We start from the raw sequence: 140985 nt of genomic DNA on the forward strand, positions 1-140985 counted from the left end.
ATTGCACTAATTCAGCGGGCTACCTTCTTTATTATAATCCACCTCAATTTGATATAAGAAAATGCTGAAGTTTAACAGTGACCTTCCTAGTGCAAGGGAATTGTGTGGACACAACTGTCTTCCATTCAAAGCTTGTTTGTGAGCCGTTACTAGTGTTCTAAAATGTGCTTCACAGAGCATTTTATGTGATTTTCCATTGGCTTTCTTTTTGATTCTATACAAGGAAAGCTTGGATGTTTATACCTTCAATTATTATAAACATTTACCTTGCTGGGTTCCCGTGTAAGTCCCTTGGTATTGGAGGTTCTTTTCCTCACAATAAAGCACATGACCTTCCATCTGTAGTAGAGGTTTTTGTACAATTACCAAACCATTCTTTTGCTCAAAATATCTCTCAAGTCTAACCATCAGGAACAATGGTACAGATATATTATTCATGATTTATTAAAGCTTGCCTGAGGATTCAGAAAGCAATGCCAGCCTCAAGCTATGGAGATGAGGCAGTGGTGATACACACATTAAATCCCAGAGCTAGGAGGTGATGTTATCCACCTTTAATCCTAGGACTCAGGATTAAGAGGTAGAAGGATCTGAGTGAGTCCAAGGTTTCCAAGATCTACACAAGATTGGTCCAGTCCTAAAGAGAAACAGCTCTCACCAAGATGGCGTCAGTACCTGGGATCACACACCTTTATCCCCAGCACTCGAGGGTATAAAAGATAGGAGCAGGGTCTTCAGTAGTCAGGATGAGGATTCCTTCTCCAGTCACACTGAGGGTAGAAGGGCACTGAAGACTCAGGATTCTCCAGCCAGGCTGAGGAGAGGCAGCAGTCAGAGGTTTACTGGAGCCAGGATCACCTTTCAGCCTGAGGTAGAGTGAGAGCTGGTGCCCTGCTGCTCTGCTTTTCTCGAGTTCACCTTGAAGCTTGAACACCAATGTAAGTCTCTGGGTCTGTTATTGTTCGTGCTACAAATCATGTGGTCCTTAGTTGCCTGTCTGTATCCTCTGACCGTTTTCCTCTTTGACTGGATTCATCTCACTGGGAGAATGAGGCACCCCTCTGGGGTGATTATGAGGATATAAGGTTTTTGGGTGGAACACCAATGTAGGGATGCCATTGTGTGTGCTGTGACAAGAAGTCTGAGTAAAAGAGTGGGGAAAAGAGAAGGTGTGCATTCCTTCTCCACTGCAGGCCCACCAGGCTGTGAACTGAAGTGATCTCACATGCCCCACACAAGACAAAACAAGTTCTCACTCTTTTTTAAGCCAAATCCACCAGGGATTTTGGTCACAGAGAGAACTAATGCAGACATGCAATTCTCTTGTCCCACCGCTTCCTTTAGTAGGTCATATTTATTTTAGCAGATGCCATTCTCTTTAACGTGTACCTAGATTTGTTCCTTTATGAAAGACAATATCAACCATATTTTGTCCAGTCAGGCTTGAATGTACAACTCCCCCACTAGTCTCTGTGTTCCAGTGTGTTTCAAAGAAATATTTAGTAGTACCACACACCAAGACTGGGTAACACTATCACTTGAACAGGACATCGAGGCAGTAGGAGCCTGCAGCAAGGGAAATGTATTGTCTCAGGGAGGACCAGAAAGTGAAGATGTTGGGTGCTGAGCATCTGCTGGCTTTTTCCTTCCCCTAGTTTTACTCCACCCACACCTGCAGCTAATGGAGAGGGTGCCGCCCACAATCAGTGAGGGTCTTCTCTTCAGTTTTCTTTGAAAACACTTCAAGACACACCTTGGCATGCCTCAACAGCAATTTAAGGGATTCTGAACCTAGTCAAGTTGACACTTTGGCTACCCAGGAGAGGAGAGTTTCCTGGGGACCAGGGTCCCAGATCAACTCAGCATCTCACAGGACAGGGCAGTATCGGGCTTCAGGGGTTGGGCACTTCTGCATGGTACCCTTAGGACTCTGAGCACCTTCCCTGATGGGGGAAGTACTGTGATTATGTCAATAAAGCACTGTTGGCCAATAGGGAACCAAGATAGGTGGAACTAGGAGTCCAGGAGGACTATGGGTAGGAGAAACACAGGGAGTCAAGATGTAACGCCATGGGGGTAGGAAGCCCGGAACTATTCTCCAGTAAGAGAAATACTTAGATTAACAATTATGGGGTAATTACTTAAGTCAGAGCTAGCCAGTAAGAAGCAAGGCCAACAGCTTCATAATTAATATAGCTTTTTATGTGGCTGCTAGGATCCTAACTCGGGCTCACAGGTTTTTGTTTGATTTTAAGCTTCATTTATTTGCTTTGTGTTTGAAACTTATTTGAGACAGGATCTCTTTATAGACCTCAGTATCCTGGAGCTGGCTATGTGGGTCAATGTGGCCTTGAACCTAGGAGATCCGACTGCTTCTGCCCTGTATGTGTGTGGGGGGTGGCGTTTAAATGTAACATTGCAGACTATTTCTTGGTATACTAAGGAAGAGAGAGACACAGAGATAGAAAAACATAGAATGAGGGATAAAGAAAGAAGGAAATGAGGAGAAAAGAGAGAGAAGAATACTCCTGGGCCTGTCATTACAACCTGGAATCCCAAAGGACTCAAGAGGCTGTGGCAGGAGGAGCACAAGCCTCACTCCCTCCTGGACTACAAGCGAGTTCAAGTGCAACTCCATGGAACACTCTAGAGGATGTGTCCCTTAGCAACAGATTTGCCTCAGGATCTCAGGTTGACTCTTTTACAGGAGCCATCAGATTCTCCCCATCCCCTTTTTAATTCAATTGTCCAGATGCCTCATCTGCCCCTCTAGGCACACGTGGATCCAACAGCTACTTTAACCCAAGGCTGCCCAGAAGCAGGATGCTGGGAGACATGTGACTCTAATGAATTTATTGACTGAGAAAACTTTCTCATGGAAGCTGTTTTGTTTACCTCCTCACTAACATAATTCTTTTCTGAGTTTTTTTAACTGAAAATATTTGTTGTTAAAACTTTCTATATTTGATTTGGTGGAGTTTTGAAGAAAAACATATATACTTGAAGGTTTTATTTTTATGGTGCTATCAAAGGATTATCGCCTTGCTAGTTTTCCAAACTGGGACAAACTGAGGTTCAATAACATATCAAAGTTGGTCCCAGATGAAGGGGAGGGAATGAAAAAGGAAGGACGTGACTGCTCCTAGGTATGGAGGAGGAGAAGGTTTATTGTAGATAAAAGGGAGAGCACAGGCAGAGATGGAGACATCTGGGTGAGTTTGAAGTGAACATGACTGTGAGCCTGGCCATGTCAGGAGGGGGGATGGGATGAGGACCAAGAGGGGTGGCCTGGGTCAACAAACTGTCATAGACAATATGGCTGAATTACATAGGAAAGGACCAGAGTAGGTGGTCTGTGATAGGAAAGTTGGTTGTTGGGGCTCAGGTCTTGGGCTGCACAGTTCAGAGTAGAGGGCAAGCAAGTCTGCCATTCCCTGAAACAGGATGATAATGAGGGATGCTGGGAGAACTTGATGTCCAGAGGCCACTTTCATATGTTAACTGGCACCTCAGTCATTTGTCCCAGGTGTAAGACCAAACACCCCTCAGGGACACAGCAGGCAGAGAACACATATTATCTGCCATACCTACACTAGGGCTTTCTCTCAAGTGACTTCCCAGCAGCCTGGGGCAAGAAGTTTTGATACCTAAAAATGCTTTAGCTGCAGCATCACAGAGTATTATAGACTCATGTGTTCGATTGTGATCTAAAGCCACAGTCCATGGCAGTTTTCAGGATATCTATCAGAACACCACATCCTATCACACCAAGGCTACCCACAAGATCAGAATACAGCCTGCCTGGAGCCCCAAAACTCACCATATTATGAGTTGGATGGTCAGGAGTAAATCGCAGGCTTACAACCATCCAGAGTCTCTGCATCTCATCCCTATAGTAACCAGGAGTTACCAGACTAAGGATGACTGGGGGTAGACCCAGGATAGTAGGTGCCATAGTGAGGAGTCCAAAGATCTGTTAGTTTCCTAAAAACACAGTCCTGCAGGGAAAGGGGGAGAACTAACCATGGGTTGCAGCAGGGGCTGGGATAATAATGTATGAGAAACCCAGTTCTTCTACAGATGGGCCAGGAGCACAAATCCCTAGAAACAGCTGACGGCTTCACCAGGTGCCCTGCGTCCTCAGGCTAGCCCTCTACAGCGTTCTCTGTGGACCATGTCCTGAACACAGGATTTATTTCCCCAACGTTTCCATCAGGAAACTATCTGAACCCCCTGGATCTACAACAATGGCCCTTAGCCTACCTAATGCTGGGAAATTCTAATACAGTTCCTCATGTTATGGTGCATCCCCAACCATAAAATTGTTTTTGTAGCTAATTCCTAACTGTAATTTTGCTACTGCTGTGAGTTGTCATGCAAATGCTTTGAGAAATAGTTGTTAGAAAGAGGGTTGAAACCCACAGACTTAGAAAAGATGCTTTGGGGTTATCTGAGGAAGACACACCTGGGCTAAATTTCTTCTGGGTATCAAGCCCAGGCCCCTCAGATGTTTGTGAACAAGATCATGTAAAATGTGACTGACTCTGGAAAGAGCAGTTGGGGTTTCTGATTAACCTTGTCTTGACCTGGAGTGGGACTGCCCAAGGGGCCATCTCCTCAGCCCATCTCCTCACTTTTCTGAGGCCACAGAAGGGCAGTCACAAAGCAGCCCTGTGAGGGCAGCACCTGTGCCCTGAAGACTGGCTCTGTGTGTCCTTTTCCTTTTTCAGAGCCTCAGACCAGATTCTTTTCATTCCACCCAAATCATGGGGAACACCTGTGCCTGTCAGCGTTTCTCTCCCTTTCCCTCCCTCTCATCCTTCCTTTCTTTTTCTCTCAGAAGGGTCTCATGTAGCCCAGGTTGTCCTCAGACCAAATTGTAGTTGAGGATGACCCTGGTCCTCCTGCCTCAGCTACTCTAGTGCTGGGATTACATTTCCATGCCCTGTTCTCTGTGGGGCTGGAGGTCCAACACAGTGCTTACCATGGGCTAGCCCAGCATTCCTCCAGCTGAGACCAATAGATGCCTGGAGACCCTTAGCTCCATGGCAAGCATTTCCTGCTTGTTCTTTGCCAACTTGACAGAGCCTAAAGTCATTAAGAAAGTGACTCCCTTAATTTAGCTTAGGCAAGATTGTAGTGTATTTTCGTAATTGCTGATTGATGGAGAGGGGAGAGTTCAGCTGGTGTAGATGTGATCAGCTCGTGCTGGCTTCTGTAGCATGAAGATTTAACCACTAAGCAACGCCCTTCAACGATGTCTACTCCATGTCCTGCCTTCAGGTTCTGGTCTTGCTTGAGTTCCATTTATAGTTTTCTTCAGAGATCAACTACAGTGTGGAAGTGTAAGACAAGGAAACCTTCCCCAACATCCATGTGGTCAAGGTGTTTCATTTCAGCAATAGAGACCCTAAGACACTAGGTACTGCATCTTTAGACTAGAGAATGCAGACCCCATTCCACAGAGGAAGAAACTGAGGCATGGATGGTGTGGCCTAAGGTGGTTGGCAGTGGGATCCTGTGACTCACCTATTCTTGGCTCTGACGCTTTGCTGCCAATCTTAGCTGAGCCCCTAGAATTACTGGGTCACAGGGAGAGGCTGAGAATGTATCTCTGGAAGGAATGATGTTCATGGAAGGTGGTCCTTTTGTCCTCTATCTAGTCATTGTCCCCACCATGGCTGACAGGAGGTTATGTATCCTGGCCAACCGGCCCCTCTCTGCTACCTGGCATGGAGAGACGTTGAGATGCAGCATAGTCTGCATTTAATTTCTCTTCCCCATCCATGAGCTCTGCCCAGCAATGCTGACCTCTCCCTGCAGAGGGAGCCCTTCCCAAGCTCCAGGAACTGAGTACAGGTGAATCAGCTGGGGTGCAGGTGATTCCAGACCACATGCAGAAGGTGCTGTGCTGGCTTTGAGGGACTAAGGGAAGAGCACTATGTTGTTGGCACACCTCTCTCTCTGACATTCCAGGGTACTGGGCTAGACATGAGGTAGAGAACCTACCACATCAGGGCATGGTTGGACTTGGAAATGAAGAACCATTATTTGAGATACAGATAGGGAACTCAACACTTTAAGAGACCACACAATAATGGGTGTCCTGAACTTCTGGGACAAAGGTTCAGACAGTGACCTGGTGCTCTTTCTCAAAGTAAGGAAATGCTAATTCAAACAGAGGTAGGAGCATACCCATGTCTGTCTCTGGGCTCTATTTCTGTTACAGGCAATTATTGTGCCTACGTTTGAGCTGAACCTTCTGTCTGAAAAAAAAATAGAAATAAAATGGGTCTTCACAACTCACAGTGTCACCTGTCATCCCAAAGCTTTGCTTTTCTGATAATCTGTTGTGGTGGCCAGATTTACCTCTCAATTAGAGCTCATGTTTACTTCAGTGAACTTGGGGTAAAGTAGATTGGCTTCCTTATTGTGTGTGAGCCTCATCCCATCAGTTGAAGGATCTTACCAGAACAAAAAGACCATCCTTAGGCTGGGGAGACGACTCAGCCAGCAAAGGTGTTTGTCACTCTTCATGAAGACTCAAGTTAGATTCCTGGGCATCACATGATAGTGAAGACAAACTCCCACAAGTTGTCATCTGGCCCCCATATATATGTATGTGTATATATATATATATATATATATATATATATATATATATATCATGATGCATACACACACTGGAACACACACACACACACACACACACACACACACACACACGCAGGCATGCAAACAAAATTTAAAGAACAATTTCCCAGAGCTGAGTAGCTTTTGTCAACTTGACACAAGCCAGGATTGGTGTGACAGGATCCAGCTGACTGTGGGTTATGACACCCATGATCTGGTGGTCCTGAGTGCAGGCTGAGCAAGACAAGAGGAGTAGATAGAAAGCAGCTACCTCCTAGCCTCTGCTTCATTTCCTGCTTCCAGGCTCCTACCTAGAGCTCCAGCCTGGCTTCTCTCAGCAATGGAGTGTGTCCTGTAAGCCAATAGACCCTTTCCTTCCCCAAGAGTGTTTTGGTCAGTCTTTTTGTGACATCCATGTAAAGCAATTGGGGACAGTCCCTGAGCCAGAGAGAACCTTCAGTGGCACAGCCTTCACAGTGGACACTCACCATCCGCCATCTTGAGTCTGGCTGGCCCACTGCAGGTTCGGACTTGCTCTATCATCGTGTGTGCCAACTCCAAACTCAAATCCTCCTGCAGGCACACATGTCCCAATGGTTCTGTTTCTCTGGAGTATGCTGACTATTCAAGTTAGCCTCTACCCTGAGCATATCCAAGTAAAATTAGAGTTGTCACATTAACCACCTTATCCCAGGCACAAATCCTGATGGAATTCTGATATGTGTAATCAGAATCTCTGAATCTATTTGAAAAGAATTAAGGTCTCCCCCATGTTGGAACCGACAATCCACATGACTCTCTGTATTTTAGACTGTCTTTACTTTCATTCTGAGGTGTAATACTGCCTATTTTTAGGTTTTTAGAATGAGGCCCTTTAAATGTTACATTTTAATATCTGTGTTTGTGTGTGCTTGCTAACAAAATGGATGTATATGACATCAAAATATCATCTACCATGATCAAGTAGGTTCCATCCCAGGGATGCAGGATGGTTCAACATACAAAAATCCATCAATGTAATCCACCACATAAACAAGCTGAGGAACAAAAATCACATGATCATCTCACTAGATGCTGAAACAGCCTTTGACAAAATCCAACACTCCTTCATGATAAAGGTCTTGGAGAGATCTGGGATAACAGGAGCATACCTAAACCTAATAAAAGCTATATACAGCAAACTAACAGCCAGCATAAAACTGAATGGAGAGAAACTCAATTTCCTCTAAAATCAGGAACAAGACAAGACTGCCCCTCTCCCCATACCTCTTCAATATTGTCCTTGAAGTTCTGGCCAGAGCAATAAGACAACAAAAGGAGATCAAGGGGATACAAATTGGAAAGGAAGAGGACAATCTTTCGCTATTTGCAGATGATATGACAGTTTACATAAGTGACCCAAAAAACTCTACCACGGAAATCCTACAGCTGATAAACACCTTCAGCAAAGTGGCAGGATACAAGATGAACTCAAGAAAATCAGTAGCCCTACTATAGACAGATGATGAAAAGGCTGACAAAGGAATCAGAGAAATATCACCCTTTACAATCGCCACAATAAACATAAAATACCTTGGGATAACACTAACCAAACAAGTAAAAGACCTATATGACAACAACTTTGAGTCATTAACGAAAGAAACTAAAGAAGACACCAGAAAATGGAAAGATCTCCCATGGTCTTGGATAGGTAGGATAAATGTGTTAAAAATGGCAATCCTGCCAAAAGCAATCTTCAGACTCAATGCAATCCCCATCAAAATTCCAGCACAATTCTTCACAGACCTTGAAAGAACCATTCTCAACTTCATATGGAAAAACAAAAGACCAAGAATAGCCAAGACACCTCTGCTCAACAAAGCAATGTCCAGAGGCATCACCATCCCTGAATTCAAGCTCTATTATAGAGCTATAGTCCTGAAAACAGCTTGGTATTGGCACAAAAATAGACAGATACACCAATGGGATCGAATCGAACACCCTGATATTAACCCACACACCTATGAACACATGATTTTTTGACAAAGAAGCTAAAATTATACAATGGAAAAAAGATAGCCTCTTCAACAAATGGTGCTGACATAACTGGATATTGGCATGTAGAAGACTACAGATAGATCCATGTCTATTGCCATGCACAAAACTTAAGTCCAAATGGATCAAAAAAACTCAACATAAATCCAACCACACTGAACCTCTTAGAAGACAAAGTGGGAGGTACCCTTCAACAAATTGGTACAGGAGACCCCTTCCTGCACATAACTCCAGTAGCACAAACACTAAGATCGACAATTCGTGAACGGGACCTCCTGAAATTGAGAAGCTTCTGTAAGGCAAAGGAAACAGTTAACAAGACAAAAAGGCAGCCCATAGGATGGGAAAAGATATTGACTAACCCCACATCTGAAGGAGGGCTATTCTCCAAAATTTAAAAAGAACTCAATAAGCAAGTCTCCAAAACATCAAAGGATCCAATTAAAAAGTGGGCTATAGAAATAAATGTCAAATTCTTAATAGGTCTAAAATGGCTGAGAGACACCTGAGAAAGTGCTCAACATCCCTAAGCATCTGGGAAATGCAAACCAAAACAACTCTGAGTACCATCTTACTCCAGTCAGAATGGTTAAAATCAAAAACTCCAATGACAGTTTATGCTGGAGAGAATGTGGAGAAATGGGAACACTCCTCCACTGCTGATGGGAGTTCAAACTTGTACAGCCACTTTGGAAATCAGTATGGAGATTCCTCCAGAATATGGAAATCAGTCTACCATAAGACCCAGCAATTCCACTCTCAGTCATATGCCCAAAAGATGCACATTCACACAACAAGGATGTCTGTTCCACTATGTTCATAGCAGCACTATTTGTAATAGCCAAATCCTGGAAGCAAACTAGATGCCCCACAACTGAAGACTGGATAGAGAAAATGGAGTCCTACTCAGCAGAAAAAAAAGCCAATGGAATCTTGAAATTTGCAGGCAAATGGATGGCAGTAGAAGAAACCACCTTGAGTGAGGTAACCAGTCACAAAAAGACAAACATGGTAATACTCATAAATGGATTTTAGACAGGGATCAGGGATCAGGGGAGTGCCACCCTACATTCCTATTGCCAGTGAGTCTGGGAAACAGGGAGGTTGTCAAGAGAGATGTGCATGATACACCAGAGAAGGGGAAGGAAGCAGATTGGGAGCATGGGGCAGGGGAGAGGGAACCTGGTAAAAAAAAATAAAAGACAGGAGGAGGAGGGGAGAGGAAGATATGGGGGAGCAGTTAGTTTGAGTCAGGGGAAGAATGGGGGAGACCAGGATGAGAGATACCTTAATAGAGGGAGTCATTATAGGCTTGATGAGAGAGATGGCACTTGTGGAATTTCCAGAGTTCTACAAGGATGACATCATCTGGCAAACTAAGCAATAGTGGAGAGAGTACCTCAATGGTACCTCACTGATAATGAGAGTGATGACTACCTTATATGCCATTGTAGAACCTTCATCCAGTAACTGATGGAAGAAGAGGCAGATACCCACAGCTAAACACGGAAACAAACTCCTGGAACCCAGTGACAGAGAGGGAGGAGGATGAACCAGGGGTCAAGGCTGTGTGGTTGAAACCCACAGAGACAGCAGACCTGACAAGGGGGAACTCTTGGAATCCAAATTGATGGCTGAGAGGCCAGCATGGGACTGATCCAGATGCCCCTGAAAGTGATGTCAGTGAGGAGGCCTTGGCAATCTCTGGGGCCTTGGGTAGAAGAACAGTGTTTACTATGGCATACGAATGAACTCTGGGAGCCCATTCCATATGGAGGGATCCGCTCTCAGCTTGGACACATGAGCGAGGTCCTAGGCCCAGTTGAGTGACAGACTCTGAAGATCCTCAATGGAGGGGCCTAAGCTTCCCTGGGGAATGGTTTGGGGATTGGGTGGGTAGTTAGGGGGACTGTTGGAGGATCAAGGGGGAAAGGATGGAAGAGGGAGCTGGGATCGATATGTGAAACAAGAATGTTTCTAATTTAAATAAAAATATATTGAAAAAATAAATAAAATCACCTAGGGGGAAAAAGATGGATGTATCTGAATGGGGATGGCCTCGATAGGCTTGTACATTTGAGTATTTGTTCCAGTTGGTGAAACTGTTTGGGTTTTGTTAAGAGGTGCAGACTTGGTGGAGGTGGTATGTCACTCAGGGCAGGATTGAGGTTTCAAATGTCCAACCATACTCAGTTGGAACAATCTGCCTCATGCCTGGGGATTATTAGAGGTAACCTCTCTGCTACTGGTCCAGCTCTCTGCCTGCCCTTCTGCCATGCTCCCACCATGCTGGTCACGGACTAACCCTCAGGAACCATCAGTCCCAAATTAAATGCTTTCTGTTAAAAGTTGCTTTGATCATGGTGATTTATCACAGCCAGAGGAAACTAAGATAAGATACATACAAATGTTTGTTCCTGGTCCTCTTTCCAGAGAACTCAGGTGACAAATGACCATTATGCCCTGCTCTTTGTGGACAGACGCCTCTGCGTCCTCGGTTCTTCCAGGCTCATCCTCGCTCTCGTCTTACACCTTTGCATCAGCTACATCAAGCGCAGGGTGGGCAAGGATACAACAGCGGCTTCATTGGAATTGGGTCCATTTCAGAAGGGAAGTTTCTTCAAGCACAGGGGTGGTTAGCATTAGTAATTTCTTCTTGAACTGCGCAAGATAAAACACCCCAGTGGCAAGCATTGCCAAAAGAGTCTCCCTGTGGCCAAGTCCTGCAGCCCTTGCCTGCCTGCTCGGAGGGCACCTATGGCACCCAGGCCATAAGCAAGTCTAATGTATAGGGCAAAAGCCTGGAGATTTGTGCTAAGAGAAAGTGTATGTGAGTATTGCAAGAAGGGAGCAGCCTTATACACAGACATACAGCACAGTGGGGAAATCCCAGGCATCAGAGTCCATGCCTTCCTCTTTCTAGATGTTGATGACACTGGGGCAAGGCCTGGGCTTTAAGCCAGGACTAGAGAACAGGATGCACCTGTGAGCATCAGCTGACAAGAATGCACAGAGATCTGTGCGGTCTGGGGCCCAACAGGCACCAATTCTGAGATGTCACGGCACACAGTGAGCCCTCCTTTTCCTGCCCTCTGCCCCCAACATACTGAGTCCTCATCTGGCCCCTGGTTTGGATTTCAACCAAGTTCGGGCTGCCTAGCCTCAGCAGAACAGTTTGGAATAGTGAGTACAGTCTCTTGGCCCAGCATCAGCCTGGCTTACCCATTCACATTTCCTCATGGTGAGAACCAGGATCCAGACAAGATCTACCCACAGACACTGCTCTCAGGGTAAGACCTTCTGCTCCAGGATAAGATGGTCTACAAGCAAATCCAGAATCCGCACTTTCTCCATCATCACTGGGCACACCCTGCCCTTGAGAATGATGACCTCTGCATCACCAGACAGGAGCTTTCACTTCCTGCTTACTCTGGTGAGAGGAGATGAAGGGCGACAGAGCTGGATGCATTCTGTGTGGCTGGAGGAACATCCTGGGTTAAGTGTACTTACCCCAGCCATTCCTGCTTCCCTAGGCCTTAACAGACAGGGAGTGTGCCTCTAGAACACTCTTGGTATTTTCCAATTTTAAGTGAGTTAGAAAATCTAGGGCTTCAAGGTCCAGCCTAAGAGAGGGGCTCATGTCTCCCACCATTATTAAATCTCCTGTATCCTTTCATTCAGCCTTCAGTTAAAGCACTGGTTTCCTCTATAGCAGTATTCCCCGGAACATACCCAAGCTCTACTCCTTTCCAATTCTTAGCATGGCTGGGCCTACTTCATACATGGATGGGGTGCATCCCAGTGGTGAATGGGTTCCTATTGCCAGGACAGCACCCAGGCTGTTTACATTTGCACTGAATTGACTTTCAGAAGACAGAGGCCCTATTAACCAAGTATTTAAGAGCATATAATTTTGCTGTCCATACAATCGCCTGAGTCCCATGCTTAGTCCAGGCGTTTGCTGCATGACCTTGATCTTATACTTGACTTTCTGAGCTTCCTGCTTCCCCCTTGTAACAAAAGCTTGTTCCCTGTGTTGGTTGTCTGTGGTCTGCTGATGTGCAGTCCTGCACCATCGCTGGAGAGCTCATGTCTGTGGAGGACAGCTACTCCATTACCCTTGACAGAGCATGCTCCTTCTGTATCAGGGGTCCTCAACCTTCCTAATACTGCACTCCTCATGGGGTGGTGACTCCCCAACCATAAAATCATTTCCATTGCTATTTCATACCTGTATATTTAGTACCATTATGAATCAATTATAAAACTCTGCTGTGCAGAATATCTACCATGTGAGGTAGTGAAAGGGTTGATCAACTCCTCCTGAATGGGAGGCGTTGTTCATTGTATACTGAGGAAGAAGCTTCTAGAATGATCCGGATGGAGTCGTAAGAGATGAAGGGATATCCTGCTAACCAATCACAATAGACAAACCTACCCAAGGGGTCAGGACAGTGCAAGATGTAACAGAAACATCACATCTGGGCCCAGGAATAGTGATATCTGTAAAATCAGCCCTGTTGCATAAGTGACAATTTGGAGGTTGGGGTGTTCAAGACAGATTATCACTATGTAGTCGCAGTTGTCCTGGAACTCCCTGGGTAGACCAGGCTGGCCACAAACTCACAGTGATCCTCCTGCTGGTGCCTCCCAAGTGCTGGCATGAAAGGCTTGCCACCAATACCTGCCGTTGCCCTCAGACTTCTCAGATCTTAGCTACTGCCAGACAGTGCTAAACATTCCAGGCACAGTCTTCCCCAGTTAGCTAAACCTTCAGGTAAATACCCCATCACCCCCGCCCTCCAGAGACATGTCTCTTATTTGACGACATATGCAGTTGAGTGGACAAGTGTGATCAGCCATCACAGGAGAGACACTTAATAGGAGCCAGTGTGTCTGTTGCTCCTAGGCTAACATTTTCACCAAATGAGGAGGAAGGAGAGCCATGAGATATTTATGAGAGTAAAGACTCAAAGTAGTCTCAGGGAGAGTGGCCTGAATTGTGTGTCTCCATTCATACATGGGGGTCCTGGCTCTAAGTCCCTTAGAAAATAAGTGCATTAGGACAGAGGGTCTTTGAGGAATTCATTAGGACAAATAGGGTCATAGGACTGGACCTATGGTTGGTGTCTTTGTAGAAGAGGGAATTTGGACATAGCCTCAGTGGGATGTTCATGTGGAAGATACAAAGAGTTTTGTATGACTAGGCATGTATGAATAAGGAGACAGTCATCAGAAGACACTGGTAGTGCACACACCTTGCTATCTGCTTTCTGGCTGCTATAGAATCATAGGAAAATTAAAATTAACCCAGTCATTTTTGTCACTCAGTCTGTTGTGGCACTGAGTCTCTGTGGCGCCTGCAGATTATCAAGGTTCCTGTTTCATGACAGAGAATTGGACCAGGGGCACACAATTAAAAATAAAGAAAGCTAATTAAGAAATGGAAGGCACTCTTGGGGGTGGGGGTGGGACTAGAGAGCTCCCAAAAGCCCTGGTTCTCTGGAGGCATGGCCCTTTTAGGACATTTCCATAGCACCCGATTCTCCCAGGTTTGTGTACCCAGGGTGATTCTAGGGGGAAGTTTGTGTCCCAAGAGGAAGCCCGTGGGAGGGGCTTCCGCACTTCTTTGCCAAGGGGCTGCTTTCCTGTGGAGTTGATGCTTCCATCTCCAGCCCCTGCTCTGCTGTCACATGTCTGTGGTCCATAGTAGGACAGTCCTAGGAAACTACTTCAGAGTATGGATCATGACTTCCAGAGAACCAGCAGACTGTGAGGCAGCTGAGGCATGGACCAGTGCTCTGGATGAAGGGATGTGAGATGCTGTGGATACAACATCCCTTGTTGCTATGTGCTACTGAGGTGGGTGCTTCTCAGACATTGTGGGAGCAAGGAGATGGATAAATCCCAGCAGACTCAGGCCTCCAGGGGTGGGCGCAGGAGACTGCTGCATTTTTAACAAAAGCCTTGAGGCATCTTAGAAAGGAACCTAAGGAGCCATCTGAGACGTTATAAAAATTAAACATAAAACAAAACCATGGAGAAGTACAGGGACTGTGGCTTCTGGGCTAACAGTGAACAATTCAAAATGAAAGCATTATTGTCGTTTTTTCTTCTTATCTTTCTGTCCTGAATAGAAAATAAGGTAAATTTGGTTCTTCCATTGCTCTTGTTATCTGGAAAGTAATTCAGAAGGGGCATGAAAACTGTGTTTGCAGAGAGGACTTTGGGGATAAAGGCTTGAAGGGATGGTGAGGATACAACATGTCAAAAAATCTGCACACTATATTTGGGAGGGAAATCCATGGAAGGATTTATTCTGGCTACCTTGTTTCCAGTACTTTTAAATTTTACTTTTGTTGTTTTTTTTCTTCTTGCCACGCAGGACATTTTCATTTTTCAGTAAACTCAGTCACAACTTCCACATGTGGTGTGTGGTCTGTGTTTAATGCTCTTGGAAAGGTTTCGCTGTAATTTGGGGTTCCAGTTCTCACAATGCATTGTCATTTCATTTATTTAACTCATTAAGCCATCTGGATTAAATTAATATAAAATATACTAATATAACCACATAGACAAGTCTTGTAAATTTATGCTTAGCCAATTGTTTACTTTTGGTTTTCTCAAAGCAGGATCTCAATATGAAGATAGCGTTGGCTGGCCTGGAACTCATTGTGTAGAAAAGGCACTGGCATCAAACTTCAGAGACAAACACCTCTTTCTGTCTCTGGAATGCTAGGAATAAATCCTAGCCAGATGCTACAAAGTATATATTGCCTAATGTATCCTTTACTGACACTTTGAAGTCACCTCAATTTTATGAGGGGAACAAAATATCACGTCTATCCTCTTAAGTCTTTGGCCCTCCAGGAGAATTCAGTTGACACAGAATACACTAATAAGACAAAAGTATACACAGGCATTTAATATAAGTCTCCAGTGAGGCAGAACCCACCATGAGGAAATGGAGAACAAAATAAACACAGGTCAGTACATACAGTGGGACTGACCATGGGAAATGGTAGAAATGTGACCACCTAGGTGTCTGTGACAGTTGACGACAGAGGAGACTCATGAGATGGAGACTTGCATAGTTTTCCCTCAGCCTTTTGTCTGTCTTCGGGGTGAAATGTCTTTCACTGGCTCACGTGAGCAGACTCATACTGTAGTGAAGTTTTACAAGGCTGTGCAACCATTAGGAGGCAAAGCCCAGGACACAAGGTGTTTGCTAGATGTCAGAATGCCTTGAGGTGTCAGCGCCCTGCCACTTCAGCTATGATCTCTCTCTGTTTGTTTCCTGATCCAACAAGAATTGAAAAGATGCCTCACATTCCTGTCACGATACGCCATGCATAACCATGCCTTACACCATGATGTATTTTACTCCCTCAAACCATGAGTCCAAATAACCTTGTCTTTCCTGCTTCTTGTCATATATTTGATTCAGTGGTAATAGTGAGTCTGGATCTCGCATCCCTGGTGATAGCAGTGTTACCTTACTTCCATTGTAGGGCCAGCATCTTCCCTGTAGGGTTCAGTAAGAAAGAATATATGGAAGTTGCCTGTACTCATTGTCTGTCAGGGTCATTAGCATAGACTAATCTTTATGTCCATCAGTGCATGTTGGACTCGGTGTTCTATTACCCTTCATTTGTGAGTCCCATCCCTGTGTGTTCCAGCCTCTCCTGGCATTGCTGCCAGACCACAGCAGCCTATGGAAGAAGCATTTCCTGCAATGAATAATTCCATCACGTCCCAGAACTCTCAAGATCTACCCACCCAGAATTCTATCACACTTCCTCACACATAATTCTGGGTCAGGTCATGTAGGTAGAACTAATTTTGTTTTGTTGTATTTATACATTATACAATGGATTATATAATTCCATATATTACCTTAAAGTTTTGAACAAGTGTCTGAAGCTATTACACTACATCCGTGGGTTAGCTTCTTTGCTATAATCCATTTCAATTGGATATACGAAGATGCTGAGGTATCATAGTGCCCTGCAGAGTTCACAGGACTAGTTGCAGCACAGCCTGTCCTTACCTGTAAGGCTTGTTTGTGAGCCCTTACAGGTGTATTAAAATCTGATTCACAGAGCATTTTAACTGATTTTTGCATTGGCTTTATTTTTGATTCCATACAAAGAAAACTTGTCTGTTAACATCTTCAGTTATAAACATTTACCTTGCTAGGTTCCCCTGTAAGTCCCATGGTATTTGAGGTTCTTTTCCTCACAATAAAGCACATGGCCTTCACTCTCTAGTAGGGTTTTTTTATATAATAACCGAAACTAATTTTGCTCAAAATATCTCTCAAGACTAACCATCAGCAACGATGTGCTGATATATTACACATGATTTATTAAAGCTTGCCTGAGGATTCAGAAAGCAGGCAGCCTCAAGCTATGGAGATCAGGCAGTGGGGATACACACCTTGAATCCCAGCAGCCATAGAGCTAGGAGGTGGTACTATCCACATTTAATCCTAGGACTCAGGGTTAAGAGGTAGAAGGATCTGTGTGAGTCCAAGGCCAACCAGATCTGCACAACATTGATTCAGTCCAAAGAGAACAGCTCACACCAAGATGATCTCAGACCTGGGATCACACACCTTTATCCCCAGCGCTAGAGGGGTATAAAAAGATAGTAGCAGGGTCTTCAGTAGGCAGTGTCAGGCATTCATTATCCAGCCACATTGAGGATAGAATGATACTGAAGTCTCAGGATTCTCCAGTCAGGGTGAGAAGAGGCAGCTGTCTGAGGTTTGCTGGAGCCAGGATCATCTTTCATTCTGAGATAGAGTGAGAGTTGGTGCCCAGCTGTTTTGCTTGTCTGACCTTCACCTTGAAGCATGAACACCAATGTAAGTCTAAGACTTATTAGTCTTCACATTACAAATGGAGTGGCCTTGGTTGCCTCTCTCTAATCCTCAGAAGATTTCCTCTTAGGCAGGATTCACCCCACTTGGGAGAAAGAGTACACTTCCGGTGGTTATGAGGATATGAGGTTACTAGGGGCACACAACATATATGTAGGGATGCCATCACATGGGCTTGAGATCCATTCTGAATAAAAGGTGGGAAGAGAGAAAACAGGCATGCATTCTTTCTCCACTCCCGGGCCCACCAGGCTGTGAACTGAAGTGCTTCTCACATGCTCCACACAAGACAAAACAACTTCTTACTCATTTCTAAGCCATTTCAACCAGGCTCTTTGGTCACAGGCAGAACTAATGCAGACATGCAATTCTTCTGTCTCAGCTCTGCCTTTGCTAGGTCTTAATTATTGCAGAGGACGCCATTCTCCTGTCATATATTCCTAGATTTCTCCCTTTACAATAAACAGTGTCAACCCTATTTTCTCCAAGTCCAGGCGGGAATGCACCACTCCCCACCAGTCTCTGTGTTCTGGTTTGTTTCTGAGGGGGTATCACTGGAACAGCCCCCAATGCTGGGTAACACTTTCTCTTGAACAGGACATCCAGGCATGGGGAGCCTGCAGGAAGGGAAAATCATTCATTCATGGAGGACCAGAAAACAAAAATGGGGGTGCTGGATCTCACCTGACTTTCATCTTCCCCTATTTCACTCCTTCCACACCTGCAGCTTATGGAGAGGGGCCACCCACAATCAGTGAGGGTCTTCTCTTCAGGTCTCTTTGAAAACACTTCAAGACACATGTTATCAGGCCTCAATAGCAATCCAAGTGATTCTGAACCTAGTGAAGCTGACACTTTGGCAACCTAGGAGAGGAGAGTTTCCTGGGGACCAGGGTCCCAGATCAACTCAGCATCTCACAGGGCAGGGATGTATTCCACTACAGAGCTGGGTCACCCCTGAACCGGACCCTTAGGACTCTGAGCACCTTCCCTATACTGACCTCTTGGGTGAAAGCAATCTGAACTTCCAAACCCAAGACATGGGGCAGTGTCTGGAGACAATTTAGGTCCAAGGGACAGATGCTGCTCTTCACCCAGTGTGCTCACTCAGGACATCCCAAGACTGAAGATGGCAATAACACTATCTGAAAAAGAGGTCTCATCTTTTTATTCAATGTACTTACAAGATGAACAAAGACAGAAGCCCTGGGAACGTGCCTGGCTTCCAAGAGAGCCCAGGTTTCCTTTGGTTACATATCTCTCCTGTTCTACATACCCTTTTCCACGCCCCATTTGGGCGTGGACAGTATTTTGGGCTCAACCCTACACGAGGCAATGCAGAGTCTGACCCAAATGTCCTTGGTGCCAACTTGAGCAAGCCTGCTCCAGGAAGAGGCAGAGAGACCATCGGCTTGCATAAATCTCCACATATTGTCTAAATGCCCCAAGAGCCCTGCCCAGAACCAGGGTGAACTTGTCCAGGTCTCACACCCTCCTTCGTCCTCACTGTGCTCCACTCTCCACTGGTGTGAGCTGCTGCTCTGTTTTCTGTCCTCAGAGAATCCCCAGAGTCATTGTGAACTTGAGTCCCAATGCTGGTCTCACAGCCTGCTGCTTTTGTCTCGTGTGGGGCTTTTCCTTCTAATGATCATGAACACACTTGTCGATATTTTCAACAAATATTTTCTTTAAAAGAAAAAAAGTTCTCTGTTGGGCTTGGGGATCCTATCTTGTATCTCAGCACTCAGGAAGCAGGGACAGGCAGATCTTTGTGAGTTAAAGGACAAACTGCTCTATAGAACAGAACAGCCAAGCCTACACAGACAAAGCCTGTCTTGAAACACACACACACACACACACACACACACACACATCCCAAACTCAAGGTCTCATATATCACAGGCTGGCTTTGACCTCATGACATACACAAAGATTACCTTGAACTTGTGACTCTCTGACCTCTACATCTCAAGTGCTAGCATTCAAGCATGTGATCACACAGCTGGTTTGAACTCTGATCATGCAAAACTGAGGGATGAACTTAGAGCATTGTACCTGTAAATCAGCTTGTGACCAATTGAGCTAAAGCCACTGCCCTATAAGGGTGTCTCTAGACTCACTCTGTAAAGTTACAGCTTCCATCTGCTGACAGTTTCTTCCTGTGAATTGTGTGAGAGACAGTGCCTTTGTTTCCTGTGGATCAGCTGAAGGAAGGACATGTTCACAGTACCCGGCCTCTGTCCCCTCTGTGCTGCTCCCTTGACATCTGGTGTCTTCATGTGCAAGGACACTTTCTCCCTCTGGCCTGTAGTGAATTAGTGTGGCTCCTGTGTTGACTCTGTCAGTCACTGACCACTCTCCCTCCCTCCAGGTTAAGCCACAGCTTCTTATCCTATGCCCAGCACAGCTTCACCCAGCTCCCACACAGCCTCCCTGTTAGACCTTCCCCAGGTACCCTGCTGCTGAAATGCACCAGGAACCTTCCCTCAGTGAGGAAATGTCCTGAAGATGTCACACAGTGCTCCTTTAATTTTGGGGGTCAACTTCAACTTTATGTTTTAGAATTTAGATATAGACAGGCCAGAATTTAAGTAAAAGCAGTAAGTTTAATTAGTTAAAAACAAGTTTGGGGTGGGATTAGGGTCAGCATCACTTCTGGGAGCCAAGTCCTGAGCACGTGGGAGAAGTGACCAGATGCTCCCTGTGCACATCCCATTGTGTCTTCAAGCACGGAGCACAGTCTTCTGCCCAGCACCAGGTCAACTTCCAGCCAGCATTTGTAGCTGAGAGATCCACAGGGCATGGAGTCCCCATCCATACCTGCTCCACAGGCGCCTCCAGATCAGAGTCACCCGAGGGGCATGCTGCACTGGGAGCCCAGGAAAGGAGTTCACATGGATGAGGTCTCTTTAGAAGGGTCATTTCTGAGGTCAGTATCAGAGGCACAAAGCAGGCAAGAAAGCCAACCTGTACCCAGGAACGGAGAAGGCTCAGGACACAGACATTACAAGTTCATAGAAGCCAATCATGTGAAGTCCAGAGCTGAGTCAAGAAGGAGGGACTGGAAACTGGAAATGTGTAGAGCAAGCAGAGAAATAGATGCATAAAATCTTCACTGAGGCTGCAAGAGTCAGGGCCCAAAAGAGCTACCATCACCTAGAGAGGACCAAGGAGAGACCGCTTAGAGAACTCCTGCAGAATTGGATGCTGAACCCAAAGGCTATGCTCCAGCCAGTCCAGCTCCAACCCATCCACTGGACCACTCTCTCCTCAGACAGGTAGAGCTAATACCAAGCTGGGGGAGATGCCCAGTGTAGTTCCTCTTAGGCCAATACCACCCAGCACTCCAGTGTGATTAAACTGGAGAGACATGGTCACTAGGTTCTAGTGCCATCACTGCTATTCCAGGGCTCTGTGGTCCCAGGACCCAATTTGCTTAGCTGTTTCCTGGAGCCCTGGAAAAACGAGATGATTCCACAACTGTGGGTGACCATGTGCATGCTGTCAGGTCAGCTCACAACACTTGTATCCAGGGAAGAAGGGTGACAGGTGGCCACACAAGGAAACCAAGGGAAAGACACCAGCACCCTCTTCCTACATGGAGAGAAAGCCTTCTGATATCTGCTTACCCATTGTGGTCCCCAGTTTTATGTCCAGTTGCTCTATGCCACAAATCTGCAGGAGCAAGAAGAGCCATCAGAATTCTGGGTGACACACATCTAGTCAGTTCCTAGACAATGACATTCAGACTTGAGACAGCACAGAGGATAAAGGGCAGAAGGGGATCTGGGGTGAGGAATCCAGAACCACAGGGGGGCATTATTTCCACACCTGCCCCACTGTGCAGACGTCCCCACATGTGTGCACAGATACATTCTCTCTCTCATCCTGTCCCCCCCCTCTGTTGTATTATTAGCCTCCTCATGTAGAGAGGTCAACAACAAAAATATCTTCAAGAACTCCCTGAAACTGACCAGATTCACTAGGCCCCTCCCTGCCAGAGGAAGCAGAGCCAAGCAGCAAAGACTCTCACACAAGAGAAGTCACCCAGCCATGCAGAAACCAGCAACTCTGCCTGGAAAGGACACTCTCCCACCTGCTGAGCTGCCAGCAGGCTGTGCAGTGTGCTCCAGGGTCCCAGCTTTGTGAGCCTTCTGTCATCAGTGCTGGGTGTCCTTTGGTGATGCAGCTGTCTTTGAGTCATTTCTGCTCCTGTAAGTGATCCCTCACCCTCACCATATTCCTGTAAGTGACTCAAATGAAACTCATTGCTTCACACAGATGAGCTGGCTGTTATCTGCACTTTGGTCTGTTGTGGGTTCTCTGCCTGGGGTGAGGAGATGATTTTGTTTTGCCTCCCAAGGAAAGGATTTGTCACACAACAACATTCCCAGAATTCTCCAATAAAAGTGATCCTGTTAGAGCCCTTGAAGGAAGATGAATGAAGGAGAGGTGAGAATCTCCCTGGGGAGAGCTGTTCCTGCCCCTCATCAGCTGCACCTCTCAGGGGAGTGTCCCCTCTGCCACCTCTGGACAATACAGTAGCGCTGGCCCCAGGTGCAGCCTTGAGAGGTCTGACCCTGAGGAAATGAAACTAGGACAACTGTCCCTGCCCCTTGCTCATCTCTGCAAGGGGTGAGTTTTCCAGGGCAATGCTGGAGAGCTCACCCTATGGGTGAGGACAAGACAGAGCTGGCAGGCTGAGCAACCCTGCCCAGACCCAGGCCCAGATCCAGGGTTTCTTGTTGGTCCTCCCCACCATCACCACCATCTGTGATTGCCAGAGGACATGAAGGGAGTGAACCTTCAGACACAATGCCGCAAGATTTCCACTACACAGGACAGCAGCAGAATAATCAACATGAATCCAGTTTGTCCAGCGCATGGATAGTGTAACAGAAACCAAATGCCTTGACCCAGACCAATGAGTCTCTTCAATGAACACTTGCAAGCAAACATATATGGATAAGAGTGTTTACTGCATGACTCCCTGTGTCACTCTACAGCTTCCATGATGAGGCTTATGTTTTTCCAATTTTTTTGTACTTTTTTCTCTTAAATTTAATTTTACTTTTGAGGAAGTGGTTGCGATGTCAGGGGATGGATGGGAAGGGACAGGTAAATGAAGGAAATAGAGATGAATGATGTGACACACACAAAGTGTGAATGAAGGGGAGGAAAATACTTTCCTGGGGTGGGAAGCATTTGCACCTGACACCTGCCTGCTGCAGCTTTCACTGGGAGGCAGCACACACTTACCTGGCCATGTGCCACCATTATCCAGTACATTTGGTCTGTCCCACAGTACATTTCCAGAGGATGTTTATACCATCTCATGGGAAGACATGTTAAAGTTGATGAGAAAGGGGACGAGGACTTCAGACAGCATTCACCTACCTGCCACAACCTGACACTTATACAGGCTCGAGGCTGAAGGCAGGAGAAGGGAGAGGTACATTAGAGACACATACCATTAGACATGCCTGGGTGCTGGCCCAGATGTTTTGGCCGCAAAAGTCAAGACGAGAGGTTCCAAACCTTACCACTGCCTGTTCTCCAATACCTCTGTCTTCCCCAGGGCCTGGGATGTCTGCTGCTCTTCTGCCTGGTCTGACCCTGACCTCCCTCTGCCCATCCCTGCTCATCCCCAGCTTCTCCCACACAGTAGCCACAGTCTCCAGACACACAGCACCTTTCACAGATGGTCAGTTGGGCCCTGGGGCTCTATCTGGACAATTTCCAGACTTTTAAAAATTCTCCTGTGAAAACGGAGACAGATTCTGGGGAGACAGCCTCACAGGTTAAGTGTACTAGCTGCACACACATGAGAACCTTAGAGTGGATCTAAAACTCCCATGTAAAAGACACAGTCACACATGTGCCAGGGCTGTGGGAAGCTGAGACGGGAGGACCACTGGGGTTTCCCGACTGCAGTCTAGCTCCAGATTTGGTGAAAGATGCAGTCTCGGGCTTAAGTTAGAGAGTGACAGAGCCAGTCATATGAACATTCAAAGACACAGTGGGTGCAGGATTACAGTCACACCAGGTCCCAGGACAATGGCTTTACCAGATGAAGGGCAATGTAGTGTTGATGATGAGCTTCCTAGGTTTTTAATAAATGCAAAACAGAAACCTTAGCCTGCATAGAAAGCTACAAAGTGGAAAAGTTGCTATAGCCAGGCATGGTGGTGCATGCCTTTAATCCCATCAGTCAGGAAATAGAGGCAGGCTGATCTGAGTTCGAGATCAGACTACTCTACATAGTGAATTCCAAGACAGCCAGGAGTGTTACACAGAGAAACCCTCTCTGGAATAAGACACAAACAAAAAAGAAAAGAAAAGGAATCAGCCACTATAAACTATAACCAATTGCCAGTTCTTACCACAGAGCAGAGAGCATGGCACATACTCCCTACTGTGTCTTCCTGTCTTCCTGTGAATGCCTGCATTTTTTCACCTGTCACACTGTGGCAGGTCAATTTCCTGTTTGTGGTCCTTAAAAGGTTTGAGAGTAAGTCCTTTGTGGGTATTCAGACTTTAGGTTGGCAATGAAGGGGGATAGAAAAAAGGGCAGGGACCCACACTGACACTTGGCAAGCCACCTGCTCTTGCAATAAATGAAGTTTTATTTGAAACTCCCATTGTCACCGGAACCTTGTATCGAGGTGGCCCAGGAAGTGTTCCCCAGTCCTCAGAGCCTTCAAAATGAACAGCTTCCCTTTGAGGCCTCTGATTGAAAAAAAACCTCCTGATCCTTGCTGAGTTCACACTAAGAATGTAATATCCCTGATGCAACTGTATGTATGAACTCATGTGCACACAAAAACAGAATCACAGTGACACTCTCACATGCTATCTCTCACACACTCACAAACACAGTGACACTTATTCTCACCCAAACTCACTCTCATCCCACATACTCTCACATATTAACACACACATATACTCTCTCTCACACACACACACACATACAGTGTAAAGGAGTGAGTTATAAAATGTGTGTGAGAGTTAGCTGTGAGTAAGAGCATTCTGAGAGTATGTGAGTGTGTGAGAGAATGTGTGTGTGTGTGACAGTGTTAGTGTGTGTGAGAGTGGAGTATGTGTGATTTCAGAGAGAGAGACAGAGATAGAGAGAGACAGACAGAGAGAGAGACAGAGAGAGGATGTGTGTGTTACATATATGTGACAGTCTCAAAAGGACAAAGGAGACTCAGGTGTCTGCTCCATCACTTTCTCCCTTATATCTTTGAAGTAGGGACTCTGACTCCGCCACCACAGCACTGAAGTTATGGGCAGCAGAGACACTTGGGGCTTTTCATGTGGCTGCTGGCATCCTAACTCAGGCTCACAGGTTTTGGTTTGATATTAAGATTCATTTATTTGCTTTGTATTTTTAACATATTTGACACAGGATCTCTTTGTAAACATGGCTATCCTGGAACTGGCTATATGGGCCAGGGTGGCCTTGAACTTAAGAGATCCCCCTGCTTCTGCCCTGTATGTGTGTGTGGTGGGGTGTTTAAATGTAACATTGCAGACACTTTCTTGGTGTACTAACCAAGAGAGACACAGAGATAGAGAAGCATAGAATGGGGGGCATAAAGTAAGAAGGAAATGAGGAATAAAGATAGAGAAGAACAATACTGGGCCAGTTGATGCCACCTGGAATTCCAAACAACCCAAGAGGCTGGGCAGGAGGAGCACAAGCCTCACTCCCTCCTGGACTACAAGCGAGTTCAAGTGCTACTCCATGGGGCGCTCTAGAGGATGTGTCCCTTAGCAACAGCTTTGCCTGGGACCTCAGGTTGATTCTTTTACAGGAGCCACCAGATTCTCCTCATCCCCTTTAACTCAGTTGCCCAAGAAGCTGTTCCGAAAGCTGCATCTGCCCCTCTAGGCACACGTGGATCCAACAGCTACTTTAACCCAAGGCTGTCCAGAAGCAGGATGCTGGGAGACGTGTGACTCTAATGAATTCAGTGACTGCACAAAGTTTCTCAAGGAAGCTGTCTCATTTACATCTTGAAACAGAATTCTTTTCTCAGTTTCATTTTTTAATTGAAAATGTTTGGTCTAAAACCTTTCCATATTTTATCTGTTGTAGGTTTATGGAAAAATACATATACATGTGAAGACTGTTTCTGGTGGTACTACAGATGAATTCTCCCCTTCGGGACAAACTGAGGTTCAATAACATATCACAGTTGGCCCCAGACGAAGGGGGAAAAGGATGAAAAAGGAAGGACATGACTGCTCCTAGGTATGGAGGAGGAGAAGGTTTATTGTAGATAAAACAGAGAGCACAGGCAGAGATGGAGACATCTGAGAGAGTTCTGAGAGAACAGGACTGTGAGCCTGGCCATGTGAGGAGAGGAGGGGGGAGAGGAGATGATGACCAAGTAGGGTGGCCTGGGCCAAGAAACTGGCACAGCCAACATGGCTGAGTTATATAGGAAAGGACCAGAGTAGGTTGGCTATGATGGGAAAGTTGGTTGTTGGGGCTCAAGCCTTGGGCTGCATAGTTCAGGGTAGAGGGCAAGCAAGTCTGCCATTCCCTGAAACAGGATGGGAATGAGGGATGCTGGGAGAACCTGATGTCCAGAGGCCACTTTGATATGTTAACTGGCACCTCAGTCATTTGTCCCAGGTATAAGGCCAAATAGCCCTCAGGCAGACAGCAGGCAGAGAACTCATTATCTGCCACACCTACACTAGGGCTTTGTCTCACGTGACATCCCAGCGGCCTTGGGGAGCAGTTTTGATACCTAGAAATGCTTTACCTGAAGGATCACAGAGTATTTTAGACTCCTACATTCAATTGTGGTCTAAAGCCACAACCCATAGCAGTTTTCAGGATGATATCTCCCAGAACACCACATCCTAGTACACCAACACTACCCACAAGATCAGGATACAGTCCCCCAGAAACCGCAAAACTCACCCATTCGTGACTTGGATGGTCAGGAATAAATCGCAGGCTTACAACCTTCCAGAGTCTCTGCATCTCATCCCTATAGTAACCAGGAGTTACCAGACTAAGGATGACTGGGGGTAGCCCCAGGGGAGTAGCTGCCATAGTGAGGAGACCAATGAGCTGTTGGTTTCCTTAAAATGAGTCCCGCAGGGTGAGGGGGAGAACTAACCACGGTTGCAGCAGGGGCAGGACAATAAGGCATGAGAAACCCAGTTCTTCTTCAGCTGGGCCAGGAGCAAAAATCGCTAGAAACAGCTGCCACCTTCCCCAGGTGCCCTCAGGCTAGCCCTCCTCAGGGTTCTCTGTGGACCCTGCCCAGACTCCCAGGAATTGTTTAATCACCACCTCTACAACTCGTTTCCATCAGAAAACTAGCTGAACCCCCTGAATCTAGGACACTGGCTCTCAGTCTACCTAATGCTGGGAACTTTTAATACAGTTCCTCACGTTGTAGTGCATCCCTAACTGTAAATTTATTTTTGTAGCTACTTCATAACTGTAATTTTGCTACTTTTGTGAATTTTCATGTAAATGCTTTGGGAGATACATGTTAACAAGGTGATGGAGAATCACAGATTTAGAGCTGAGGCTTTGGGTTATCTGAGGAAGACACACCTGGGCTAAGTTTCTTCTGGATTTCAAGCCTTTACCTCTCACATGTTTGTGGTCAAGGTCATGTAAAATGAGACTGACTCTGCCAAGGGCAGCTTCCTTTCAGGTTAACCCTGCCCTTGACCTGGAGTGTGACTGCCCAAGGGGCCATCTCCTCAGCCCATCTCCTCACTTTTCTGAGGCCACAGCAGGGCAGTCACAAAGCAGCCCTGTGAGGACAGCACCTGTGTCCTGAAGACCGGCTCTGTGTGTCCTTTTCCTTTTTAGAGCCTCAGACCAGATTCTTTTCATCCCACCCAGGTCATGGGAAACACCCGTGTCCTGTCAACAACTCCCTCCCTCCTCCCTTCCCTCTCATCCTTCCTTCCTTCCTTTTTCTCTCAGAAGGGTCTCATGTAGCCCAGGTTGTCCTCAGACCCAGTTGTAGTTGAGGATGGCCCTGAATTCCTGGTCCCCCTGCCTCAGCTCCTCTTGGGCTGGGATTTCATCTCCATGCCCAGAGCTTAGCACAGGCTAGCTCAGCATTCTACCACCTGAGACCCCTAGTTGCATGGGGACCCCTAATCCCATGCAGGCATTTCTGGCTTGTTTTATGACAACTTGACAGAGCCTAGAGTCATATGAAGGAGGGAGGCTCAATAAGAAACTGACTCTAGGAGACTGGGCTGAGAGAAATCTGTAGTGCATTTTCTTAACTAGGGATTCATGGCAATGGGAGACTCAGTCCACTGTACACGGGGCAAGCCATGGGCTGGTTATCTAGCTTCAATACAATAGTGAACAAGTCATGAAGATGTAGCCAGTAGGCATCACCCCTCCACGGCCTCTGCTTCATTTCCAGCCTCCAGGTTCCTGCCTAGAGCTCCACCCTGGTTTGTCTCAGCAATGGAGTGTGTCCTGTGAGTCAATAGCCCCTTGCCTTCCTCAAGAGTGTTTGGGTCAGTCTTTTTGTGACAACCGTGTAATGCAATTGGGGACAGTCCCTGAGCCAGAGAGAACCTTCAGTGGCACAGCCTTCACAGTGGACACTCACCATCCGCCATCTTGAGTCTGGCTGGCCCACTGCAGGTTCGGACTTGCTCTATTATCGTGTGTGCCAACTCCAATCTCAAATCCTCCTGCAGGCACACAAGTCCCATTGGCTCTGTTTCTCTGGAGTATGCTGACTATTCAAGTTAGCCTCTACCCTGAGCATTTCCAAGTAAATTTAGAATTGTCACGTTAAGCACCTTACCCCAGACGCAAAGCCTGATGGGTTTCTGATTTGCATAATCAGAATCCTTGGGTCTATATGAAAAGAATAAAGAACCCCCTCCCCATTTTGGAACCCCCACTCTGCATGTCTGTCTACGTTTCAGGCTGTCTCTGATAATATTCTGTGATTTAGTGCTGTCTATTTCTGGTGTTTCTCATTGAGCCCTTTAAATGGTGCATTTTAAAATGCTGTGCTGCTATGAGTGCTTCTAGCACGATGGATGTGGTCTGAATGAGAATGGCACTCAGAGGCTGTGCCTCTGTGATGACCACCCAGGTTGTCCTTCTAAAGACCCCTCATCCCTTGGTCCCCCTCTCCTGAGCTGCCTGAGTGGTGCATGTTGGACTCCATGTCCTTCTACCTCTCATTTGTGAGTCTCTTCCCTGTATGGGTTCCAGGCTCTCCTGTGCCTTGGTGCACAGACACATAGCAGCCTCTGGGTGTAGCACTGCCTGCTGTGAATCACACCTTCATGACACATAAATTTCCACTGCTCTCCATCTCTTCCCAACAAGAATTCTCTCACCCTTTTACACACACACAATTCTTTTTTTTTTTTTCGAGACAGGGTTTCTCTGTATTGTTTTCGAGGCTGTCAGTCCAGCCTGGCCTCGAACTCACAGAGATCCGCCTGCCTCTGCCTCCCGAGTGCTGGGATTAAAGGCGTGTGCCACCACCGCCCGGCCACACACTAAATTCTTACATTAATTTCTGGGTCAAATCATGTAGGTAGAACTAGTTTTTTGATTTGTTTACTTTTGTTGTACTTCTACATCATTTTTGAAAATAAATCCATATATTACCATAAACGTACACCAGTATCTGAAGCTACTACACTAAATCTGTGGGCTAGCTTCTTTGTTATAATCCAGTCTGCTTGATGAAAGAAGGAACTGAGGTATGAAAAAGAACTGCAGAGTTCATGGGAGTAGTGTGCATCACAGCCTGTCCTTCCATTTAAGGCTTGTTTGTGAGCCCTTACTAGTGTCTTAAAATCTGCTTCACTGAGCTTTTTAAGTGATTTTCCATTGGCTTTCTTTTTGAATCTATACAATGAAAGCTTGGGTGTTAACACCTTCAATTATTATGAACATTTACCTTGCTGGGTTCCCATGTAAGTCCAATGGTATTGGAGGTTCTTTTCCTCACAATAAAGCACATGGCCTTCACTCTGTAGTAGAGGTTTTTGTACAATTACCAAACCATACTTTTGCTCAAAATATCTCTCAAGCCTAGTCATCAGGAACAATGGTACAGATATATTATTCATAATTTATTAAAGCTTGCCTGAGGATTCAGAAAGCAAATCCAGCCTCAAGTTATGGAGATCAGGCAGTGGTGATACACACCTTTAATCCTGGCAGCCATAGAGCTATGAGGTGATGCTATCCATCTTTAACCCTACAATCCAGGGTTAAGAGGTAGAAGGATCTGTGTGAGCCCAAGGTCATCCAAATTTACACAAGACTGGTCCAGTCCTAAAGCGAAACAGCTCTCACCAAGATGATCTCAGTACCTGGGATCACACATCTTTAACCCCAGCACTCGAGGGTATGAAAGATAGGAGCAGGGTCTTCAGTAGTCAGGATGAGGATTCCTTCTCCAGTCACACTGAGGGTAGAAGGACACTGAAGTCTCAGGATTCTCCAGTCAGGTGAGGAGAGGCAGCTGTCTGAGATTTACTGGAGCCAGGATCATCTTTCAGCCTGAGGTAGAGTGAGAGCTGGTGCCCAGCTGCTCTGCTTTTCTCAAGATCACCTTGAAGCTTGAACACCAATGTAAGTGTCTGGGTCTGTTATTGTTCGTGCTACAAATCATGTGGTCCTTAGTTGCCTGTCTGTTTCCTCTGAACGTTTTCCTCTTTGACTGGATTCATCTCACTTGGGTTAATAGGCACACTTCTGGGGTGTTTAGGAGGATACAAGGATTTGGGGTGAGCACCATTAGGTCTGCCATCCCATGTGCTGAGACATACAGTCTGAATAAAGGTGTGGGAAAAAGAAAAGACCTATACATTCTTTCTCCACTCCCTTGCCCACCAGGCTATGGACTCTAGTGCTTCTCACAGGACTCCACCCCAGCCAAAAAAGTTCTTGCTCTTTGGTAAATAGTTTCCCCCGGGTATTTGGTCACAGAGTGAACTAACGTAGACATCCAATTCTTCTGTCCCACCACAGTCTTTGCTGGGTCTTATTTATTGTAGCAGATGCCATTCTCTTTAACATATGCCTAGAATTGTTTCCCTGCACAATATCATACACATATTTCTCTATATTTTCTACAAATATTGTCTTAAAAAAACAAGCTCTCAGCTGGAGATGGGGCTCCTAATTTGAATCTCAGCACTCAGGAAGCAGGGGCAGGCAGGTCTATGAAAATTCAAAGTCAGAGTGCTCTCCAGAACAGAACAGTCAGGCCTATACAGAGAAACAATGTCTTGAAGGACACACACACACAAACACACACACCAAACTCAAGGTCTCATGTATCCCAGGCTGACTTTGAACTTACAACATACACAAGGATCACCTGAAACTTGTGATTCTCTGACTTCCACATCTTAAGTGCTAGGATTCCAGCATGTGCTCACACAGCTGGTTTGAACTCTGATCATGCAATACTGAGGGACCGACTTAGAGCATTGTGTATGCTAAGTCAGCTTGTGACCAATTAAGTTAAGGACACAACTCTATAAGGGACTTTCTACATTCACTCTGCAATGTTACAGCTTCCATCTGCTGACAGTTTCTTCCTGTGAATTGTGTCAGAGGGAGTGCCTTTCTTTCCTGTGGATCAGCTGAAGGAAGGATATGTTCACAGTACCCGGCCTCTGTCCCCTCTGGGTGGCTCCCTTGACATCGGGTGTCTTCTTGTGCAAGAACACTTTCTCCCTCTGACCTGTAGTGAATTAGTGTGGCTCCTGTGTTGACTCTGTCAGTCACTGACCACTCTCCCTCCCTCCAGGTTAAGCCACAGCTTCTTATCCTATGCCCAGCACAGCTTCACCCAGCTCCCACACAGCCTCCCTGTTAGACCTTCCCCAGGTACCCTGCTACTGAAATGCACCAGGAACTATCCCCCAGTGAGGAAATGTCCTGAAGAGGTCACACAGTGCTCCTGTAATGTTTGGGGGGTCAACTTCCAGTTTATGATTTAGAACCCAGATAAGGACAGACCAGGCCAGCACAGAGCTTAAGTAAAAGCAGTAACTTTAATTAGTTAAAAACAAGTGTTGGCCAGTCATTAGGGTCAGCATCACTTCTGGGAACCAAGTCCTGAGCACGTGGGAGAAGTGACCAGATGCTCCCTGTGCACATCCCATTGTTCCTTCAAGCTCGGAGCACAGCGCCCTCTGCCCAGCACCAGGTCAACTTCCAGCCAGCATTGGTAACTCAGAGATCCACAGGGCATGGAGTCCCCATCCATACCTGCTCCACAGGTGCCCGAGGGGCATGCTGCACTGCGAGCCCAGGGGAGTGGTTCAAAGGAATGAGAGGACTTGAGAAGGACAATCTGTATGGTCAGCATCAGAGGCAAAAGAAAGTCACAGCTTGTACCCAGGAAGTGAGAAGGCACAGGACACAGACAGCCAGGCTCACAGGAGCAGATCATGTGAAGTTCAGGGCTGGGCCATGCAGGAGAGACTGGAAACTGGATACATGTGGAATCGCAGAGAAGTAGATGCATAAAATCTTCACTGAGGGTGCATGGGCCAGAGAACTGAATCCAAGCCTAGAGCTAGAGAGGATCAAGCAAGGAGACACTGCTTAGTGAATCCCTGCAGAACTGGGTGCTGGACCCAAAGGCTGTGCTCCAGCCAGTCCAGCTCCAGCCCTGCCCCTGGACCACTCTCTCCTCAGACAGGTAGAGCTGCTTCCAAGGTTGGGAAGATGCCCAGTGTAGATTCTCTAGGGCAAACACCACACAGCACTCCAGTGTGATTAAACTGGAGAGACAGGGTCACTAGGTTCTAGTCCCATCGTTGCTATCCTAGGGCTCTGGGGTCTCTGGACACACATTCCGAAAACGAGAGTCTGTTTGCTTATCCTCTGACACGAAACACAGGACACATGGAATGGTTTCCAGGACTGAGAGTGACTCTGATTACTGTGAGGTCAGCTCACAGCACTTATGTCCAAAGGAGAAGGGTGACAGGTGGCCTCACAAGGAAATCCCAAGGAGAGACCCCAGTACTCTCTTCCTATACAGAGAGAAAGCTTTCAGGTGCCAGTCTTACCAATTGGGTTCCCCATCTCTAGTTCCAGTTGCTCTATGTCTCCAAACTGCAGAAGAGGGAACAGCCATCAGGATCCTGGGTGACACACATCTAGCCAACTCTAAGACAATGACCATTCAGACTTGAGGCAGCACAGAGGGGAAGGGGGCAGAAGGAGATATGGGGTGTGAATTCTATAGCCAGGGGTGAGCATTACTTCCAAAGCTGCCCCACTGGGCAACTATACCCACAGGTGTGCTCGGGTACCCCTTCCCTCATCATCCTATTCCAATCTGTTGTATTAGTGCCTCCTAAAGTAGGGAGGTCAACAATAAAAATATCTTCAAGAACTCCCTAAAACTGACCAGATTCACTAGGTCCCTCCCTGTCAGAGGAAGCAGAGCCAAGCAGCAAATCTCTCACACAAAAGGAGCGATTCAGCCAATCAGAAACCAGACAAGCTTCCTGGAAGGGCTTAGCCCATCTGAGGCACCTGGAAAGGACACTCTCCCACCTGCTGAGCTGCCAGCAGGCTGTGCAGTGTGCTCCAGGGTCCCAGCTTTGTGAGCCTTCTGTCATCAGTGCTGGGTGTCCTTTGGTGATGCAGCTGTCTTTGAGTCATTTCTGCTCCTGTAAGTGATCCCTCACCCCCACCCATATTCCTATAATTGACTCAAATGAAACTCATTGCTTCACCAAGATGAATTTAGTAATATCTGTATTTTGGTCTATTTTTGGTTCCCTACCTGGGGTTAGGATATGTTTATGTTTCGTCTCCCAAGGAAAGGTTTTGTCACACAACCCTCCCCAAATCGTCCACTAAATATGACCCTGTTAGATCCCTTAAAGGAAGATTTGTAGATGGAGAGGTAGGGATCTCCCTGGGAGAGCTGTTCCTGCCCCTCATCAGCTGCAGCTCTCAGGAGAGTGTCCCCTCTGCCACACCTGGGCAGCACAGAAGAGCGGCCCTGAGTGCAGGCTTGGGAGGTCTGACCCTGAGGAAAGAAAACCAGTGCAATATGCTCCGTCTCTTGCTCATCTCTGCAAGGGGTGACCTAGCCAGGGCATTGCTGGAGAGCTCAGCCTATGGGAGAGGACAAGGGAGACCTGGCATGCTGAGCAACCCTGCCCCTACTCAGGCCAGAACAAGGGTTTCCTGTTGGTCCTCCCCAACATCTACCACATCTGTGATCTGCGAGAGCACTTGAAGGTAGAGAAACTGCAGACACAAAGCTGCAGGATTTCCACTACACAGGGCACCAGCTGGATAACCAAGAGGAATTCCAATGAGAGCCCAGCATGGAGAGTGTAGCAGAAAGCAAATGCCTCAAACCAGACAATGAGTCTCTGCAATGAACACTTGCAAGTAAACATATATGGATAAAAGTGTTACTGTATGACTCCCTGTGTCACTCTACAGTTTCCCGATGAGGCTAATACTTCCTTATCCTGCCTCTTCTTTTTTATCCTAAATTTTATTTTATTTAGAGGAAGGGGTTTGAATGACAGGAGATACATTGCAAGGGACAGGAAAATGAGGGGGAAGGAGATGCGTGATGTGAAAGACACAAAGTATGGATGAAGGGGAGGAAAAAACCTCCCTAGAGGTCAGAGAGGATGAGAAGCATTTGCATCTGACACCCACCTGCTGCAGCTTTCACTGGGAGGCAGCACACACTTACCCAGTCATGTTCCACTAGTTTCCACAACCTTACATCTGACCCGCTGTATAATCCCAGAGAAAGATGCATCCATGACATGGGGAGACAGGCCAAACATGAGAACATAGGGGAACGGATTTCCTGGCAGCATTCGTCTACTTGCGACAACCTGACAGTTACTCTGGCTCCAGGCTGAAGGGAGTAGAGGGGAGAGGTACATTAGGGACACATACCAGTAGTCATGCCTGGCTGCTGGACTAGCTTTTTTGCTTTAAAGGTCTAGATGAGAGGTTCCAATAGCCATAAACACAGCCTTGTCTCCAATACCTCTGTCTTCCCAGGGCCTGGGATGTCTGGTGCTCTTCTGCCTGGTCCGACCCTGACCTCCCTCTGCCCATCCCTGCTCATCCCCAGCTTCTCCCACACAGTAGCCACAGTCTCCAGACACACAGCACCTTTCATGGATGCTGGATTTGGCCATGAGGCTCTGTCTCAACAATTTCCAAAGGTGTAAAAATTCTCCTTTGAAAACTGAGACATTCTGCAGAGATGGCCCCATGGATTATGTGTACTAGGTGCACAGACCTAAGTGTGAATCTCCAACTCCCATGTAAAAGTCACGGTCATACATGTACCAGGGCTGCAGAAAGCTGAGATGGGAGGACCACTGGGGTTTCCTGGCTGGCAGACTGGCTCGACATTTGGTAGAAGATGCTGTCTCAGGACATAATGTAGAGAGTGACAGAGCCAGCCACATGAATATTCATCAACACAACACATGCTGGCACACATACACCAGGGCCCTGGGTGTGCAATGCAGTATTGACGATGAGCTTCAAGTGCGTTCAATAACTGCAAACAGAAACCTTAGCCAGCACAGAAAGTCACAAAGTGAAAAAGGTGCCATAGCCAGTCATGATGTTGCCTGCCTTTAATCCTGTCACTCAGGAGACAGAGGCAGGCTGATCTGAGTTTGAGATCACCCTTGTATACATAGTGAGTTCCAGGACAGCCAGGACTGTAACACAGAGAAGCCCTGTCTTGAAAAACCAAGGGAACAAAAAGAAAAAAAACAAAGGAATCAGCCACTATAAAGTAAAACCAAATGCCAGTTAGACCACAGAGCAGAGAGCATGTCACAGACTACCTCCTATGTCCTCCTGTCTTCCTTTGAATTCCTGATTTCTCTTCACCTATCACACTGTGGAAGGTCACTGTCCTGGTTATTGTCCTTACAATTTTTGAGAGTCTATCCCCCTGTGGGTATTCTGACTTTAGGCTGGGAGGGAAGGGGGAAGCAAAGAAGGGACAGGGACCCACATTGTCGTGTCACCTGCTTTTGTAGTGAATGAAGTTTTATTTGAAACTCCATTGTTTCTGGTGCTTTGCACCAAGGTGGACCAGGGAGTATTCCCAAGTTCTCAGAGCCTGCAAAATGAACAGCTTCCCTCTGAGGCCTCTGATTGCAAAAACCTCCTGATCCTTGCTGAGATCTCACTGGGAAGGTTCTGTCTCCAACAGCACTGAAGTTATGGGCCATATGTGACTTTTCATGTGGCTGCCAAGATCATAACTCTGGCTCACAGGTTGTTATTGTTTTTAAGATTCATTTATTTGCTTTTGTATTTGTAACTTGTTTGATAAGGAATCTCTGTGTAGACCTGGTGAGCTTAGAATTGGCTATTTGGGCCAATGTGGTCTTGAAATTAGAGTTCTGCCTGCTCCTGTCCTGTAAGTGTGTGTGTGTGTGTGTGTGTGTGTGTGTGTGTGTGTGTGTGTGTGTAAATGTAACAATGCAGACTATTTCTTGGTATACTAAGGAAGAGAGAGAGGGAATTAGAAAAAGAGGATAAAGAAAGAAGGAAATGAGGAGAAAAGAGAGAGAAGAACACTGCTGGGCCTGTCACTACAACCTGGAATCCCAAAGGACTCAAGAGGCTGTGGCAGGAGGAGCACAAGCCTCACTCCCTCCTGGATTACAAGCCAGTTAAGTGCTACTCCATGGGGCACTCTAGAGAATGTGTCCCTTAGCAACAGATTTGCCTCAGGATCTCAGGTTGACTCTTTTACAGGAGCCATCAGATTCTCCCCATCCCCTTTTTAACTCAATTGTCCAGATGCCTCATCTGCCCCTCTAGGCACACGTGGATCTAACAGCTACTTTAACTCAAGGCTGCCCAGAAGCAGGATGATGGGAGACATGTGACTCTAATGAATTTATTGACTGCACAAACTTTCTCATTTACATCTTCACTAACAGAATACGTTTCTGGGTTTTATTGTTTTAACTGAAAATGTTTGGTTTAAAAAATTTCCATAATGTATTTGGTGTAGGTTTATGGAAAAATAGATATATATGTGAAGACTTTTTTTGGAGGTACTACAGATGAATTATCCCCTTGTTAGTTTCCAAACTGGGACAAACTGAGGTTCAATAACATAACACAGTTGGCCCCAGATGAAGGGGGAAAAGGATGAAAAAGGAAGGACATGACTGCTCCTAGGTATGGAGGAGGAGAAGGTTTATTGTAGATAAAACAGAGAGCACAGGCAGAGATGGAGACATCTGGGTGACTTTGGAGTGAAGATGACTGTGAGCCTGGCCAAGTGAGGACAGGAGAGGGGGAGATGGGATGAGGATCAAGTGGGGTGGCCTGGGCCAAGAAACTGTCATAGACAAAATGGCTGAGCTATATAGGAAAGGACCAGAGTAGGTGGGCTGCGATGGGAAAGTTGGTTGTTGGGGCTCAGGCCTTGGGCTGCACAGTTCAGGATAGAGGGCAAGCAAGTCTGCCATTCCCTGAAACAGGTAGGCAATTAGGCATGCTGGGAGAACATGGTGACCAGAGGCCATGTTGATATGTTAACTGTCACCTCAGTCATTTGTCCCAGGTGTAAGACCAAACACCCCTCTGGCAGAGGACACAAAGTATCTGCCACACCTACATCAGGACTTTGCCCTCAACTGACATCCCTGGTACTGGGGAGCCGTTTTGATACCTAGAAATGTTCTTCCTGCAGCATCACAGAGGAGTGTAGCCTCCCCGGTTCCATTTTAGTCGAAACCCACAGCCCAGAGCAGTATTCAGAGTGATTATCTACCCCAACACACACCCTAGCACACCAAGACTACCCACAAGGTCAGGATACAGCCTCCCTGGTGCCCCAAAACTCACGTTGCTATGAGTTGGATGGTCAGGAGTAAATCGCAGGCTTAAAACCTTCCAGAGTCTCAGGTTATCATCCCTATAGTAACCAAGCCTTTCCAAAGAAAGCCTGACTGGGGGTTGCCCCAGGGGAGCAGCAGCCATAGTGAGGAGCAAAGGAGCTGCTGGAATCCTTGAAATGCAGTCCTGCAGGGGCAGACAGAGAACTAACCACAGGTTGCAGCAGGGGTCTGGAAAATGAGGAATGAGAAACCTACTTTTCTGGGGCTAGGCTAGGAGCCCAAATCCCTAGAAACAGCTGCTGGACTTCCCCAGGTGGCCTGTATGCTCAGCCTAGCCCGTGCAGAGTTCTCCTGGAAGCAGCACAAACGCCCAGGAATCATTTTCATCACCACTTCTCCAACACGTCTCCATCATGAACCTAGTTGAATCCCCTGGATCTAGGACAGTGGCCCCCAGCCTACCTGATGCTGCGACCTTTTAATACAAGTTCCTCATATTGTGATGTATCCCCAACCAAATAATTATTTTCGTAGTTACTTCATAACTGTAATTTTGCTATGTTGTGAATTGTCATGTAAATACTTTGGGAGATAGATGTTGACAAGAGTATGGAGCCCTATAGTTTAGAACCAAACTTTAGGGGTTAGCTGAGGAACACACACCTGGCTAAGCTTCTCCTAGAAATCCAGCACAGCCAGCTCATGTGTTTGAGATCAAGATCATGTAAAACGTGACTGACTCTGTCAAGGGCAGCTTGGTTTCATGCTAACCTTGCCCTTGACCTGGAGTGTGACTGCCCAAGGGGCCATCTCCTCAGCCCATCTCCTCACTTTTCTGAGGCCACAGCAGGGCAGTCACAAAGCAGCCCTGTGAGGGCAGCACCTGTGTCCTGAAGACCGGCTCTGTGTGTCCTTTTCCTTTTTGAGAGCCTCAGACCAGATTCTTTTCATCCCACCCAGATCATGGGGAACACCTGTGTCTGTCAGCATTTCCCTCTCTCCTCCCCTCCCTCTCATCCTTCCTTCGTTTCTTTTTCTCTCAGAAGGGTCTCATGTAGCCCAGGTTGTCCTCAGACCCAATGTGTAGTTGAGGATGACCTTGAATTCCTGGTCCCCCTGCCTCAGCTCCTCTTGTGCTGGGATTAAATCTCCATGCCCAGTTCTCTGTGGGGCTGGAGATCAAACCCAGAGCTTAGCACAGGCTAGCCCAGCATTTCACCACCTGGGACCCCTAGCTGCATGGAGACCCCTAAACCCATGCAGACACTTCATACTTGTTTTATGACAACTTGACAGAGACCGGAGTCCTCAAAGGTGAGAGCCTCAATTAAGAAAATGACTCTATAAGATGGGGCTGAGGGAAGACTGTGGTACATTTTCTTAATAAGGGATTGGTGAGGAGGGGAGAGCTCAGTTCACTGCAGGTGGGGCAAGCAGAGGGCACTTTACATGAGTTCCATACAAAAGTATAGCGACCAGGTCATGAATATGTAGCCAGTATGCATCACCCCTTCACGGTCTCTGCTTCAGTTCCAGCCTCCAGGTTCCTGCCCAGAGCTCCAAGCTGGCTTCTCTCAGCAATGGAGTGTGTCCTGTGAGTCAATAGACCCTTTCCTTCCCCAAGAGTGTTTTGGTCAGTCTTTTTGTGACATCCGTGTAAAGCAACTGGGGACAGTCCCTGAGCCAGAGAGAACCTTCAGTGTCACAGCCTTCACAGTGGACACTCACCATCCACCATCTTGAGTCTGGCTGGCCCACTCAGGTTCAGACTTACTCTATCATTGTGTGTGCCAACTCCAATATCAAATCCTCCTGTAGACACACAAGTCCCATTGGCTCTGTTTCTCTGGAGTATGCTGACTATTCAAGTTAGCCTCTACCCTGAGCATATCCAAGTAAATTTAGAATTGTCACATTAGCCACCTTACCTCAGCCCCAAAGCCTGATGGGATTCTTATTTGCATAATCAGAATCTCTGGGTCTATGTGAAAAGAATAAAGAACCCCCCCATGTTGGAACTGAAACTCCGCATGTCTGTCTACGTTTCAGGCTGTCTTGATAATATTCTGTGATTTAGTGCTGTCTGTTTCTGGTGTTTCTCATTGAGCCCTTTCAATGGTGCATTTTAAAATGCTGTGCTGCTATGAGTGCTTCTAGCACGATGGATGTGGTCTGAATGAGAATGGCACTCAGAGGTTGTGCCTCTGTGCTGACCAGCCAGGTTGTCCTTCTAAAGACCCCTCATCCCTTGGTCCCCCTCTCCTGAGCTGCCTGAGTGGTGCATGTTGGACTTCATGTCCTCCTACCTCTCATTTGTGAGTCCCATCCCTGTATGGGTTCCAGGCTCTCCTGTGCCTTGGTGCACAGACACATAGCAGCCTCTGGCTGAGGCACTGACTGCTGTGAATAACTCCATCATGTCCCAGAATTCTCCTCTGTCCTCCAGCTCTTCCCACCCTTTCTCACCACACACTTCTCACATTCATTTCTAGGTCAGATAATGTAGGTAGAACTAGTTTTTGATTTGTTTTATTTATACATTACTTTGTAAAATAAATCCACACATTACCTTCAAGTTTTGACTTGGTAGCTCAGCTATTGCACTAAATCGGCAGGCTACTTTCTTTATTATACTCCACCTCAAGTTGATATAAGAAAATGCTGAGGTTTAACAGTGACCTTCCTAGTGCAAGGAAATAGTGTGGACATAACTGTCTTCCATTCAAAGCTTGTTTGTGAGCCCTTACTAGTGTTCTAAAATGTGCTTCACAGAGCATTTTATGTGACTTTCCATTGGCTTTCTTTTTGATTCTATACAAGGAAAGTTTGGATGTTAACACCTTCGATCATTATGAACATTTACCTTGCTGGGTCCTGTGTAAGTCCAATGGTATTGGAGGTTCTTTTACTCACAATAAAGCACATGGCCTTCACTCTGTAGTAGAGGTTTTTGTACAATTACCAAACCATACTTTTGCTCAAAATATCTCTCAAGCCTAACCATCAGGAACAATGTGCTGGTATATTATTTATGATTTATTAAAGCTTACCTGAGGATTCAGAAAGCAAATCCAGCCTCAGGCAGTGGTGATACACACCTTGAATCCCAGCAGCCATAGAGCTAGGAGGTGATGTTATCCACCTTTAATCCTAGGACTCAGGTTTAAGAGGTAGAAGGATCTGAGTGAGTCCAAGGCCTCCAAGATCTACACAAGACTGGTCCAGTCCTATAGAGAATCAGCTCACACAAAGATGACATCAGTACCTGGGATCACACACTTTTATCCCCAGCACTGGAGGGTATAAAAGATAGGAGCAGGGTCTTCAGTGTCAGGATGAGGATTCCTTCTCCAGTCACATTGAGGTGAAAGGACACTGAAGTGTGGGAACAAAAGACCTTGGCAGGAAACCCACTCCTCCATCAGCCCGGGAGCAGTCAGCTGTGAGACAATGTTTTTTACTGAAAACAACCCAGTGCCCTAAAAAATGTTTACTGGAGCCATAAGTTCCTGATAAGGGCTCGATAAGGGCTGGCTCACTGAAACACCCTGACTTTGATCTTTCCAATGGCCAGCTCCTTCTTCCTGCCCCCTGCTGTCACCGATTCTGGCTTCAGGGATTTAACCACCAGCCAGGAGGAGAAAGAGAGATGTGTGGGAGATGTGTGCGTGTATGTATGGCAGAAGTTTTTCTGAAGGGAAGCGTTTTCTTGGGAAGTTCTCTTAAGCCGACACTTGGGAGCATAAATATTTCTTAATGCAACTGACCAGTCTCTGTGTCATCAATCTCGCCACATTCTCGGATACAGGCTGCTCAGCGGGCGTGGCACTGAAGTCTCAGGATTCTCCAGCCAGGCTGAGGAGAGGCAGCTGTCTGAGGTTTACTGGAGCCAGGGTCATCTTTCAGCCTGAGGTAGAGTGAGAGCTCGTGCCCAGCTGCTTTGCTTTTCTCAAGTTCACCTTGAAGCTTGAACACCAATGTAAGTCTCTGGGTCTGTTATTTTTCATGAAAAAATAAAGTGGTCCTTAGATGCCTGTCTCTATCCTCTGACAGTTGCCTCTTTGACGGGATTCATCTTGCTTGGAAGAATGAGGCACACCTCTGGGGTACTTAAGGGGATATAAGGTTTTTGGATGGAACACCAATGTAGGGATGCCATCGCGTGTGCTGTGACAAGAAGTCTGAATGAAAGAGTGGGGACAAGAGAGCAGCTGTGCATTCTTTCTCCACTCCCTGGCCCACCAGGCTGTGAACTGAAGTGATCTCACATGCCCCACACAAGCCAAAACAAGTTCTTAGTCTTTTTTAAGCCAATTCCACCAAGGATTTTGGTCACAGAGAGAACTAATGCAGACATGCAATTCTTCTGTCCAAACACTGCCTTTAGTAGGTCGTATTTATTGTAGCAGAAGCCATTCTCTTTAACGTGTACCTAGATTTGTTCCTTTATGAAAGACAGTATCAACTGTATTTTCTCCAAGTCAGGCTTGAATGCACTTCTCCCCCACCCGTATCTGTGTTCCAGTTTGTTTCAAAGAAATATTTAGTAATACCAAACCCCAGGACTGGGTAACACTATCACTTGAACAGGACATCCAGGCAGTAGGAGTATGCAGCAAGGGAAATGTATTGTCTCATGGAGGACCAGAAAGTGAAGATGTGGGATGCTAGGCATCTGCTGGCTTTTTCCTTCCCCTAATTTGACTCCACCCACACCTGCAGCTAATGGAGAGGGTGCCACCCACAATCATGTGGGTCTTCTCTTCAGTTTCCTTTGAAAACACTTCAAGACACACCTTGGCATGCCTCAACAGCAATTTAAGGGATTCTGAACCTAGTCAAGTTGACACTTTGGCTACCCAGGAGAGGAGAGTTTCCTGGGGACCAGGGTCTCAGATCAACTCAGGATCTCACAGGACAGGACAGTATCAGCATTCAGAGCTTGGTTACCCCTGCATGGTACAATTAGGACTCTGAGCACCTTCCCTGTACTGACCTCTGGGCTGGAAGCAATCTCAATTCCCAAAGCCCAGATATGGGGCAGTGTCTGGAGACATCTTAGGTCCAGGGGACAGATGTCAGGGATGGATGCTGCTATTCACCCTGTGTGCTCACTCAGGACATCCCAAGACAATGCAGGGTTTGACCCAAATGCCCTTGATGCCCACGAGAGAAAGCCTGCTCCAGGAAGAGGCAAAGAGGCCCTCACCTTGCAGGTGAAGCCACCATACCTCTCCACATATTGTCTAAATGCCCCAAGAGCCCTGCCCAGAACCAGGGTGAACTTGTCCAGGTCTCACACCCACCTTCGTCCTCACTGTGCTCCACTCTCCACTGGTGTGAGCTGCTGCTCTGTTTTCTGTCCTCAGAGAATCCCCAGAGTCATTGTGAACTTGAGATCCACTGCTGGTCTCACAGCCTGCTGCTTTTGTCTCGTGTGGGGCTTTTCCTTCTAATGATCATGAACACACTTGTCTATATTTTCTACAAATACTTTCTTATAAAAAAACAAACTCTCAGGCTGGAGAGATGGCTCAGACTTTAAGAACACTCCCTGATCTTCCAGAGGTCCTCAGTTCAATTCCCAGCAACCACATGATGGATCACAACCATCTGTAATGAGGTCTGGTGTCCTCTTCTCACCTGCAGAAATATATGCAGGCAGAACACTAAATCCACAATAAATAAATAAATCTAAAAAACCAACAAAAAAAAAAGCTCTCAGCCTTGCACTGGCACTCTGATCTTGAATTTCAGCATTCAGGAAGCAGGAGTAGGTAGATCTATGTGAAAGACTACCGAATTTATAGAAATAAAATATAAGTTTATTCAGGGAGGGCACTGCACTAGAGAACTTGGGAAGTGAGCAAAGGACCCCATCCCAGGAACTGGCCAAACCACAGAATGGAATGTATGGTTTAGTAACCTTAATTGCAGAAGGGCTGTAAACCCACAAAAGGCCAATTCAGGGCTGCTGACCACCTGTGAAGAACTGACCAGAGCGTCAGAGATGGGCAAACAGGATTTGTGGGAAACAAGGAGATGATAACCACCATTTGCTTAGGGAGAGATGATTAACTCATACCAAGCTTTGAGGAATTTACAACATGTAGGTCAGGAAGACATCTACTTCCCTTGGTCAGTAGTCACGTACCCCCTTCCCCCCGTCACAAGATAGGGACCCCTCCCAAAAGCTTGTGGTTTTTGTCTTTAAAAGCTGATTGTAACTGGACCTCGGACCGAGAGGCCCATCTGCAGATGCCTAATTAAAGCCTCTTGCGTGTTGCATCAATTGGCGAGTGGACTCTTGATTCTTGGGGTGATGAATCCAGCTTGGGGACCCCTCCTCAATTCGGGGTACCCCAACATATGTGAGTTCAAGGTCAAAATGCCCTACAGAACAGAACAGTCAGGACTATACAGAGAAAGCCTGTCTTGAAACCCCACACACACACCCCAAACTCAAGGTCTCATGTATCCCAGGCTAACTTTGAACTCACCACATACACAATGATCACCTTAAACTTGTGATTCTCTGACCTCCACATCTCAAGTGCTAGGATTCAAGCATGTGCTCACACAGCTGGTTTGAACTCTGATCATGCAAAACTGAGGGATCCACTTAGAGCACTGTGTATGGTAAGCCAGCTTGTGACCAACTGAGCTAAGGCCACAGTCCCATAATGGTCTTTCTAGATTCACTCTGTAAAGTTACAGCTTCCATCTGCTGACAGTTTCTATTGTGAATTGTGTCATTGGGAGTGCCTTTCTTTCCTGTGGATCAGCTGAAGGAAGGACATGTTCACAGTACCCGGCCTCTGTCCCCTCTGTGCTGCTCCCTTGACATCTGGTGTCTTCATGTGCAAGGACACTTTCTCCCTCTGGCCTGTAGTGAATTAGTGTGGCTCCTGTGTTGACTCTGTCAGTCACTGACCACTCTCCCTCCCTCCAGGTTAAGCCACAGCTTCTTATCCTATGCCCAGCACAGCTTCACCCAGCTCCCACACAGCCTCCCTGTTAGACCTTCCCCAGGTACCCTGCTGCTGAAATGGACCAGGAACCATCCCTCAGTGAGGAAATGTCCTGAAGTGGTCACATGGTGTTCCTGTGCTGGAATCTTCCCTGTGTCAGTCCTAGAGTGCAAGGGCCATCTATTCTGGACTGATGTCTTTGGGGCTATGATCAGAACCAATTCAACAGCCCAGGGTCTGACCCTGAGTGGGGGAGTGTGGATGACTGAAAGCCTACCTACCCAAAGACTGCTAAGAAAGAGACATCTGGTCATCTCAGTAGAGCTCTGTCAATACTAGAGACCATGGTTTAATTTAGCATCCTATTAATAGCTTTCCATAAGTGGGGGTACTGGCAGAAGACATCTCTCATCATGAAGGCTGATATCAAACATTTCCTTTAATCCTATAGACAATCCTAGGCCTCAGGTACTCAATAGCCTTCAGGGTGGGCATAGGCTTGCCCAGGGCCTAGGTCTTTTGTTATACAAACTAGGAGACAGTCACGACTGAGGCCAGGCACCCAGAGGTAATCAGCCAGCCTCTGAAAGATAATAGGAATTCTAAACTCCTAGAATAGTTGCCTGGGCCAAGCATAATTCTAAGAAATAGCATTTGCCCCCCCCCATTCCTGTAATCTTGGGATCAGTTTCTACTTTCTGCATGAGAACACAGATAAGGACAAAAAAGGCCAACACAGAACTTGATTAAAAGCAGTAAGTTTAATTAGTTAAAAACAAGTTTGGGGCAGGCATGAGGGACAGCATCACTTCTGGGAGCCAAGTCCTGAGCACGTGGGAGAAGTGACCAGATGCTCCCTGTGCACATCCCATTGTGCCTTCAAGCACGGAGCACAGGGTCCTCTGCCCAGCACCAGGTCAACTTCCAGCCAGCATTGGTAGCTCAGAGATCCACAGGGCATGGAGTCCCCATCCATACCAGCTCCGCAGTTGCCTCCAGATCAGAGTCACCCGAGGGGCATGCTGCACTGGGAGGCCAGGGGAGGGGTTCAAAGGGATGAGAGGTCTTTAGAAGGACAATCTGTAAGGTCAGCATCAAAGGCTAAAAAAGACAGCTGTATCCAGGAAGTGAGAAGGCTCAGGACACAGACAGCCAGGCTCTCAGGAGCAGATCATGTGAAGTTCAGGGCTGGGCCATGCAGGAGAGACTGGAAACTGGATACATGTGGAATCGCAGAGAAGTAGATGCATAAAATCTTCACTGAGGGTGCATGGGCTTGGCAACTGAATGCGTGCTTCGACCTAGAGAGGACCAAGGAGACACTGCTTAGTGAATCCCCACAGAACTGGGTGCTGGACCCAAAGGCTGTGCTCCAGCCAGTCCAGCTCCAGCCCTGACCCTGGACCACTCGCTTCTCAGACAGGTAGAGCTGCTTCCAAGGTGGGGGAGATGCCCAGTGTAGGTTCTCTAGGGCAAATACCACGCAGCACTCCAGTGTGATTAAACTGGAGAGACAAGGTCACTAGGTTCTAGTCCCATCACTGCTATTCCAGGGCTCTGTTGTCTCAGGACACACATTCCAATACCCAGAGTCTGTTTGCTCAGCTGTGACATGGAGCACTGGACACATGGAATTGTTTCCAGGACTGAGAGTGACTCTGATTACTGTGAGGTGAGCTCACAGCACTTATATCCAAAGGAGAAGGGTAACAGGTGGTCACACAAGGAAACCTAGGGAAATACATCAGCACTCTCTTCTTATACAGAGAGAAAACCTCCTAGTGCCCGTCTTACCGATTTGATCCTCCATCTGTAGGACTAGTTGCTCTACCTCGTCAATCTGCAGGAGAGAGAACAGCCATCAGGATTCTGGGTGACACACATCTAGCCAGCTCTAAAAGACAATGACCATTCAGACTTGAGGCAGCACAGAGGGGAAGGGGGCAGAAGGGGATCTGGGATGTGAATTCTATAGCCAGGGGTGAGCATTCCTTCCACAGCTGCCCCACTGGGCACAGATACCCACAGGTGTGCACAGATACATTCTCCCTCTCCATTCTTTCCCGGCTCTGTTGTATTGACAGGCTCCTGAAGTAGAGAGGTCAACAACAAATATATCTTCAAGAACTCCCTGAAACTCAACAGATTCACTAGGCCGCTCCCTGCCACAGGAAGCAGAGCCAAGCAGCAAAGACTCTCACACAAGCCAAGCAGATACCAGCCAAGCTGCCTGGAAGGGGTTTAGCCTAACTGCAGCACCTGGAAAGGACATTCTCCAACCTGCTGAGCTGCCAGCAGGCTATGTAGTGTGGGGAGCTCACCCTATAGGTGAGGACAAGGGAGTGCTGGCAGTCTGTCCAATCCTGCCACTACCGAGGCCTAGAACAAGGGTTGCTTGTTGGTCCTCTGCCCCATCCACCCCATCTGTAATCCGCCATTACATGTGAAGGGAGCGAACCTGCAGGCTCAACGGTGCAGGAGTTCCACAATGCAGGTCACCAGCTGGATAAGTAGGGACAGGGAAGTGAAGGGGATGGAGATGCATGATGTGAGGGACAAAGAATAAATGAAGGACAGGAAAATACTTCCTGGGGGTGGGAGAGGATGAGAAGCATTTGCATCTGACACCCACCTGCTGCAGCTTTCACTGGGAGACACTACACACTTACCCGGACATGTTCCTCTATTCTCCAGAACCTTGAGTCTGTCCCAGCGTATAAAAAGAGAGTATGTTTCTGCCACCTCCTGGGGAGACACATCAATCTTGACAAGCAGTGAGACAGATATCCCTCTCTGCATTCGTCCACCAGACACAAGGTGACAGTGATAGAGACTTGGTGCTGAAGGGAGTAGAGGGGAGAGGTAAATTAGGGACAGATACCGTTAGTCACCCCTGGGTGCTGCGCTAGCTGTTTTATGCAAAGGTCAAGATGAGAGGTTCCAACAGCCTTGTTCCAATACCTCTGTCTTCCCCAGGACCTGGGGTGTCTGCTGCTCTTCTGCCTGGTCTGACCCTGACCTCCCTCTGCCCATCCCTGCTCATCCCCAGCTTCTCCCACACAGTAGCCACAGTCTCCAGACACACAGCACCTTTCACGGATGCTGGATTCAGCCATGAGGCTCTATCTCAACAATTTCCAAAGGTATAAAAATTCTCCTTTGAAAACTAAGACAGATTATGGGAGATGGTTCCATGGCTTAAGTCACACATATGCCAGGATGTGGAAAGCGGAGACAGGAGGACCACTGGGGTTTCCGGACTGCAGTCTAGCTCCAGATTTGGTGGAAGATGCTGATTCAGGACATAAGGTAGAGAGTGATAGCATCAGTCCTTTGAACATTCAACAAGCACACTGCATGCTCTCTCTCTCTCTCTCTCTCTCTCACACACACACACACACACACACACACCAGGGCCAGGGGCGATGGCTTTACCCAAAGATATACAGTGTAGTGTTGATGGTGAGCTTCATGTGTCTTTAATAAATGCAAACAGAAACCTTAGCCAGCACAGAAAGTCACAAAGTGAAAAAGGTGCCATAGCCAGTCATGATGTTGCCTGCCTGTAATCCCATCACTCAGGAGACAGAGGCAGGCTGATCTGAGTTTGAGATCACCCTTGTCTACATAGTGAGTTCCAGGACAGCCAGGACTGTAAAACAGAGAAACCCTGTCTTGAAAAACCAAGGGGAGAGGAGGCTGAGAGTCCAGGGAAGCAGCTGTTCCTCCGGCAGCATCAGGTGAACAGGCCGGCTTCCCGGCCTGTGTTCCAGTGCCTGCAGATCGCCTGGGAACTGCACAGAGCTCCCAATCCCGGCGGGAGCCAAGCACCCCAGACTCCAGGTCTTCTCTCCCACCAACGAGACCAGGAAACCAGAGGAGCCAGGGAGACCAGGGGAGTAGCTGTTCCGGATCAGGTACAACAGGACCCAGCATAGGGTCCAGGGGACCAGGTAGGAGGCTAAGCACCCCAGATTCCTGTTCTTCTTCTTCTCCCATGGGACCAGCATTTGGACAAAGAATAGAAGAACCACCAGATTATTGGACTTGCTAGCACCCACCAAAAGGGAACTCTGGTCCCCAGACCAGTAAGGGGCTCTTTCTGCACCCACTAGAAGAAGAGATGGGAAAGAGACAGTACAAAAACACACTCAGCAACAGAAAAACAAATATGACACCGCCAGATTCTAGAGACTCCACACCAGCAAGACCCCAACATTCCAATGCGAATGAAGCAGAAGAAATCGACCTTAAAAGCACTTTCATGAAAATGATAGAGGCCCTAAAAGAGGATATAGGAAAATCCCTCAAAGAAATGGAAGAAAAAACAAACCAAAAAATGCAAGAAATGGAAGAAAAAACAAACCAAAAAATGCAAGAATTGGAAGACAAAACAAACCAAAAAACGCAGGAAATGGAAGAAGAAATGAAGCAAAAAATGCAAGAAATGGAAGAAAAAAACAAAGCAAAAATGCAAGAATTGGAAGAAGAAACATACCAAAAAAGGCAGGAAATGGAAGAAGAAACAAAGCAAGAAATGGTAGAAAAAACAAAGCAAAAAATGAAAAACATGGAAGAAGAAACAAACCAGAAAAGGCAGGAAATGGAAGAAGAAACAAAGCACAAAATGCGAGAAATGGAACAAAAAGCAAACCAAAAAATGCAAGAAATGGAAGAAAGAACAAACCAAAAAATTCATAAAAGGCAACAAACGGACGAAAAGCTAAACAGAAAATTGCAAGAAGCAATGCAAACACTGCAAGGGTTGAAAACTGAAATAGAGACATTAAAAAAAACACAATCTGAAGAAAGGCAGAAAATAGAAAAGCTGGACAAACAGTCAGGCACTACCAATACAAGCATTACCAACAGAAAAGAAGAGATGGAAGAGAGAATCTCAAGTGTTGAAGATACACTAGGAGAAATGGATTTATCAACCAAAGAAAACCTTAAATCCAACAAATCTTTAACACAAAACATCCAGGAAATATGGGACACAATGAAAAGACCAAACCTAAGAATAATAGGTATAGAAGAAGGAGAAGAAATCCACCTCAAAGGGGCAGAAGGCATATTCAACACAATCATAGAAGAAAACTTTCCCAACCTTAAGACATGCCAGTGAAGGTACAAGAAGCCTACAGAACACCAAATAGACTGGACCACAAAAAAAATCCCCTCGCCACATAATAATCAAGACCCCAAACATACAGAATAAAGAAAGAATATTAAGAGCAGCTAAGGAAAAAGGTCAAGTAACATATAAAGGCAGACCTATCAGAATTACACCTGATTTCTCCATGGAAACTCTGAAAGCCAGAAGGTCCTGGATAGATATTCTACCAACACTAAGAGACCATGGATGCCAGCCCAGACTACTATATCCAGCAAAGCTCTCAATCACTATAGAGGGAGAAAACAAGATATTCCATGACAAAACTAGATTCAAGCAATATGTGTCCACTAACCCAGCCCTACAGAAAATTTTGGAAGGAAAATTCCAACCCAAGGAAGCTAACTACAACCAGAAAAACATAGGCATTAGGGAATCCCTCTCTACCAACAGCCAAAAGAACAAAGGGGCGAAATTTCACACATAATTCCATCAACAACAACCATTGCAAATCGAAGAAGGATGAGCAATCAATGGTCATTAATATCCCTCAATATTAATGGCCTTAACTCACCCATAAAAAGACACAGACTAGCAGAATGGATTCGAAGACAGAACCCTTCCTTCTGCTGCATACAAGAAACACACCTCACCCTCAAAGACAGACATTACCTGAGAGTTAAAGGTTGGGAAAATTTTTTTCAATCAAATGGACCCAAGAAACAAGCAGGGGTAGCAATCCTAATATCTAACAAACTGGACTTTAAAATAAAATCAATCAAAAGAGATGAAGGAGGTCATTACATACTCATCACAGGTGAAACCCACCAAGATGAAGTGTCTATCCTGAACATCTATGCCCCAAATACAAAGGCATCCACATTCGTTAAAGAAACATTATTAGAACTTAAATCTCATCTAAAGCCCCACACAGTTATAGTGGGAGATTTCAACACACCATTCTCACCACTAGACAGGAATACCAGACAGAAACTCAACAAAGAAGCAAAGGGTCTAATAGAAGTAATGACCCAACTGGGATTAACAGATATCTATAGAACATTTCATCCACATAAAAAAGAATATACCTTCTTCTCACCACCACATGGAACCTTCTCAAAAATCGACCACATACTTGGCAACATATCAAACCTCAGCAGCTTCAAAAAAATTGGAATAACTCCATGCATCTTATCAGACCACCATGCTTTAAAATTAGAATTCAACAACAACACAAATTGCAGAAAACCTACAAACTCATGGAAATTGAATAATGCTCAACTGCACCATCCCTGGGTCAAAGAGGAAATAAAAAAAGAAATTAAAGACTTCCTCGAATTCAATGAGAATGAAGACACAACATACCCAAACCTATGGGACACTTTGAAAGCAGTGCTACGGGGGAAGTTCATAGCACTAAGTGCTCACATGAAGAAACAGGAGAACAGTTATACCAGAGAATTAGCATCACAGCTGAAAGCTCTAGAACACAAAGAAGCAAACTCCCCCAGGAAGAGTAGACACCAGGAAATAATCAAATTGAGGGCTGAAATCAATAAAGTAGAAACCAGGAAAACAATACAAAGAATCAATGCAACGAAGAGTTGGTTCTTTGAGAAAATCAACAAGATAGACAAACCTTTGTCCAAACTTACCAAACAGCAGAGAGTGAACACGCAAATCAACAAAATCAGAAATGAAAAGGGGAGCATAGCAACAGACTCTGAGGAAATCCAGAGAATCATTAGGTCATACTTTGATAACCTGTACTCCACAAAATTCGAAAATTTAAAGGAAATGGATGACTTCCTGGATAGCTATCACTTGCCAAAACTAAATCAAGAACAGATAAGCAATTTAAATAGACCTATAACACCTATGGAAATAGAAGCTGTCATCAAAAGTCTCCCAACCAGAAAAAGTCCAGGTCCAAATGGCCTCAGTGCAGAATTCTACCAGAAATTCAAAGAACAGCTTATACCAATTCTTCTCAAAGTGTTCCACACAATAGAAGCAGAGGGTCTTTGCCAAACTCTTTCTATGAGGCTTCAATAACCTTGATCCCCAAGCCACACAAAGATACAACTAAGAAAGAGAACTTCAGACCAATATCCCTCATGAACATTGATGCAAAAATACTCAATAAAATACTGGCAAATCGGATCCAAGAACACATCAAAACAATCATTCACCACGATCAAGTAGGTTTCATCCCAGGGATGCAGGGATGGTTCAACATACGAAAATCCATCAACGTAATCCACCATATAAACAAGCTGAAAAACAAAAATCACATGATCATCTCACTAGATGCTGAAAAAGCCTTTGACAAAATCCAACACCCCTTCATGATAAAGGTCTTGGAGAGATCTGGGATAACAGGGACATACTTAAACATAATAAAAGCTATATATAGTAAACCAACAGCCAACATCAAACTAAATGGACAGAAACTCAACGCAATTCCTCTAAAATCAGGAAGAAAACAAGGCTGTCCACTCTCTCCATACCTTTTCAACATGGTACTTGAAGTTCTAGCTATTGCCATACGACAACAAAGGGGGATCAAGGGGATACAAAATGGGAAGGAAGAGGTCAAACTCTCACTGTTTGCAGATGATATGATAGTTTACATCAATGACCCAAAGAACTCTACCAGGGAACTCTTACAGCTGATTAACACCTTCAGCAAAGTGGCAGGCTACAAGATCAACTCAAGAAAATCAGTAGCCCTACTATATACACATGATAAAAGGGCTGAAAAAGAAATCAGAGAAACATCACCCTTTACAATTGCCACAAACAACATAAAATACCTTGGGGTAACGCTAACCAAACAAGTGAAAGACCTGTATCGTAAGAACTTTGAATCTTTAAAGAAAGAAATTAAAGAAGCCCTCAGAAAATGGAAAGATCTCCCATGCTCTTGGATAGGTAGGATCAATGTAGTAAAAATGGCAATCCTGCCAAAAGCAATCTACAGATTCAATGCAATCCCCATTAAAATCCCAGCACAATTCTTCACAGACCTTGAAAGAACAATAATCAATTTTGTATGGAAAAACAAAAGACCCAGGATAGCCAAAACAACCCTGTTCAACAAGGCAACGTCCGGAGGCATCACCATCCCTGACCTCAAGCTCTATTATAGAGCTATAGTCCTGAAAACAGCTTGGTATTGGCACAAAAATAGACAGGTAGACCAATGGAATCGAATTGAAAACCCGGGTATTAACCCACACATTTACGAACATCTGATCTTTGACAAAGAAGCTAAAAATATACAATGGAATAAAGAAAGCATCTTCAACAAATGGTGCTGGCATAACTGGAGACTGGCATGTAGAAGAATGCGGATCGATCCATGTTTATCGCCATGCACAAAACTTAAGTCCAAATGGATCAAAGACCTCAACATAAATCCAGCCACACTGAACCTCTTATAAGAGAAAGTGGGTGGTATCCTTGAACGAATTGGTACAGGAGACAGCTTCCTGAACATAACATCAGTAGCACAGACAGTGAGATCAACAATTAGTAAATGGGACCTACTGAAACTGAGAAGCTTCTGTAAGGCAAAGGACACAGTCAGCAAGACAAAAAGGCAGCCCACAGAATGGGAAAAAATATTCACTAATCCCACATCTGACAGAGGGTTGATCTCCAAAATTTACAAAGAACTCAAGAAGCAAGACTCCAAAACACCAAAAGACCCAATTAAAAAGTGGGCTGCAGAACTAAATAGAGAGTTTTCAATAGAGGAGTCTAAAATGGCTGAGAGGCACTTGAGAAAGTGCTCAACATCCTTAGCCATCCGGGAAATGCAAATCAAAACAACTCTGAGATACCATCTCACTCCTGTCAGAATGGCTAAAATCAAAAACACCAATGACAATTTATGCTGGAGAGGATGTGGTGAAAGGAGGACACTCCTCCATTGCTGGTGGGAGTGCCAACTGGTTCAGCCACTTTGGAAATCAGTATGGAGATTCCTCAGAAAAATGGGAGTAAACCTACCACAAGACCCAGCAACTCCACTCTTAGGCATATATCCAAAAGATGCCCATTCATACAACAAAGATGTCTGTTCCACTATGTTCATAGCAGCTTTATTTGTAATTGCCAGAACTTGGAAGCAACCTAGATGTCCCTCACCTGAAGAGTGGATAGAGAAAATGTGGTACATCTACACAATGGAGTACTATTCAGCAGAAAAAATAATGGAATCATGAGATTTGCAGGCAAATGGATGACACTAGAAGAAACCATCCTGAGTGAGGTAACCCAGTCACAAAAAGAGAAACATGGCATGTACTCTCTCGTATATGGATTTTAGACATAGATCTGGGGAGTGCCAGCCTTCAATCCTATGGCCAGAGAGTCTGGGAAACAGAAACTTTATTTAGTGGCTGATCGAAGAAGAGGCAGACTCCCTTGGTTAAGTACTGAGCTGAACTCAAGAAAGCCAGTAACAGAGAGGGAGGACTGATGATCAAAGGGATTAAGACTGGGCTGGTTTAACCCCCAGAAACAGCTGACCAGACAAAGGTTAACTCTTGAATCCCAGGCATCAGCCTGGGAATCCAGCATGGGACTGATCAAGACCCCCTGAATCTGGGTGTCAGTGAGGAGGCCAAGGGAATCTATTGAGCCTTGGGCAGCAGATCAGTACCCATCCCAAGTATGCACACGGACTTTGGACTCCCATAGAACAATGTGAGGTCCACTCTCACCCTGAACTCTTGGGGAAGGGTCTAGGCCCTGCCCTATATGAAATGACAGACTATGCACACCCCCATGGAGGGCCTCACCCTCCCTGGGGAAATGAGGGGATAACGGGGGGGGGGGGCTCGGGAGGAGGGAGGGAATGGGAGAGGGACCTGGAACTGACTTGTGAAGCAACCTTGTTTCTTATCCAAATTTAAACTGGAAAATAAAATTTAAAAAAAATCAAAAAAAAAATTAGAGCTACAGAAAAATAAAAAATAAAAAATGGATACAGAACTAAATAGAGAATTCTCAATAGAGGAGTCCAAAATGGCCAAGAGACACTTGAGAAAGTGCTCAATATCTTTAGCCATTAGGGAAATGCAAATCAAAACAACTCTGAGATACCATCTCACTCCCATCAGAATGGCTAAAATGAAAAACACTAATGACAGTTTATGCTGGAGAGGATGTGGAGAAAGGGGAACACTCCTCCACTGCTGGTGGGAATGCCAACTGCTACAGCCACTTTGGAGATCAGTATGGAGATTCCTCAGAAAAAAAATGGGACTCAGTCTACCACAAGATCCAGCAATTCCACTCTTAGGCATATACCCAAAAGATGTACCCTCATACAATAAGGAAGTCTGCTCCACTATGTTCATAGCAGCATTATTTGTAATTGCCAGAACCTGAAAAGAACCTAGATGCCCCTCAACTGAAGAGTGGATATAGAAAATGTGGTACATTTGCACAATGGAGTACTACTCAGCAGGAAAAAAAATGCAATCTTGAAATTTACAGGCAAATGGATGGCACTGGAAGAAACCATCCTGAGTGAGGTAACCCAGTCACAAAAAGATAAGAATGGTATTTACTCACTCATATATGGATTTTAGTCATGGAGCAGGGCATTGCCAGCCCACAACCCCACCGCCAGAGAGTCTGGGGTGGAGGGAGGACCCTAAGAGAGATATGCATGGTAACCCAGAGAAGGATTAGGAGATGTGATCTCCTAATTGGATTGTGGGGGGAGAAGGGGAAGGTAGAAGGAGATGGGAGAAAGAGAGAGAGAAAAGAGGAGGAGAGAGGAGGACATGGGAGAGCAGGAAAGTTGAGCCAGGGTAAGAATAGAGGAGAAAAGGATGGAAGATACCAGAAAAGAAGGAACCATTATATGTTAGTGGAAAGATGTGGCACTAGTGAGATCTTCACAGATCTACAAGAATGACACCAACTGGCATTAAGGCTACCTTAAATGCCCTCCCATGATAATGAGAATGATGACTACCTTATATGCCATCCTAGAACTCTCATCCAATGGCTGGAGGCAGAGGCAGGCACCCACAGCTGGGAACCGAATTGAACTCCTGGAACCCAGTTGCAAAGAAGAGTGATGACCAAAGGAATCAATATCTGGCTGGCAAACCCACAGAGGCAGCTGTCCTAAACAAGGGGGAACACATGGACCCCAGACTGATGACTGAGGGGCCAGCATGAGACTGATCCAGACCCTCCCACCAAACCTGGGTGACAGAGAGGAGGCCTTGGCAATCTATGGGACCTGGGAGAGTGGAGCAGTATTTATTCCTGGCATACAGAAGGACTCTGGGAATCCATACCACATGGAGGGATGCTCTCTCAGTCTGGACACATGAGGAAGAACCTGGACCCTTCCCAGGATGATGTGACAGACCCGGAAAATCCCTCATGGAGGCCCTTGCCCTCCCTGGGGAGCAGGGGGGTTGGAATGGGGGTGATGGGTTGGGAGGATTGGGGGAGGAGGGGAGGGAGAGAGAACTGAAAGTGACACTCATAAAAAGTTAAATAAAATATATGGAAAAAAGATTCATTTATTTGCTCTTGTATTTGTAACTTCTTTAAGACAGGATTTCTATGTAGACCTAGCTATCCTGGAAACAGCTATTTGTGCCAGTGTGGCCTTGAACTTAAGAGACTTGTAAGAGAGACAGAGAGAGACAGAGAGAGACAGAGAGACAGAGACAGAGAGAGAGAGACAGAGACAGAGAGACAGAGACAGAGACAGAGAGACAGAGAGAGAGAGAGAGAGAGTAAATGTAACAATGCAGACTATTTCTTGGTATACTAAACAAGAGAGAGAGGGAATTAGAAAAAAGAGAATAAAGAAGGAAATGAGGAGAAAAGAGAGAAGAACACTACTGGGCCTGTCGCTACAACCTGGAATCCCAAAGGACTCAAGAGGCTGTGGCAGGAGGAGCACAAGCCTCACTCCCTCCTGGACTACAAGCCAGTTCAAGTGCTACTCCATGGGGCACTCTAGAGGATGTGTCCCTTAGCAACAGCTTTGCCTGGGACCTCAGGTTGATTCTTTTACAGGAGCCATCAGATTCTCCTCACCCCCTTTAACTCAGTTGCCCAAGAAGCTGTTCTGGAAGCTGCATCTGCCCCTCTAGGCACACGTGGATCCAACAGCTACTTTTACCCAAGGCTGCCCAGAAGCAGGATGCTGGGAGACATGTGACTCTAATGAATTTATCGACTGCACAAACTTTCTCATGGAAGCTGTCTCATTTACATCTGCACTAACAGAATTCCTTTCTGAGTTTTATATTTTAACTGAAAATATTTGGTCTAAACCTTTCCACATTGTATCTGGTGTAGGTTTACGGAAAAATACATATCTACATGAAGATATTTTTGTGTGGTACTACAGATGACTTCTCCCCTTGTTCGGTTTCCAAACTGGGAGAAAATAAGATCCAATAACATGTAAAACTTGTCCCCAGATGAAGGGGGAAAAGGATGAAAAAGGAAGGACATGACTGCTCCTAGGTATGGAGGAGGAGAAGGTTTATTGTAGATAAAAGGGAGAGCACAGGCAGAGATGGAGACATCTGGCTGGGTTTGGAGTGAACATGACTGTGAGCCTGGCCATGTGAGGAGAGGAGAGGGGAGAGGAGATGACAACCAAGTGGGGTGGCCTGGGCCAAGAAACTGGCATGGCCAACATGGCTGAGTTATATAGGAAAGGGCCAGTGTGGTCCTGCACCACAAGCAAGTCTAAAGTATCCAGCGAAGGCCTGGAGATTTAAGTGAAAGACATTTGTGCAAAGAGAAAGCACACACATGTGTGTGTGTGTGTGAGTGTGTGTGTGTGTGCCTGCTTATTGCAAGGAGGGAGCAGCCTTATATGCAGACTTACAGCACAGTGAAAAACCCCAGGAGTAAGAGTTCGTATTTTCATAATGAGGTTGATGCCAGTGGGGCAAGGCCAGGGCTGTAAGCCAGGACTAGAAAACAGGATGCACCTGTGGTTATTGGCTGACAAACTCACAGAGACACCATAGGGGTTCAGGCCCAACAGGCCAGAGTAGTTGGTATAGGGTGGGCAAGTTGGTTATTTGGGCTCAGGACTTCAACTGCACAGTTCAGGGTAGAGGGCAAGGTAAGCCTGCCGTACCCTGAAACAGGTAGGTAATGAGGGATGCTGGGAGAATCTGGTGGCTAGTGGACACTTTAATATGTCCATTTGTCCCAGATGTAAGACCAAACACCCCTGAGGCAGACAGCAGGCAGAGGACACATAGTCTCTGCCCTCAAGTGACATGCCTGGTACGTGGGGAGCCGTTTTCATATCTAGAAATGCTCTTCCTGCAGCATCAAAGATTAGTATAGTCTCCCGGGTTCCATTTCAGTCTAAAGCCGCTGCCTAGAGCAGATTTGAACGTGATTATTTACCACAACACACACACCCTGGCACACCAAGACAACCCACGTGGTCAGGATACAGCCTCTCCATAGTCCCAAAACTCACCCTGCAATGAGCTGTATGGCTGGGAGTAAATTGCAGCCTTGAAACCTTCCAGAGTCTCTGGTTCTCATCGCTGTAGCAACCAGGCATTTCCCAAGAAAGCCTGACTGGGGGTTGCCCCAGGGGAGCAGTAGCCATAGTGAGGAGCACAAGGACCTGCTGGAATCCTTAAAATGCAGTCCTGCAGGGGCAGAGGGAGAACTAACCACAGGTTGCAGCAGGGGCCTGGACAATGAGGAATGAGAAACCTACTTTTCTGCCGCCAGGCCAGGAACTTAAGTCCCTAGGAACAGCTGCCTGGCTTCACCAGGTGCCCTGGATCCTCAGGCTGGCCCTCTGCAGAGGTCTCTGTGGACCCAGTCCAAACGCCCAGGAATCATTTTCATCACCACTTCTCCAACACGTCTCCATCATGAACCTAGTTGAATCCCCTGGATCTAGGACAGTGGCCCTCAGCCTACCTGATGCTGCGACCTTTTAATACAAGTTCCTCATATTGTGATGTATCCCCAACCAAATAATTGTTTTTGTAGTTACTTCATAACTGTAATTTTTGCTATGTTGTGAATTGTCATGTAAATACTTTGAGAGATAGATATTGGCAAGAAGATGAAGACCCCCAGAGTTAAAACCAAGGCTTTAGGGGTTAGCTGAGGAACACACACCTGGACTAGGTTGCTTCTTGAAATCAGGTCCAGGCAGCTCATGTGTTTCTGATCAAGATCATGTAAAATGTGACTGACTCTGCTTCTTGAGTGTGACTGCCCAAGGGGCCATCTCCTCACTTTTCTGAGGCCACTGCAGGGCAGTCACAAAGCAGCCCTGTGAGGGCAGCACCTGTGCCCTGAAGACCGGCTCTGTGTGTCCTTTTCATTTCTGAGAGCCGCAGGCTAGATTCTTTTAACCCCACCCGGATCATGGGGAACACCTGTCACCATTTCCCCCCCCTCCCCTCTTCCCCTTCCCCTTTCCTTTCTTTTTCTCTCAGAAGGGTCTCATGGAGCCCAAGTCGTCCTCAGACCCAGTTGCAGTTGAGGATGACCCTGAATTCCTGGTCCTCCTGCCTCAGCTCCTTTCGTGCTGGGATTAGATCACCATGCCTTGTTCTCTGTGGGGATGGAGATCCAACCCAGAGCTTAGCACAGGCTAGCTCAGCATCCTACCACTTGAGACTCCTAGCCCCATGAAGGCATTTCTGGCTTGTTTTATGTCACCTTGACAGAGCCTAGAGTCATCTGAAAGGAGGGAGGCTCAATTTAAAAAATTATAAGATTGGGCTGTAGGTTCTGCTTCTCTGAAGAATGCTGACTCATCAAGTTTGTTTCTACCCTGAGCATTTCCAAGTAAATTGCCCCAGCCCCAAAGTCTGATGGAATTTTGATTTGCACAATCAGAATCTGAGTCTATGTGAAAAGAATAAATAAGTCCCTCATATTGGAACCGACACTCCACATGTCTCTCTGAGTTTTATGCTGTCTTTAATTTTATTCTGTGGTTTAGTGCTGTCTGTTTTTAGGTGTTTCTCATCAAGCCCTTTAAATGGTACATTTTAAAATGCTGTGTTATATGTGCTTCTAACAGGATGGATGTGATCTGAATGAGAATGAAACTCAGAGGTTTTGCCTTTGCTGACTACCCAGAAGATCCTTTTAAAGGTCCCTCATCCCTTGGACCCTGAGTGGGGCAGAGTGGATGACTGAAAGCCTACTTACCCAATGACTGCTAAGAAAGAGACATCTGGTCATCTCAGTAGAGTTCTCAGTCAATACTGGAGACCATGATTTAATTTAGCATCCTATTAATAGCTTTCCAAAGTGGGGGTACTGGCAGAAGACATCTCTCATCATGAAGGCTGATAGCAAACATTCCCTTTAATCCTAGAGACAATCCTAGGTCCCAGTTACTCACTAGTCTTCAGGATGGGCTTAGGCTTGCCCAGTGCCTAGGTCTTTTGTTATACAAACTAGAAGCCAGTCCCTACCAAGGCCAGACACTCAGAGGTAATCAGGCAGCCTCTGAAAGATAATAAGAGTTCTGAACTGTAGAGAGCCATAGGTGTGTTTGCAGCTATGGTGCTACCAAACTTCACAACGATCTGAGTCTAAAGGGCTAAGGATGTAAAATGAACACAAAGACAGTGGCTCATTCTTACAAGGAGAATGGCATTTATTCTTGCAGGGGTGGAGCCTTAAATACCAAAGGCAGGCATGGTGGAAATCCCCAAGGTGGAAGCCTCAGTTCCCAGGGTCCTCCAGCAAAAGGTGGCCCAAAACAGGAATTAGCATTCAAACAAAGGATGGGTAACAGGAGCTTGCTGCAGGCAATGCTGAGAGGAGGGGATGAGAAGTGTTTAGCTAAAAGCCCCTAGTACAAGCAGTCAGCAGACAGACCCCCATGGGGGAAGGGCGCAACAAACCCCCCCTTTTATAAATAATTAAAATGAGCATCTGCCTTAGGTTGCCTGGGATGTTAACATCTATCTTACCCGTCAATGAGAAGTCTGTCCAGGCCTCACAGACTCTCTGCCTTAGGTTGAAAGATGTCCCCAGGAACATACTCGTCACTGATAACTCATTTGTCTTACTGGCTCAACCAGGCCTGCACTGTTGACAAGGAAAGCATGATCTGCTTTGTAAGAAAATGGCTCTGGGCTTGTGGCCTTTCCAAAAGGCAAACTAGGGCTGAAGACTGAGTTATCCAGGGTCATAATCCCAAGGGCTAGCAACCCACCCGTTTCTTAATAGACCTGTCTGTTGGAGTCCTATTAAGAGGGGGGTCTCCCAAAAGGGAGGCACCCTGATCTCATTTAGAATAGCCAATTAAGTCCAGTTGTTAATAATTAAGATTTAAAGTGCCCAATTTTAATTAATAAATTTGGGAACTAGGGTAGACGCATTCCCCCCTAGGGTTTACCCAGTTTGCCTGCCGTGGCAACTGGCTAAGAGATAGATAGGGAAGCCAAAAACTGCAGCCACTGTGATGTCAAAGTCACTCCCGTGTCATGTGAGGATGAGTTGGTTCTCTCCTGAGAGTTCCACTGGAATAAGCATGTCACCTGGGACACGGACCACCAAGGCTGATCAACAGCTTCTCAAGCGGCATTCCTGGAAGAAATAATTAAACATTTCTCCCGAGGGAGTGTTATTCAGTATAGCAAATGTCCAAGCAGGCAAATTCATCCGTTGAGGCTGATTGTAGCTGGATACACCTGACACTGGAGACCCGCCAGCATCAGGACAGGCGGGTTCCTCATTAAAGCCTAATGAGTCTATAGGTGGCTGATGCGTATCAGCAGGAACAGAGCACACACAATGCTCTGGAACCCAAATTGGGGACTCAGCATCCCATGGGAATACACACCACTCTCTGGTCCTCTCCAAAGACCCGAGGCTAGGTCTTTCCATTTAACTAGAGTTTTTTGCTGTACAGCAGATCGTCACTGGCGGTGACGATCTGCTGCAGAGTTGCCAGAAGTAACCACAATTAAAAAATTTAAGATATAGAGGATAAATAATAGAGTGAGGGGAGCCAAGGTGGCCCCCAAGATCCCCCTTCTTTACTTTTTACCCAGAGTGGGCAGAGGCGACTATCAGGTGGGAAAAGGTATCTACAGAAACATGGACATATTGTAATTTGCCAAAGGATGGCACATGTGTTACATCTATTTGCCAAAAGTCATCGAGGATTGACGCCCAAGTGAGGCACAGGAAGAAATTCTACACAAAGAGGGCAATCCTTAACTATTAGAACAGCCTGTTCTTTGGTAATCCCAGTATGAAAACTCAAAGACCCTGCACTAAGACCAAAGCGCTTGTGTAGGGATTGTGCTTTAGTGAGTCCTTGTAAAACTGTACCAATTTGAGCATACCTGTTAGCTGTACGATTTCCTTCGCTGAGGTGCCCTGGCAAAGGGATGTGGGCCCTAAGATGTCCCATCAATATAGGTTTGCTCCATTGCCAAAGCAGACCTTGTACCTGGAATAAACTTACTTGTATCTTAGAAATGGGCACGACATAGGCAGCAGTCTCTAAGGGATGGATAATATGAGCAACATATTGACTATCAGTATAAATGTTTAATGCTTCTGTGGGGAAGAGTTGTAGAGCCAAGGCCAGGGCTGAAAGTTCAGCCATTTGGGTAGAAGTTGCAGGAATTCTGGCTGTCTTAATGATCGGATAAGACACGACTACAGCTGTACCTTTAGAGGAACCATCTGTGAAAACCACTCGCCCCTTAGAAATAGGCTGAGAGACTACAATTTTTGGGAAAATTAAAGGAAGCCTTTTAAAAAAGGAAACCAAATTGTTGGATGGGTAATAATTATCAAAACAACTCTGAGTAGTAGTGAGAAAAATGGCCCAGTCACAATTATTATTTTGTAGCCATTCTATTTGTTGACAGGACAAAGGTGTAACAACCTGATCTGGCTCTTTACCAAAGGTTTGTAAGGCAATTTTTTGCACTTTAAATAGCAGTGCAACTATAACTTGGGGATAGGACACCACAGATTTAGAAGGGGAAGCTCGAGAGTGAACCCAAAGAATGGGACTCTCTTGCCAAAAAAAACTCCCGTAGGAGCATGAGCAGAACAAAACATTAACAATTTTAGAGGCTGTGCATAGTCTACATAATCCAAATGAGCCCCTTCTAAGGTGTTTCCAATCAAATGAATACACTCGCGTCCTGCCGTAGTGAGGACTCCGGGAGAATTGGGATCCAAATACCCTTGTAATATATCAAAAGGAGGTTTAAGTTGCCTGGTGGTAATTTTTAAGCTAGGTCTGATCCAATTGATATCTCCTGTCGTACCTGCTGAGCAGCCTGTATCCGAGAATGTGGAGAGAATTGATGACACAGGGACCGGTGGGTTGTGGTAAGAAAACTTTATGCTCCCCAAGTCGGCTTAGGAGAACTCCCCAAGAAAAAACGCTTCCCTTTTTTAAAGACTTCTGCCATCCATAAGCACACAATTCTCCAACCGAGCTCTCACACACCTCTCACAGCTCTCACAGACTTCTCACCCTCCTGGCTGGTGGTTAAATCTCTGGCACCAGAATCCGGGAGAAACAGCAGGGAGCAGGAAGAAGCATCTAGCTGTAGGGGGGATCAAAGCCATGGTGTTTCAGTGAGCAAGCCCTTATCGGAGCCCTATCAAGAGCTTTATGGCACTGAATTGTTTTCAGTAAACATGTTTTCAGTAAACATTATCTCGCAGCTGCCTACTCCCAGGCTGATGGAGGGGTGGGTTTCTGGCCAGGGTCTGTGATCCCCACAATTTTGAAAATCATTTAACGTCTTAAGGGTATCCAGGAGAAGACTTACCTTTTGAGGGCACACCCCGTTATGAAGCTAGCAGTGTCATAGATAATGATATGGAAACTCCTTCTGTACCTTCTCTGGTGCTAAGCTTAAGGTGGTCTGAAGATCCCCAAAGGCAGACAGTAAATCATCCATATAATGAATTATATATAATTGAGGATATTTTTGTCTGACTGGTTCTATAGCCTGAGAAACATAAATTTGACACATAGTAGGGCTGTTAGCCATGCCTTGGGGCAAAACTACCCACTGATATCTCTTATAAGGCTCTCTTAAGTTCAAAGATGGAACACTGGAAGCAAAACACTGACAATCAGCAGGGTGTAAAGGAATATTAAAAAAACAATCCTTTAAATCTATCACAAGCAGGTGCCAGTCTTTAGGGATGGCCACAGGGGTTGGCAGCCCTGGCTGGGTAACACCCATGAGCATCAAGGTCTTATTAACCCATCTCAGATATTGTAACAGCCTCCACTTACCTGATTTTTTCTTTCTTTTTTTTCAGTTTTTGTTTGTTTGTTTGTTTTTCGAGACAGGGTTTCTCTGTATTGTTTTGGAGGCTGTCCTGGAATTCTCTCTGTAGACCAGGCTGGCCTCGAACTCACAGAGATACACAGGCCTCTGCCTCCCAAGTGCTGGGATTAAAGGCGTGTACCACCAACGTCTGGCTTACCTGATTTTTTTTTAATTGGAGGTATTTGAGGCTGTGGAACAATGGCCCCCACTAATAATGGTCTCCAGGAGATCTCTGCACTGGGGGTTTCAGACACAAGCAGGGGATTGCCCTGTAGACTCTTTCCAACATTTTTGCCTGGGCAATAGCTTTGCTCCCTAAGTATATGTTGTACAGAGGATGTGGTCAGTATGGCCCCCATGGCCTTTAAGATAACTCTGCCCCAGAGATTTATCGGGATGTGAAGCAAGATAAAGGGCTGAAATATACCAGAGTGTCCCTCATCATCTTTCCAAGTTAATAGATGGGAACTTTTACTAGGTGACTTTGCTATGACTATGCCCTGTAAGCTGCTATCTGATTCTTGCAGGGGCCAATGGTTAAGAGAAATGATGGATGTGTCTGTAGCAGAATTTACAAGTCCCTGAAAGGATTGTCCCTCAATAGTTAGGGTCATCATTGGTCTGTACTCCATAGTGGACACCCAACAAGCCATTGGTCCTGTAGATCCAAACCCTCCTCCTCTTACAGGCTTAAGGAAGGGATTATTAGTTGTAAACTTAGGGGACAAAATTATTTGAGCAATTCTAACTCCTTGTAGTATAACAGTGACTCCCTTGCCAGCTTCTACCATTATTTTGATCTCTCCTTCTGTATCTTCACCAATAACTCCCAGAATGACTCTAACTCCTTTAAGTAGAGTGCTACTACTTCCTAAAATCAACCCAATTGAGCCCGGTGGTAAAGGGCCCTTGGCTCCCGTGTGCAAAGGTTGGGGTCCCATCTGAGCAGTCAAAACTGCTCTGGTGGAGGAACAGAGTTCCAGTCCTGTGTTACCTGGGGTAGGTACCTCTGACAAGGTCCTGGATAGGGCGGGGAACAGGTGTATCCAGGACTCCGTACACTTGAGAGTAAGGGGTCCGGAGTGGACCCCGACTCCTGCTTCCTGAAGGTGGCAGTGGGTAGCCCTGTACAACAGTCTTAGATCCACAACTTCTGGCCCAATGATACCCTCTTCTACAGAGGGGCCAAAGACCTGGCTCTGAACGAGGGGGTACAACGGAGTCCTTAGCAGACAATTTTTCTGAAAATGGCCTGTTTGCTTGTATCTGAAGCATGTCTTAGGTCTAGGCCCCTCACTGACCTTTCTATTTCCTTGCATAGCAGCAGCGATAACTTGTCCCATAATGTGATATTTATCTATATCTTTACAAATGTGAATATAATCATTGAGACTCCTGGTTTTGTGAGGCCGTAAAGCCTCCTTACAGTATTTCTTAGCATTTTCGAAAGCTAATTGTCTTACAAAAGGCATAGCATTATCAGTATCCCCAAATATACGACCTGTAAGTTGTAGGAGCCAGTGTGAAAGGGGCATGAGGCCCATACGCCATAACTGCCTCCTTCAACTGTTTTATATCCTTAAAGAGGGGAGTGTTTTCTCTGATTCTGGCCTTGAAGATTAACTGTCTCTATAACTGGAAACATCATCACTCCACCCTGCTGCATTTCAGGAAGGGCTGAAAGACAGAGAGAACTGGAATGTTCAGGATTACAGGCAGGGGGACGCGGCTCAAGGAAACATTTTTTAAACTTGTTTTTTAATTTGAGGACGCCTTTCCCAGGGCGAGGCTCTTCACCTTCCTCAGTCTCCTCCCCTAAGTTTACAACTAATAATCCCTTCCTTAAGCCTGTAAGAGGGGAGACCGGAGAAGACTCAGAGGAAGTGAAAGACCCCCAACGGGAATCTTCCTGGCAGGAGACCCTCGCCCAAAAATCAAGACAGAGCCACTGGATGCAACAGCAAGAGGGTTCTTTATTGCTTACACAGGCGCCTGCGGATGCTGCAGCACTCCTGGAGGCTGAGCATACCGAGCTGGATTCAGTACAGCTTATATAGAAGCAGCTTTATTTGCATATCAAGTCCTGCAGACCTTGCAAGAACAGCTCTCAATCAGGTCCAGCAGGCTTGATATGCAAACTGAGGTAGAAGGCGAGAGCACCGCCGATAGGGTACTCGTCTTGGTTATGTCACAGCTTTTGAATTTTGAGCTGTTAGGAAGGGCGCGGTTTACATTCGAATTTACAGGAGTGCGGCAGGGGTCTTTCATTCCCCCATTTCTTTTATCCTTAAGTAAAATCCTTTACTTAACTGTTGTGAGGGTTCTCTGTCTCCTGTTGCTTTAGAACCTGATATTGATGAGTTAGGACTAAGGTCTGGATGACTGACAGCCTTTCCTTGATAAACTGAACCAGCCGGTTAAGGATACAGGGACCAAATGTCAGAATAATCACCAGTATAACTAGAGGTCCCATAAGAGTTGAAAGTAAGGTAACATACCAGGGTGATCTGTTATACCATCCTTCAAACCAGCCTTGTTGTGAACTAAATTCTCTTTCTCGCAGGGCCAGCCTCTCTCTTAGCTTAGCCATTGTCTCTCTCACTACCCCTGGCTGGTCTGCATAAAAGCAACATTCTTCTTTAAGGGCCGCACATAATCCGCCCTCCTTTAAAAAGAGTAAGTCTAATCCCTGTCTATTTTGTAGAACAACTTCAGATAGAGAGGTCAGGGATCTTTCGAGGGCAGTGACTGACTTTTCAACCGCTTTTAGGTCTGAATGCATGGCGTCATGCAAGGCTTGGAATCTCCCTGTCTGTATCATGGCATGAGTTCCAGTGCCTATCCCTGCCGCAATCCCCCCGACTCCCAGGAGGATCGCGAGGGTCATAGTTACTGGCTCCCTCCTCTGCCTTCTAGGGGTGTCTTCGAAGAACTCATAAACGGTCTCTGAACTATGATAGGTGATCCTGGGCCACAGCTGGATCAACACACAGAACTCTGAGGTTTGGCTCCACACTTGGGCCGATATACAGGGGGTGAGACCTGTGTTACAGGCCCAGTACGTACCATTTGGGGCGGCCAGATAATAGTTCCCTGCTGACAGAGTTTGGACGGTCCGATTTCAGAGTGGCTGGTGCGACCTAGGAACCTGACCCAAACATGTCCCTTGCCCAGAAACGTCGGGTTAAGTTAGCTTGTGGTGAGGCAGTACCAAACACGATTCTGGGGCTCTGGTATAATTAGAGAAATTTCCTGAAACAGCAATTCCCTCATAATAGGGGGGACCTACGCTGAGGCAGAGCCAACAGTCTCTAGCTCGATAGGGGTCTGAGGAGTTAAGGGCCTGGTGGGCTCCTTTTACTAAGTTAATAAGTCTATCCCTGTCCCCAGGAAGTCTTCCTGGGACTGGGCATCCTGGGACTGGTTAGGGGGCGAGGTTGGTGTGGTTATTTCAACTCTAACTGAGTTACCCACTGGCAGGGGGGTTGGTATGAAACCGGAGGAGGATGCCGGCCTCTGCTCCGCCAGGACTTGGTTGGGACCGATTGGTTGGGAGGCCTGTTGTACTCTAAGTTGTATTTTAAAGTTAACCCCCCGATCTTCTCCTTCTGTGTACCAGCAGAGCCCCCAAGTATATCCCCTGATCCATTCTGGAGCCTTTTTACCACTCGGTGTAAAGGGGATGTTAAGGGGAAGGCAGAGTCCTCCAGAACAGCTGGAACAATGTCCCTTTCCCCAGCCCTTTAATATGGTGACCTTGTCCCAGGAAGATGAGGGGTTCCAGTATGCACCGCCAGTGGTCTCACAGCCCCAGGAGGCTCAAAAGTAAGAGTCATAGCTTCCACATTTATGAGATGTGTGGAAGTCCCTCCCATCCTTTGGGCACACGTAAAAGTCTTGGTGACCCAGTTTACACCGTTTCTCGATGGTGGCACACCCTATTGGGGTCCGGACTCCCTGGACACCATAGCCATGCACACTTCTATTGCCAGGGTTTGATCTTAGTTTTTCTGGCAATGTGTCTGCCTCATAGTCGGGTATATCCCAATAGTCTGACCCTGCCACCAGTTGGCAGAAGTCTGGGGTGAGTGAGGGCCACCAGGTTCCCACGGCATGGTTCCCTGACTGAGACCACAAGACATTTCCTGTTGGGGCGATTATCTGCCAGGTTAATTGTTTTAGGGTATGGGGGCTGGTCGACAGGGTGGGGGTAGTCAAAAGGGCAAACAAGACAACTAATTTCGAATAAGTCTTACCTTTAGGGGGTTTTGAGAGCGTTGGAGTCTCCATGCCTGGGCAGGAGATGTGGAAGCGTCCGGGTAGGCAGCCTTCACGTGAGATGCGTGGATCCAGGCGGCGATACCGTCAACTTTCAGTGCTGTAGGCATTGTCAGGAGTACCATATATGGTCCCTTCCAGCGAGGCTCGAGGTTTTTGGTTTGGTGTCTCCGGACCCAGACTGAGTCTCCGATTTGGAACTGGTGAGGCACTGTTCGCGTATCAGTGGCGTCCCGGTAGGCGGCTGCTAAGGGCTTCCAAACTTCCTTCTGCACGATCTGCAGGGCCTGCAGGTGTGCTTGGAGAGAGGGGGAATTAGCATAGTCTGAAATATCAGAATCAAAGAAATTGATGGCGGGGGGGGTGGAGCTCCATATAGAATTTCAAAAGGGGTAAGGCCGTGAGGGCCTGGGGTGTTCCTGGCTCGATACAGAGCCAGGCGTAGGAGTTTTACCCAATCCTTTGAGCCAGTTGCTAGCGTTAATTTAGATAAGACCTCCTTAATTGTTCTATTCATACATTCTACCTGACCTGAGCTCTGGGGTCTATATGCAAAGTGTAATTTCCAATCAATTCCCAGTATCTTGGCCACCTGCTGACTCACCTGGGAGACAAAGGCCGGTCCATTGTCTGATCCTATTACCTGAGGCATCCCATATCGGGGAAGGATTTCTTCTAATAGTTTCTTCATGACCACCTTTGCAGTCTCATGTTTGGTGGGGTAGGCCTCTACCCATCCAGAAAAGTTGTCTATAAAAACTAGGAGATATTTGTAGCCATACATGCCAGGTTTAATTTCAGTAAAGTCTATATCCCACTGGACTCCAGGTCGGTGTCCCCGGAGACGGACCCCGGGGGCAGTCTTGGCTCGTCCTGCGTTGACTTGAGCGCAAGCCGTACAAGTCTCTGTGACCTTTTGTAGGGCCTTATCTTTATTGAGGAAAAGTTTTCCCGTCTCCGCTCGGTCCACCAGGACTTGCATTTTTCGGGCACTTAGATGAGTTAGTTTGTGGAGGTTATTAATTAGGTCCTTTGTCGGTTTAGTTGGCACAATGGATTTTCCTTGGTGCACCCATCTGTCCCGCTCTGGATCATAGTCCACTCCTAGTTTCTGTATCAAATCTAAGTCCTCAGTACTATATTCCCAGTTCATTAGCTGGGTCCGTCCTGGTTCAGTTAAGATCGTGACGGTGAGGAGCTGGGGGCCCACAGCGGCCTGTTTAGCAGTCTCATCTGCAAGACGATTGCCTTTTGCCTCTGCACTGTCTCCTCTTTGGTGCGCTGGGCAGTGCACGATGCTCAATTTCTTGGGGAGGAATAGGTCCTTGAGCAGGGCCAAGATCTCAGTTTTATTTTTAATTTCCTTGCCCTCTGAGGTTAGGAGTCCCCTCCTCCGGTAGATTTCCCCATGTACGTGGGCGGTGGCGAAGGCATACCAGCTATTGGTATATACATTGAGTCTCTTACCTTCTGCCAGCTGGAGCGCCTGAGTTAGAGCGATGAGTTCCGCCCGCTGTGCGGAGGTGCCTCCCGGAAGGGCGCTGGCCCAGACTACCTGGTTTTCGGTGGTCACTGCTGCTCCTACTCGTCGTTCTCCATTGAGCAAGTAGCTACTGCCGTCCGTGTACCACGTGTGGTCCGTGTCTTTTAATGGCTGATCGGACAGGTCAACTCTGGTCCCATGTGCTTCCGAGAGGATCTGCAGGCAGTCGTGGGACGTAGGGCCCTCTGGCAGTGGCAGCAGAGTTGCAGGACTAAGGGCGACTGCTGGGCCGAAGCGAATCCTATCAGCGTCCAGGAGCAGGGACTGGTAATGGGTCATGCGGGTGTTGGACAGCCAACGATCAGGAGGCTGGCAGACGATAGACTCAGCCGCATGTGGTGCCAGTACAGTTGATGGCTGTCCCAGAGTCAGCTTTGTTGCGTCCTTGACGAGGATCGCAATGGCCGCCACCATTCTCAAGCAAGGGGGCCATCCGGAGGCTACTGGGTCCAATTTCTTGGACAAGTAGGCTATGGGTTGCTTCCATGGCCCGAACCTCTGGGTCAAGACCCCCTTTGCAAAGCCTTGCTTCTCGTCCATGAATAGGTTGAAAGGTTTGGTTATGTCGGGCAAGCCCAAAGCCGGAGAGGAGAGTAGGGCCCATTTAATGTTACTAAAGGGCTGCTGTTGTGCCTCTGTCCATTCAAAGGGAGCCCCTTGTTTGGTTAGGGGATACAGAGGAGCCGCCATTTCGGTGAATCCGGGGATCCACAACCTGCAGAACCCGGCAGTGCCCAAGAATTCTCTCAGTTGCCGGTGAACCCGGGGAACTGGGATCTGGGATATAGTTTCCTTGTGCGAGGCCGTTAGCCAACACTGTCCTTCTTTTAATTTGTACCCCAGATAAGTCACTTCCGTCTGGCAAATTTGGGCCTTCTTGGCGGAGGCTCTGTACCCAAGATGTCTGAGGGTTTGTAGTAGGGCCCCGGTACCTTTAAGACAGTCCCGTTCGGTTGGAGCTGCCAGTAGGAGATCATCCACGTACTGGTGTAGAATCAGGGATGGGTGCTGAACCCGGAAGTCCACAAGGTCCCAATGTAAGGCTTCATCGAAGAGAGTGGGGCTGTTCTTGAATCACTGGGGGAGTCGCGTCCAGGTCAATTGTCCTGAAATTCCTAGTTCGGGTCCCTCCATTCAAAAGCAAACATTGGCTGGCTCTTAGGGCTTAGCCAGAGACAAAAGAAGGCATCTTTTAGGTCTAGTACCGTATACCACGGATGAGTGGGTGGTAGGGTACTCAAAAGGTTATATGGGTTGGGCACTGTGGGGTGTATATCCTCCACCCTCTTATTAACTTCCCTAAGATCCTGTACCGGTCCGTAGTCGCCTGTGCCAGGCTTTTTGACGGGTAGAAGTGGGGTGTTCCATGGTGACCGACAGGGAGTTAAGATCCCCTGGTCCAAGAGTCTTTTGATGTGAGGCTTAATTCCTTGATAGGCCTCATTAGGCATGGGATACTGTTTAATTGAGATGGGTGTAGCTGTTGCCTTTAACTCAATGACAATGGGAGGTTGTTGTTTGGCTAATCCCATGCCCCCGGTTTCGGCCCAGGCCAAGGGAAAATCTTCCAGCCAAGAGTCTATCTCAGGTTTCACTGTAGGTTCCCCCTCAAACAATCTGTATTCATCTTCCATTTTGAGAGTTAATACTTGGAGAGGGGCTCCATTTGGGTCTGACACTGTGGCCTCATTCCCCTCGAAATGGATCTGTGCTCTGAGTTTGGTCAGTAGGTCTCGTCCCAGTAGTGGGTATGGACAGTCGGGGACGTGGAGGAAAGAATGAGAAACCTTACTAGTAGCCAAATGTACCTTCCTTTCAGTAGTCCAATGGTATCACCTTCCACCGGTGGCCCCTTGCACCCAGGCTGTCCGTCCGCTGAGTTGGCCCGAGGAGGTGGTGAGGACGGAGTGCTGAGCTCCGGTGTCGACTAGGAAGGTGACTGGTTGCCCCCCGACTCTGAGAGTTAGCCTAGGCGCGGGTGGGGCCTCCCAGCCTTGGCTCCCTAGTCTTCATCTAAAGCCAGAAGGGAGGTTTCCGGCCGCGGACCCTTTGGTTTTCGGGGTCGCTTTGGGCATTCTCTCACCCAGTGGCCTTGCTCCTTGCAATAGGTACACTGGTCCTGCTCCACCCTGGGCCTCCTTTGGTCTCCCTGCCTATGTGACCTATTGCTGTTCTGCACTAAAGTGACCAAGAGGCGGCTTAGCTCCTTACTTTGTTTACGGTCCCTAGCTGTCTCCTTCTCTTCAGTTTCTCTGCGTATACGGTCCTCTCTCTCTTCTACAGTCTCCCTCTTATTATAGATATGTTCTGCTTCCTTTAGTAGATCCTGGATGGTGTAGCCCTGTAGTCCATCCAGCCTCTGTAACTTAATCCTAATGTCAGGCGCCGACTGCCATATAAATGCCATGGCCACGCCGGTAGCCTGTCCCGGTTTGTCCGGGTCATAGGGAGTGTACATGCGATAGGCTTCCTTGAGTCTTTCTAGAAAGGCGGCAGGAGACTCTTCGGAACCCTGAATTACTTGCTTTACCTGTGCCAAATTGACTGGGAGTCTACCGGCCCCTCGGAGGCCCGCTATGAGCAACTGGCGATAAAGGCATAGGTGTCCCCTACCTGCATCTGTGGTAAAATCCCAGTTGGGTCTGGTCAAGGGGAAGGCGGCATCAATCTCATTCGGTAGCTGAGTCAGCTGTCTGTTCTCCCCTGGCACATTCTTCCTTGCTTCTAGAAAAACCCTGTTTCTCCTCTGAGGTCAGGAGGGTTTGCAAGAGCTGCTGGCAGTCATCCCAAGTAGGTTGATGAGTAATTAATATAGATTCTATTAAATTAGTCAAGGTGACAGGATCCTTGGAGAAAGGAGGGTTGTGCTGTTTCCAGTTGTATAGGTCAGAGGCAGAGAATGGCCAGTATTGCAGTTGGCCGTTCCCTCCTTGTCGTAAGGGGAATGCCTGGGAGGTAATCTCTGAGGGCAGTTGGTCTCTCCGCCCCCGGAGACGGCCTGCAACTGGGGAGTTAGGAGGTGAGTAGGTGACGCTCCTCTGGTCTCCCACTGGGGGCGTCTGTTGAGCTCCTATCGGGACTGGCTGCAACGGAGGCGGGTGATAGGGAGGGGGGGTCATCAGAGAGCAAATCCATTAGGGGGGAGTTAGGATCCGGGGGAAGGACGGGTTTGGGAGATCGTTCCCCGGGTGAGGGTAGGGTACAGGGATGAGAAATAAGAGGGAGCTGGGGGAGCAGAAGGAGGAGGAGGAGGAAGTGCCATAGGAGGGGGGAGAGAAGGAGAGTGTGCCGTAGGAGCGGGGGCAGAAGGAGCATGTTCCGGAGGGGCAGGGGGAGAAGGAGCGGGTTTAGGAGAGACAAAGGGAGTGACCCATGGAGGTGGGTCGTAAGCCAAGTTCTCCCAGGTTACGATGCAGGCGACCTGGTCTGGGTGCCTATGGGATCCTTTGGCAAAAAACTTCTCTTTGACCTGCAGAATAGTATCAAGGTTAAAGGTGCCGTCCCTCAGCCAACCCACGTTAAAAGTGGGCCATTCCAAGGAGCAAAAGGTCTGCCACTTCTTTTTCTTTACATCGACTGCCTGGTTGCGGGTGCGTTCTCAAACCTCAGACCAGTGTCCTAGAGTTAGGCTTAAGGGGGTGGTTAGGGACTGTCCCATGATGACTTCAAATGCAAACAAGAACAAACAGACAGACACAATACAACAAGACAGCCGGCGACCAGACGCGCTGCACAGTTTCAGCGTAGTACCGGAAAAAAAAATTCAGATGGAGACTCAAGAACCAGAGGCCCTTGATTCTCCAATAGAGGGGCATATCCCTGAGATATACCATGGGCTCCGAAAAGTCGAGCCCCTACCTCTACGTCCCCTGGAACGTCTTCCAGGGTGGCGGGCGGAGAAGTCCGAGCTTGTCAGCTCCTTCTCAAGCCGCCCAGATACCGAGTGACCCGGATCTGAGTCATACAGACAACAAAACAGACACAGTTACCAACAGGGAACACTGATGCTGGCCAGCTTACCTCCCAGTGGGCTTCTGGTCGAGTTGGGCAGGGGTCTTCTGATCTCGGTGGGACCTCCAATGAAAGACCCCCCCAAAGGGAATCTTCCCTGCAGGAGACCCTCGCTCAAAAATCGAGACAGAGCCACTGGATGCAAAAGCAAGAGGGTTCTTTATTGCTCACACAGGCGCCTGCGGATGCTGCAGCACTTCTGGAGGCTGAGCATACCGGGCTGGATCCAGTACAACTTATATAGAAGTGGCTTTATTTGCATATCAAGTCCTGCGGACCTTGCAAGAACAGCTCTCAATCAGGTCCGGCAGGCTTGATATGCAAAATGAGGTAGAAGGTGAGAGCACCGCCGATAGGGTACTCGTCTTGGTGATGTCACAGCTTTTGAATTTCGCGCTCTTAGGAAGGGCACGGTTTACATTTGAATTTCGAGCTCTTAGAAAGGGCGCGGTTTACATGAGCGTGGCGGGGGTCTTTCAGGGGAAAGTTTCTACTTTCTGCATGAGAACCCAGATAAGGACAGACCAGGCCAACACAGAATTTAAGCAAAAGTAGTAAGTTTAATTAGTTAAAAACAAGTTTGGGGCAGGCGTTAGGGTCAGCATCACTTCTGGGAGCCAAGTCCTGAGCATGTGGGAGAAGTGACCAGATGCTCCCTGTGCACATCCCCCTTGTGCCTTCAAGCACAGAGCACAGAGTCCTCTGCCCAGCACCGGGTCAACTTCAAGCCAGCATTGGTAGCTCAGAGATCCACAGGGCGTTGGGTCCCCATCCATGCCTGCTCCACAGGCACCTCCAGATCAGAGTCACCTGAGGGGCATGCTGCACTGGGAGCCCAGGGGAGGGACTCAAAGGAACAAAAGGTCTTCAGAAGGACGATCTGTAAGGTCAGCATAAGAGGCAAAGGAAGATAAGAAAGCCAAGCTGTACCCAGGAAGGGAGAAGGCTCAGGACATAGACAGCCAGGATCACAGAAGCAGATCATCTGAAGATTACAGCTGAGCCGAGCAGGAGGCACTGCCAGACTAGAGACCTGGGGAACAAGCAGAGAATTAGATGCATAAAATTTTCACTGACGGTACAAGGGGCAGGGCCCTGAAGGGCTGTCATGACCTAGAGAGGACCAAGGAGAGACTGCTCAGTGAATCCCCACAGAACTGGGTGCTGGACCAAAAGGCTATGCTCCAGCCAGTCCAGCTCCAGCCCTGCCCCCGGGCCACTCTTTCCTCAGACAGGTAGAGCTGCTTCCAACCCAGTGTAGGTCCTCTTGGGCCAATAGCACCCAGCACTCCAGTGTGATTAAACTGGAGAGACAAGGTCACTAGGTTCTACTCCCATCACTGCTATTCCAGGGCTCTGTGGTCTCAGGACCTGCAATCCAATACCCAGTGTCTGTTTGCTTAGCTCTGACATGAAACACTGGACACATGGAATTTTTTCCAGAAATGAGGGTGACTCTGTGCTTATTGTTGGGTAAGCTCACAGCACTTATATCCAAGGGTGACAGGTGGCCACACAAGGAAATCCCAGGGAGAGACATCAGCACTCTCTTCCTATACAGAGAGAAAACCTTCTGGTGCCTGTCTTACCGACTTGGCCCTCCATCTGTAGGACTAGTTGCTCTACCTCGCCAATCTGCAGGAGAGAGAACAGCCATGAGGATCCTGGGTGACACACATCTAGCCAGCTCTAAAAGGCAATGACCATTCAGACTTGAGGCAGCACAGAGGGGAAGGGGGCAGAAGGAGATCTGGGGTGTGAATTCTATAGCCAGGGTTGAGCATTACTTCCACAGCTGCCCCACTATGCACAAATACCCACAGGTGTGCACGGATACCCCCCTCCCTCACCAGGCTGTCTCCACTCTATTGTATTATTAGCCTCCTCATGTAGAGAGGTCAACAACAAAAATATCTTCAAGAACTCCCTGAAACTGACCAGATTCACTAGGCCCCTCTCTGCCAGAGGAAGCAGAACCAAGCAGCAAAGACTCTCACACAAAAGGAGCGATCCAGCCAATCTGAAACCAGCCACTCTGCCTGGGAGGGGTTTAGCCCATCTGAGGCACCTGGAAAGGACACTCTCCAACCTGCTGAGCTGCCAGCAGGCTGTGCAGTGTGCTCCAGGGTCCCAGCTTTGTGAGCCTTCTGTCATCAGTGCTGGGTGTCCTTTGGTGATGCAGCTGTCTTTGAGTCATTTCTGCTCCTGTAAGTGATCCCTCACCCTCACCATATTCCTATAAGTGACTCAAATGAAACTTATTGCTTCACACAGATGAGCTGGCTGGTATCTGCACTTTTGTCTGCTTTGGGTTCTCTGCCTGGGGTGAGGAGATGAGTATGTTTTGCCTCCCAAGGAAAGGATTTGTCACACAACAACCCTCCCCAAAACCTCCACTAAAAATGGCCCTGTTAGAGTTTTTAAAGGAAGATTTGAATGAAGGAGAGGTGAGAATCTCCCTGGGGACAGCTGTTCCTGCCCCTCATCAGCTACAGCTCTCAGGGGAGTGTCCCCTCTGCCACACCTGGACAACACAGTAGCGCTGGCCCTAGGTGCAGCCTTGGGAGATCTGACCCTGAGGACATGAAACCAGGAAAACTGGCCCTGCCCCTTGCTCATCTGTGCAAGGGGTGACCTAGCCAGGGCAATGCTGGAGAGCTCACCCTATGGATGAGGACAAGGGAGAGCCGGCAGGCTGACAAACCCTGCCACTTCCCAGGCCCAGAACCAGGGTTTCTTGTTGGTCCTCCCGGACATCCACCCCATCTGTGATCTGCCTGAGCCCTTGAAGGGAGAGAAACTGAAGACTCAAAGGTGCAGGATTTCCACTACACAGAGCACCAGCAGGATAACCAGGAGGAGTCCAGTAAGAGCCCAGCATAGCTAGTGTAGCAGAAACCAAAGGCCTTGAACCAGACCAGTGACTCTGCAAAGAACAACTGCAAGTAAACACATACAGATAAAGGGGTTTCCTGCATGATCCCCACGCCACTCTACAGTTTCCATGATGAGATTAATTTTTCCTTATCCCTCCTTGTCTTCTTTTTTCTCTTAAATTATTTTCATTTTATTTTGGGAGAGGGGTAGCTTGCAGAGGATGGATAAGTAGGGGCAGGGAAGTGAAGGGTATGGAGATGCATGATGTGAGGGACAAAGAATAAATGAAGGACAGGAAAATACTTCCTGGGGTGAGAGAGGATGAGAAGCATTTGCATCTGACACCCACCTGCTGCAGCTTCCACTGGGAGACACAACACACTTACCCGGACATGTTCCTCTATTATCCAGAAGCTTGAGTCTGTCCCACTGTATGAAAAATATGAATATTTCTGCCACATCCTGGGGAGACATGTCACACTTGGGAAGTAGTACGAGAGGGGTATTTTGCAGCATTCTTCCACCCGCCACAACGTGACAGTTATACCGGCTCCAGGCTGAACGGAATGGTGGGGAGAGGTACATTAGGGACAGACACCATCAATCATACCTGGGTGCTGGACTAGCTTTTTTGCTTCAAAGGTCAAGATGGGAGGTTCAAATAGCCATAAACACAGCCTTGTCTCCACCATCTCTGTCTTCCCAGAGCCTGGGATGTCTGCTGCTCTTCTGCCTGGTCTGACCCTAACCTCCCTCTGCCCATCCCTGCTCATCCCCAGCTTCTCCCACACAGTAGCCACAGTCTCCAGACACACAGCACCTTTCACGGATGCTGGATTGCATGCTGGGGCTCTGTCTCAGCCATTTCCAGAGTTTTAAAAATTCTCCTTTGAAAACTGAGACAGATTCTGGACAGATGGCTCCATAGGTTAAGTGTACTATCTGCACAGGCATGAGGACCTAAGTGTGAATCTCCAACTCCCATGTAAAAACCAGGGTCATACATGTGCCAGGGCTGTGGAAAACTAAGACGGGAGGACCACCAGGGTTTCCTGACAGCAAGTCTAGCTCCAGATTTGATGGAAGATGCTGTCTCAGGACATAAGGTAGAGAGTGACAGAGCCAGTTACCTGAACATTCATTAAGCATAACACACATATGCACACACACACAGGGCACCAGGCAATGTTTTTACCAAATAAATGCAATGTGGTGTTGATGGTGAGCTTCAAGTGCCTTTAATAAATGCAAAACAGAAACCTTAGCCAGCATAGAAAGCAACAAAGTGAAAAAGTTGCTATAGCCAGGCATGGTGGTGGATGACAGAGAAACCTTGTCTTGAAAAACAAAACAAAGAGAAAGAAAAACAAAGGAAGGAATCAGCCACTATAAATTATAACCAAACACCAGTTAGACCACAGTGCAGAGAGCATGTCACAGACTCCTTACCACTGTCCTCCTGTCTTCCGGAATCAGCCGCTATAAACTATAACCAAATGCCAGTTAGACCACAGAGCAGAGAGCATGTCACAGACTCCCTACTGTGTCCTCCTGTCTTCCTGTGAATGCCTGCATTTTTTTCACCTGTCACACTGTGGCAGGTCACTGTCCTGGTTGTGGTCCTTAAAAGGTTTGAGAGTCTGTCCCCCTTTGGGTATTCTGACTTTATGTTTGCCGTGAAGGGGCATAACAGTGAAGAAACAGGGGCCACATTGATGGGCCACCTACTTATGTAGTAAACTACATTTTATTTGAAACTTCCATTGTCACTGGATGCTTTGAATCAAGGTGGCCCAGGGAGTGTTCCCAAGTCCTCACAGCCTGCAAAATTAAAAGCTTTCCTCTGAGGCCTCAGATTGAAAAAAAAACCCTCCTGATTCTTGCTGAGATCTCACTGAGAAGGTTCTGTCCCAGCCTGCAACTGTATGGGGGAAATCACACAAACACACACACAGTCACACAGTCACACTCACACTCTGACAGTCACACACACTCACACACACACTCAAATATATCACATAAGCACATCACACACACACACATAGTCACATTAAATTCACACATACTCACATACACTAGCACACGTATTCTCTCTCTGTCTCACACACACACACTCACACACTCATATAGTATGAGAGAGTGAGTCAGAATGTATGAGAGAGTGAGTTGTTAGAATGCATAAGAAAGTTAGTTGTGAGTAAGGGAGTTCTGAGATTATATGAGTGTGTGAGACAACCAGTGTGTGTGTGTGTGCCGGGGTTAGAATGGGAGTAACAGTGGAGTATGTGTGATGTGAGAGTGAGTGTGATGTGTGTGTGTGTGTGTGTGTGATGTATATATGTGACAGCCTGCAGAGGACAAAGGACAAAGGAGACTCAGGCATCTGCTCCATCACTTTCTCCCTCATGTTTTTGAAGTAGGGACTCTGACTCCGCCCCCACAGCACTGAAGTTATGGGCAGCAGAGACACATGGGGCTTTTTATGTGGCTGCTGGGATCCTAACTCAGGCTCATAGGTTTTGTTTGTTTTGAAAATTCATTTACTTGCTTTTGTATTTGTAACTTATTTGAGGCAGGATCTCTGTGTAGACCTGGACATCCTGGAAATGACTAAAAGGGCCAATGTGACTTTGAACTTAGACATCTCCTGCTTCTGCAGTGTGTGTGTGTGTGTGTGTGTGTGTGTGTGTGTGTGTGTGTGTGTATGTGTGTGTGGTAAATGCTACCATGCAAATTATTTCTTGGTATACTAACCAAGAGAGAACACACAGAGAGAGAAATGAAAGGAGAGAGTTAAGTAAGAAGGGAAGAGAAAAAAGAAAGACAAGCATAATGTTGGGCCTGGTGTTGCAACCTGGAATCCCAAATGACTCAAGAGACTGTGGCAGAGGAACAGAAGTGTCAGTCCAGCCTGAACTACAAAGCGAGTTCAAGGGTGACTCAATAGGACATTCCAGTGGATGTGTCCCTTAGCAACAGCTTTGTCTGGGAGCCTCAGATTCTCCTCACCCCCTTTAACTCAATTGTCCAAGAAGCTATTCTGGAAGCTGCATCTGCCCCTCTAGGCACACGTGGATCCAACAGCTACTTTAACCCAAGGCTGCCCAGAAGCAGGATGCTGGGAGACATGTGACTCTAATGAATTTATTTACTGAACAAAGTTTCTCATGGAAGCTGTCTTTTTTATATTCTCACTAACAGAATTCTTCTCTCACTTTTCTTTTAACTGAAAATATTTGGTGCTAAAACTTTCCCTACACTATTTGGTGTGGGTCTAAAGAAAATCACAATCCCAGCACTCAGGAGGCAGAGGCAGGAGGATCTCTGTGAGTTCGAGGCCAGCCTGGTCTATAGAGAGAGTTCCAGGACAGCCTCCAAAACAATACAGAGAAACCCTGCCTCAAAAAAAAAAAAAGAAAGAAAGAAAGAAAGAAAGAAAGAAAGAAAAAGAAAATCACATATCTACTTGAAGATTTTATTTTTATACTGCTACAGATGAATTATCCCCTTGTTAGGTTTCCAAACTATGACAAACTGAGGTTCAATAACATATCAAAGTTGGCCCCAGATGAAAGGGAAAAAGGATGAAAAAGGAAGGACGTGACTGCTCCTAGGTATGGAGGAGGAGAAGGTTTATTGTAGATAAAAGGGAGAGCACAGGCAGAGATGGAGACATCTGGGTGAGTTTGGAGTGAACATGACTGTGAGCCTGGCCACGTGAGGAGAGAGGGGAGAGGAGATGATGACCAAGTGGGGTGGCCTGGGCCAAGAGACTGGCACAGACAAAATGGCTGAGTTACATAGGAAAGGACCAGAGGAGTTGAGATAGGTTGCCAAAGTTGGGGGTTGGGGCTCAGGCCATGGACTGGACAATTATGGGAAGACTGCAAGGCAAGCCTGCCATACCCTGAAAAAGATAGGCAAAGGGGGATGCTGGGAGAAGAGGCCATGTTAACTGGCACCTCAGCCACTTGTCCCAGGTGTAAGACCAACTCCCTCAGGCAGACAGCAGGCAGAAGATACAAAGTATCTGCCACACCTATCCCAGGACTTTGCCCTCAAGTGACATCCCTGGTACTTGGGGAGCCGTTTTCATACCTAGAAATGCTCTTCCTGCATCATCACAGAGGAGTTTAGCCTCCCGGATTCCATGTTAGTCTAAACCCACAGCCCAGAGCAGTATTCAGAGTGATTATCTACCCCAAAACACACACCCTAGCACACCAAAACTACCCACAAGGTCAGGATACAGCCTCCCTGGTGCCCCAAAGCTCACCGTATTATGAATTGGATGGTCAGAGGTAAATCCCAGGCATAAAACCATCCAGAGTCTGTGGTACTCATCCCTGTAGTAACCAGGCGTGTCCCTGATAAGAGTGACTGGGTGTATCAGTGGAGCAGCAGCCATACTGAGGAGACCAAGGAGCTGGTAGATTCCTTAAAATGCAGTCCTGCAGGGGCAGAGGGAGAACTAACCACAGGTAGCAGCAGGAGCCAGGACAATAATGAATGAGAAACCCAGTTCTACCGGTGAGCCAGGAGCCCAAGTCCCTAGAAACAGCTGCCTGGCTTCACCAGGTGGCCTATATCCTCAGGCTAGCCCCTACAGGGCTCTCTGTTGACCCTGCCCAGACCCCCAGGGATTATTTCCTCAACACCTCTGCAACACATTTCCATCAGGAACCTGGCTGACGCCCCTGGATCTAGGACAGTGGCCCTCAGCCTACCTAATGCTGCTATCCTTTAATACAGGCCTCAGAGTGTGGAGACCCCCAACCACAAAATGATTTTTGTAGCTACTTCATAACTTCAAGTTTGCTACTGTTGTGAAACGTAATGTGAATACTTTGGGATATAGATGTTAGCAAGATGGTAAAGAGCTACAAATTTACAACTGAGGCTCTGGGTTATCTGAGGAAGACACACCTGGGTTTCTTCTGGAAAACAAGCCCGACCTCCTCAGATGTTTGTGATCAGGATCATGTAAAAGGTGACTGACTCTGGCAAGGGCAACTAGGGCTTCTAGCTAACCTTCTCCTGGATCCTGGAGTGTGACTACCCTAAGGGCCATCTCCTCAGCCCATCTCCTCACTTTTCTGAGGCCACAGCAGGGCAGTCACAAAGCAGCCCTGTGAGGACAGCACCTGTGCCCTGAAGACCGGCTCTGTGTGTCCTTTTTGAGAGCCTCAGACCAGATTCTTTTCACCCCACCCAGAATATATGGAACAGCTATGCCTGTCAGCATCCTCCCCCCATCCTTCCTTCCTTCCTTTTTCTCTCCGAAGGGTCTCATGTAGCCCAGGTTGTCCTCAGACCCAGTTGTAGTTGAGGATGACCCTGAATTCCTGGTCCTCCTGCCTCAGCAACTCTAGTGCTGGGATTTCATCTCCATGCCCAGTTCTCTGTGGGGCTGGAGATCAAACCCAGAGCTTAGCACAGGCTAGCCCAGCAAGACCCCTACTGCATGGAAACCCCTAGCCCCATGCAGGCATTTCCTGCTTGTTTTATGTCAACTTGACAGGGTCTTAGAGTCATCTGAAAGGAGGGAGCCAACTAAGAAAACGACTTCCTAAGATTGGGCTGTAGGCAACACTGTAGTGCATTTTCTTAATTAGTGATTCATGGGGAGGGGACAGCTCAGCCCACTGTAGGTGTGGAAAGCCCTGTGCTGGTGACCTGGGTCCTCTATAAAAGTATAGTGACCAAGTCATGAAGATGTACCTAGTAAGCAGCACCCCTCCATGGTCTCTTCCCTAGGTCCTGACTTATGTTCTGACCCTGCTTGTGTTCCTTTCCTAATTTTCTTCAGAGATGGACTACAGTGTGGAAGTGTAAGACAAGGAAATCTCCCCATGTTGCTTCTGGTCAAGGTGTTTCATTTCAGCAATAGAGACCCTAAGACACTAGGTACTGCATCTTTAGACTAGAGACTGCAGACCCCATTCCACAGAGGAAGAAACTGAGGCATGAATGGTATGGCCTAAGGTGGTTGGCAGTGGGATCCTGTGACTCACCTATTCTTGGTTCTGACGCTTTGCTGCCAATCTTAGCTGAGCCCCTAGAATTACTGGGTCACAGGTAGAGGCTGAGAATGTGTCTCTGGAAGGAATGATGTTCATGGAAGGTGGTCCTTTTGTCCTCTATCTAGTCATTGTCCCCACCATGGCTGACAGGAGGTTATGTATCCTGGCCAACCGGCCCCTCTCTGCTACCTGGCATGGAGAGATGTTGAGATGCAGCCCTCTGTCCATGGTGCTGCTCTTCCCCAGACATGAGCTCTGCCCAGCAATGCTGACCTCTCCCTGCAGAGGGGGCCCTTCCCAAGCCCCAGGAACTGAGCACAGGTGAATCAGCTGGGGTACAGGTGATTCCAGACCACAGACAGGGGGCGCTGTGCTGGCCTTGGGGGACTAAGACACGTGTGAGCAAGTCTAATGTATCAGGTGAAAGCCTGGAGATTTAAATTGAACACAAGAGGTTCAGCCATTTGTGCTAAGAGAATGTGTGCCTGTCTTATATTGTAAGGAGGAAGCAGCCTTATAGACAGACTTGCAGCACAGTGGAAAAACCTCAGGTGTAAGAGTTAGTGTTTTCATAATTAGAGGCTGATGCCCGTGGAGCAAGGTTGGGGCTGTAAGCCAGGACTAGAAAACAGGATACACACCTGTGGTTATTGGCTGACAAGCAACTCACAGAGACCCCATGGGGGCTGGGGCCCAATAGAAGAGCACTGTGCTATTGGCACACAACTCTCTGACACTCCAGGGTACTGGGCCAGACATGAGGTAGACAGCCTGCAGCAATAGGGCCTGGTTGGACTTAGACCTGAGGAAACAGCCACAATTTCAGATGCAGAGAGGGATCTGAAGTTATTAAGACATCACACAATGATGGGTGTCCTCAGGCTCCTGGGACAAAGGCTTAGAAAGTGACCTGGTGCTCGTTCTCTGGGTAAGGTTGTGCTAATTCAGGTAGAAAGAGGGGTAATTTCCATGTCTGTCACAGGGCTCTATTTCTGTTGCAGGCAATTATTGTGCCTAATTTTGAGCTGAAACTTCTGTCTGTAACAACTACAGATTTAAAATGTGTCCTCACAACTTACAGTGTCACCACTCCCCACCCCAAGGTTCGCTGTTCTTCTACATCACCTGTTGTGGTGGCCAGATTTACCTGTCAACTCAGGGTTCATGTTCAATTCAATGAGCTTGGGGTAAAGCAGACTGGCTTCCTTTAATGTGTGTGAGCCTCACTCAATCAGTTGAAGGATCTCACTAAGTGCCCACATGAAGAAACTGGAGAATAGCTACACTAGAGAATTAACAGCAAAACTGAAAGCTCTAGAACACAAAGAAGCAAACTCACCCAGGAGTAGTAGATGCCAGGAAATAATCAAATTGAGGGCTGAAATCAATAAAGTAGAAACTAGGAAAACAATACAAAAAAAATCAATGTAACGAAGAGTTGGTTCTTTGAGAAAATCAACAAGATAGACAAACCTTTATCTAAACGTACCAAAGGACAGACTGGGAACATGCAAATTAACGAAATCAGAAATGAAAAGGGGATCATAAGAATGGACACTGAGGAAATCCATAGAATCATCAGATCATACTTTGAAAACCTGTACTGCACAAAATTTGAAAATTTAAGGGAAATGTACAAATTTCTGGATAGATATCACTTGCCAAAATGAAATCAAGAACAGATAAGCAATTTAAATAGACCTATAACTCCTAAGGAAATAGAAGGAGTCAGCAAAAGTCTCCCAACCAAAAGAAGCCCAGGGCCAGATGGCCTCAGTGTAGAATTCTAATAGAAATTCAAAGATCACCTTGTACCAATTCTCCTCAAAGTATTCCATGCAATAGAAGCAGAAGGGTCTTTGCAAAACTCTTTCTACAAGGCTTCAATAACCTTAATACCCAAGTCACACAAAGACACAACTAAGAAAGACAATTTCAGACTAATATCCCTCATGAACATTGAAATACTCTATAAAATACTGGCAAATCCGATCCAAGAACACATCACAAAACTCATCCACCATGACCAAGTAGGCTTTATCCCAGGGATGCAGGGATGGTGCAACATACAAAAATCCATCAATGTAATCCACCATATAAACAAGCTGAGAAACAAAAATCACATGATCATCTTATTAGATACTGAAAAAGCCTTTGACAAAATCCAATACCCCTTTCATCATAAAGGTCTTAGAGAGATCCAGGACAAGAGGAACTTACCTTAACATAATAAAAGCTATATACAGCAAACCAACAGCCAGCATCAAACTAAATGGACAGAAACTCAACACAATTCCTCTAAAATCAGGAACAAGACAAGGTTGTCCACTCTCTCCATACCTTTTCAATATTGTACTTGAAGTTCTATCCAGAGCCATACGAAAACAAAAGGAGATCAATGGGATACAAATTGGGAAGAAAGAGGTCAAACTTTCACTATTTGCAGATAATATGATAGTTTACATAAGTGACCAAAAAAACTCTACCAGGGAACTCCTACAGCTGATAAATAAATACCTTCCGCAATGTGTCAGTATACAAGATCAATTCGAGAAAATCAGTTACCCTACAAATGGACTGAGAAAGAAATCAGAGAAACATCGCCTTTTACAATAGCCACAAACAACATAAAATACCTTGGGCGAACGCTAAACAAACAAGTTAAAGGCCTGTATCACAAGAACTTTGAGTCTTTAAAGAGAGAAATTAAAGAAGACACCAGAAAATGGAAAGATCTCCCATGCTCTTGGATAGGTAGGATCAACATAGTAAAAATGGCAATCTTACTGAAAGTAATACACATATTTAATGCAATGCCCATTAAAATTCCAACACAATTCTTCACAGACCTTGAAAAAACAATTCTCAACTTTATATGGAAAAACAAAAGACCCAGGATAGACAAAACAACCCTGTTCAACAAGGCAACATCCAGAGGTATCCCCATCCCTGACTTCAAACTATGTTACAGAGTTATAGTCCTGAAAACAGCTTGGTATTGGCACAAAAACAGACAGACCAATGGAATCCAATTGAACACCCAACATTAACCTATACATGAATGAATACCTGATTTTTGACAAAGAAGCTGATTATACAATGGAAAAAAGAAAGCATCTTCAACAAATGGTGCTGGCATAACTGGAGGCTGACATGTAGAAGACTGCAGGTAGATCCATGTCTATTACCATGCACAAAATTTAAGTCCAAATGGATCAAAGACCTCAACATAAATCCAGCCACACTGAACCTGTTAAAAGAGAAAGAGGGAGTCACCTTTGAACGAATTAGTACAGGAGACAGCTTCCTGAACATAACTCCAGTAGCACAAACACTAAGATTGACAATAAATGGGACCTCCTGAAACCAAGAAGCTTCTGTAAGGCAAAGGACACAGTCAGCAAGACAAAAGGCAACCTACAGATTGGGAAAAGATATTCACTAACCCCACATCTGACAGAGGGCTGATATCCAAAATTTACAAAGAACTCAAGAAGCAAGTCTCCAAAACACCAAAGGATCCAATCAAAAAGTGTGGTATAGAACTAAATAGAGAATTCTCAGTAGAGGAGTCTAAAATGGCTGAGAGACACTTAAGAAAGTACTCAACATCCCTAGCCATCTGGGAAATGAAAATGAAAACAACTCTGAGATACCATCTTACTCCAGTCAGAATGGCTAAAATAAAAAACTCCAATGACAGTTTATGCTGGAGAGGATGTGGAGAAAGGGGAACACTTCTTCACTGCTGGTGGGAGTACCAACTCATACAGCCACTTTGGAAATCAGTATGGAGATTCCTCAGGAAAATGGGACTCAGTCTACCACAAAACCCAGCAATTCCACTCTTAGGCATATACCCAAAAGATGCACATTCATACAACAAGGATGTCTGTTCCACTATGTTCATAGCAGCATTATTTGTAATAGCCAGAACCCAGAAGCAACCTAGATGTCCCTCAACTGAAGAGTGGATAGAGAAAATGTGGTACATTTACACAATGGAGTCCTACTCAGCAGAAGAAAAAACAATGGAATCTTGAAATTTGCAGGTAAATGGATGGCAGTAGAAGAAACCATCCTGAGTGAGGTAACCCAGTCACAGAAAGAGAAACATGGTATGTACTCACTCATTTATGGATTTTAAACATGAATCAGAGGAGTGTCAGCATATAATCCCATTGCCAGAGAGACTGGGAAACAGATCCTTCATCCAGTGATTGATGAAAGCAGAAACAGACACCCACAGCTAAACACTGAACTGAACTCCTGGAATCCAATGTCAGAAAGAGAGAACTGATGGGCAAAGGAGTTAAGACTGGGCTGGTTTAACCCACAGAAACAGTTGACCTGAACAAGGGGGATCTCTTAGACCCCAGACTGATGGCTGTGTGGAAAGCATGGGACTGAACCAGGCCCCCTGAATGTGGTTATCAGTGAGGAGGCCTAGGTAATCCATGGGGCCTTGGATAGTATTTATCCCTGGTGTACAAATAGACTTTGAGGGCCCATGCCACAATGAGTTATGCTCTCTCAGCCGGGACTCTTGAAGGAGGGCCTAGACCCTACCCTGGATGACAGGACAGACTCTGGAGATCCACCATGGAGGGCCTCACCCTCCCTGGGGATCAGAGTGAGATGGGGTGGGGGCCTGGGGAGCCTGGTGGGGAGGGATGAGGAGGAGGGGAGGGAGAGGGAGCTGGGATTGACATTTGAAGCAAGCTTGATTCTAACTTAAATTTAAAAAAAAAAAGGAAGAGAAAAAAAAGAGGTGTGGACTTGATGGAGGTGGTGTGTCACTCGGAGCAGGATTGAAGTTTCAAATGTCCATCCATAATCAGTTGGCTCAATCTGCCTCATGCCTGGGGATTATTAGAGTTACGCTCGCAGCTACTGGTCCAGCTCTACGCCTACCCATCTGCCATGCTCCCACCATGCTGGTCACGGACTAACCCTCAGGAACCATCAGTCCCAAATTAAATGCTTTTTTAACAAGGTGCTTTGGTTGTGGTGTTTTATCACAGTGTGAGAAAAGCAACTAAGACAAGAGACATAGAAATACTTGTTCCTGGTCCTGTTTCCAGAGAACTGGGGTAACAACATGACCATTATGCCCTGCTCTTTGTGGACAGACGCCTCTGCATCTTCAATTACTCCAGGCTCATCCTCTCTCTCATCTTATGCCTTTGCATCAGCTGCTTCAAGCACAGGGGTGGGACAGAGCCAGCAAGCAGCTTCATTGAAAGCTGGGTCTATTTCAGAAGGAAACTTTTTCATGCAGAAGGATTATTAGAATTAGAGTTCTCCCCTTAAATTGTTCAAGATAAAACACCCATTGCTTAAACATTGACGAAAGAGTCTCCCTGTGGCCTGACTCTGCAGCCCTTGCCTGCCCGCAAGGTACCACTTCCCCAAGCCTCCCAATCACAAAGATCCCACTGCCCATGGTGAACCCTCCTTTTCCTACCCTCTGCCCCCAACATACTGAGTCCTCTTGGCCCCTGGTTTGGATTTCAGCCAAGTAGGTCCTGCCTATTCTAAGAAGCACAGTTTGGAGCAGTTATTACAGTCTCTTTCCCAGCATCAGCCTGGCTTCCCCATTCACATTTCCCCATGGTCAGAAACGGGATCCAGACAAGATCTACCCACAGACACTGCTCCCAGGGTAAGACCTCCTGCTCCAGGATAAGATGGTCTACAAGCAAATCCAGAAACCACACTTTCTCCATCATCACTGGGCACACCCTGCCCTTGATGATGATGACCTCTGCGTCACCAGACAGGAGCTTTCGCTTCCTGCTTGCTCTGGTGAGAGGAGATGAAGGCGACAGAGCTGGATGCATTCTGTGTGGCTGGAGGAACATCCTGGGTTAAGTGTACTTACCCCGGCCATTCCTGCTTCCCTAGGCTGTAACAGACAGAGAGTGTGCCTCTAGAACACTCTTGGTATTTTCCAATTTCCAATGAGTCAGAAAACTCAGGGTTTCAGGGTCCAGCCTAAGACAGGGGTTCCTGACTCCCCCCATCATTAACTCTCCAATATTCTTTCATTCAGCTTTCTGTTAAAGCCCTGGTTTCCTCTATAACTGTACAACCCTGAACATAACCAAGCTCTACTCATCTCCAGTGCTAAGAAGGGCTGGGCTTGCTTAATACTTGGATGGGGTCATCCAAATCGCGAGTGGGTTTCTATTGTCTGGAAAGCATTCAGGCTGTGTATATTTGCACTGAACTGGCTATCAGAAGGCAGTGGCCCTATCAACCAAGTACTTAAGAGCATATAGGTTTGCTGTCCATCCCAAAACTGGAGTCCAGTGCTTGATTCAGGCATTTGCTCCATGATCTTGTTCTTACAACTTGACTTTCTGAGATTCTTGCTATCACTCGTAACACAAATTATTGCCTGTTTTAGTAGGCTGAGGTATGCTCCTGCACCAACATTTGAATTTGTGTCTTGAAAGGACAACTACTTCTAAACCCTTGATAGAAGTATGTTCCTTCTGTATCAGTAGTCCTTCACCATCCTAATGTTGCACCCTCATTTTTTGGTGATGCCCAACCATAAAATTATTTTGTTGCTATTTCACAACCAGAATTTTCACTGTTATGAATCATAAATATTTTAGATATAGAATATTTGATATGTGACCCCTGTGAAAGGTTCAATTGACACCACTTCCTAAGGTATCTCAACTCATAGGTTGAGAAACACTGTTCTATATATACAGAGGAAGAAGCTTCTAGAAGGATGCACATAGACTCTTAAGAGATGAAGAATATATGCTGCTAGTCTGTCACATTATTCAAACCAACCCTGGTGGTAGGTAGGATGATAGAAATCACAGCCAGATCACACTGGTGCCCAGGAATGGTAATATCTGCAAAGCCAGCCCCATTGTATCAGTGACTATTAGGGAAGGGGTGTTTGAGAGTATCACTATATAGCCCCAACTGTCCTAGAACTCCCTCTGTAGACCAGGCTGGCCTTGAACTCACAGACATCCTCCTGCCTCTGCCTCCCCTCCCAAGTGCTGGCATTAAAGGCGTGTGCCACCATGCCTGCCGTTCCCCTCAGACTTCTTCAGATCTGAGCCACTGCCAGACAGTGCCAGCCATTGCGGGACAGTCTTCCCCAGTTAGCTAATCCTTCTGGGAAACAACCCAACACTTCCTTCCTCCCAGATATGTGTCTCTTAGTTCATTACAGATCCAGTCAAGTTGGCAGCTGAGATCAGCCATCATAGAAGACACTCTTCCTGGGAGCCAGTATGTCTGTTGCTCCCAGGCTAACATTTCCACCAAATGGAGGAGGAAGGAGAACCATGAGATGTTTACTAGAGTAAAGACTCAAAGTAGTCTCAGGGAGAGTGGCCTGAATTGTGTGTCTCCATCCATACATGGGGGTCCTGGCTCTAAGACCCTTAGAAAACAAATTTGGACACAGGATTTTTGAGGGAGTCATTAGGACAAAGTATGTCATTGGACTGGCCCTGTGGTTGGTGTTTTTTGTGAAAAGAGGGAATTGGGACATAGCCTCTGTGGGATGGCCATGGGGTAGACACAGAGAAAACAACATATATGACAAAGGAGACAGTCCTCACAGGATACCGGCCTTGCCCACACCTAATTATCAGTTTTTGGCTGCTATAGAACTGTCGGAAAATAAAAATTAAGTTAGTCATTTTTGTCACTCAGTGTGTTGTGGCCCTGGGGCACCTGCCATGCTGTCCAGGTTCCTGTTTCAGGGTAGAAAATTAGACTAGGGACACATAATTAGAAATAAAGATAGTTTATTAAGAAATGGAAAGCACTCTTGGAGGTAGAGGTGGGATTAGAGAGCTCCGGGGACATGGCCCTTTTTAGGACATTTCCATAGCACCGAATCGTCCAGGTTTGTATATCACAGATATTTCTCACCTTTGCTGTGTCTTATTTATTCTAGCAGGCGACATTCTCCTTTAATATACTCTGATGTTTGTTCCTTTACGATAGACAGTGTCAATCCTATTTTTTCAAGTCCAGGCTTGAAGGGACTGAGACCTCCCCAACATTGTCTGTGTTTCAGTTTTTTTCTGAGGGTGTATTTAGCGGTACAATGCCCCCCAATAGATGGGTAGCACCATCACTTGAGCAGAACTTCCAGGCAGTAGGAGCAAGTGAAATTTATTCATTCTTGGAGGGCCAAAAGCAAAAAATGGGTAACATTGGATCTCAGCTGGCTTTCTCCTTCCCCTATTTTTATTTGACCCACACCTGCAGCTTATGGAGAGGGTGGCACCCACAGTCAGTGTGGATCTGCCCTTCAGGTCACTTTGAAAACACACTCAAGACACACCATGGCATGCCTCAATAGCATTCTAAGTGATTCTGAACCTAGTCCAGTTGACTACTAGGATACCCAGGAGAGTAGAGTTTCCGAGGGACCAGTGTCCCAGATCAACTCAGCATCACACAGGACAGGTCAGTATCCAGCTTCAGGGCTTGGTCACCCCTGCATGGTACCCTAAGGACTCTGAGCACCTTCCCTTTGCTTCCCTCTGGGCTGGAAGCAATCTCAATTCCCAAACCCCAGATATGGGGCAGTGTCTGGAGACATCATAGGTCCAGGGGACAGATGTCAGGGGTGGTTGCTGCTGTTCACCTGTGTGCTCATGTAGGATACCCCAAGATGATGCAGGATCTGTGACCCAAATGTCGTTAGTGCTCTCTTCAGGTAGCCTGCTCCAGGTAGTGACCCAGAGAGGGCCCTGGAATGTTCTTGAAGCCACCATACATCTCCCTATATGAAAAATTGTCCCAACACCCCCAGTGTTTCAGTCAGAATGAGGGTAAACATATCCAGACTCACACCCGCCTTCCTTCTCCCTGTGTTCCTGTCTCCACTGGTGTGAGCTGCTGCTCTGTTTTCTGTCCTCAGAGAATCCCCAGAGTCATTGTGAACTTGACACAGCTGGTTTGAAAACCTGGTCATGCAATACTGAGTGATGGACTTAGAGCATTATGTATGGTAAGTCAGCTTGTGTCCAACTGAGCTAAGGACACAGTCCCATAATGGTCTTTCTAGATTCACTCTGTAAAGTTACAGCTTCCATCTGCTGACAGTTTCTATTGTGAATTGTGTCATTGGGAGTGCCTTTCTTTCCTGTGGATCAGCTGAAGGAAGGACATGTTCACAGTACCCGGCCTCTGTCCCCTCTGTGCTGCTCGCTTGACACCTGGTGTCTTCATGTGCAAGGACACTTTCTCCCTCTGGCCTGTAGTGAATTAGTGTGGCTCCTGTGTTGACTCTGTCAGTCACTGACCACTCTCCCTCCCTCCATGTAAGCCACAGCTTCTTATCCTATGCCCAGCACAGCTTCACCCAGCTCCCACACAGCCTCCCTGTTAGACCTTCCCCAGGTACCCTGCTGCTGAAATGCACCAGGAACCATCCCCCAGTGAGGAAATGTCCTGAAGAGGTCACACAGTGCTCCTGTAATGTTTAGGGGGTCAACTTCCAGTTTATGCTTTAGAACCCAGATAAGGACAGACCAAGCCAGCACAGAACTTGAGTAAAAGCAGTAAGTTTAATTAGTTAAAAACAAGTTTGGGGTGGGATTAGGGTCAGCATCACTTCTGGGAGCCAAGTCCTGAGCACGTGGGAGAAGTGACCAGATGCTCCCTGTGCACATCCCATTGTGCCTTCAAGCTCGGAGCACAGCGCCCTCTGCCCAGCACCAGGTCAACTTCCAGCCAGCATTGGTAACTCAGAGATCCACATGGCATGGAGTCCCCATCCATACCTGCTCCACAGGCGCCTCCAGATCAGAATCACCTGAGGGGCATGCTGCACTGGGAGGCCAGGGGAGGGGTTCAAATGGACAAGAGGTCTTTAGAAGGACAATCTGTAAGATCAGCATCAGAGGCAGAAGGAGACAAGAAAGTCACAGCTGTACCCAGGAAGTGAGAAGGCTCAGGACACAGGCAGCCAGGCTCACAGGAGCAGATCATGTGAAGTTCAGGGCTGGGCCATGTAGGAGAGACTGGAAACTGGATACATGTGGAATACGGAGAGAAGTAGATGCATAAAATCTTCAGTGAGGGTGCAAGGGATATGGTCCTGAAGGGTTGCCACGACCTAGAGAGACCAAGGAAAGACTGCTTATTGAATTCCTGCGGAAATGGATGTTGGATCCAAAGGCTGTGCTCCAGCAAGTCCAGCTCCAGCCCTGCCCCTGGGCCAATCTCTCCTCAGAAAGGTGGGGTTGCTACCAAGCTGGGGGAGATGCCCAGGGTAGGTCCTCTTGGGCCAATACCACCCAGCACTCCAGTGTGATTAAACTGGAGAGACAAGGTCACTAGGTTCTAGTCCCATCACTGCTATTCCAGGCCTCTGTGGTCTCAGGATCTGCATTCTGATACCCAGAGTCTGTAACATGGAGCACTGGACACAGAAATTTTTCCAGGACTGAGGGTGATTCTGGGGGGTCAGCTCACAGCACTTATATCAAAGGAGAAGGGTGACAGGTGGCCACACAAGGAAAGCCCAGGGAGAGCCACCAGCACTGCCTCCCAATAAAGAGGGAAAGCCTTCTGGTGCCTGTCTTACCAGGTTGATTCTCCATCTCTAGGACCAGGTATCTTGTGGTGTCAACCTGCAGGAGAGGGAAAAGCCATCAGGATCCTGGGTGACACACATCTAGTCAGCTCTAAGACAATGACCATTCACACTTGAGGCAGCACAGAGGGGAAGGGGGCAGAAGGGGATCTGGGGTGAGGATTCTATATCCAGGGGGAAACATTATTTCCACAGCTGCCCCACTGGACACAGACAACCATAGGTGTGCATAGATACATTCACTCTCTCCATCTTGTCCCCCCTCTGTTGTGTTATTAACCTCCTCATGTAGATAGGTCCACAAAAATATTTAAGAACTCCCGAAACTGACCAGATGCACTACACCCCTTCCTGCCTGAGGAAGCAGCGCAAAGACTCACACAAGGAAAGCAACCCAGACAAGTAGAAACCAGCCAAGCTGCCTGGAAGGGGTTAGAACACTGAGGCACCTGGAAAGGACACTCTCCAACCTGCTGAGCTGCCAGCAGGCTGTGCAGTGTGCTCCAGGGTCCCAACTTATGTGAGCCTTCTGTCATCAGTGCTGGGTGGACTTTGGTGATGCAGCTGTCTTTGAGTCATTTCTGTTCCTGTAAGTGATCCCTCACCCTCACCATATTCCTGTAAGTGACCCCAATAAAACTCATTGCTTCACCCAGATGAACTCAGTAGTATCTGTACGTTGGTCTGTTGTGGGTTCCCTATCTTGAATGAAGAGATGAGTATGTTTTGTCTCATCAGGAAAAGTTTTGTCTCTCAAGAACTCTCACCAAAATGTCCACAAGAAAAGGCCTTGTTACAGCCCTTAAAGGAAGAGTGAATGAAGGAGAGGTAAGAATCTCCCTGGGGAGAGCTGTTGCTGTCCCTCATCAACTGCAGTGTCCAGGAGAGTGGCCTCTCTGCCACCCCTGGGCAACACAGAGCTGGCCCTCGTGCATTTGCAGATCTGACCCTGAGGAAATGAAACCAGGGCAACTGGCCCCGCCCCATGCTCGTCTGTGCAAGGGATGGACTAGCCAGGGCAATGCTGTAGGGCTCACTCTGGTGGTGAGGCCAAGGGAGAGCTGGCAAGCTGACCAACCCTGTCATTACCCAGGCCCAGATCCAGGCTTATGAGTTGGCCCTCCCCAGTATCCACTGTGTCTGTGATCTTCTGGAACACTTGAAGGGAGTGAACCTGCAGTTCTAAAGCTGCAGGATTTCCATGACCCAGGGCTACAGCAGGATAACCAAGTGGAGTCCAGTGAGGGCACAGCATGGACAGTGTAGCAGAAATCAGAGACCTGGAACCAGATGGATGACTCTCTGCAATGAACACTTGCAAGTAAAGATATATGGATAAGGAGGTTTACTGTGTGACACACTGTTTCACACTACGGCTTCCATGATGACACTGATTTTTCCTTACCCCCTCCTTTTATTCTTTTTTCTCTTAAATTTTATTTTATTTTGGGGGGAGGAGGTTCAATGGCATGAGATGTATAGGAAGGGACAGGGAAATGACAGGGATGGTGATGGGGATGCCCTTCTGTATATATGCTTCTCTTATTTGTTGATGAATAAAACACTGATTGGACAGGCAGTAATACAGGCAGGTCTAGGAGGCAAGGAGAAGGCTGGGGAGACAGGCCAGAGATGCCATGTAGCCGAGGAATGAGTAAAAGGTATGAACCCTTCTCTGGTAAGATAAGACCTCATGGAAATACTTAGATTAATAGAAAGGGGCTAATAATTAAGAGAGAGCTAGCCAATAAGAAGCCCAAGTCATCGGCCAACAATTTTATAATTAATATACCTACTGTCTGTGTGTTTATTTGGGGCTGAAGAGTGGTAGGACCTGACAGAGCGTAACTCCAACAACAAAATGGGTGCCAACAACACAGGGTACAAATTTACTGGCAAAAGCTTTAAAAGGGATTTTAAAAACAAAAGAACATAGGCAAGCACAACTTCTTGGTAGCAGCATTTTCTTGGGTGGGCTCTGTTTACTAGAAACAGGCAGAGATTCAAGGCTCCTTTAACGGAGGTTTCCTGACTCAGCACTAGCAGCAAAAAACAGCAGGGCTCTTTTAAGAGGCTCTGCTACCAAACAATTAAATGATGTGTATGAGCAGCTGGTGACTTCCATGACCATGTCCCCAAGATGTACTTGCTGAATGGCAGATTTAGCTTTTACTCATACAGACCAAAAAGGTTTAATACTTGAGGTGGTGAGTACAGCTGAAATAGATAAATAAAATAAACAAAATAAAAAAACACAGTCTGAAGAAATGCTGGAAATAGAAAAGCTGGGCAAACGGTCAGGTACTATAGATGCAAGCATAACCAACAGAATATAAGAGATGGAAGAGAGAATCTTGGGTGTTGAAGATACACTAAGGGAAATAGATTCATAGACCAAAGAAAATCTTAAGTCCAACAAATCCCTAACATAATATATCCAGGAAATATATGACACCATGAAAAGACCAAACCTAAGAATAATAGGTATAGAAGAAGGTGAAGAAAACCACCTCAAAGGGGCAGAAAACATATTCAACAAAATGATAGAAGAAAACTGTCCCAACCTAAAGAAAGACATGCCAATGAAGGTACAAGAAGCTTACATAACACCAAATAGAGTGGACCACAAAAAATCCCCTTGCCACATAATAATCAAGACCCCAAAATAGAGAATAAAGAAAGCTAAAGAAAAATGTCAAATAACATGCAAAGGCAAACCTCAGAATTATACCTGACTTCTCCATGGAAACTCTGAAAGCCAAAATGTCCTGGATAGATATTCTACCAACACCAAGAAACCACAGATGCCAGCCCAGACTGCTATACCCAGCAAAGCTTTCAATCACTATAGATGGAGAAAACAAGATATTCCATGACGAAACCAGATTTAAACAATATGTATCCACTAACCCAGCCCTACAGATAGTTCTGGGAGGAAAACTCCTACCCAAGGAAGTTAACTACAACCAGGAAAACATACACAATCGATAACCCCACTTTACCAACAACCAAAAGAAAAAAAGGGTGAAAATCCACACACAATTCCACCAACAACAACAACTCCAAAACAAACAAAAATAAGCAATCAATGGTCATTAATATCCCTCAGTATTAATGGTCTTAATCCCCCCCCCAAAACACAGGCTAACAGAATGGAATTGAAGACAGAATCCATCCTTCAGCGTCATACAAAAAACACATCTCAACTTCAAAGACAGACATAACCTCAGAGTTAAGGGTTGGGAAAAGATTTTCCAATCAAATAGACCCAAGAAATAAGTGGGGGTAGCAATCCTAATATATAACAATTTAGATTTTAAACTAAAATCAATCAAAAGAGATAAAGGAGGTCATCTCATACTCATCACAGGAGAAATCCACCAAGATGAAGTATCAATTCTCAACATCTATGCCCCAAATATAAAGGCATCCACGCTCCTAAAAGAAACATTACTGAACTCAAATCATACATCAAACCTCACACACTTGTAATGGGAGACTTCAACACACCACTCTCACTACTAGACAGGACCACCAGACAGAAACTTAACAAAGATGCAAAGGAACTAATATAAGTTATGACCCAATTGGGTTTAACAGATATCTATAGAACATTCCATCTAAACACAAAAGAACAAACCTTCTTCTCAGAGCCACATGGAACCTTCTCAAAAATCAACCACATACTCGGCAACATATCAAACCTCAACAGATACAAAAAAATTGGTATAGCCCCATGTACCTTATCAGACCACCATGCGTTTAAGTTAGAATTCAACAATGGCACAAATTGCAACACCCTACAAACTCATAGAAATTGAATAATGCACAATTGCACCATTCCTGGGTCAAAGAAGAAATAGAAAAAGAAATTAAAGACTTCCTAGAATTCAATGAGAATGAAGACACAGCATACCCAAACTTATGGGACAATTTGAAAGCAGTGATAAGAGGAAAGTTCATAGCACTAAGTGTCCACACGAAGAAACTGGAGAATAGTCACCCCAGAGAAATAACAGCACAACTGATAGCCCTAGAACACAAAAAAATCAAACTCACACAGGAGGAGTACACAGCAGGAAATAGTCATATTGAGGGCTCATACAGCCACTTTGGAAATCAGTATGGAGATTCCTCAGAAAAATGGGAATAAACCTACCACAACACCCAGTAATTCCACTCTTAGGCATATACCCAAAAGATGCACATTCATACAACAAGGATATCTGTTCCACTATGTTCATAGCAGCATTATTTGTAATAGCCAGAACCCAGAAGCAACGTAGATGCCCCTCAACTGAAGAGTGGATAGAGAAATGTGGTACATTTACACAATGGAGTCCTACTCAGCAGAAAAAAAAAACAATGGAATCTTGAAATTTGTAGGTAAATGGATGGCAGTAGAAGAAACCATCCTGAGTGAGGTAACCCAGTCACAGAAAGAGAAACATGGTATGTACTCATTCATTTATGGATTTTAGACATGAATCAAGGGAGTGCCAGAATACAATCCTATTGCCAGAGAGACTGGGAAACAAAACCTTCATCCAGTGACTGATGAAAGCAGAGGCAGATACCCACAGACAAACACCAAACTGAACTCCTGGAATCCAGTGACAGAAAGGGAAAAATGATGAGCAAAGGGGTTAAGACTGGGCAGGTTTAACCCACAGAAACAGTTGACCTGAACAAGGGAGAGCTCTTGGACCCCAGACTGATGGCTGAGTGGACAGCATGGAACTAACCCAGACCTCCTGAATGTGGGTGTCAGTGAGGAGGTCTAGGTAATCTATGCGGCCTTGGGTAGTATTTTATCCCTGGCATACAAATGGACTTTGGCTGCCCATCCCACAATGAGGGATGCTGTCTCAGCCTGGACTCTTTGGGGAGGGCCTAGGCCCTGCCCTGGATGAAATGACAGACTCTGGAGATCCTCCATGGAGGGCTTCACCCTCCCTGGGGATCGGAGTTGAGATTGGATGGGGTGGGCAGGGGAGGAGGGGAGGGAGAGGGAGCTGGGATTGACATGTGAAGCAAGCTTGTTTCTAACTTAAATTTTTAAAAAAAGAAGAACAAAGAAAGGAAGGAAGGAAGGAAAAAAGGAAGGAAGAAAGGGGTTTAGAGGAGGGGGGGAGGAGGACATGAGGGATCAGGAAGATTGAGTCAGGGAAAGAATAGAGGAGAGCAAGATAAGAGATGCCATAATAGAGGGATCCATTATAGGTTTAAAGAGATATCTGATACTAGGGATATGTCCAGAGATCTATAAGGTTGATACCAACTAACCATCTAAACAATAGTGGAGAGGCTACCTTAAATGTCCTTCCCCAATAATGAGATTGATGACTACCTTATATGCCATCCTAGAGCCTTCATCCAGTAGCTGATGGAAGCAGAAGCAGACACCCACAGCTAAACACTGAACTGAACTCCTGGAATCCAGTTGCAGAGAGGGAGGAGTGATGACAAAGGGGTCAAGACCAGGCTAGTGAAACCCACAGAAACAGCTGACCTGAACAAGAGGGAACACATGGACTCTAGACTGAGATCTGGGAAACCAGTATAGGACTGAACCAGCCCCTCTGAATGTGGGTGTCACTGAGGAGGCCTTGGCAATCTATGGGACCTCTACCTCTGGTAGTTGATCAGTATTTATCCCTTGCATACGAACGAACTTTGGGAGCCCATTCCACATGGAGGGATATTCTCTCAGCCTAGACACAGGGGGAAGAGCCTAGACACTGCTCCAAAGGATATGACAGACTTTGAAGATCCCCCACAGAAGGTCTGACCCTCCCTGGAGAACAGAAAGGGGATGGGATAGGGGGTTGGGGGGGGCAGGGGAGGAGGAGTGAGAGAAGGAACTGGAATTGACATGTAAAACAAGCTTGAATCTAATTTAAATAAAAAATAGAGAAAGAAGAAATAAAATGAAAAAAAAAAGAAAAACCCCACATGAAGGTGGGAAATGCACAGAGAGACTAGATAGTGTATGTCATTGTGTTGTCTTTGAATTATTTGATTTCTGAGGAAAGAGGAGAGTAACAGCTGCTAACAGACATTTGATTATACATTCTGCTGGATTAATCTAAGCTCTCTCTCTCTATATATATATATATATGATATAGAAATGAATATTTGTATCAGTATGAATTTTCATTTATTGATACAAATTTGAGGTCAATCTTGTTATATTTAGATTTCTCCTCTTATTTAGGTATTGTGTTAATGCAGCTCATTTAAAATGTAATGTATAATTAATTACAGATTATATTCACCTATAATATTCTAAACTTATAGTAATGTCAGATTTTCTAGATATATAGAAATGACTAGATATTCTTCAAACCTTTCAAAGACCTACAGAACATGGCATTTAAAATGGTTTAGAACTTCTCCTGACAGTGAGACAGAACTGCTCCTGAAAAAAACCAATTACTTCAAAGAGGAAGATGGGCATTGAAGAAACTCCTTATGGAGTTTGCCTTCACCATGGCAAGATTAGCCATTTGGGCAAGAAACTGCTCTTGGCTGGACTGTTTGACTGTATGTTGTATAAACTGAACATTCAGGACCCACAGGAAAGTGACTGCTGAATTTGCCAAAACAAAATGGGACAGTCCTGCAGGGTTCTTGCTTCGTGGAAGAGTCTGCCAGGTATTCTGCAGGACACAGAGAAAAATGACTGACAAACTGCTAATGCAGGCAGACAATATTTCCTGCTTCACTGAGAAGTCTGCCAGACACAATAGGCCTGTAGGCTGATGATGGATGCCCTAACATTACAGAAGAATGTTGGGAGACTGTCCAGGCAGTGAGATGTCTCTATCAATTCTAGAGCTTACATATTATCCTTCTGAGGTCTTTGATGGAGTTCAAGACAGATAGTTATGGTTGTAGTTTCCTTTAGTTATGATAAAAGATAAGTTACATACAAGACGTTAGAGTCACAAAGATAGGATAGATGATAGAATATTTTCTTTAAATTTTGCCAAATGTTAATTGACTCAATATTGTTAACTATAGAACTTAATTGGTAACTATTTTGTTATACATAATTTTACTTTGGTAAAGTTAAAACCTTTCTATTTAACAGAAAGGAGGAGATGATGGGGGATATCCTTCTGTATATATGTTTCTCTAATTGACTGGACAGGCAGAAAGATAGGCAGGGCAAGCAGACAGACAGAAGGCTGGGGAGAGAGGCCAGAGATGCCATGTTGCTGAAGAAGGAGTAACAGGTCCAGACCTTTCTCCAGTAAGGCTACAGGGAAATACTTAGATTAATAGAAAGGGGTTAATAATTAAGAAGGAGCTAGCCAATAAGAAGACCAAGCCATCGGCCATCAATTTTATAATATAACGTCTGTGTGTTTATTTGAGGCTGAAGGGCGGTGGGACCTGGCAGAAATTAACTCCAGCAATAGGATGGAGGAGCATGACGTGAAAGACACACAGAACAAACGAAGGAGGGAAATACAAGAACCTCTCTGGGAGTGGGACAGGATGAGAAGCATTTGCATCTGACCCCCACCTGCTGCAGCTTTCACTGGGAGACACCACACACTTACCAAAAAAGAGTGCACTAATTTCCAGAGCCTTGAGTCTGTGCCACTGTATAATGACTGAGAACAAATCTTCCACATCACGGGGAGGCATGTCAAACAGGAGGAGAATGAGGACAGGGGCTCCTGGCAGCATTCATTCACCCAGCACAACGTGACAGTCATAGGGGACTCAGGCTGAGGAGAGATGAGAGGTTCCAACAGCCATAAACACAGCCTTATCTCCAACACCTTTGTCTTCCCCCAGAGCCTGGGATGTCTGCTGTTCTTCTGCCTGGTCTGACCCTGTCCTCCCTCTGCCCATCCCTGCTCATCCCCAGCTTCTCCCACACTGTAGCCACAGTCTCCAGACACACAGCACCTTTCATGGATGCTGGATTGGACCCTGGGAATCTGTCTCAGCCATTTCCAGAGTTTTAAAAATTCTCCTTTGAAAACTGAGACAGATTCTGGACAGATGGCTCCATAGGTTATGTGTACTTGCGGCACAAACATGAGGAACTAAGTGTGAATCTCTAACTCCCATGTAAAAACTGCAGTCATCCATGTGCCAGGGCTGCAGAAAGCTGAGATGGGAGGACCACGGGGGTTTCCTGACTGCAGTCTAGCTCCAGATTTGGTAGAAGATGCTGGTTCAGGACATAAGGTAGAGAGTGACAGAGCCAGTTACCTGAACATTAAACAAGCATAACACACGTGTGCACACACACACAGGGCACGGGGCAATGTTTTTACCAAAAGAAATGCAATGTGGTGTTGATGGTGAGCTTCATGTGCCTTTAATAAATGCAAAACAGAAACCTTAGCCAGCACAGAAAGTGACAAAGTGACAAAGTTTCTATAGTCAGTCATGATGTTGCCTGCCTTTAATCCCATCACTCAGGAGACAGAGGCAGGCTGATCTGAGTTCAAGATGAGCCTAGTCTAAATAGTGAATTCCAGGACAACCAGGACAGTTACACAGAGAAATCCTGCCTAGAAAAAACAAACAAACAAAAATACCACAAAGGAATCAGCCAGGATAAACTATAACCAAACGCCAGTTGTGACCACAGAGCAGAGAGCATGCCACAGACTCCCTACTGTGTCCTGTCTTCCTGTGAATTCCTGCATTTCTCTTCACCTGTCACACTGTGGCAGGTCACGGTCCTGGTTTTTCCTAATGGTGTTGTGAGAGTCTGTCCCCTGTGGGTATTCTGACATTAGGTTGACAGTGAAGGGGGATAGCAAAGAAGGGACAGGGACCCACACTGACACATTGACAAGCCACCTGCTCTTGTAGTAAATGAAGTTTTATTTGAAACTCCTATTGTTTCTGGATGCTTTTAATCAAGGTGGCCCAGGGAGTGTTCCCTAGTCCTCAGTGACTTCAAAATGAAAAGCTTTCCTCTGAGGCCTCTGATTGAAAAGGCCTCCTGATCCTTATTGAGATCACACTAACAAGGTCCTGTCATAGGCCTGCAACTGTATGTAGGAAATCAGACACACACACACACACACACACACACACACACACACACACACACACAGAGAGACTCACACAATCACATAGTTATAATCACATGCTGACACATTCTCCACAAACCCACACACACAGTCACAATTATTCTCAAACAAGCTCACTCTCAGCCACGCATAATCACACACAACACACACATTCTCTCTCACACACACCATCATACACACACATCTTCTCACACCCACTCATTCTCACACACACATACTGACACACACTAACACACATACTCTCACACAGAGTAGAATATGTGTGATTTGAGAATGTGTGCATGTGTGTGATGCAAGTTGCAAGCATGTGACAGTCTGAAAAGGACAAAGGAGACTCAGGTGTCTGCTCCATCACTTTCTCCCTCATGTCTTTGAAGTAGGGACTCTGACTCCGCCCCCACAGCACTGAAGTTATGGGTAACAGAGACACATGGGGCTTTTCATGTGGCTGCCGGGATCTTAACTCGGGCTCACAGGTTTTTGTTTGATTTTAAGATTTATTTATTGCTTTGTATTTGTAACTTATTTGATGCAGGATCTCTGTGTGGACATGGCTTGCCTAGAACTTGCCTAGAAGGACAAGGCCACTGGGCAAATGTGGCCTTGAACTTAGAGATCTGCCTGCTTTTGCCCTGTGTGTGTGAGAAATGGGGGGGGGTAAAGGAAAAAGGAAATGAGGAGAAAAGAGAGAAGAACACTGCTGGGCCTTTTGTTGCAACCTGGAATCCCAAAGGACTCAAGAGGCTGTGGCAGGAGGAGCACAAGCCTCACTCCCTCCTGGACTACAAGCGAGTTCAAGTGCTACTCCATGGGGCGCTCTAGAGGATGTGTCCCTTAGCAACAGCTTTGCCTGGGACCTCAGGTTGATTCTTTTACAGGAGCCACCAGATTCTCCCTATCCCCTTTTTAACTCAATTGTCCAGATGCTGCATCTGCCCCTCTAGGCACACGTGGATCCAACAGCTACTTTAACCCAAGGCTGCCCAGAAGCAGGATGCTGGGAGACATGTGAGTCTATTTGAATTTACTGACTGCAAAAACTTTCTCATGGAAACGGTCTCATTTACATCTTCACTAACAGAATTCTTTTCTCAATTTTAATTTTTTAACTGAAATATTTGGTCCAAAAGCTTTCCATATTTTATTTAGTGTAGGTTTAAAGAGAAACACAAATCAACTTGAAGATATTTTTATGGTGCTATAGGTGAATTACTCCCTTGTTAGGTTTCCAACTCGGAACAAACTGAGGTTCAATAACATATCAAAGTTGTCCCAGATGAAGGGGGAAAAGGATGAAAAAGGAAGGACATGACTGCTCCTAGGTATGGAGGAGGAGAAGGTTTATTGTAGATAAAAGGGAGAGCACAGGCAGAGATGGAGACATCTGGGTGAGTTTGGAGTGAACATGACTGTGAGCCTGGCCATGTGAGGGGACTAGAGAGGGGAGGAGATGACAACCAAGTGGGGTGGCCTGGACCAAGAGACTGGCACAGACAAAACGGCTGAGTTATATAGGAAAGGACCAGAGATGGTGAAGCAGGGTGGGAAAGTTGAGGGAAGACTCAGGCCTTAGGTTGGAGTGATGCTGGGATAATCTGATGGCCAGAGGCAACTTTGGTATGTCAACTGGCATCTCAGGCATTTGTCCCAGGTGTAAGACTGAGCACTCCCACAGGCAGGTACCAGGCAGAGGACACATAGTATCTGCCACACCTACACAAGGGCTTTGTCCTCAAGTGACATCCCTGGGCCTTTGGGAGCAGTTTTGATACCTAGAAACGCTTTTCCTGCAGCATCACAGAGGAGTTTAGCCTCCGGGTTACATTGTGGTCTAAAGTCACAGCCTAAAGCAGTTTTCAGGGTGATTATATACCCCAATACACAGACCCTAGCAAAGCAAGACTACCCACAAGGTTAGGGTATAGGCTCTCTGGAGCCCCAAAACTCACCCTGCTATGAATTGGATGGTCGGGAGTAAATCCCAGGCTTACAACCATCCAGAGTTTCTGATTCTCATCCCTGTAGTAACCTGGTCCCACCCAGGTAAGACTGCGTGGGTATAGCCACCTGGGTTTAGGAGCCATAGTGAGGAGCCCAATGAGCTGGCAGATTCCTTAAAATGCAGTCCTGCTGGGACAGGGAGAGAACTAACCACAGGCAGCAGCAGGGGCCAGGACAATAAGGTGTGAGAAACCCAGTTCTTCTACAGCTGGGCCAGGAGCCCAAATCCCTAGAAACAGCTGCCTGGCTTCACCAGGTGCCCTGTGTCCTCAGGCTAGCCCTCTACAGGGTTCTCTGTGGACCCTGCCCAGACCCCAAGGGATTATTTTCATCACCACCTCTCCAACACATTTCCATCAGGAACCTTGCTGAACCCCCTGGATCTAGGACAGTGATCCTCAACATTCTGAATGTTGTGGCCCTTTAATAGGGTTACTAATATTGTGGTGTATCCTCAACCATAAAATTGTTTTTGTAGATACTTCCTAACTGTAATTTTGCTACTGTTGTGAGTTGTCCTGTGAATACTTTGGGAGATAGATGTTAGCAAGAGGGTTGAAACCCACAGATTTAGAGCTGAAGCTCTGGGGTTATCTGAGGAAGACATATCAGGGCTAAGTTTCACCTGGAAAACAAGCCCACTCCCCTCAGATGCTTATGATCAAGATCATGTAAAACATGACTGACTCTGGCAAGGGCAGCTGGGACTTCAGACTAACCTTGCCCTTGACCTGGAGTGTGACTGCCCAAGGGGCCATCTCCTCAGCCCATCTCCTCACTTTTCTGAGGCCACAGCAGGGCAGTCACAAAGCAGCCCTGTGAGGACAGCACCTGTGCCCTGAAGACCGGCTCTGTGTGTCCTTTTCCCTTTTGAGAACCTCAGATCAGATTCTTTTCATCCCACCCAGATCTTGGGGAACACCTGTGTCCTGTCAGCAACCCCCTCCCTCCTCCCCTCCCTCTCATCCTTCCTTCCTTTCTTTTTCTCTCAGAAGGGTTTCATGGAGCCCAGGTTGTCCTCAGACCCAGTTGTAGTTGAGGATGACCCTGAATTCCTGGTCCCCCTGCCTCAGCTCCTCTAGTAATGGGATTCAATCTCCATGCCCAGTTCTCTGTGGGGCTGGAGATCCAACCCAGAGCTTAGAACAGGCTAGCCCAGCATTTCACCACCTGAGACCCCTAGCTGCTTGGAAACATCTAGCCCCATGGAGGCACTTCCTGCTTGTCTTATGACAGCTTGACAGAGCCTACAGTCATCTGAAAGGAGGGAGCCAAAATGAAGAAAGTGACTCCATAAATTGGGCTGCAGACAAGACTATAGTACACTTTCTTAGTATTTGATGGCCAGCCCTGTGCTGGTGACCCGGCTTCTGTAAGAAAGCATGCTGAGCAAGTCATGAAGATATAGCCAGTAAGCAGTACCACACCACAGCCCCTGCTCTAAGTCCTGACTTACGTTCTGGCCCTGCTTGAGTTTCTTTCCTAATTTTCTTCAGTGACAAACTTCAGTGTGGAAGTGTAAGACAAGGAAACCTCCCCATCTTGTTTCTGGTCATGGTGTTTCATTTCAGCAACAGAGACCCTAAGACACTAGGTCCTGCATCTTTAGAGACTGCAGGCCCCATTTCACAGATGAAGAAACTGAGGCACGAATGGTGTGGCCTGAGTGAGGTGGGTGGCAGTGGGAACCTGTGACTCACCTATTTTTGGCTCTGACGCTTTGATGCCAATCTTAGCTGAGTCCCTAGAGTTGCTGGGGGCACAGGTGGAGGCTGAGAATGTATCCCTTCAGGAAGGATGCCCAGGGCTTGTATGTTTGAATGTTGAGTCCTCAGTTGGGGGAACTGTTTGGGAAGGGTTAGGAGGTGTGGCCTTGTTGGAGGAGGTGTGTCAATGGGACCAGAATGGGGTTTCAGATGTCCGCTGTATTCTCAGCCCTCTCTGCCTCATGCCTGTGGTTTATAAGAAGCAAGCTCTCAGCTTATGCTCTGGTTCTATTCCTACCTGTTGGGGACCAGGTCTCAGTAAATCTCTTTCTCATCCCAAGGCCCCTTCTCAGAACTCAGGAGCCTTCCCACAGAAGAGCCTGGTGCCATGGAGATAAGCCATCACTTACCAATGCTTTGTTAACCCTGCACTCCCTGGTGAAATCTCCTGCTCACCCCTTGTCAAACGTTTCCTGCTTCTGACAGCCCCCTGCCTCACTCCTCAGCATCTCCTGTCTAACACCCTCTTGCACTGCTCTGCCCCATCCCATGCCAAGTTCCCCTATATAAGCTTGTGCAAAATCCTCAATAATCGGAGTTTGATCAGCCAGTTTGTCTTGCTCCCATTCCTTGTGTCTCCTGTCCCTCATTTGTCTCCCCCCAAGATACCCAACGTTGACTTGTCCCTGCGTGTCGGGCAGTTACCCATCAGCCATTCGCCCCACCATGCTGGTCATGGACTAACCCCGAGGAACCGTAAGTCCTAAATTAAATGCTTTCTTTTACTAGTTGCTTTGGTTATGGTGTTTTATCACAGCATGAGAAAAGCAACTAAGATAAGAGACATAGAAATACTTGTTCCTGGTCCTGTTTCCAGAGAACCCAGGTGACAACATAACCAACCATTATGCCCTGCTCTTTATGGACAGCTGCCTCTGCGTCTTCAATTACTCCAGGCTCATCCTCTCTCTCATCTTATGCCTTTGCATCAGCTGCTTCAAGCACAGGGGTGGGACAGAGCCAGCAAGCAGCTTCATTGAAAGCTGGGTCTATTTCAGAAGGAAACTTTTTCATGCAGAAGGATTATTAGAATTAGAGTTCTCCCCTTAAATTGTTCAAGAGAAAACACCCATTGCTTAAACACTGATGAAAGAGTCTCCCTGTGGCCTGGCCCTGCAGCCTTCATCTGCCTGCCCGCAGGGCTCCTTTTCCCCAAGGCTCCCAATCACAAAGATCCCACTGCCCATGGTGAGCCCTCCTTTTCCTGCCCTCTGCCCCGAACATTCAGAGTCCTCTTTGCCCCTGGTTTGGATTTCAGCCAAGTACGGGCTGCCTAGCCTCAGCAGAACAGTTTGGAGTAGTGAGTACAGTCTCTTGGCCCAGCATCAGTGTGGCTTCTCCATTCACATTTCCTCATGGTCAGAATTGGGATCCAGCCAAGATCTACCCACAGACACTGCTCCCAGGATAAGATCTCCTGCTCCAGGATAAGATGGTCTACAAGCAAATCCAGAATCCGCACTTTCTCCATCATCACTGGGCACACCCTGCCCTTGAGAATGATGACCTCTGCATCACCAGACAGGAGCTTTCACTTCCTGCTTGCTCTGGTGAAAGGAGATGAAGGATGACAGAGCTGGATGCATTCTGTGTGGCTGGAGGAACATCCTGGGTTAAGTGTACTTACCCCGGCCATTCCTGCTTCCCTAGGCTGTAACAGACAGAGAGTGTGCCTCTAGAACACTCTTGGTATTTTCCAATTTCCAGTGAGTAAGAAAATCAGGGCTTCAGGGTCCAGCCTAAGAGAGGGGCTCCTGCCTCCCCCCATCATTAACTCTCCCATATCCTCTCATTCACCTTCTGTTAAAGCCCTGGTTTCCTCTATAGCTGTACAACCCTGAACATACGCTACTCATCTCCAATATTAACCAAGCTTGTACTGTCTAGTGTTTGGATGGGGAGCATCCCAGTGATGTCTGGGTTTTTATCACATGGACAGCATCCAGGCCGTGTACATTTGCAATGGATTGGCTGTCTGAAGGCAGTGGCCCTATCAACCAAGTACTGAAGAGTGTATAGGTCTGCTCTCCATCCCAAAGCCAAGGTCCAGTGCTTAATTCAGGCATCTGCTCCAACACCCTGATCTTATTGACTTCTTGATCTTCCCGCTTATTACATGTAACAAAAACATGTTGTCTGCATAGGGAGACTGGTTTACTGAATTACAGACTGCCACCAACATTGAGAGCTTGTGTCTAGGGAGGACAGCTACTCCTATATCCATGATGGAAGTGTATTCCTTCTATATTGTTAGTGGTCCTTAAGCTCCTTATGCTGTAGCACTCATGTAGTGGTGTCTCCCCAAACACAAAATTGTTTTTGTTGCTACTTCAAAACCATAATTTTTCTGCCATTATGAATCAGAATGTCAATGTCTGATATGTAGAATATCTGATATGTGAGCCCAGTGGAAGGGTTGATCAACATCCCTGTATGGCTCTCATCCCAAGGTTGGGAACAACTGTTCTATATATACTAAGGAAGAAGCTTCTAGAAGAATGTACATGGACTCTTACGAGATGAAGGGAATATGCTGTTAGCCAGTCACATTAGTCAAGTCAACCCTGGCGGTCAGTAGAGTGACAGATGTCTAGAGGAGGTCACAAATATTCCTGTAATGTTTGGGGGGTAACATTCCACTTTCTGCTCAAGAACCCAATAAGGACAGACCAGGCCAACACAGAATTTAAGTAAAAGCAGTAAGTTTAATTAGTTAAAAACAAGTTTGGGGCAGGCATTAGGGTCAGCATCACTTCTGGGAACCAAGTCCTGAGCACGTGGGAGAAGTGACCAGATGCTCCCTGTGCACATCCCATTGTGCCTTCAAGCAGTGAGCACAGAGTCCTCTGCCCAGCTCCAGGTCAACTTCCAGCCAGCATTGGTAGCTCAGAGATCCACAGGGCATGGAGTCCCCATCCATACCTGCTCCACAGGTGCCTCCAGATCAGAGTCACCTGAGGGGCATGCTGCACTGGGAGGCCAGGAGAGGGGTTCAAAGTGATGAGAGGTCTTTAGAAGGACAATCTGTAAGGTCAGCATCACAGGCAAAAGGAGACAAGAAAGTCACAGCTGTACCCGGGAAGTGAGAAGGCTCAGGACACAGACAGCCAGGCTCACAGAAGCAGATCATGTGAAGTTCAGGGCTGAGTCGAGCAGGCGGGACTGTTAACTGGAAACATGTGGAACAAGCAGAGAATCAGATGCATAAAATCTTTACTGAGGGTGCGTGGGGCAGAGGCCTTACGATCTCCCAACACCTAGAGGACCAACTACAGAAGGCTTGATGAGTCCCTGCAGAGCTGGGTGCTGGACCCCGAGGCTGTGCTCCAGGCAGTCCAGCTCCAGCCCTGCCCCTGGACCACTCTCTCCTCAGACAGCTAGAGCTGCTTCCAAGCTGGGGGAGATGCCCAGTGTAGGTTCTCTTGGGCAAATACCACACAGCACTCCAATGTGATTGAACTGGAGAGACAAGATCACTAAGTTCTAACACCATCACTGCTATCCTAGGGCTCTGTGGTCTCAGGACACACAGTCTGATGCCCAGAGTCTGTTTCCTTAGCTGTGACATGGAGCACTGGACACATGGAATTGCTTCCAGGACTGAGGGTGACTCTGTGGGGTCAGCTCACAGCACTTATATCAAAGGAGAAGGGTGACAGGTGACCACACAAGGAAAGCCCAGGGAGAGCCACCAGCACTGCCTCCCAATAAAGAGGGAAAGCCTTCTGGTGGCCATCTCACCATTGCTGAAGTCCAGCTTCAGGACCAATTGTTCTCTGCCTCCAATCTGCAGGAGAGGGAAAAGAGGATCCTGGGTGACACACATCTACCCAACTCTAAGATAATGACCATTCAGACTTGTGGCAGCACAGAGGGGAAGGGGTCAGAAGGGGATCTGAGGGGTGAATTCTATACCCAGAGAGGAGCATTACTTCCATTGCTGCCCCACTGGGCACAGATACCCTCAGGTGTTCACAAATACATTCTCTCTCTCCATCCTGTCCCTACTCTGATGTATTAGTAACCCCCTCATGTAGAGAAGTCAATAACAAAAATATCTTCAAGAGCTCCCTGAAACTGACCAGATTCACTAGGCCCCTCTCTGCCAGAGGAAGTAGAGCCAAGCAGCAAAGACTCTCACACAAGAAAAGCCACCCAGCCAAGCAGAAACCAGCCACTCTGCCTGAGAGGGGTTTAGCCCAACTGAGGCACCTGGAAAGGACACTCTCCAACCTGCTGAGCTGCCAGCAGGCTGTGCAGTGTGCTCCAGGGTCCCAGCTTTGTGAGCCTTCTGTCATCAGTGCTGGGTGTCCTTTGGTGATGCAGCTGTCTTTGAGTCATTTCTGCTCCTGTAAGTGATCCCTCACCCTCACCATATTCCTATAAGTAGCCCCAATAAAACTCATTGCTTCACATAGATGAACTTGCTGGTATCCGTACTTTGGTTTGTTGTGGGTTTCCTACCTGTGGTGAGGAGATGGGTATGTTGCACCTCCCCAGGAAAGATTTTGTCACATAACACTCCCCAAATCCTCCACTAAAAAATGACCCTGTTAAAGCCCTTGAAGGAAGAGCGAATGAAAGAGGTGAGAATCTCCCTCCCTGGGGAGAACTGTTCCTGCACCTAGTCAGCTGCAGCTCTCAGGGGAGTGTCCCCTCTGCCACACCTGGACAACACAGTAGCGCTGGCCCTAGGTGCAGCCTTGGGAGATCTGACCCTGAGGACATGAAACCAGGAAAACTGGCCCTGCCCCTTGCTCAACTGTGCAAGGGGTGACCTAGCCAGGGCAATGCTGGAGAGCTCACCCTATGGGTGAGGACAAGGGAGAGCCGGCAGGCTAAGCAACCCTGACACTACCCAGGCCCAGAACCAGGCTTACGATTTAGTTCACCTCAACGTTCACCCCATCTGTGATCTGCCAGAGCACATGAAAGGAGCGAACCTGCAGACCCAAAGTTACCGATTTCCATGACTCAGGGCTACAGCAGGATAACCAGGAGGGGTTCCAGTGAGAGCCCAGCATCAGACCAATAACTCTCCACAAGGAATACTTTCAATTGAGGATGTATGGATAAAAGGGATTACTGCATGCTTCGCTGTGACACTCTACAGCTTCCATGATGAGAATGACTTTTCCTAATTCCTTCCCCCCTTTTTTTCCTCTTGAATTCTATCTTTTGGTATGTGGGGGGGGGGACATTACAAGAGCAGAGTGTGGATACAAAGGGACTTGGAAGTGAAGAGGTTGGAGGAGCACGATGTGAAAACCACAAAGAATAAACGAAGGGTGGAAATACAAGAACCTTCCTGGGGGTGGGAGAGGATGAGAAGCATTTGCATCTGACACCCAAGTGCTGCAGCTTTCACTGGGAGACACCACATACTTACCTTGGTATGGTCCACTAATTTCCAGAACCTGGAGCCTGTGCACCAGTATAGTATCAGAGAATGTTGCTGCCACGTCTTGGGGAGACAGAGCAAACGCAGCGGGGCAGGAGAGGTGGCCTTCTGGGGCAATCTGCTCACCTTCAACAAGCTGATGGTGATAGAGGCTCCAAGCTGAAGGGCGTAGAGGGGAGAGGCACATTAGGGACAGATAACCATTTGTCTTGCCTATGTGCCTAGCTTTTTTTTGATGCAAAGCTCAAGATCAGAGATTTATGTTCCAACAGCCCTAACCACAGTCTCTTCTACAACACCTCGGTCTTCCCTGGGAACTGTGATGTCCGATTCTGTCTTGAAGCTCTGGCTCAGGTGGAAGGATCACAAGCCCTGCTGCCACCTGAACTACAAAGTGAGTTCAAACGCGGAACACTCCAGTGAACGTGCGCCCTAGGAACAGCTTTGCTTGGGGCCTCAGGCTCATTCCTTCACCGGAGCCATCATTTTCTCCCCACCCCCAGTTGTCCAAGAAGCTATTCCGGCTGCTGCACCTGCCCCTCCAGGCACATGTGGAAACAATTGCTACTTTAAGCCAAGGCTGCCCAGAAGCAGGATGCTGGAAGGCAGGTGACCCTAATGAATTTAACTGACTACACAAACTTTCTCAGGGAAGCTGCCCCCATTTATGTCCTCACTAACGTGAATTCTTTTCTGGGTCTTTTTTTTTTCATGTAACTGGAAATATTTGGTCCAAAATGTTTCCATACTTTATTTAGTAAAGGTTTACCAAGTACTTGATTTTTTTCTGGTGCCATAGGTGAATTACCCTCCTGTCAAGTTTCAAATCTGACACAAACTAATGTCCATGAAGAGTTCATATTTGGCCCCAGATGAAGAGGGGGAAAGGATGAAAAAGGAAGGACATGACTGCTCCTAGGTATGGAGGAGGAGAAGGTTTATTGTAGATAAAAGGGAGAGCACAGGCAGAGATGGAGACATCTGAGAGAGTTCTGAGAGAACACAACTGTGAGCCTGGCCATGTGAGGAGAGGAGAGGGGAGAAGGAGGGGGAGGGGAGGGACAGGAGAGGGAAGAGGAGTTGCCCATCAAGTGGGGTGACCTGGTCCAAGAGACTGGCAAAGTCAAAATGGCTGAGTTTTATAGGGGCCAGAAGAGGAAGGTGGGGGGGTCCAGGCCATGGGATAAAGAGTTCAGGGGAGAGGCCAGGGTAAGCCTGCCATACCCCGCAACAGGTATAGAGTGAGGGATGCTGGGAGAACCTGGTGGCCAGAGAACACTTTGATATGGTAATTGTCACCTCAGCTATTTGTCTAAGGTATAAAACCTAACACCCATCACCCAAGTACCAGACAGGGAGCCATAGTCTCTGCCATACCTACACATTCCTGGTACTTGGGGAGCAGTTTTGATATCTAGAAACTCTTCCTGCAGCATCACAGAGTACTTTAGCCTCCTGGGTTCCACTGTGGTCTAAAGCCACAGCCTAGAGCAGTTTCCAGAGTGATTATCTTCTCACCAGCAGATGGAGTAACCCAGCAGGACCTCTAATCAGTTTCCAGTGTGAGCAGCCCTTAGCTGTTGAATGCTTCCCCAGGTCATTCAATGTTGGGAGTAACAGCGGCAGATGTGTCATTATTTGCAGAAAATCAGAAACTGGTGGTTTACATTCATATCTGCTCTTTCCAAGTTGTGTGGCTTATACTGGACCTGCCTTTTTTCTGACCTGGAGAACTCCTATTCCTCCCACAGAGCCCAGCCTCAACTATCCCATCTGTAGGCTTTCTCAGCATGCTCCCTCTGACTAGTCCCTCTACCAGTGAGTCAGGCCTCACCACAACGGCCCTCTGCATCTGTGAATAAGCCTGAGCCTGTGGGGCCTCCAAGCAGTGGCTCCTAGGGATGATGCAGGGGTGAAGACATGGTTCTGTTGAGAGACCAGTATCAGCTATGTTCTGACATGATGATAACATCACCCCAACACAAACACTCTAACCTACAAGTCTACCCACAATGCCAGGGTACAGCCTCCCCGGAAACACAATACTCACCATGCTGTCAGTTGGATGGTAGGGATGAAATCCCCGCCTTTCAACCTTCCAGAGTTTCTGCTTCTCATCCCTGTAGTACCCAGGCCTTACAGAGGTCAGACTGAGTGGGGGTAGCTCCAGGGGAAGAGCAGCCATAGTGAGTGGCCCCAAGAGCTGGCAGATTCCTTAAAATACAGCCCTACAAGGGCAGGCTGGGGATAGGGCAGGGGCTGGGGCAGGGGCAGGGGCAGGGGCTGGGGCAGGGGCTGGATGAGTAAACAGGAGAAGCTAAGACCTTATACAGCTGGGCCGGGAGCTCAAGTCCCTGCAAACAGCTGCCCAGCTTCACCAGGTGCCCTGTGTCCTCAGGCTAGCCCTCTACAGGGCTCTCTGTGGACCCTGCCCAGACCCCCAGGGATTATTTCATCACCACCTCTACAACACGTTTCCACCAGGAAACTAGCTGAATCCCCTGGATCTAGGACACTGGCTCTCAGCCTACCTAATGCTGGGAACTTTTAATACAGTTCCTCACGTTGTGGTGAACGCCAACCATAAAACTATTTTTGTAGCTACTTCATAACTGTAATTTTGCTACTGTTGTGAATTGTCATGCAAATGATTTGGGGGATGCATGTTGGCAGGGTGATGGAGAACCATGTCTTTAGAGCTGAGGCTTTGGGGTATCTGAGGAAGACACACCTGGGCTAAATTTCTTCTGGAACACAAGCCCAACCTCCTCAGATGTTTGTGATCAAGGTCATGTAAAACGTGACTGACTCTGCCAAGGGCAGCTTGGTTTCAGGCTAACCCTGCCCTTGACCTGGAGTGTGACCACACAAGGGGCCATCTCCTCAGCCCATCTCCTCACTTTTCTGAGGCCACAGCAGGGCAGTCACAAAGCAGCCCTGTGAGGACAGCACCTGTGTCCTGAAGACCGACTCTGTGTGTCCTCCTTTTTGAGAGCCTAAAGCCAGATTTTTTCATTCCACCCAGATCATGGGGAGCATCTGTGCCTGTCAGCATTTCCCTCCCTCCTCCCCTCCCTCTCATCCTTCCTTCCTTTCTTTTTCTCTATGAAGCCCAGGTTGTCCTCAGACCCAGTTGTAGTTGAGGATGTCCCTGAATTCCTGGTCCTCCTGCCTCAGCAACTCTAGTGCTGGGATTACATCACCATGCCCAGTTCTCTATGGGGCTGGAGATCCAATCCAGAGCTTAGCACAGGCTAGCCCGGCATTCTGCCACCTGAGACTCCTAGCTGCATGGAAACTTCTAGCCCCACGTCAGGGATTTCCTGCTTGTTTTATGTCAACTTGACAGGGTTCTAGAGTTGTCTGAAAGGAGGGAGCCAATTAAGAAAACGACTCCCTAAGATTGGGCTGTAGGCAACACTGTAGAGCATTTTCTTAATTAGTGATTCATGGGGAGGGGGAGCTCAGCCCACTGTAAGTGGGGCCAGCCTGTGCTGGTGACCTGGGTTCCGTAAGAAAGCACACTGAGCATGTCAGGAAGTTGTAGCCAGTAGGCACCACCCTCCACAGCCTCTGCTTCAGCTCCTGCCTCCAGGCTCTGGCCCTGCTTGTGTTCCTTTCCTGATTTTCTTTAGAGATGGACTACATTGTGGAAGTGTTAGACAAGGAAACCTCCCCATCTTGCTTCTGGTCAAGGTGTTTTGTCGCAGCAATAGTGACCCTAAGACGCTAGGCACTTCTTCTTTAGACTAGACACTGCAGACCCCGTTTCACAGATGAAGAAACTGAGGCACGAATGGTGTGACCTGAGTGAGGCGGGTAGCTGAGACAGCCTGTCACTCACCTATTCTTGGCTCTGACGCTTTGCTGACAATCTTAGCTGAGCCCCTAGAGGTGCTGAGGGCACAGTCAGAGGCTCAGAATGTGTCCCTGGGAGGAAAGATGTGCACAGAAGTCAGTCATTTTGTCCTCTATCCAGTCATTGTCCACACGGTGGCTGACAGGTGGCAATGTATCCTCGACAACTTGTCCCTCTCTGCTACCTGGCAGAGAGCCATACCCAAATCCAGCTCTGCTCTGTCTCAGCAGTGCGAGCATCTGCAAGGCACTCACCTGTCAGCCCTCTATAGTTCTTTCGTGTGGGTATAGACGCGGGAGCGTGCCCTTGTGTCTGCTGGTGCACATGCATTTTTGCCCATATGGTCAGTCTTGAGTCTTCCTCAGGTGCCAGTCACCATAGGTTTTGAAATAAGGTTTCTCATTGGTCTGGGACTCACCGAGTAGGCTTGAATGGCTAGCCAGATAGCTAAGGCGATCTGGCAGTCTTTGCCTTCCCAAATCTGGGGTCACAAGCATGTGCTCCCCACTCTGCTTTTCATGTGGGTGCTTGGGGTCGAACCAGGTCCCCTTTAATAACGGAACCAGCTCCCCAGCGTCCTATGATGATCATTATTCCTGCCACGTGTAGTTTGGGGAAGTCGATGTCAAGGCTGAGTACTTAGCTCATAGTGTGGCACAGGAGGGTAGTATTGATGGGGAGTGTGCTAGCTAGGGCCACACACTGCAGAAAAGGCTAGACCACCGTCCCTCTGAATTGCCCCTGTAACCGTGTCTTACATTTCTGCTGGCTTACCATGCCCCAACGCTCTACTGAAGCTACTCCCCCGCAGGTCCCCAGTGGCAGCCTTCCTGACGGTGTGACCACTGTCTCCTCAGGTGCCACACTGACATCTCTGCAGCGTTCCACGCTGCCAGCTTTCCCGCTTTCCCGCCATCTTGCACTTCCGGTAAGTTTCCATGCCTCTAATTGCTTTCGTTTTGGTATTTCGAGATGAGAGTCTCACCATGTGCCCCAGGCTGGCTTGAATTCCAGGTCTTCCTGCCTCAGTTGCCTGTGTTCTGGGGCCGCACTTCTGATAACAGAGTTCATCCTTCCCACCCATTTGTCAATCCCATCGGTAGCTGAGTGTTTATTCCAGGATTTGGTGACCTGGTGACCACAGACTTTTCTCTGGGGAGAGCCAAAGCTGCAGTCACTCAATAGCTCTCCATTTTTATTCACCAAGCTAACTATTGTGTGAGAAGCTCAGTAGGGTTCTTGTGATGTCCCTATTCTCATGCGACACGAACCTACCACAGGAGATGAACAGGGGCAGGGACAAAGAGAAGCAAATGATTATCAGCCCCCAAGTGTACACAGACCTGTGACAGCCCTGTCTCCCATGACCTCCTGTGCCTATCAGCTATATTTCTTCTTCCCAGCAGTTAAGAATGACCCTTCATGAAAGCTCAGCTGTGATCTAACTCTGAGTCCAGCTCCATCATGATGCAGACACTGGGATGAACTAGGGTCTCAAGTAGCTCTGAGAACTCAGTGAGTTCAACCCAGTAATCATGATGACTAGCATAGTGTCAGATAATGTGGTCCAAGCCTTACCCACATCACAGCATCTCATCACAGATGATCCAACCTAATAGTATCAATACAGGAGCACCTCCCTATATGGGGCCAGTCCCTTACACAAATGCATGCACACCTGCACATACACAAACACCCCCACACATGTATGAACATGTGTACACAGATGCACACCACAGAGTGGGAGGAATTGGGCATATCTGATATTTGTGATTAAATCATCTGTACAGGGCAATCTGTGTTGGGCTTCTATTGATCCAATATAAAGCCACTGTCTCCATTCTGGGTGTTTGTAGGACCTTCTGGGCCTACAAATCATGTCCTCTGGGCTACTTGGGGCCAGAGTGAAAGGTTCCCATACAAATTACTTTTGACTGAACACAGACTTTCTTCTGGGCTTTACCCTTCCATAGCTTCCTGGCTTCCTAGATCCCAGACATGCAAGAGAAGGCCTAGAAATATTCTGGCCCAGCTTCATCTCCTCTCAGAACATGAGTCAAAGCCTGTGTTCCAGGCGAACTTGTAGGAGTGTCCATGCAGCCTGTGGACCATCCGCCACTGCCAGGGTAGCTGTGGATGCAGCCCAACCCAAATCGTCAGTTTACTTAAAACATTGTAAGATTTTTCTTTGGTGATTTTCTTTTTGGGGGGGTGGTGTTTGAAACAAGGTTTCTCTGTAACTTTGGAGGCTGTCCTAGGACTTGCTTCGTAGACCAGACTGGCCTTGAATTCACAGAGATCCTCCTGTCTCTGCCCCCCCCCATGCTGGGATTAAAGGCATATGCCACCACTGCCTGATCGGCACCCGATTTAAAAAAACAAAAACAAAACCCACTTACACAGTTTTCAAGCACAGATTCTGCATTCTGTAGAAGGCAGAATTGTGTCACGGTGTCAAAGGGCTTGTGCTTCCAAAGCATTTCAGAGTGGCGTAAAGTCACACTGCAGGGCAGGGTGTGGCAATCCTGTATCATGCCATGGGTCAGGTGTAAATGCCCCAGAACTGTCTCTACTTGTTATTGCTTCCTTCCTTTTCCTTTTGCCCCATCACCTCCACCCAAGGGAATCCTCCAGCCTGCAGATACTTCAGGGAGCCATTCCTTCTGCTAACTCCCAAGTTGAACTGAGACAGACTCAGTTGATAAAAAGCATTCTAGAAGATTTCAGAAACAAAGATCTAGTCCCAAATATAATAATACGTGTAGTCCCTGTGGTCCTTACTGACTTTCACTCACCATCACTGCTGTGATGCTGCATGTGGACCTGACCGTGCCCTGCAGATAGACCCACAGTAGACAGACAGACACATCCCTCCCTGCTTCCCTCTGTCCCCTCCAGTGAGGACGCAGAGGATTGGTGAAGGCCACCGGTGTGATTCTAGATGGTGAGAAATGTCATTGTCTGGAGGGTGATGGCAGAAGGCAGGTCTCATGTCATTCATGAGCTCAAGTAAGAGCTCGTGGAGGGGAGTGTTCAAGTACGGGGACCTCAGTGTTGGGCAACTCTCTGCTTCATGACCAGGGACAGACATTCCCAGGTGACAGGAAGATTATGAGAAGATCCAGGGCAAACCTGGAGGGCAGAAAGGCTGACTTACAGTGGGGAGAGTGACCTTACCAAAGACGCAGAGCGGCTCACCCTCTGCTCTGCTCCTTCTGAGGTTTTACTGCTCCCAAGGTTGACATCCCCATGCCCTGACTCTCATCTGGCAGCTTCTTCTAATCAGCTCTGAGAAGAGGGTGAGAAACTAGATTCTGGAATGGCAGCTTGCTCTCTCTGCGCCAATGTAAATTGGAAACCCTGTGAATAACGTGGAAACAGTTACTCAGGCAGATGAAGCACATTTATTCCTCTCTTTGACAGCCAGCACCTCAGGAAGCCTTTACAGCGTGTGACCTCCATGGGAACATACGCTGGAGCTTTGCATCCTTAGACTCGGGAGTAAAGCGAGGCAGCTCCCAGTCTGATAATGAGCTTCCAATTTTGGCAGGGCCATGGAGTTACAAGGCTGGGGGAGGACAGAGGCAGAGAGCGTCAAGAGCTGTCCCAGGAAGTGCATCTGAGATCCGTAAGGAAAAGTTATTTCAAAGTCAGGGCAAGTGAGATGTGGAGCTGGCCCAGTTACTGAGATGATGTAGGGCTCCCTGGGAGGGATGTCAACTCTCACACAGCCCTGAACAATGGACAGGGCCTAAAACTGATACTCAGAGTCTGGGTTCCCAGCTAACTCACCACACACACACACACACACACACACACACACCTCTTCATATAGTTATGATTTCCCACAAGCACATACAACAGTGTCTACACAGGGCATGGCTCACTGCACATGTTTGGTGCTTGTGTGTGTGTGTGTGTGTGTGTGTGTGTGTGTGTGTGTCTAAAAGGGAATCCTAGGCTTAAGAAACAGCAATTGCAAAGACATGAGGCAAAAGCCACTTGGCAGGCTCAGCTTTGGCTAAGAGCTCTATGGAGTTGAAATACACACTGGTAGTCTGCTAGGCTATCTGCTGGGAATGGGCCTCTTGTAGTTGAAAAAAACAAAGCTAGTGTTGCTGTGAGCCTACGGTCCAAGCCCATCCATACTGGCTCTGTAATGTGCCATTATGAAGTTGATTTTTTTTCACTTTATTTGCTAAGAAGGATAAAGAAATGCCCAGAAATTTTAAAGGACTTGTTACAATCCCCAGACCCTGACTCTATGTTACATTTGTAATCAGAAAACACACTTGTCATAAATCTGTTGCTGAAAACTTGTATTGGGTCTAATTCATGTTTTTCATAGGCAGTAGGTTCCACGCCCTATTTTTCGGTGATAATTAACACACCCCAACTTCTACACCCAGTTTCAATCAACACAACCTGGCAAAAACAAACTTCTAGATACTAGTAAAATTAGGAACATGGCTAAAGGCGGCTTTCCCTAGATAAGTAACTGTTTTGCAAATAAGAAAGTACTCTTGACAGGTGTAGAATAACAATCAATCATTTGTTGTTCCACTGGAAACTGCCCAAGAAGAGGCAGAAAAACATCCTTCCATTCCCATTGCCGCAGCTTGGCGGCCTAGAAGCAGGTCTCTGCAATACTTTGCAGTGAAGGGTTCCTGGGAGAAGGAGAGGGGATTTCCCAGCCCATTAGCCACTCCAGCATTTGTGCTGTGTCTGCTAGTTGAAGCCGAAAATGCCCTGACTGGGAGTTCCTTTCCCAAGTAGTTCGGTGTAAACACAGACCCAGGAGATTCTCCTTGCTAGGCTCAATTTGAGTTGAAGCAGCCAAGCCCTCCTCCTTCTTTCAGTGTGGGTGCGGGGTGACCTCTTGTAGCCCCTGCAGTCCCCGCTGACATGCTAGCTCCCCTCCCCTGCTGGTCCCTGCAGTCTGAGCGCAGGGCCACTTGACGGGGTCACAGAAGGGTTCTGCACAAATCCCTCAGTTACTGGCTGTGTCCAGCTGGCTTTTAGACTTAAAATTCTGGAGCAGTAGCCACTGTCTTCTCCAAAGTCCCTCAGGCAGCTGCAATCTAGCGACTGAGAGAAACACGCAGGGTAGGTACCACCATACCAACGGCAAACAACAGGAGAACAAGAGGAAGGACTGAGCTTACACCTATCAGCCTCAAGGTCATTAGCGGGAGCCCACCCAGGACAGAGACTCACTGCGCAGTGCACTCAAAGATATCTAGGAGATGGGGCGATGACTCCATCTGCACACCGCTCACCTTGCAAGCATGAGAACCTGCATGGGATCCCCCAAACCCAAGTTTAAAAGAGCCAGATGCTCTGTCACCAACTTGTAATCCCAGTGCTAGGGAGACTAGACAGACAAATCCCTGGAGCTCACTGACCAGCCGTAAATTCCAAGCTGGGAAGAGATCCTGCCTGAGGAATGACACCTTACACTGTCTTCTGGTTCCCATACATGTAAGCACATGTGTATCTATCTGTCTATCTACCTATCTATCTGTCTATCTATCTACCTATCTATCTGTCTATCTATCTACCTATCTATCTATCTACCTATCTGTCTATCTATCTACCTATCTATCTGTCTATCTATCTACCTATCTATCTGTCTATCTATTATCTATCTATCATCTATCTATATCCTCCTCACATGTGTCTGCACACACACACACCTGACTAAGATCTGTCTGTCTATCTATCTATCTATCATCTATCCATATTCTCCTCACATGTGTCTACAAACACACACACACACACACCCCTGACTAAGATGCAATCTCCGCGTTTGTGCGTATTACCTTATAAGACAAGATGCACTTTGCAGATGTAGTTAAGCAACAGACGAACACACAGAGGTGGTCCCAGATTATCTCATCTGTAGAGGGGGGGCTTCCGGAGAGGAAGTGGGGGCGTGGAGATGGGAGCAGAGGATGCTGCATCATGGGGGAAATGGAGGCGAGTATGGAGAAAGCTGCCTGGCACCAGACTCAAGCAGCTGCACGAGTTGGCCACGACCTGAAATGGATTTTCCCCAAAGCCTCTGGAGGGAGCATGACCCCGCTCTTCTCTCAGCCCAGACTGAACTCTCTCCACCTTCCTGGCCTCCAGACTATGGAAAATACAAGTGTGTTGTTTGAAGGCCCCCAGGCCCCAGCAGCCACAGGAAATGGATCTGCTGTTCAAGTTCAGGGTGTTTCCAGGGCATTACTGCAATGCGGCACTTGTGCTTTCAGGAAACAGAAGTGATGGTCCAAGCTTCTGTAGGGGAGAGGGGGCAGCAAAACGGCAGTGCTGGTGACAACATCCTAAACAGAAGGACAATGGTGAGGTAAATAGCATAACCGTTATTGGCTAAGCGGAAGCCTAAACTCAGCGTTCCCCGAGAAACTTTTAAGGTAGGCCTCTGTTTACCAAGAAAACCACTACCTCCCTTATTCTCCCAAAACAATCAACTCCCCCAGGAAAGGACACCTAGTTCTGATTAATCCAAACAGCCTGTATCAGTTCAAAGACCCTGACAAATATCAAGTAAATTAGTTTGCTGTTCTCTGCCCCCAAAGACCCTTAGCAGTTTGATTCCCAATAAACCTTCCTTTCTACACACAGAGTGGTCCAGTTCCGTGTGTCAATGTCCCTCTCTTACAGGTGTCACACAATTTGAAGGATGCAGGAGAAAGCATAGGATGTGATCATAAGAATGGAGAGCCGGGTGTGGTGGTGCACACCTTTAATCCCAGCACTGGGGAGGCAGAGGCAGGCGGATTGCTGTGAGTTCAAGGCCAGCCTGGTCTACAGTTTCAGGACAGCCAGGGCTACACAGAGAAACCCTGTCTCAGAAAAAGGAAAGGAAAGGAAAGGAAAGGAAAGGAAAGGAAAGGAAGGAAGGAAGGAAGGAAGGAAGGAAGGAAGGAAGGAAGGAAGGAAGGAAGGAAGGAAGAAGACTAGTGAACAGGGATTCATCCGGTTTGAAAAGGAAGGAGGGAAACCAGCACAAACATCACAAATGCAAACGCTATCCCCCATGTAGAGGGAAAGACTTGCCATCACTGTTTTCTTTGTATGTTTCCCTGGAGGCTCTCAGGGGGATTTGGGACCGTGTGACATCTCCATGGGGAGATATGGGAGAGGGAGCCAACACAGAATGTTGGGGGACTGGAGAATGCTAATCACAAACAAATCTTCCATCTAGCTTGTTGGCACTGAGGACGGAACTCTGGGCCTCCTCCGTGCTAGGCAGGTGCTCTACCACTGAGCTACATCCCCGGCCTGATGCCATCCGGAAATGGCTGCCGCTGCGAAGGCCTGCTGCCTGCAGCCTGGCTGGCCACATCATACACCACCTGCCTTTGCTTCCGGGCTGGATGAATACTCTAGTATCCCTCTCAGACCCCTACAAACCTGCTCAAACTTCAGGGAGGGGAGCCCAGTCGTGTTCACCCCACCACACACACCCTGTTCTTATCCAGCCCCTGCTCCTGCATACTGACCCAACACCACAAGTCCATCCAAACTCCTGCACCAACTGGAGCCAAATCCTCTCAGGCCACCTTGCTTGTGTCTGCCTCAATGCTCTCCTTAGCTAAGGGAGGGAACGTGAGGCTTCCGTTCCCTTCCTCCAGACTCTCTGAATTGTCTTCAGACCTGTGTCTAGACAAACAACCAATGTGTACCAGCCCCCATCCCTTCCCTGCCTCTCCTTTCCCCGCACCTGGGACTGGTGAGGCTTCTTAAGGTCTCCAGGTCTACTGAGACTCTTCACGTCACTGCCCCAGGCTGGAAGGTGACTTTTGCCTTGGAAAGAGCTGACCCTTCTCTCCCTTGCAGCTCTAATAGGGAAGATAATTCTAGAACTATATGGACAGAAAGCAGCATGGGCAGATCACTCGGTGTTGACCGCTGTGGCCACCTGAGGCCACTGTGCATAACAGGCAGATACTGGAGACCAGAGGAACCCCAGGCTGACCTGCTATGGGGATGGACCCCTCTAGACTAGGGTCCCAGGCCTCATCTGATGGTGAGAAGCAGATCTGCCAGCCGGAAGCAGCAGAATCAGTGTGAGGAAGAGCTCTGGGGCCCCCACAAGGGCTGCTTCAGGCTCAGTGGTTCTAGGGACAGAGAGGGGCCTTCCTAGCGATCAGAGCTGAGGCTGCTCCTCTCACACACAAGGCAGAGCTGCCTTCTGGCAGGAAACACCAATAACGCTGAAAGCAGAGGAAGAGCAAAGCTGTGAGCGTTCCTCCCGGGCAGCCTAGGCAGAGCTGAATGCGTTCTATTTTTATCCTGCAGTGCTGGGTTCTGCACTACTGTAAGGGAGAGGCTCATTTTAACACAGGGAGGATGGCCCCATCATGGGTTAGCTCTGAAAGAAAAGGTCAGAGTCCTCACGGTGTGTGTGAGCGTGTGTGTGTGTGTGTGTGTGTGTGTGTGTGTGTGTGTGTGTGTGTGTGTATACAGGTGCGCACGTGAGAGCACCCTTGGGGGCCGCTCGGAGAAGTACCAGACGCTACTGCTGAGAAGCTCTGTTGCTTGAAGCCTGGAAGGGCCACATCAGGCACCATCTCACCATTGCTTCCAGGCTGGACAGGGTCTGAGCATCCTTCTCAGGCCCCTACATATCCGATCAAACTTCAGGAAGGGGACCCCAGTTGAATTCACTCCCCCCGCTCCATTCTTATCCTGTCCCTGCTCTGGCTGAGTGCTGCCCCCCCCACACACACATTGTTCTGTGGGTCCAGCCTTCCTTCACTCCGCATCCAAACTAGGGCCAAGCCCTCTCAACCCACTCCTTGCCTTTCTCTTTTCATCCAGCACTAAGTACAGAGGACCCACCACACCCTCTTCTCTTCTCACAGGCCCTCACCTCAGCTCTGCCCCCTCATCGCTCCCGCTCACAATGCACACACCAATAGCCTCCTCTTCAGCTCCCGACACCCAGTGGATGAGGCAGACTCTGGGTTACCGTGGTGGGGTGACTACCCACACCTGTCTACTCTCTGCTCCCTCAGCCCCACAGAAAGATAGTAACGGGAGAGCCAAAAGCTGTCAACGTGCAGGACTGGAGAAGATGAGCTCAGGCGCCGGCTGACTGTGGGGTAAAGGACTGGAACATTGGGGTTGGCTTCAGAATCACTTAAGGAAGGTGTACACTAACGGCATGGTGACGGGTGAAGGTGCTAGAGATGGCTGGGGAGGGCATGGAGAAACAGATTCCTCCAGAGATTCCAGTCTGAGAGGGCTAGTACTGAAGGATTAGCACAAAGCCACCAGTTGGAACCCCCAGGTACCTTCCTCTACCTACCCAAGTAGATAGAGCACACCCCTATTCCCTCCTCTCTCAAGAGGCAACAAGCAATTGTGTAAACACACCTGTCCAAGCAAAGAAAGGGAGGGGAGACTCCAGCTGAGTGTGTGTGTGGAGGGGTACCACTCTGCACCCTATATTATGGGAACCTCTGCCCCTCCCCAAATGGGCATGAAAAGATGCATCTCTTGAGGCTGGGGATGTAACTCAGTTGATAGAGTGCTTGCCTAGAATGCACCAAACCCTGGGTTCGACACCAAGTACCGCATTAAGTCAGGCATGATAGAACGTGCCTATAACCCCAGCACTGTGGAGGAGGTGGTAAGAGGAACAGAAATTCAAAGGCCACCCTTGACTACATAGTGAGTTCAAAGCCAGGATGGACTAAATGAGAGACTGTCTCAAAATTTTAAAAAAATGAAAACATTATTTTAAAAAAAGGTGTCAGCTGCCCACTGACAGCAGGGATTCCCCAGCAAGAAATTCAGGTCACCACCTATTTTAGGGTTCTCCAGAGACCAGTGGGAAAGATTGGATAGACAGATGAGTGGGTAGATGGATAGATAGACAGACAGATTTATTATAAAGGCTTCGTGAAACTGAACATCTTCAGTCTTGAGCACAGTGACTAGACTCATACCAGGGTACAGCAGAGCAAAATTTTAAAAAACTTAATCTTAATAGCTAAGAGTTAATCATGTTTTATTAAATTCCAAGCATTGTCCTAAGAACTTTACATGTAACTCCCCACAAAGAAAAACAAAATGGGTCACAATAAGAAAAAGCAAAATGGGCTGGAAAGATGGCTCAGAGGTTAAGAGCACTGGCTGCTCTTCCAGAGGTCCTGAGTTCATTTCCCAGCACCTACTTGGTGGCTCACAACCATCTGTAATGAGGTCTGGTGCCCTTTTCTGGCCTGCAGGCATATATGCAAGACAGAACACTATATATACATAATAAATAAATCTTCAAAGAAAGAGAAAGGGAGGGAGGGAGGGAAGGAGGGAGGGAAGGAGGGAGGGAGGGAGGGAGGGAGGGAGGGAGGGAGGGAGGGAGGGAGGGAGGGAGGGAGGGAGAAAACCTGAACTGGGTTTGGTGGTATAGATCTGTAATCTCGCTGCCCAGGTGGCTGAAGCAGGAAGATCACAAGTTCAAGACCTGCCTGGCCATAGAGTCCAAGGCCAGCCTGTATCAAGAGTAAGTCAGTAAGATCAAATGTAAAGGGCTGCGGCTGTGGCTTACTGCACTTGGCTGGTATAGATCGAGATCCTGGATTCAGTCTCCAGGGCAACCCTTAAAAAGAAGGATGCAGGGAGGAGACAGAGATGAAAGTGGAGAATTAATAGAGAGGAAGAGGAGAACAAAACTCCCAATAGCAGGTTTAGTGGCGGGAGAGATGGCTCAATCATTAAGAGCACTGGCTGCTCTTCCAGAGGATCCAGGTTTGATTCCCAGCACCCACGTGGCAGCTCACAGCCATCTGTAGCTCCAGTTCCAGGGGACCCAACTCCTTCTCACACCATTCTAAAGCCCCTCAGTCTTGTCAAGATCTGGGACCTCCTGGGATCCAGTACCTTGGAGTTAGGGACCTGAGGACAAAGAGACCATTTTCATTTTAAACTAGAAGACTGATTTCATCTCCCTTCTCTTCTCCATATGGATTGTGCCTAGATGGTGATAGATGGAAACACTCTCCTGAGTCCTATTCAGCGGGTCTGTTATGGTGTCTCATCTTCCAAGTCACTCTCCAGGCAGCACAAACCTAAGAATAGCAGGAGCCGCTCACACTTCCACTGTGAGCTCAGCACCGGCAGAAGACTTTGGCAAGACACTTGAAACCATATATTATAAGCCTTTGTGTGCATATTTTCAGCCCTGTAACTCCAATTCTGAGAAAATGACTGAAGTGCAAACATTTATGTGAAAAGACATTATAGCAACATGGTTTGGAACACAGAAAGATTGGGGAAGGGCTACATTGGGGGGGGAAGCTATAGAATATTTAAGAAAATCATGGTGCAATCCCTGAATAAAACATTAGTATTAGCCGGGCGGTGGTGGCGCATGCCTTTAATCCCAGCACTCGGGAGGCAGAGGCAGGCGGATCTCTGTGAGTTCGAGGCCAGCCTGGTCTACAGAGCGAGGTCCAGGACAGACTCCAAAGCAATACAGAGAAACCCTGTCTCGAAAAACAAAACAAACAAACAAACAAACAAACAAAAAACCATTAGTATTGTATACCCCTTACTAAAGATAATAGTGGAGTTGGAGAGATGGCCCAGCAGTTAAGGGTGGCGCTGCTCTTCCAGAGGACTGGAGTTCAGTTCCCAACACCCACACCTTCCCAGCTCACAACCACGGTTAACTCCTACTCCTCAGCACGCATTACCCTCTTCTGGTGTAACTTCATCAGAGTGGAATATTGCTGTGGCATCCAGAGCCACCACCCTCCCACTCTAGCCCTTGAGAGGCACTAACCTAATTGACATTTCTAAAATGTCATTGTTTCAAGATTGCCATAAAATGGAGCTGTAAAGTTGATCATCTTTGGGGACTTTTTGCACCCAGTACAACCCTCTAACAATGTATCCCAAGTGGTAGCTATTAGCAGTTCAGTCTTTTTGCTGTAAACAGTAGCTCACTCACGGTTCTGATTGACCCATTTAACCCTTCCTCTGCTGAAGAAACTTGAGCACTTTTCAATGCCTGACTCTCAATGAAGCTGTTAGGACCTGTGGATCGTGACCCCCTTTTGCGGTTGAGCGACTCTTTCACAGGGTTCACCTATGACCATCAAAAGACACAGGGATTTACATTACAATCTCTAACAGTAGCAAAATTACAGTTATGAAGTAGCAACCACAATAATTCCATGGTCACCACAACACTCGGAACTGTATTAAAGGGTCACAGCATCGGGAAGGCTGAGAACCACTGTGTTAGGAGGACTTGGGTACAGGGAACAAGCTCTTGTTTGAGAGTTACGGAGGGGAATGCTTTATTCGTGGAAAGTGTCTGGGTGGTATGGGTGTGACAGCTCCTAGTACATTCAGGCCAGCCTGTGGCAGCTTGTTGCTTTCTGTGTTCTGGCAGGGGTGACACTCCCGGCTTTAATTTGCATCTCTTCATGGCTGCTGCTACTGCTGCATTTACTTGCAGGTTCTCAGCTGCCATCTGGCCAGCACATTTGCTGAAATGCCCTCTCATGTCGGCTCGTGAGTAAGATTGTTAGACTCTATGGGTTTTCACGGATGAATTTGGATAAATTCAAACAGACTCACAAGCCACAAGGAAAACATAAGCAAGTGTCTCACTCCCCTCTCTGAACTCTCTGAACTCAAAGGTTAGAACGTCCATCAATGGCTTCTCATAAGCAAGGGTCTTCTGAGGAAGGGTGGCATTGTGGGTGCCTCTTGGATGCCCAGGGAGGTGGGTCCTGCCTGGTTAGTGACAAATAGACATCTGTCCACTGACCATTGTACTCAGTGATACTTAGATTAAAAAGAAAATTTACTTGGCACCTACTGTATGCAAGGCTTCACCCTATAACACACTCAGAAACTGTGTCTGGGAAAAAGCCTGATTCCTTACCTTCCCAGAATGCAACCAAAAGCCAGGCAGAACCCTGACTTCTCTGCCTGCATTTCTGTCTCCTGTCTTGAAACTTCAGGCAACACTTCCTCTTAACTCTCACACGGGTGTGTTGAACTCTTCTGTTTTCTGAAAACTGTCCTCCATCACTTTAGGAAAATCTTACAAAGAGAAAAGAGCCTCTGATCCCCAAAGGACTTCCCTCAGGATCAGGGGCCACAGACACCAGAGAAAAACTTGTGAACTTGAATAGACCTTCAGTTAGAGGATGCAATGGCTTTGTCATACTCCTGGGGATGGAAATAAAAACGAACCAAATGTGAAAGCCTTCACGCTGGGCATGGGGTAGGTGTGTCTTCGGCCTCAGGAAACCACAGTGACACCTGTGCTGGCTAGGCTCCCTCTGCCAGCTGTGACCTTTTCTCTTTAGAGCCGGGAATCTCATCAGCTCGCAGATCATGCCTGACTCCCACAAGATGAATTTTGTATTTCACAATGATTCGGAATTGTTTAAATCAGCATTTTTCTTCCTCTAGGAAGGCTCCCAGCTGGACAGAAGAATTCATTTTGTTGGGGTTTTTTTCCAGAGAGTATGGCTCATAAAAATATTTCAAAGGTCGCAGAAATTAATAAAACTGGAAAAATCCTCAGACCTCAGCTCCACTCACCAAGGGGATCTGGGCAGGTGTGGTCTTGGCCTTGTCTATCAGCTGCAGAAAGAGCCCCACCTGGTAAAGCTGTGGCCAGGGAGTCAGAGAGGACCGTGTGCAGTGACTAGCAGCTGTCACCCCCGTCTCACTTCTGCGTGTCCCACCTTCAGACGGCAGCCTGGGGTGACCTGAAGAGCAGCCTTGCTTTATTCTTTTCCGTGGGGGGGGGCACACACGCATGACACAGCATGCATGTGGGGGTCAGAGGACAACTTCAACAGTCAGTTCTCTCTTCTGCCATGTGATCCCTGGGATCACACTGAGGTCATCCGGCTTGGTGTCAAGCACCTTTGCCTTCTGGGATGACTCATTGGATCAATGGTTTCCCGGATGGTTCCAAGAGATCGGCCACGCTGGCTGAATAATAGATTTACAGAGAGCTAGTCTAGTCTCCTGCTTCCATATTCTCAGCTCCCTGTCTAACCCTCCCTTACTTCTGACCCTCCAGTTAGCTCCTCTGTGTGGCTAGCAGACTCCTGCCACTCCGGGAAGCCAGAGTAGAGCGCTGGTTCCATCCTGTCCCCGTCTGATTTCAAGCCAGCAAATCTGGGGTTCCCATTTTTACTTAAGCCCTCGCTGTGGGAGGACAGGGCAGTTGTGTGACCCTAGGCACATGGTCTCCTCTAAGATTCGGATGTCATGTTAAGTACCTGTGCTTGGGGATCCTGGGTGATGGACTTCTTTGTATTTTGTTAAAAGATGCCAGCACTGGTTTGTGAGGCATGGGCTCCACGCACTGAGCAACTCTAACTTCGGAGTGACCCAGATCCTGGTCTTTACACTGCTTTTCCCAGTTTGTGAACTGGGCAGCGGGGAGTGTGAAGAATAAAGCATCTCAACTCTACCGTGCAGGGACCAGCTCGGCGTCCTGTCAAGCAGGAATCCAGACTCAGCAGTGTGGGAGTTTCCTGTTTCCTACATGCTGCTGCATGAAACATGATGGCCCCCATGCCCCTTCCCAGGGCCGCTGGCCACACTCTGCGTAGGAAGCTTCACTATCCCCAAATCTCCATTTCCTGTCTTCAAAATGGCTTTAATGAAACCTAGCTGGTGGGTAAGTGAGGGCCGGTGGCCCAATCTGAGTGGAGACCCTCGGAACCCAGCTCTCTCCCAGTAGTCATATGCATCCTGATAACTCATCAACTCCCTCATTTCCACTCCGCCTTCTCTCCTTAACTGGCACATTCTGAAAGTTCACTTGTAGGGCTGTGCTGCCTTTCAAATGTCCTAGGATCTTTAGCTACTCTCTCTCTTCTATTTATATTCAAAACCCATCCCACTCATGGGACAACTACCCTCCTGGTACCATTAGGAGACAAGACCATCACAGCACCAATCACTCACTCCCAGGATCTTGCTCTTATTAAAGCAGGCTACAAACCATGCCACCTGCACAGAGGACAGGGGAGGGAGACCCACAGGGACAGGCTTTCTGTAATGAGGCCTGAGGTTTGCCAGGTGCCTGGTACATTTCCTATCACAGACACCCGGAGATAGACATGGGGAGCTTTGCACATCCCTGACCGGGCAGTTTTCAGGACCTGGGATCTGGCCTATGTCTTCCTCTCACCCTCTCCGCAATCCTGGATGCACCTCAACTTCAGGGTCCCCATATTTTCTATGACCCCCAGTTTATAAGTTAGAAGAGACAGAATCATGACCACAGCACAGGGCTCTTCCCATCCATGATACACACAGGGATCATGCACTCACCTGTAATATGTTGTGCCTACATCATGTGTGTACATTATACACAGTTGTGACAAACATGAAGTGTGCGCCACCTTGACAAAGAACAGACTCCCCCAACACCACACCTGTCCCCAGCCACGGCCTCATTTCCTGTTCCATTTCTGCATGGAGTTTGCAGTGGTCTATTGACTCAGACACTCTGTGTGTGTGTGTGTGTGTGTGTGTGTGTGTGTGTGTGTGTGTGTGTGTGTAACCTGGCAGGGAATCCATGTCTGATGCTAACCCACAGGGTGGTATGGCTAACCCACAGGGTGGTATGGCTAACCCACAGGGTGGTATGGCTAACCACAGGGTGGTATGGCAGGCCCTTGAGCGTCTGCCTTGCCTCAGCAGTGCTCCTTCTCAGGTCACCCGCTTGCCCCAAGGCTGCCAGGCAGAAACTCACCATGAGAGACCTCACAGAGAGAGACCTCAGGACCTCCTGAAGAAAGCAATAGCCCGTGCTCGGTCCTGCATGATGCTGTGTAGTTGGCCGGTCAGAAAAGCCCAGCGAGCCTTCATTTCACAGAAACTGGAACAGATACTACGGGGATTGTCTGGCTTTGTGCCACTAAGTGCAGGATGACAAGACAGCACCGAGCACTTGGGACTCGATGTGGAGGAACCCGCCAGTCTCCCACTCCACAGGACTGTCATCGGTGTCCCCATGCCCAGCACAGTCTTCATTCTACTTGACGTTTGGTGTCATTAGGCTGGATAACTGCACTGTCTGGGAAACATTCAGGATCAGGGACACACAGAGGGTCCACCTGATTGTCCCTTTGCCTCACAGACTCTCCATCACTGGTTTCTTCCCAATACCCAGCTAGGCGGTAGAAGTTTCTTCAAAATCCCTGCCTGGACACAGAATACCAAATGGTCAGGCCAACCCTCTCCTTGCTGCCTGGCTTCTATGGCATGCTCCTCAAGATCCAGGTTCCAATGCTGTCACCCACCAGGACCCTCCTGCTAACTCTAGACTCAGATGCCCACTGGCATCTACCTGGGTGTCCATTTGAACATCTTGGAGTCAGCATGCACAAAATTGAGCTTCTAACAGTCCTTCCTAACTCCACCAAGGACAATTCCAAATGGTCTAACATGCTCACCAGCTCCAGGGCGAGGACATGGACACTACTGGACCTAGCTACACTACCCTGTTGACCCTACTCCCTATGCCTCCGTGGGCTCTGGGACACGCTGTAATGTGCAGTAGTTAAGTGAACAAGCAGGCATGTGCAGACCCCAAGTAGTGAATCCAAGCACACTGCCCATCCTCACCCTCACTCAAAGCCCCTCTGGACTCAGCCTGGTGGGGACACACTCTCACTGTGGCCTTGCTCATTATGTCTTAGTCCATGTTTTGTGGCTGCAAAACTGGGTAACTTAGAAGAATGCCATTTCAGCTAGTTGTAGTGGCACACAGTTGCAGTTCCAGATCTCTGAAAGCTGAAGCGGGAAGATTGTGCATTGAAAACCAGCCTAGCTACATAACCAAAGACCACCTCAAAAACACCCAGGGCTGGGAATGTTCCTAGATGGTAGAACTCTCATCAGACATGTGCAAGGCCCTGGGTTCCAATTCCAGCACTAGGAAGCAGGCAAGAAGACAGGGACAGGCACATTTAGCTTGAGGTTCTGGAGCCTGAGAGGTCTCGGGGCAGCGTGGCAGCGTGAGCACTGCCAGTGGAAAGGGTATCCTGCTGGGTAACCAACCACGTGCGCTGCTGTTTGAACAAGTGTGTCGGCAGGAGCTGGCTTTTTATAAGCAAGCCTCTGACACTCTGTTGACAACCCACCAACCCAGTCACCTCGCAGAGGGCCCACCTCTAAACTGCCTGAGCTTCAGACTCTGAGATTTAGGTTTGCAGCATACACCTTCCAGGGGGCAAGCATTCTAGCCGCAGCCATGTATGAGCCCCATCCAGCCTGAGCCCCAGCAAGCAGACTTCCCTTTTCCTGGCTGAATATTCCAAAAGGGCTGCATTGTTCTCTGCCCTTTCCCTCCCTCCCTGTGTTGACCTTGGAGCGCCCCTCCCCTGCTCCCTCATGTGCCATCTTGAATCATTCTGTCATCACCCTCTTGCCCCAGCCCCCAGGTCACCCTCCGATCCCAGCATTCCAGGGCTCTGCCTCTCTCCTTCCGGGCCCACGTGTGGCTGCACACAACCTATTCAACAAGCAAATCACTCCCCGTGGCAACACCACATCTTTAAAAAGTACTTAAGACCGAGCGTTCATTTTCCTCATGCAGATAAATCCATGCCTACACCCTTGCTCCCCTTCTGGGAGATATTTTCTAAATTTACAACCGCTTTTGGGGGGACAGAGGAACCGCTTTATCATAATGGCATTCAATATTCTGAACACTTACATTCCCGGTAATGTGTTAATATCTGAAGTTGTCAAGCTCAGAGGAGAGCAAAGAGCCACCTTCATCCGCTCCACAGGCTGTGTCTTGTTGGTTATTGCTCGGGCCTCCCACTAACAAAGCTCCAAACCAGATGCCCCTAGCCCTCCCCCTCCCCTACCTGCTGGAATGCTTGCAAGGCCCCTCCCCACCTCTGAGAGTGGTGTCCTGACTGTTCAGGAGATGAATGTTCTAGGTGGAGCCCGTCGGAGACTTGCAGTCACCGTGTCCTGGAGTTTTAGAGATTGCCAGGAATGCCTTGGGGTAGCACTGACCATTCTGGCCATGTAGAAGAGCCTTAGGAGAGACAATGCCAATAAACACTGAGCATGTTAGTCGGGGTTATTGAATTTACTTACCCTGTGTGGTCTGGGTAGGCCAACAACGGCTTGTCTTCACTCTGGAAAGGCTGAGGACCCGATGGCTGCTCAGTCCCTGAGGCTGAGTATCTGCATTAGCAGTCCTAGGCTGGCACTGGAGGCGTAGAGGATTCCTGGAGAGCCACTGGTCTTTGGTTCATATTCGGAGAAGCAGGGCTGTGAGGGCAATGAATGGCAGCAGCAGAAAGTGGGTAAATGAATCCACTGGGGAGACACAAAGGCAGTCAGAAAACAAAACAAAACAACTCTTTCCCCCTGGACCTCCTTACATCTGGGCTGCCAACAGAAGGTGTCACCTACATTTAGGAGAATCTTCGAACTTCAGCTCTAACCTAACCAGGGAAATCCAGGCATAACCAGAGCCATGTTTCTTAGGGGAGTCCCATCCCAAACAGGTTGACAACCAAGATTAATGATCACACTAGGTCTGGTCAATTAATTGGACGCTAAATGTGTATGAAGAACATGCTATCAGAGTACTATGGGTAGTGTCCGATGTCAACTTGACATAGTCTATAATTGACTAGCGATAGACCTCTGAGAGTGTCTGTGAATGATCATCTTGATGGTGCTCATAGCTATAAGGGGATCCCTCTGAATTCCCCACTTCTGTATGCAGGGAATCCTGGACGAGTGGAGAAGTGAGGCGGGAACTAACACAGGTGCTTGCCTCCGTTGCCCTCTCCCCCTGACCGTGACCGCCTGTCTCACATTCCCGCTCGATCTCCCCACCATGGCAGAGAGCTAAAATATAACCTGTCTCCCTCTAGCAGCTTTGATGGAAGTATTTTTTTCACAGCCACAGAAAAAGAAACTAAGACACGGAGACTGGTGGGCTGGCTTGATCCTTGTCTGCTAATGCTAGACATGGTGGCCTATACCTGTAATCCTAACGGTGGGGAGATGCGGCAAGAGGACCAGGAACTTAAGGTCAGCCTTGGCTACACAGCAAGTACTATGCCAACCTGAACTATGTGAGACCCTGTGTCTATCACACTCCCCCCCAAATCACGTCTGTTGAAGGAGCACTTGCTTGTGAAGAGATGTTTCCAAGCGTTGGCTTAGTCATTACACCAGTCTCACAATATCCTGAGGCACTGTCTCCATCTTACAAGAAAGAGAAGCTGGGAAAGGTTAATTAACCTGCCTGCAGCTGCTAGCCATTGCTGCAAAACAAATTAGCCTCCCGACAGACTGAAAACTCAGGTTAAGTGAAGTTGGGGAACAACTCAGCTTGGGGAGTCTGGCTCAGAGTTTCTTGGGAGATTTTCAACAGCTGGTTGACAGGAGCTGTGGTCCAGGCAGGCTTAGCCACGGTGATCCACCCCTGTAGCTGGCAGAAGAAAGGCCTCATGGCAATGTCCACACCTCAGACCCTGAAACTTGCATGTCAAGCTGTGCGGTGACGAGAATTAATGTTGCGGGTAGAATTACACTGTAAACTTGTGTGTAAGGACACTCTCCTGGGTTCCCCAAGTGACCTCTGTGGGATTGTAGGGGTTCTTAGTTACCCAAGATAAAAGCCAGAGAAAGACATGGCAAGAGAAAGGGAGCTGGGGGAAGAGGTGCCGCTGAAGGTGGGGGAGGGGCATCTCCCTGATCTTAACACCCCCTAGACACAACCTGAAGGAGGAAAGACAGATGTGGGCTCCTGATTTCACAGACACATCAGTCCTCAGCTGCAGAGGGAAGACGTGGTGTGGGGCAGGGGGGTAACTCAGTCGCTGCTGTTGGGAGCATCTCACAGAGGCCCCTCACGTAGTGGCAGGTCAGGAAGCAGAGAGAATGAAGGCTTGAATAGGGTAGGAGCCAAGCTGCAGCCTTCCAAGGCCCTCCCTTAGTGAGCTGTTCTGTCAGCCTGGCCCCACTTCCGAGGATACCTCAGCTTCTCAAAAGCAGTGCTATCAGCTGGGACCTTTGGGGACATTGTTTTGTTTTTTAATTATTATTATTAAAAAAGGTTCTTTAAACATTTTTACATTTCCTTATTTGTCTTGTGTGTCGGGGGAGAAGAGCACCAAGGTATGGAGGCCAGAGGACAACTTACAGGAATTGGTTGAAGGTTCCAGAGATTGAATTCAGGTCATCAGGCTTGGCCACAGGGCCTCTTACCTGCTGAGCCATCTCCCAGGCCCGAGGATATCTTAGATTCAAAACACAAACCACGGAACATGAGAGATTTCTAGAAGCCCAAAAAAGGTAAGGAAACAGAATCTCCTGCTAGGGACCTCCTGAAAGTGATGTAGAGTTGGGTGACACCTTGACTGTGGCCCTGTCCACCCATGCTGATTCCCCGAGCTACGGAACTGTGAGATGAATTTGTGATGCTGTAGGCTTCTAGGCTTTTTATAATCTGCTGCAGTAACAACAGAAAACAGTTCCTCACGCGGGTCAGTGACATGGCTCTTGGCAGCAGCTCCTGCTCCTTCCCGTAGGGCACCCTCCACCGGCTGCTTGGGTGTTTTTATACCATGGCTGCTGTCCTCCAGGTTCAACACAGAACGCAAGGAACACTGCCATCCAGTGTGTATGGGAAGCCTAAATCAGCATTTCCTGTTTGGAGAGTTAAGTAGGGTTCATCCATTGACAGGATGAAGGGGGAGTTTCAAAGAACTTGTGAAGCTTTTTAGCTGTCCAAGGTCACATCAGATGAATCAAGAGGACTTGAAATAAAACCAAAAGCTCAAGTTTCTAACGGTGATGCTTAATTTTAATTGTCAGCTGAAAGAGTCTCTCAATGAGGGATTGTCTAGATCTGGTCGGCCTATGCACTTGTCCATAGGGAACCATCTTCGTGACATTAATGGTGGTGGGAAGACCTGTCCATTGTGACTGGAACCATTGCCTGGGTTTGGGTCCTGGACTGTATCAGAGGAGACGGTGTGCTGACAGCATACGTGTGTGCATTGTTCTATGAGTCTGATTGTGGATATAACGTATCCAGTTGTTGAAAGTTCCTGCGTTGACTTTCCCACCATGATGTCCTGAGACCTGGAACAGCAAGTAGGATAAGCCCTTTCTCCCTTAAAATTTTTTTCCAGGATATTTTATTACAGCCAACAGAAATGAAACGAAGACACTGGCCACAAAGTCTTTCCATCTCACAGAATTACAGAGCTGGGTCTACTGTCTAGATGCACAGCCATACTAAACCTGGCTTCCCCGGGAGGGACCTGAGAACTGTGCCCCATGATTTTAAATTGTAAATGGAATGTTGCCAACTGAAAGGAGGCTGAACCAGCTCTGGCATGAAATGACATTGACTGGATTGCTTATACTATGAATAGAAGCTCTGGGTGGGAGTTATTGATGTCTTTAATAAAACATGGAATGGCTAATGTTATTAAGTAAGGTCTACCTGATGGATGGCATCTTCAGAAATGTGGCCTCTCAGGGCAGAAAGCTGAGAGCATATTGGTGCAGATGAAATGAGGCAAACCCACAGTCCTGCTACTGTGTGACTAGGGAAACTGGGTAACAGAGATGGCAGGACCTCACCCAAGCCACCTGGGTGCCCACCTGAGAGCCAGGGATGAACCAGAATACCCACATCCCCCAGTCTGTTCCCACAACCTAGGTGAAGAAGCAGGAGCGTCTGCTAACTGCTCCTCCCCAAGGCTCAACCATTTCCTACTATGCTGAAGAGGCAGTTAATGCGTTTCCATGGAAACAAATGTGGCCCTAGGAGGTGCTGCTTGGAAGAGGGAAGTTTGGGGAAAGAATGTTGGAGGAGTCCTTCTCTAAATCACTGCCTGGATGCCAAGAGAGTTTTTCAGCAGACAACAGAACTCTGGTCTTAGAGTTTCTTGTCTGCCCTGGACAATAATCCCAAGAAGAGGTGTACCCAAATGACAAGACGCTTCTAAATCCTACAACAGTTCCCAGGACTCACTCCTGTGCCCGCGCCCATCACATTCAGAACTCACCTGAGGCCAGGAAATAATCATATCTTGGTTTGGAGCAGCTGCTCTGGGAAACACTATAGTGGCTCCTCAGAAGTGTGTAGACAGAATTACAAGGTGACCCACAATTTCACTTTTAGATGGGTTCACTGAAGAGTTGAAAGTGGGGACCAGATCATCAACTTCTACACCCACATTCACAGCAGCACTGGTGACAGGCAGAGTGTGAAGCAAACCATGTGCCCATGGCAGACAAATGGATAAACAAGATGTGGATTTACATACAATAGAAATTCGTTTGACTTTGTCCTAGATATCTTCAGCTGTAGACTTAATGCGGCTTACTGCAGTGGTTCTCAACCTGTGGGTCATGATCCCCACAGGGTGACATATCAGATATTTACATTGCCATTCATATAGTAGCAAAACTACAGTTCTGGAGTAGCAACAAAATATTTTGTGGCTGGGGCCACCACAACATAAGGAACTGTATTAAAGGGTCATGGCTTCAGGAAGGTTAAAAACTATTGGCCTAGCATTACCTGAGGAGGGTGTCTCTACTGAAGGACTTCCCTGATCAGATTGGTCTGTGGCTATGTCGTGAGGGATCGTCTTGATTGAAGATTGGTATGCAAAAGCCGAGTCCCATGTGGGTGTTACCATCCTTGTATATGTCAATAAAGCACTGTTGGCCAATAGGGAAGCAAGATAGGTGGGACTAGGAGTCAAGAAGGATTCTGGGAAAGAGAGGCAGAGTCAGTCATGATATAGCCACCACAGGAATAAGAGGTCTGGACCCCTTTCTCCGTTAAGAGAAAATACTTAGATTAACAATTATGGGGTAAATACTTAAGTCAGAGATAGCCAGTAAGAAACCAAGCAAATGACCTTTAATCCCAGAATTTGGGAGGCAGAGGCAGGCGGATCTCTGTGAGTTCGAGGCCAGCCTGGTCTACAGAGCGAGTTCCAGGACAGTCTCCAAAACAACACAGAGAAACCCTGTCTCGAAAAACGGAAAAAAAAAAAAGAAAAGAAAAGAAACCAAGCAAACGGCCAACAGCTTCATAATTAATATAGCCACCTGTGTGTTCATTTGGGACTGATGCGGCTCTGGAACCAGGCTGGCGGAAGGCTACACTCTACACCATCCTAGGCAGGCGAGCCTGAGCTATAAGAGCCTGAGAGGAAGAGAGTAGCCAAGCACCACCGTTCTACCTCAACTTCCTGCCCAGTGTCCTTCAGTGAGACTGTCACCTGGAAGTACAAGCTGATATTTACTCTTTCTTTCCCAAGCTGCTCTTGTTCAGAGTGTTACATCACAGCAATAAAAAGCAAACTGCAGCAGCCTTAAAATAGAATGAGCTTCTATAACATGCTACAATGTCAGTGTGCCTTTAAAGACCCTGTGCTGAGTGAAATAAGCCGGCCACAGAACGCACCGCGTGGTCCCACTTACATGACTGCCTAGATAAGTTAAACTCACAGAGCTGGAGGAAAACAGGGCTGCCAGAGCCTGTAGGGAGGGGATGAATGGAGTTGATAGTTTAATTGGGACAAAACTTCACTGTGGGAAGTTGAAGGGACTGTAGGGAGGGATGGCGGCCACGGCTGAGGGGTAGTGTGAAAGAAGACCACTAGAGAATGACTTTAGGGCGGTTAAGATGGGGACAGAAGGTGGCTCAGGTCAAGATCACTGGCTTCTCTCCCACAGGACCCAAGTTCAGTTTCCAGCACCCACATGGCAGCTCACAACTGTCTATAAATCAAGTTCCAGTGGCTAGAGAGAAGGCTCAGTGGTTAAGAGCACTGTTCTTCCAGAGGACCCTGGTTCAATTCCCAGCACCTACATGGCAGCTCACAACTGTCTGTAATTCCAGTTCCAGAGGGTCTAACACCCATGGCAAAATATCAATACACATAAAATAAACAAATTTTTTTAAAAAATCAAGTTCAGGGGATCCAGTGCCTTCTTCTGGCCTCCTCGAGCATGCATCGACAGACATGTATACATACAGTCAAAAGACCCATATATGTAAAACAAGTTTTTAAAAAATTAGCTAGGTGGTGCATACCTTTAATCCCAGCACTCCGGAGGCAGAGGCAGGCAGATTTCTGTGAGTTTAAGACCAGCCAGGTTTACAAGAGCCTCCAAAGCCGCAGAGAAACCATGTCTCAAAACACCAAAAAAAAAAAAAATTAGATCACTAAGATGTATTTTATGCTGTGTATACCTCATCACAATATTTTAGAAATTTAAGAATAACACTGGGGAGGTCACACTGTTAGGGAGGGCCAGATTTAGTGGGTACACAAAGAGAAATGACACCCCAGTCTCTGTGACAGACCCTGCAGAATCAAGATTCAGTTATCCGTGCAGCTGTGTGTGAAGAGAGACACCAGAACTGGACATGGGACCTGCGACGGTTGACCCAGAAATCCAATGACTGCATGGAGAACGCCTCCATGTCCCGCAGAGCGGGAGATAGGTGGGGCGGGGGCGGGGGGCGGGGTAGGGGCGGAGCGGGAGGCGCAGGCAGGGCATTGAAATTCTCACCCTCTGTGCAAGCCAGCTCCATCTGACCCACAGGGCCCCTGGATTAACCAACAGGTGGGAGAAGGGAGAATTCTCTCCCCTCACCCCTACACCTTCTCTACCCTTATCCTACTGCCCTGAGAAGTAGATCTGGATTCCTCAGCTGGCCTGTACAGCAGCTTCCTGGGACCTTCTGGCACATGAGCCTCAGACTGAGAAATTCTCCATTGGCTGCCTAGCTTCTCAGACTCTCAGACAGCCTGTTGGGAGCTTATCAGCCTCCATAGTCACATGAGCCAATTCCTCTAATGCGTTCCTTCACATCTGAGCAATGAGGATGGGCAGGCATCCTTTGGTGTCCCTCTGGACACGGAAATTTGTTCCAGATTTCCCACAGCCTCCAAACCCCATGGATGTTCAAATATCATACAAAACGGCTGGCATTTGTTTGTACTCTGTGTACACCCTCCTGCGTGGCTTAATCATTTCTATAATATTCATAATCTCTAATACAATGTAAATGCTGTGCAAACGGTTGTTACACTGTATTATCTAGTCGATAATAGCAGGGAGAAATCTGTAACTATTCAACACAAATGCAATTGTTTTTAAATATCTCAATATGTGGTTGGTTGACTCCGTGTGTCTTAGTTACTTTTTTTCCTGTTGCTGTGATAAAATTCCCTGGCCAAACTAACTCAAGGAAGAAAGGGTTAACGATGGCTCCCAATTATAGCCCATCCTGGTGGGTGCGTCACAGAGGTAGGAGCTTGAGGCCGCTAGTCACATTGTATCCACAATCAACAAGCAGGGACAAATGCTTCTGCTCCATCCACTTCCTCCTTTTCCTGTAGGCAGGATCCCAGGCCAGGGAATTGTGCCACCCACAGTGGGCAGGGTGCTTTTAGCCTAATCATGATAATTTCCCACAGTCATGCCAGAGGCCTGTCTCCCAGATGGTGCTAGATTCAATGTTAGCATCAAAGAGACAATCAAATTAATCATCATGCCATGGCTATGAAACCTACAGATGTGGAGGGTTGACAGGACCTAAGTCCTAAGTACAGCCTATTGGTCTGTCTCATTGGGAAACCCTAAGACTGTGTCCTCATGAAAGA

At 47.3% G+C, this 140985-nt stretch overlaps 7 protein-coding genes and 1 long non-coding RNA gene across 14 annotated transcripts; all 8 read right to left on the reverse strand.

The window, feature by feature from the left end:
* Positions 1-20137: 20137 nt before the first annotated feature.
* Positions 20138-26717, reverse strand: LOC121139451 (T-cell leukemia/lymphoma protein 1B-like). Of its 2 annotated transcripts, none has more exons than XM_040743351.1 (4): positions 26493-26717; positions 22811-22981; positions 21181-21281; positions 20138-20707 (listed from the first exon to the last, which is right to left on the reverse strand). In XM_040743351.1, exons 1-4 carry the CDS (start codon positions 26625-26627, stop codon positions 20704-20706), a joined length of 411 nt encoding a protein of 136 aa, XP_040599285.1. In that variant the 5' UTR covers positions 26628-26717; the 3' UTR covers positions 20138-20703. The 2 variants fall into 2 exon arrangements, with proteins under 2 accessions (XP_040599285.1, XP_040599286.1); XM_040743352.1 differs by having other exon boundaries at positions 21181-21226; positions 26493-26712.
* Positions 26718-31584: 4867 nt separating this feature from the next.
* LOC121139452 (protein TCL1B1-like) lies at positions 31585-37703 on the reverse strand. Of its 2 annotated transcripts, none has more exons than XM_040743353.1 (4): positions 37446-37703; positions 34254-34461; positions 32630-32675; positions 31585-32130 (listed from the first exon to the last, which is right to left on the reverse strand). In XM_040743353.1, the coding sequence occupies exons 1-4, from the start codon at positions 37578-37580 to the stop codon at positions 32001-32003; spliced, it is 519 nt and encodes a 172-aa protein (XP_040599287.1). In that variant the 5' UTR covers positions 37581-37703; the 3' UTR covers positions 31585-32000. The 2 variants fall into 2 exon arrangements, with proteins under 2 accessions (XP_040599287.1, XP_040599288.1); XM_040743354.1 differs by having other exon boundaries at positions 34291-34461; positions 37446-37698.
* Positions 37704-45151: 7448 nt separating this feature from the next.
* LOC121139255 (T-cell leukemia/lymphoma protein 1B-like) lies at positions 45152-58807 on the reverse strand. 2 transcript variants are annotated; one of them, XM_040742554.1, is made up of 4 exons: positions 58688-58807; positions 47079-47249; positions 46204-46249; positions 45152-45710 (listed from the first exon to the last, which is right to left on the reverse strand). In XM_040742554.1, the coding sequence occupies exons 1-4, from the start codon at positions 58727-58729 to the stop codon at positions 45667-45669; spliced, it is 303 nt and encodes a 100-aa protein (XP_040598488.1). In that variant the 5' UTR covers positions 58730-58807; the 3' UTR covers positions 45152-45666. The 2 variants fall into 2 exon arrangements, with proteins under 2 accessions (XP_040598488.1, XP_040598487.1); XM_040742553.1 differs by lacking the exon at positions 58688-58807 and adding an exon at positions 58026-58305.
* A 1381-nt stretch (positions 58808-60188) lies between these two features.
* On the reverse strand, positions 60189-61413 carry LOC121139453. The gene is made up of 3 exons (XR_005876407.1): positions 60936-61413; positions 60508-60625; positions 60189-60348 (listed from the first exon to the last, which is right to left on the reverse strand). It is a non-coding gene; the product is annotated as an uncharacterized LOC121139453 (long non-coding RNA).
* Positions 61414-68093: 6680 nt separating this feature from the next.
* LOC121139542 lies at positions 68094-72685 on the reverse strand. Its single transcript, XM_040743403.1, has 2 exons — positions 68668-72685; positions 68094-68434 (listed from the first exon to the last, which is right to left on the reverse strand). The coding sequence occupies exons 1-2, from the start codon at positions 70367-70369 to the stop codon at positions 68094-68096; spliced, it is 2043 nt and encodes a 680-aa protein (XP_040599337.1). The 5' UTR covers positions 70370-72685.
* A 1552-nt stretch (positions 72686-74237) lies between these two features.
* Positions 74238-81411, reverse strand: LOC110340609 (protein TCL1B2-like). 2 transcript variants are annotated; one of them, XM_021226162.2, is made up of 6 exons: positions 81295-81411; positions 80844-81018; positions 78017-78053; positions 76954-77124; positions 75280-75325; positions 74238-74723 (listed from the first exon to the last, which is right to left on the reverse strand). In XM_021226162.2, the coding sequence occupies exons 2-6, from the start codon at positions 80973-80975 to the stop codon at positions 74672-74674; spliced, it is 438 nt and encodes a 145-aa protein (XP_021081821.1). In that variant the 5' UTR covers positions 80976-81018; positions 81295-81411; the 3' UTR covers positions 74238-74671. The 2 variants fall into 2 exon arrangements, with proteins under 2 accessions (XP_021081821.1, XP_040598489.1); XM_040742555.1 differs by lacking the exon at positions 78017-78053.
* A 10729-nt stretch (positions 81412-92140) lies between these two features.
* Positions 92141-104297, reverse strand: LOC110340571 (protein TCL1B3-like). The gene is made up of 4 exons (XM_021226090.2): positions 104208-104297; positions 100759-100929; positions 93179-93224; positions 92141-92707 (listed from the first exon to the last, which is right to left on the reverse strand). The coding sequence occupies exons 1-4, from the start codon at positions 104253-104255 to the stop codon at positions 92664-92666; spliced, it is 309 nt and encodes a 102-aa protein (XP_021081749.2). The 5' UTR covers positions 104256-104297; the 3' UTR covers positions 92141-92663.
* A 4413-nt stretch (positions 104298-108710) lies between these two features.
* LOC110340610 (protein TCL1B2-like) lies at positions 108711-113683 on the reverse strand. 3 transcript variants are annotated; one of them, XR_005876158.1, is made up of 4 exons: positions 111724-111923; positions 111415-111585; positions 109767-109812; positions 108711-109194 (listed from the first exon to the last, which is right to left on the reverse strand). XR_005876158.1 is itself a non-coding variant. In XM_040742556.1 (4 exons), the coding sequence occupies exons 1-4, from the start codon at positions 113609-113611 to the stop codon at positions 109163-109165; spliced, it is 384 nt and encodes a 127-aa protein (XP_040598490.1). In that variant the 5' UTR covers positions 113612-113676; the 3' UTR covers positions 108711-109162. The 3 variants fall into 3 exon arrangements, 2 of the variants coding, with proteins under 2 accessions (XP_040598490.1, XP_021081824.1); XM_040742556.1 differs by lacking the exon at positions 111724-111923 and adding an exon at positions 113477-113676; XM_021226165.2 differs by lacking the exons at positions 109767-109812; positions 111724-111923 and adding an exon at positions 113477-113683.
* Between the last annotated feature and the right edge of the window lie 27302 nt (positions 113684-140985).

The sequence above is a fragment of the Mesocricetus auratus genome, unplaced genomic scaffold (genome assembly GCF_017639785.1).
Source record: "Mesocricetus auratus isolate SY011 unplaced genomic scaffold, BCM_Maur_2.0 Super-Scaffold_15014, whole genome shotgun sequence".
Classification (NCBI taxonomy): Eukaryota; Metazoa; Chordata; class Mammalia; order Rodentia; family Cricetidae; genus Mesocricetus; species Mesocricetus auratus.

Coding starts and splice junctions, on each gene's coding strand:
- LOC121139255 (XM_040742553.1), bottom strand. CDS start 58,160: ATGGCTACTGCTCCCCTGGGGCAACCCCCAGTCAGGCTTTCTTGGGAA. Junction 46,250..47,078: donor GAATAGAGGAACATGTCCGG/GTAAGTGTGTAG, acceptor TCTCTCCTGCAG/ATTGACGAGGTAGAGCAACT. Junction 45,711..46,203: donor ACAGATGGAGGATCAAATCG/GTAAGACGGGCA, acceptor GGTCCTCTCTAG/GTCGAAGCACGCATTCAGTT.
- LOC121139451 (XM_040743351.1), bottom strand. CDS start 26,627: ATGGCAGCTACTCCCCTGGGGCTACCCCCAGTCATCCTTAGTCTGGTA. Junction 22,982..26,492: donor ACCATCCAAGTCACGAATGG/GTGAGTTTTGCG, acceptor TCCTGCCTTCAG/CCTCGAGCCTGTATAAGTGT. Junction 21,282..22,810: donor TAATGGTGGCACATGGCCAG/GTAAGTGTGTGC, acceptor GTCATTGTCTAG/GAACTGACTAGATGTGTGTC.
- LOC121139542 (XM_040743403.1), bottom strand. CDS start 70,369: ATGGCGGCTCCTCTGTATCCCCTAACCAAACAAGGGGCTCCCTTTGAA. Junction 68,435..68,667: donor ATATAGACCCCAGAGCTCAG/GTCAGGTAGAAT, acceptor CCTCTCTCCAAG/CACACCTGCAGGCCCTGCAG.
- LOC110340610 (XM_021226165.2), bottom strand. CDS start 113,611: ATGGCTGCTCTTCCCCTGGAGCTACCCCCACTCAGTCTGACCTCTGTA. Junction 111,586..113,476: donor ACCATCCAACTGACAGCATG/GTGAGTATTGTG, acceptor TACGCCCTTCAG/CTTGGAGCCTCTATCACCAT. Junction 109,195..111,414: donor AATTAGTGGACCATACCAAG/GTAAGTATGTGG, acceptor ACATGTTTCCAG/TTAACAGTCCCGCCTGCTCG.
- LOC110340571 (XM_021226090.2), bottom strand. CDS start 104,255: ATGGTTGTAAGCCTGGGATTTACTCCCGACCATCCAATTCATAGCAGG. Junction 100,930..104,207: donor ACCATCCAATTCATAGCAGG/GTGAGTTTTGGG, acceptor ATCTCTCCTCAG/CCTGAGTCCCCTATGACTGT. Junction 93,225..100,758: donor AATTAGTGCACTCTTTTTTG/GTAAGTGTGTGG, acceptor CCTCTCCTGCAG/GTTGACACCACAAGATACCT.
- LOC121139452 (XM_040743353.1), bottom strand. CDS start 37,580: ATGGCTGCTGCTCCCCTGGGGCAACCCCCAGTCAGGCTTTCTTTGGAA. Junction 34,462..37,445: donor ACCATCCAACTCATAGCAAC/GTGAGTTTTGGG, acceptor TACTCCCTTCAG/CCTGGAGCCAGAGTAACTGT. Junction 32,676..34,253: donor CCCAGTGAAAGCTGCAGCAG/GTGGGTGTCAGA, acceptor CCTCTTCTGCAG/TTTGGAGACATAGAGCAACT.
- LOC110340609 (XM_021226162.2), bottom strand. CDS start 80,975: ATGGCTGCTGCTCCACTGATACACCCAGTCACTCTTATCAGGGACACG. Junction 77,125..78,016: donor CGGAAGACAGGAGGACAGTG/GTAAGGAGTCTG, acceptor CATTCCGTTCAG/CCTGGAGCCGGTATAACTGT. Junction 74,724..75,279: donor ACAGATGGAGGGCCAAGTCG/GTAAGACAGGCA, acceptor CTTGTTCCCCAG/GTCTCTAGTCTGGCAGTGCC.